This window comes from Loxodonta africana, chromosome 25 (genome assembly GCF_030014295.1).
Source record: "Loxodonta africana isolate mLoxAfr1 chromosome 25, mLoxAfr1.hap2, whole genome shotgun sequence".
Taxonomy (NCBI): Eukaryota; Metazoa; Chordata; class Mammalia; order Proboscidea; family Elephantidae; genus Loxodonta; species Loxodonta africana.
In genome coordinates, this window is record NC_087366.1 from 62,929,121 (window position 1) to 63,073,299 (window position 144,179).

Sequence of the window (144,179 nt, forward strand, 5' to 3'; positions counted from 1 at the left end):
GGAAACAGGAAACTAAAACTGAACCACAAATCTTCTCTCTAGTTTTTATTTTTTTGATTCTACTGAGGCTGTGTCTGCAGATTGTTGCTGGGTGCTGTCTAGTTGATTTTCAATTCATAGTGGCTCCTTGTGACACAGTAGAACTGCCCCATAGGGCTTTCTTGGCTGTAATCTTTACAGGAGCAGATTGTCAAGTTTTTTCTCCCACAGAGCAGCTGGGTGGGTTCGAACCATCAACCTTTCAGTTAGCAGCTGAGCACATAACCATTACAACACCAGGGCTCTTTGTCTGCAGATTAGCTCATTGATAATGTGTGGTGGTGGCTCTCACAACGAGTCTAGTAAGTGTTCTTCAGGGAACATAATCAACCAAGGGCCCCAACTTCTGTGCTTTGGACTTCATTGCCTCATCCATATCAGTGCCGCACTTCCCACAAGTTTCTCCCAGCCAATAACTGAGTGAGGCCTGTATACCAAGGCAGGCTGGACCCTGGGAGACACGTGACTTCTCTGATGCCATACTTTGGTTTCAGGACTCCCCAAGGTCTTGCTGACCTTTCCTTAGACTGCAGGGCAGTCTAGAAGGCTTCTACCCAACCTTCCTTCCTTCTCTCCATTCCTTGTAGTCAGCCTTGTATCATTGTTTGATAGATCTTCCATCTTTCCTGGTTCCCTCACCATCTTCTACCATGGGAGTTTTCTCTAATAAAATTCTTGCATGTTTAATCTGGTCTTGATGTCTGCTTCTTGGAGGACTTGACCTAGCACACAGGCCTAGTAGAAGAGCAAGGCTTACAATGCGTGTTACTGTTGCTGCTAGGTGCCTTCGAGTCAATTTCAACTCATAGCAACCCTATATACAAAAGAAAGAAACACTGCCTGGTCCTCTGCCATAATGCCTGGGGTCCTAACTCTTGGTATACTCACTAGCATTTGGTTCTGCTTACACACCCTACATCAAAATAGTGAAATGAAAGTGATCTTATTAGCAAAGACAATGGTGGTGCCTGAACAAGCAAATCTGGTGAGGAGTCAAAAAGATTTTTGAGACTTGTGATCAGAAAGTCAAATGCGGGAAGACTTCTGCTGAAACCTTAGACTTCACTCCTCTTACTGGCATTGTATTTCTTGCTCCTACTCACATTTCACAAGAGAGATAGGACTGAGAGAATGGACATTGGTTGGGTAGGGTCTGATTCTCTGATCTCCAACAGACTTCTTCAACATTACCTGCGTTTTTGAGGCAAAAGACTGACTCAGTATTACTGTGAAATTGTCCTGACTCAGAGAACAGAAAGTTAGAAATATTTGCTGTGCTACAAATCATCTATGAAACAGTGAGATAACATTTTTCACTTATCAGATTGGCAAACATTTAAAAGATTGATGTCACCCAGTGTTGGTGAGGGGATAAGGAAATAAGCAACCTCTTTATACTTGCTAAGATCATAAACAGGCACAAACTTTTAGTAAGGTTAATTTGTTAGGATCTACCAAAATTAATAGACCCCTGGTGGTACAGTGGTTAAGAGCTCAGCTGCTAACCAAAAGATCGGCAGTTTGAATCTACCAGCCACTCCTTGGAAACACTGTGGGGCTATTCTACTCTGTCCTATAGGGTTGCTATGTTTCCGAATTGACTTGACAGCAACTTTTTTTTTTTTTTTTTTGGTTTTGCAACCACAGAACACAAGAAGCAATCCAAATGGGCAGCAAGATGAGATTGGTTAAATAAATCATAGATAGCATATCCATACCATGGGATGTTATGTAGCTGTTACCGGTCTGCCATAGTCCAGAGAGTGTCTTTGTGTGAATTATAAAAAGACACCTCCCTCTCTGGGTGGACAAAGCCATGTGCCAGGAAGCATGGTTTATTGGTTGGAGTGTGGGCTGGACTTTGACTCTTTTTACCACTTCTGATAGGTGTTCCTTTACAACGCACAATATGAACAATGCTTAGCAACCCTGGCTGTTAAAAAGGATGAGAGAGTGTTATACATAATACATGGAAGGCTGTTGATGAGTCTCCCCAAGAAAGGAAAAAGAATATTGGAGATTACATTAGTTATCTATTGCTGCATACATAATAAAATTTCTCAGAACTTGGTGTCTTAAAACAACAGATACTTACTTTCTCATGGATTCTGTAGGTCAGGATTCAGGGTGCAGCTTAACTGGCTCAGGGTCTCTCCAGGGGCTGAAATCATCTTTCACGTCACTCGTGGTGTTTGGTGGAATTTAGTTCCCGTGTACTAAGTTCACACAAGGACCTCAGCTCCCCCAGTGGCTGTTGGCTGGAGGCCACCCCCATTTCCTTGCCATGTGAGACCCTCCAGGGCAGCTCACAACCTGGCAGCTGGCTTCCCTCAGAGAGGACAAGCGAGAAGAGCCACAGAGAGTGAGAGCAAGATGGAGGTCACCGTCTTTTATAATAGACTCTTGCCGGTAACATCCCACCATTTTTGCCACATTCCATTTGTTAGAAGCAAGTCACTGGTTTCAGCCTTGCATAAGTGGAGTGGATTACACAAGGGCATAAATACCAGGAGGTTGGGGCCACTGGGAACCATTTTAAAAGCTGCTTTAGAAGAGGATTTGTACTGAACTGTAACTACAGAAATAGTTATCTTTGAGGCAGGGAATTGGCGTTTATGGTTTTTTCCAAAATTTTATTCAAACTTAAAAGTTGCAAGAAGAGTACAAGGAACTCCCATATACTCTTTTGCCCAGATTCACAAATAGTTTACGTTTTTCCCATTTGCTTTATTATGCTTTCTCTGTATACCTGTTGCCATTGAGTCGATTTTGACTCGTAAGGATCCTATAGGACAGAGTAGAACTGCCCTATAGAATTTCCAAGGAGTGCCTGGTGGATTCAAACTGACGACCTTTCGGTTAGCAGCTGTAGCTCTTAACCACTGTGCCACCAGGGTTTTCCTTTCTCTTTGTATGTGTGTTTTAAACATATGTATGCATATTTTTTTCTTTCTGAACCATTTGAAAGTAAGTTGGAAGTATCGTGTCCCTTTATCCTTTAATATCTGAGTGTGCATTTTCTAAGAACAAAGACATTCTCTTACATAATCATAGTAAAATATTAAAATCAGGAAACTTAACATTAGTACAATGCTATTATACGATCCATATTCAGATTTCATCAAATTTCCGAGGCGTTCCTTTAGCTAGCTTTTTATTCTTGGTCCAGGACGTGACCCAGGATCATGCATTGCATTTAGTTGTCCTGGTTCTTTAGTATCATTTAATCTGAAATAGTTCCTTAGCGTATCTGTGTCTTTCTTGATCTTCACATTCCTTTTTTTAAAACAACTTATTTTATTTTTGTTGTTGAGAATATACACAGCAGTACACCAGTTCAACAATTTCTGTGCACTGATTACGTTCTTTGTGTTGTGCAATCATTCTCGCCTTCCTTTTCTGAGTTGCTCCTCCCTCATTAACATCAACTCACCGTACCCTAAGTTTCCCGTCTAATCTTTCGAGTTGCTGTTGTCAATTTGATCCCATGTAGATAGATCTTAAAAGACCACAATGCTCAAGGCAGACATTCTTTGCTAGTTAAGCTAAACTACTGCTTGGTTTTAAGACGACTTCAGGGAATATTTTTGGTTTAAGATTTAAAGGTTATCTCAGGTCAATAGTTTCTGGGGTTCATCCAGCCTCCATGACTTCAGAAAGTCTGGACTCCATAGGAATTTGAAATTTTGTTCTGTTCCCCGCCCCCCCGCCTTTGATCAGGATTCTATTGACTTTGACCTTCTTGAGGAGTATAGGCCAGGTGTTTTGCAAAATATTCAACAATTTGAGTTAATCTGGTGTTTCCTCATAATTAGATTTAAGTTATACATTTTTGGTAGGAATATCACAAAAGTATTATAGAAGGGTGCTTTCAATAAACATGTATTATTTGGATTTGTTGTAACGAAGATTTACTTTTGCAACTGAACAGAATATTTTAATAAAAGCCTCTTTTTCTATTTTCACTAATTGCACCACTCTTTCCTTTATAAATGACGGGATATTGCTTGTGGTGTTTACAGCGGGTGCCAGTTGTGGGGTTTATTTATTCTCACCATTCTTCTGATCATAGCACTCTCTTAGATTCTCTGAAGGGAAAGCCAGATGGGGGGAGCAGTTATCAGTGAAATAAAGAAATACTTTGGAAACGAAGTTTCTACACTGGGAACGACTTACTAATCTTGAATGGCTATCATCTGTGATGTGGATTTCAGCTGCTGGAGATGTCCGCAAAAATTCAACCCTGGTTCAGGCCAACATTACCTGGCCAATGATAACATTAGTTAGAGATTCTGCTAATCTTCAAGGGACAAGGAGAACTTTCTAATTTTAAAGCCAGCATTTCTCAGCACTTCCAATGAATAGGTGATTTCTTTTAACCACTGAGGCTGGAAGAATGATAACTAAACTCGCAGCAGCTTCACTTCATGTGAGGAGAAGGAAAAAAAAAAAAAGAAATGGGACCAAACGATGGAGGAAGACATTGTCTCTGGAGAAGCAGAGGGTCAGCAGGAAGAGGGAGGCCCGCAGGGAGGTGAGGAGGGTTACCACAGCAGCTGCAACGAGGGACTCAAAAGTGCTGGTGATCGTGAAGATGACGCAGGACCGGGATCTGGCAGCGTGTTATTCTGTTGCACAGAAGGTCTCCCTCCATGAGCCAGAGTCAACTCGGTGGCAGCCCTCCATCTAACCGAGTTCACGTACGGAAAAAGGAAAAAATAGTGTTACCCTGGTGATGCAGCGGCTAAGAGCTCAGCTGCTAACCGAAAGGTTGGCAGGTCTAATTCACCAGCCACAGTTTGGAAACCCCAGGGGGGCAGTTCTGCTCTGTCCCTAGGGTCGTTATGAGTTAGAATCGACTTGACCACAATGGAGCTTTTCTTGCTTTAAGTAGTGATTGTAACTTTCAAATCTACTATTTGAAAGGGAAACAGGGAGAGTGCTGACACATTGCAGGGATTGCAACCAACGTCACAAAACAATTTGTGTATAGGATTTTGAAAGAGAAACTAATTTGTGCTGTAAACTTTCACCTGAAACACAATAAAAATGAAAAAACAGTTGGCACCCTTGAGGGCCCTATCTGGCAGTGCTACTCTGTTCTCTGGGTTCGCTATAAGTCAGAACGGACTTGACTGCAGCAGGTCTGCTTTGGTTTGGCAACAGAAGCTCGGTGGCCCCTAAGGAATGAATCTCTCTTCCTCCCGCCAGCCCCTAGTGACCACTAATAAACTTTGGTCTCTATACACTTGCCTATTCCAGTTATTTTATATAATTTGGATCATACTGTATTTGTCCTTTTGTGACTAGCTGATTTTACTCAGGACGATATTTTCAAGGCTCATCCTTGTATCAGAGCCTTGTTTCTCTTTACAGCAGAGTAATATTCCATCATATGTATGTAGCACATTTTGTTTATCCATTCATCTGTTGATGAGCACTTCAGCTATTTCTACCTTTTGGCTATTGTGAATAGTGCTGCAATGAGCATTAGTGTACAAGTCTCTGTGTTCCTGCTTTCTAATGTCTTCGTCATTGCTGTCGACACACCTTTTGTGAAGTCTGGTCATGGAATCTGCGTCTTCTGAACAAAACCTCCCGGTTAGATCATGCACTACAGATAATCAGGCAGTGCTTAACCACTGGACAACTTTCTTGAGTTTGCAGTTGGAAAAGGCGAGGGGGCCCTTTCTGGAATGTTCCCACGGGCACCCAGCATTTAAACTTACGCCACACTCCTTACCCCATTTGCCACACTGATCCGGGCATCCGTTTCAGCTCTGCCGAGCTCTGCCATCAGGAGTGCCAATTCCGAGCTTGGGCTGCCTGGCTCGGGTCATGCAGTTGTTGCTCTCTTTCTCTCTCATGCACGAAGTGCCGAATATTTGGCCTCCATTGGCACGATTCCCTGGTATTCTCTCCCCACCAGGCTCAGTGCTTGGTCTGGAGCCACCACACTCACTTTCCACCCCCTTGGTTCTCATCTTATGATCAGATTTTCTCCCCTTTTCCTTAACAGGAGACTCTGGGGAAGGGATTGTTTTGGCTGGAATTTGACAAGGCACAGGTGGTTTTACCAGCTGCAAGTTCTTTAGTTCTTATTGGCCGCCCACCAACTCTTGGTCTTTTCACAGCTCTTTCTGTGGTGGAGGAGGAAAAGGAGGAGGGGCAGGAAGGGACAGTAGGTCCTTGATGTTGTTGTCCAACATCAGCAGCTGTCTCAGGTTGGCATCGAGTCTGGAGCAGTTCTTTAGGGTGGTTCCCCACCCCCTCTGAATGTTTTCCCCTTGAGACTGGCGGGAGCCGAAGGGAGCAGCCACAGACATGGCAGCTCGGCCAGGGCTGCGCAGGAAGGCAGCCTCCTCCCTCCCTCACGGCCCTCTCCAGCTGTGCCTGCTTCCTCCTGTCAGATCACCACCACTTTTACCTCAGAAATTCAGGCTCTACTCGGCTGCCTGCCTCTTTCCTCGGCTGGTGGGGCCCAGTGACACAAGCATTGTCTCCCAAAATAGACGAAAATAATCCACTCTCGGGTCTCTCAAATGCCTCTTTTTGAGGAAAGAAAAAAGGAACGTAAAACTTGAAAGAGTTCCCCCATCTTCCTTTTCCTTTCTGGGCATCTTTTTGATAGCAACAATAAAACTCTCGAACACGCTGTTTGACCTCCAGGCCTGCCACGTTCACTGTTCTCAGGCCTTTTTATTTTGAAAACATTTATTTGACCCCTTTCCTTAGCATGGTTTCAAGCTTCTGCTCGTGTTTCCTCAGACTTTCCTTCCTGCCAGGCACGGCTTGAAAAGCTTGGCTCTGTCTCCTTGATGTGTGTGGGCGCTTGCCTCCCCCATTAATCCAAACCTGTGTGAAAAGGGGAGCTAAAATGGCCTTTTATTGGTTAATTCATTTCCCCCTTCTTTGCTCTTATCTTTCCGCTTCATTGCTCCTTGGCCTCCTCCTCTCTCATCTCCTCAGCCTTCAGCGCTAGACAAGTTCATGGAGCTTCATGTTGGTGATCGCCAATGATTAGGACCAAGGGCTGCTCCTCAAAGCCTCCACACTTACGTGGGGCAAGCCCCAGTGAGGCCTGTAGGCGTGTCCAGGGGCTCTGACGCTGCGTCTGTTTCTCCCTGTCCATTTACAGGTAAGGAGCCCTGGTGGTGCAATGGTTAAGCACTCGGCTGCTAACTGAAAGGTTGGTGGTTTGAACTCACCCAGCAGCTCCCCAAGAGAAAGACCTGGCAATCTGCTCCTGTAAAGATTACAGCCAAGAAAACTCTACGGGGCAGTTTTACTCCATCACATGGGGTCATTAAGTCAACTCAATGGCACCAAAAATACCAAAATTTACAGCTGCAAAAAGTGCTGATTTCTCTCTCAGTCTGTTACTAAAGGACCGGATTGCCTCCTGGGATTTCACACATCTCCCGCCTCACCCTTGTGGTCACTTGGGTGAGATTTTCGTCTGTGACATGATCATTCTGTATTCTTCCCAGTTCCGACTTGTAAAGGAAAGCTACAAGAGGCACCTCCTTGATACGTTTGTGCGTGGCGAGCCGCCTCCTCCCAGCCCAGAAGCAGCTCCTCCGGAGAATACGAGTCCATTAGCTGTTTAATAATGCTTTGTTGATATGCCACTTCCTTCTGTTTGCTTTGCACACAGAACGTTTCTCTGAAACCCAAACAGCCTGAAATGAGGTGCAGAAAGATATTAAGGTGGAGGCGTGGGGTGTGTGTTTGGGGATGGTGGGTAAGGGTGGGACAGAAGCCTCAGTAGTAGCGGGGAAGCGGACCAGAAGAGGAAAGATAGGGAAGTTTTTGCCCTTCCCAGGTTGTCCTCAGGGAGGACACAGTGGGGCTGTGGAGCTGTTAGGCACTGCTTCCAAGAACCGCCAGGTACCCGCCATCAAAAAAAAAAGTACAAACGCACATTCCAAAGACCAGGATAAATGATTTTTGGATTACCCACTGCTTTGGAGTTTTTCAACCTTTTTTTTTATCTTCTTCACCCAGAACCACCAGGAATGGACATTATTTGATTTGGCCAGCACTGGCTTTTTTTTTTTTTTTTTAAACCACAGCTCTGTTTATATGTCACTGCAAAGTAGTCATCATAGTTAGGGGATGCTGCAGACACCTGTCAGTTCAACAGAGAAAATACGCCTCTTTCCTCGCTGTCTCTCTCTGCTGCGAGGGCCCAGCAATGTTAATCTTTAGCAACGTTCTTTTCCCAATAAGAGCTCAAATCCAATCTGAAAGCTAAATAATGTTGTCACGAGGTTGCTTGGGCACTGGTTAAGATCTATGCCCAAACTATAATGAATCTCTCTTCTACATAACTGTTATTGTGGCCAAAATTGGTGAACAGCCCATCCTCCAGGGAGGGGTGGGAGGAGACGGGAATATTGTGTTGGATTCTGTCCTGGACGTATCTTCAGCTCGACTCCTGGAGCAGTTTAAATCAAAGGCTGGGCTGAGCAGGCCTGAATGGCTTTCAAATGACAGATTTGTGGAGGGAGGCCTAATTAGATCATGGTAATTTGCCGTAGGACAGTATCTTTTGCTCAAGATCTCAAAGCAAATTTCTGCCTTGATAGGTAAGCAAAACGAGGGCCCACAAATGTCAAGGGAGAGTCTGAATGTCACAAAACAAATCCTTGGGCAGCCCAGGACAACAGTCACAAGTAGTATTTGTGGAACTCTCTACAGTTCAACTACACGTCCATATAATTTTATCTCAGTCTTGTCCCACAGCATCCTGTGGTGTACGTAGGAAAGGCAGGCAACACTTTGCACCTTTCAGAGAAGGAAACAATGGGGCATTGCTGGGTTCAGTGACCTGCTCAAGACCGTATTCCCCATAGTGAGGTCACTTTTTGTATAGCCCAGGTAGCTTGATGGGGTTTCTGACAAAATGCTAGGGAAATGAAGTGGTGTGACTCCAAGCAGTAAAGGCAGAGGGAGATGTCAAAACACCGAGACTCTGCTTCCAACAACCTGGCAGAAGGGAGCATGGCCGAGGAAGCAAGACCCCAGAGAAGCCAGGCTGGGGAATAGTAACAGGAGAGCTTGGGGAGTCCACTCTGTCAGAGGCTTGTGATGGGTCATGAACCTGTGTACTTGTGAAGAACACTGATGCCTGGAATTTGCACATCGTGCTGAGGACTTGGCCAAAATATACTGACCATATGTGTGTGGCCTTGAGGGAACCATGGTAGCCTGTTGGTCATTTTAGTCATAGCTGCAGACAGAGGTATCTGTTGTCGTTGGTTGCTGTTAAGTCAATTCCGATGCATGTTGACTCCGTGTGTTGAGAGTAGAATTGCTCCATAGCGTTTTCAAGGGAGCCCTCGTGGCATGATGGCTAAACACTAAGCTAGTAACTGAAGGGTTGCCAATTCAAACCCACTCAGCCACTCTGGGGGAGAAAGACCTGGTGATCTGATCCCCTAAGGATTACAGCCTAGGAAACCTTATGGGGCTGTTCACTATGAGTCGAAATAGACTCAACGGCACCCAATAGCAACAACTTTTCAGAAGCTAATCGCCAGGCCTATCTCCTAAGGAGCCTCTGGGTGGGTTTGAACTGCTAACCTTTCAACTAGCAGTCGAACAGGAACACTAGTGGATGGAATGCCTGGAGGCTCTCCTTCGTCGGGCCACAGGGAGCCACTTGACCTGCTTGGGAGATTGTCTATCCCAGGGGACCATTCATTATTAATTCATTGGGATCCGTTTCCTGACTGTAGTTAGGGTGATGCATAGATTTTACTTCTAGGCCAATTAGAAGGCTCAAACATGTGCCTAAATAGTAACCTACAGGTGGAAGGTCATAACTAACAAAAAGGCTTGCCTTGGTCTCCTGCTGTGCTAGCTTGTAATGGACATCATTTGGGTCTTTTATAAGGAATGGATTGAGTCCTACACTTGTTGGTTTCCTTGGTAGGATTCTGCAGGTCATATTGGATTCTGGGTGATGGTTTCTTGTCCCTCTTTTTTTTTCTTTTGTGCCTCTTACTACAAGAAGTCTTCATAGACAATGACCTACATCAGTAGTCTGAGTGTTTATTTTTCTTCTCTCCCTTTCTCTCTAAATATGCATCCTGTGCCAGCTTGGAGAGGAATGAATATGTCCTATTAAATGCCCCATTGTGACCACATGTGATGGCAGAGAAATTTCATGTTCTAATGCGTAAGTGTCCCCAGCATGTGTTAGGACAAGCGTTAAACACAGTTGTACACATCTTAGCAAATCCAAATACCTTCATTCTTAAGGGAATAGACAAGAAGAAATAGAATGAGTCTCCTGTTCTTTATAAGGTAGCATCACATAGTCCTCTGTCCAGGCTTGCCTAGCCTCGTCTTCAGAATTAAACCCTAGTGGGCCGATAGTGGATCGCAGGCAGCTCTGGGGACCAGCAGATTCTTGAGACTGCCCCCCCTCAACTGTTGAAGCACATGGATTATGACAGAAATCACAAACTATGGACTTGGCAGATTCTCCGGAGCAGGAGGGGAAGGTGATAGCCTTCTCCAAAGTCAGAGAAGGGATGGGTATTGAATAAACCACAACAAATATGTGATCTGTCCTGCGAATGATATGAAAAATTAAATACAAAGAAAAGCGAAGACAGGGCTTCTCATGTCATGGAGTTGTGGAGAGGGTGAAGGGGAAGGGTAGCGAGGGAAGGGGGCAGAGGCAGCAGGGGGGAGGGGGCAGGGTGCTAAATTTGTGAAAAGAAAAACACTGATGCTATGCATAGCCTGAAAGATGACATGTTTCACTCGTCCAGATGGCAATTTTTTTAGAGTTTTACTTGCATGTTCTGATTGAACAGACTTTGCTTCGGTCCTGTTATTAATGTTAGAACGTGGGGCCCAGGCTCCTGCTTCCTCGCCAATGCAGGCTGACACCACTGATAGGTGAAGAAGGGTTCAGCATCTCAGAGAACGTGCAGCAGCTTGTGCTTCTGGGGAAATGGAACCATGAAGCCCAGGCAGCCGATCCTGCCACTCCATAAAATGGAAGAAGCTTGGCTCCCCGTATGAATTCTCTTTGTGATTTGGAAGACAAATATCTCCGCCGAGTTGTCTATGAGCAGGTGCTGCAGATGGTTGGACCCTAGCTCTTACAGGCTGTGTTGGAAGCAAGGGAGGCTGTTTTCCTCCGGGTCAGCCCTGCGAAGTTGCTAGCTCAGGGTGGGCTTTCGAAGATCGTGAGTGAGGCGTCATGTAACTCCCAGGACAGGGAGGGTGATGTAGATTACTATGGGAGGTCTCACTATGAATTAGATAATGTATGATATAAGGTTGCTCCTACGATAAATTCATGAGACCCAGGGTGGCCCACGTGGTTTGCACTCAGCTGCTAACCAAAAGGTTGGCAGTTCAAACCCAGAGGTTCTGCAGGCAAAAGGCCTGGCGATTTACTTCTGCAAAGATTCCAAAAAAAACAAAACCCATTGCTATCCAGTCAATTCAACTAATAGCGGACCTATAGGGGAGAGTAGAACTGCCCCATAAGGGTTTCCAGGGCTGAAATCTTTATGGAAGCAGACTGCCACAACTGATCTTTCTTTTAGCCCCAGAGCACTTAACCACTGCACCATCAGGGCTCCTTCTGTAAAGATTAAAAAACAAAAAAAAAACAAACCCGTTACCGCCGAGTCAATTCCCACTCACAGGGCCACAAAAATCCCGTGGAAAAGTCCTACACTGTAACACACGGGGCCACCATGTGTGGGAATAGACTTGAAGGCAGTGGGCTTGGTTTGGCTTTGAATGATAAAGCCATTGCATGCCTTGGAGGTATGTCATGACCCCCCTACTGTAAGGCAGTGGCTGAGTAATTTTTCTTAGGGAATACCAGGCAAATGGGAATTCTTCAGCATCCTTTCTTGTCTTGATTTTGGAATCCAAGGGATATCTTTTTAAGATCAAAGGACTTGAAAGAAAACAATGAAGGGAGGGCACAGAAATTACCTGCCAGAGTGAGTGGTTTGCTCTTCTTGAGACTTCTAGATAATGGTGGATGCTCCATTCCTTTATTCAGAGATGCCAGCCTGTGAATCGGAGGCAAAGCTCCCTTTTGGTTTTAGTTGGCAGTGATGTCTATTTATAGTCATGGCCAAGTTTGACCTCATCCTCTTGGTTCTGCAAACTCAGCAGAGTGAGGCCAGGTTAGCCTGGCCACAGGTCTCCAAGGAGCCTCCCAGACACTGCAGCGTGTGCTATCAGCAACGCCAAGGTGTTTCTCTTTCTGCTACCCCTCAAATGCCTCTCGGCTCAGCACATCAGGGCACAAGTGATTGGAGGAGACTTCTTTGAGATCAGAAATAAAACAGAAAGTCCTGAATATGTTCAGGAGTTGCTGATTTTCTCTTCTTTCTTCCTCCTTTCATCCCTTTCTCTTTTCCTTTTTTTTTTTGGAAGAATAGAATGGAGAAAGGAGAAGATGGTTAAACAACACAGGCTGGATAAACCCCTGAGGAACAGTCCCCATGAAACAAGACCTCGAAGAATTTCCAGGGATTCAAGCTGGACCCTGATCCTCCCTCATAAGTATTTAAATATTGGGACCTAGGCAGACAATAAGGAGCCCTGGTGGTGCAATGGCTTAGCCTTCTGCTGCTAACCAAAAGGCCAGCAGTCTAAACCCACGAGTGGCTCCACGTGAGAAAAGACCTAGCAGTCTGCACCCGTAAAGATTACAGCCTAGGAAATTCTGTGGGGAAGTTTTGCTTTGTCATATGGGGTCATTATGAGTTATAATGGACTTGCTGGCACCCAACAGCAACAGCAACGGGCAGACAATGCACCTAAAAAAATTAGCAGCTCTAGTCTTGGGAGGAGCCATGGTGCTGTTAGAAAACAGTTATTGTTGAGTTGATTCTGAATCACGGTGACTCCATGTTTGTCAGAGTGGAGCTTTGCTCCACAGGGTTTCCAGTGGTTAATTTTTTGGAAGTAGATCACCAGGCCTTTCTTCTGAGGTGCCTCTGGGTGGACTCGAACCTCCAGACTTTTGGTTAGCAGTCATCTGTACCACCCAGGAACCCCTGGGTGCCCAGCCTAATTTCACAGAACATTCCTTGGGACCCCTCATGGATCCAACCAACACTTATTGCATTCCACCTATGTGTCAGCCTTCCTCAGAAGACACCTGCTGCCTGTTTTCCTGGGGCCTTTAATCCTCAGTTTGAGAAAAACTAATTTAGTGATAAGGCTAGAACTTTACCTTTGAAACAAGCCTCCATTGCTATGACATGGTCTACTTCATTGAAGTCGATGGAAATTTTTGCTTCTCTCAATCCAAGAGTCTTTACTAAGCTATTGATGGCTCTTACAATTCCTTCCTTCACATTTCACTCGATATTTATTCAAGATGCCCAAAATAGCATGTTTTCAAGTCTACAAAGGCATAGGAATCAGTCAGTTTGGTTAATTTGGTTGAAAATCTGTTGAGCTAATTGTTACAGTCAAGAAACTTGACAGCTCAGGTGAGAGCTGCTGTTTGGGCTACGTGTTGACTTGGCCAGGGTCAGCTCCATTGTGTAAGGTCTTGTATAGAAGACTTGGCACAGACACAGCGCTGCCTACCAGTTAACCAACACAGACTAAAATGTAGGAGACTCAGAGGACCTGAATAAGCTGGGGGAAAAACAGCACCGGAATGAGGAGAGTTTGTAGTACCTCGAGAAAACCAAAAACTACCCAAACCTGTTGCTATCAAGTTGATTCTGACTCATAGCAAGCCTATGGGACAAAGTAGAACTGCCCCAGCAGGGTTTCCAAGGAGCGGATGGTGAATTTGAACTGCTGACCTTTTGGTTAGCAGCCTAGCAGCTGTAGTTCTTAACCACTGCGCCACGCCACCAGGAAGGGCTCCATCTGGGGAAATCGAAAAGTATCATATCTGGAAAAAACAAGCCCATTTTTGTCGACTCAACTCTGACTTATAGCGACCCTATAGGACAGAATAGACCTTCCTCATAGAGTTTCCAAGGAGTGTCAGGTGGATTCAAACTGCCGACCTTTTGGTTACTAGATGTGGCTCTCAACCACTACACCACTGGAGTTTCCTATATCTGGAAGGAGGGTATATATTCTGCACTCAATTGCTAGCAGGAAAAGCCACATTTAACCTGAGTTCATGCTACAACAAAGATGCATTGTAAAATGAAACCCACCTCAGTTTTGTGTGCGTGTATTTAAACTTTAGCTTTCCTAAGATGAGGTGAACCTGGAGACAGATGAACAAAATAAAAGGGCAAAAATGTGCACCAAGAAAATGTCAGTACAAATATCCCTCTTTCACCAGTGTCCCCATAAACTAAAATCCTAAGCAGCCTCTTTGATTTCGTAGATAATAATGGCAACAGAAAACCGCATCTGGACTGGCAATGTGTACACCACACTTCAGCCCAACGTGCTTACAAATTGCCAAGTTACAGCAACCCTCAGCAGAAAGGATGGGGATTGCTCACAGAAACGCTGGCAAACCTTTAGGAACAGTGGCATTTCCGCATACTACATCCGAGGACAAAGAAATGAACTGGACACTGTACATTAGAGCGATCAGCAATGTCAACTGAGTCCTGAGTTTTCCTCCCACCCCCCTCCAAATAATTTGGCTTTCAGGATCGCGTCTGCTGCTGTCTGTTTAGTAGATACGAAAATTATTCAGCATCAAATTGCAATTCTCTTTCCTTCCCTTCCCCCAACTCCTGAAAATGTGTTCATTTTGACATAGATCTGGACATTTAACGAGAGCTTCAAGAAACGTATTACAGTCGAACCTCAGACAGTATGAGGTAGGGGAGAGAATCCATTTCAAGAGCTAGAATATAAATGTTTTAGTAAATATTTGAGCCAATGCTGATTTTCCTATCCCTGGAAGTCCCTTATTGTCTCCCCCAGGATGTCAGAAACCCAAACCCGTTGCTGTCGAGTTGATGCTGACTCATAGTGACCCTACAGAACAGAGTAGAACAGCCCCATAGAGTTCCCAAGGAGTGCCTGGTGGATTCGAACTGCTGAACTTTTGGTTGGTAGCCATAGCACTTAACCACTAAGCCACCAGGGTTTTCCCCCTAGGATGTCAGTAGGTTTTAAAGAAATTCAAACTTATTTCAATATTTATCTGACTGGACCACGAGTGTTTCTTACCAGGGCTGGATTACCCAATAAGCAAGGTATGCATGGGCTTACTTGCGTTTATTTACTAATCTGTAGTGCACAATTTCACACTGGTTCCACCATATCTTTGATGTACCAAAAACAGGTGAAATTGTGCGTTACACGTTAGTAAGTAAACGCAAATAAGCCTGTGCATACCTTGCTTACTGGTTAATCTGCCCCTGTTCTTAACTAAATAAAATTGACAATTGCACTGAGCCGTGGTGGCTCAGTGGTTAAGAGTTCAGCTGCTAACCAAAAGGTTGAAAGTTCAAATCCACCAGTTGTTCCTTGGAAACCCTATGGGGTAGTTCTACTCTGTCATATGGGGTCGGTACGAATCAGCATCGGTTCGATGCAATGGATTTGTTTGTTTTTTTTTTTTACAGTTAAGAAGGATCTAGAGTTATTCAGAGATAAAAGTAGATGTTAGAATTCTCACCCTCCTGGAGCAGTGGTTACCAGCTTTGTGACCCTGGACCTCATGACTTTAGAGTGATTTTAAGGGATCGGGGACTTCCTGTGTCCATCACGCATCATCTGTGTACAGAACTCAGGTCCCAGAGTGGCACAAGTGGTTTTGCTCATCTACTACCTGAAAGGTTGACAGTTCAAACCTACCCCATGCCACCATAGAAGTAAAGCCTGATGATTTGCTTCTGAACTGTCGCAGCCCTGAAAACGCTGCAGAGCAGTTCTATTTTGCACACATGGTATCTCCATGAGTTGGAATCAACTTGAAGACAACTAACAATAACACCATACGTATAAGCTAACTTGAAAGAAACACACCAACCAATCTCAGACATCCATTTCAAACAACTATTAATGTCTTTGGTGGTTTTCAAAATAAGCAGTTGGTTTCTTAAAATCAACTGCTGTCTCACCCTATAAGACGTTTCCTATAAGATGAACGGGACTGACCCTTTCTCTCTAATTGGTGTAATACCTGGCCAATAGTAGGTATTCAAAGGAATGTAGTTTTACTTAACTGTATGCTGCGAGTAATTATGCCTTAATGATAATAGTCATTTCTGCTAAAATGTAGTAAAATACAGTATTGTCTGCATCTTTTTAAACATACATGACTACCAGAGTAGTGTGTGGTTACCTGGCAAAAATTCCCACTGAAACGGGAAACAGAAAAATACTTGGAGCCTAGTGCTCTTTACATACTGGTGACTGTGCGATAACTCAGTGTCCAGTCCTCTGAATAATTATCAGCGGTCCCATCATGCTAAAGTGGGTTTCTATCAACACTGAGGTTATCTTTGCTCTGCCTCCTCTGACCCAGAGTGGGAAAGGAAGAAGAGTCGGGGCACACCTAATGGCTCTTTGCAGTCAAGCAGTCGCCGAAAGGGCAAGTGTACTGAAGCAGCGGAATTCATCACCGGACTCATTAACCCGGCAGCCTCCCAGCCCTCCCACGCGCTCCTGGCCACCAACGTGCCACCTTCCTCCCTTCTTTATGCTCCAAACTCAAATCACCTTCAAGGGGCCGTGAACCTGCTCCCTACACCACACGTATTGCCTGGCCCCCAAGTCCTTGCAAACATGCCGCTGAAACTTGAATGAGGATGTTTGCAAAATAAAACCTTCCATGTCCCTGGCACACACACACACACACACACACACATACACACACACCCCACATGAACATGCCTCATGCACACACCACACGTGCACGCGTGCATGCGTACCCACGCGCAAGCCACTAAGATTCCTCCAGCGTTGGTGTTGTGTGCAGACCCCCGGTTGCCCCCAGTCTGGCCCCCCGTCCTTTCTGCCCCCCACCCCCCAGCGCCTTCTCCTGTCCGGGGCGCCAAGCTGCCTGCGGGCTGCGCCTTTCCTCTCTCGGGCTCGCAGGCGGCCACCTCCCCCTGGGGCTCTGCGAGCCAGCCCTGCACTGTACTTCATTAGGCGGCTCTATTTAATGGTTTCAACAAAAGCCATCATTTTAGCCCAACTGCCTTGACTAAATTAAAATTTCCAATCTCTGTTTTAGTGTTCTGCCACTGATGTGTACATAAGCAAAACTGGTCAACATCTGCCAGTGGGTTGGCCAAAAGTTCTGTAAAGATGTACTTCACATTTCTGAAGCATGTGCAAAGTAACAGCGTCCTTACCCTCCGGAGAGCTCTCATGGTTTTACTCCACCATTTGTTCAAACACACTTTAGCTGCGTCAAAGCCATACAGTTGATTCTCCCCTTGGTTGCCGTTTTATCTGTAGTGTCATTTTGAGTAATTGGGGTATGGTAGCTGATCAACTTACAGGTTTCTCATTGGCAGAAAGGGACCATGTTGGCACCAAGAAAGAATATGATGGGCCCTCTCGGTGCACAAGCAAGTGCCCCTGTCTTGCACTTGGCTACCCAAGGCCGTTAGGAAATAAGCTTGATAAAGCCTCCAGTGCGTATGTCTTCACTCTGCCCAGGCAGAGGGGGCACCTATAGGAGAAACTCTGCAAACCAGTGTGGGGAGACGGTCAATGTACAGATTTAGCCAGCGATGTGTGAAAGTTTTTGAATTAGTTTTTAAAGCTTTGTTAAGACCAGAACGCACAGATGTTGAAAACAAGTTCAGATGTAGCGACAGATGGTATTTGATTATGAAGCAGACTGTTCATATAATACAAAGATGCCGCTTCTGCCATACACAGGCAACCGCAGAGCGTGCCGCAGAAATTTTGGAAGGCAGGCGCTTCAAGAGGGTCTTTGTGCGGCAATAACGTCCCCATTTTCCAGCAGTGCTAGAATTGGGATAATTTCCTCTTTTCTTTTCAGTCAGCGCCTCTCTCTGCTCCTCCACGCCCACCTCCCTTCCCAGCCTTAAAAATTCCTTTCTCTTCCCGTGAATCGTGTTACCTCGCCATCACGTCCTTCACAACAACAGTGTCAGCTCAGGGAGCCTTGGCTTCGTCAGAGGCAGGCCCATCCAGAGTCAGGGGGAAGTAGGGAATGACGGCCAATGTTCCCGTTCTCTAAGGAAAAAGACTTCTCATCCTTCACACTTGGCAGTGAGCACTCAATCTTTCAACAGAAGCCGGGATTCTGGCTTCCAACGTGCTGCCACACAAGTGCAGAGTCGTTACCCACACAGCCTGAGCACCATCCGGGCTCAGCTGCCTCGCCTGTAAAATGGGGTAATAGTTAGTTGTCTGCTTATCCCTCAGGGGTGGCAGGATGTTGGATTAGAAAGTATCTTGAAAATTAGCAAGTCCTGTTCAGATGCATGTGATTATCTTTGTCAAGGTCTGCCACGCTGTGTTCTGAGAATGGGAAGGTGTAGAGTATCTTACGCTGAAAGGACAGGCTGCCTTGTACCTTGGGAGGTCTGCATTGGAAATCCACTCTCTTTTCTACTTGTAGGTCCTAAAACTTCTGCTGTGGTGTCAGAAGTTATGACTATTGAATGACGCAGGCCAGCAGACCCCCAGGCTGGAGAGGTATGTCCTCCAAAGGATTATTGTACTTTTTCACCCTGGGGACTGTTAGAGGTCAGTAACATAGAGAATGAGGTGCTGTCAGAGCTTCTAGAAGGTTCTGATAGTGGTGCCAAGGAAAGAGACAACCTTCGAAAACTAAGATGTGAACTTGAGAGCCTCAGTCAGACTCCAAGCTTTGAAGTCTAGGTAAGTTCCCAGGCCTGGTTCCTAAAGCTTTTTATGGCCTTTTTCTTCCTCAACACATTTATGTCCCTGACTGTGTCATGGTGGTAATGCTGGTGGGGGAGGAACCAGGAGAGATGCAAAGGGACCTGCAGCACAGCCTCAGCCCTGCATGACAGCAAGCCCACCGCCCATTCCCTGTGAGCCAAGTCTCTTGTTTTGAAGAGCTGCTTATGTGCCAAATAATATTTAACAAACACAGATGAGCAGTAAGAGATGAGAGAAAGAAGGAGCCGGCCAAGACGTGGTGGAGATTTCCAGGACACTGGCAGTGACACAGCTCCCGTGGGAAACGGGTATGGGTGGCGGGCAGAGAAGGGCTCAGGGTAGAGGTGGGGGGACGGGGTGAGGGGTTCAGGTAGCCTCTGGGGGTGGGAGGCCATCCTGCGATGTTTTACATGCTGCTCCTACAAATATTTTTTCTTATTAACTTCATTGGTCTGCAGGTCAAAGAAGCCAACTTCCTTTTACGAGGCTAATGCTGATGTGAGGAGTCCCTGGTGCTGCAAATGGTGAGTGTGCTCAGCTGCTCCCTAAAGAGTTGGAGGTTTGAACTCACCCACAGGTGCCTTGGAAGAAAGCTCTGATGATCTGCTCCTGACAAATCAGTACTGAAAGCCCTGTGGAGCACAGTTCTCCTCTGGTCCAGGTGGGGTCGCCATGAGTTGGAATCGGCTTGATGGCAGCTGGTACTTGTAATGCTGACGTGATACTAAATTATAACAAATGTCTCAGGTTTGATTAGCCAGTAAGAAAAGGGACTTGCGGCCTCCCTCTGATTTGCAAGTGGGTGTTAAGGCCTAGTTTATCTCTCTTGCAGACAGGACCAGAAACCTAATCTGTGGGGTTCAGTCCAAAATGAAATTGTGTAACCTTTTTCAAACATTATTAGGAATCCGAAGACAGTGACAGCAGAATATTAAACCAGACAGGGGAGCCGGCTAGGCCTGGGGCCCCGTACAGCCACACAGTCCCACACCCAGGAAGCTGTCCCTGCTGCCCAGGAGGGATGGAAAAGCCAACTTCTCTGATCACCTCCCACCCTAGAGTCTAGAGCATTTGGAAGACTTCTGTGATTTCGGTATCTGTCCATGAAACTGTGCAACGTTAACGTATTACTCAGGGTCAGGAGGGAAACGGAGACTGGGGAGTGAAGGGGGAAGCAGAAGTCCTGGCCTTAGTCTCCAATCATATCTCTGGTCAGACTGATGAATGTTCCCCCAAGAGAGGAACAGTCAAGGGGCCCCCAGGCTGACGGAGCTCCAGGGTAGAGGGACGTGAACACGTTTTGTAAAGCTCGCAGCACTGGCAGGTCGGCGCCCTTGGTTCAGCAGCATGGTGGTGGGAGGTGAGCTGTGAGCTAACCAACCGGGCAGGGTTTATGAGGCGTCCTTGGTGCTCCACAGTGTGGTGGGTACCACAGTTACTGCAGTGATAATTAGGGAGACAGTGTTGCCTGGAAGCAGGCTGATGGATCCCCTGTGTGTGTGTATTCCCCTGAGTGTTGTCTGGTCCGCAAGCCCTGGAAATTCACAGACCACCCGCCAGCGCTCACACAGGCAGGGAAACCACTCCAGAAGAGGTCAACTTAACCTGTCAGAATTGGAAATAATGTGGTGAACTTGATGGTGTATACAACTAATTTCTGATTGTTGATGAATCGTTGCTATTCAAATAGAGTTCCTTTAAAATCTGAAACACGCAACTCCAAATCCAGAGCTGAGAGCTGAAAGAGGTGCCTGGCCCAGTCTCAGGCTCCAGACCCTGTTCCTGTCTCTGAAAGCTTCTTTTGGGGAGCGCTAATCAGGTGACAGAGCCCTAGGGGTGTGGTGGTTAAGACCTTGGCTGCTAACCAAAAGGCCAGCAGTTTGAATCCACCAGCTGCTCCTTGGAAACCCTATGGGGCAGTTCTACTCTGTCTTATAGGGTCGCCATGAGTCAGAATTCACTCAATGGCAGTGGGTTTGGATTGGTTTTTTAATCAAGTGATGGGGCCAGCTACCTCACCCCATAATTCCTAGATAGATGCACAGATAGCTGCCATCGAGTCAACTGTGACTCATGGCGACCTTATGTACAACAGAACAAAACGTTACCCAGTCCTGCATCACTCTCACGGTCACAGCATGTTTGAGTCCATTATTGCAGCAACTATGTCAATCCGTCGCACGCAGGGTCTCCCAAGCCCTCATTGACCCTTTACTTCACTAAATACAATGTCACCCTCCAGTGGTTGATCCCTCCTGATGACATGTCCAAAGCAATAAAGTTGGACAACGTTCTATTGTGATCTATAGGTTTTGTTGTTGTTTTTATTGTGCTTTAGGAGAAAGTTTACAGTTCTCATTTTCTCATTTCTGTAGGGTTTTCACTGACTAATTTTTGGAAAAAAGATCACTAGGTCTTTCTTCCTAGTCTGTCTTAGCCTTGAAGCTGAGCTGAAACCTGTCCGCTACCAGTGACCCTGCTGGTATTTGAAATACTGGTGGCATTGCTTCCAGCATCACAGGAACATGCAAGCCAGCACAGGATGACACACTGACAGTCTTCCACCTTTAGACTGGGATTTCCGACTCCCCAGAAGAGGATTTTAATGTCCCCACTTTCCTCCTGCCTCTGCCTCTTCACTTTGGCCAACCATACCTTTGCTTTTACATCATCAAAGTTGGAAACATTTGTATTCTGCTCTGTAAGCACATCTGAGTCTTCTCTGTTAGCCGCCATGTTGATTTGCAATGGTAAAAACCAGTAAACAGCATTTATATTGGTATTTCCTTCTTCACTGACTCAGAGTCATTCATTCAATAAATAGTTACTGACTCCTTTGTACATGTTAGAAACTATTTTAGGTGCTAGAATGTACAAAACGAATTGCCTGTCCTCATCAAGATGACCTTCTAGGAGGGATCCCATACCTTCTGAGAGAGAATGTTAAGGTCAAAAGGATTCTTTTTTTTTTTTTAACCTTAAAGCTTACTTGTCTGATATTAGTATCACTACATCAGTTTTCTTTTAGTTAGTGTTTGCATGGTATGCCTTTTTCTAAAATGAATTTTACTCTCTCAGTTACTTAAAATCATGCTACATTTAAATTATGTACATATATAATCTGCATGCGAAAGCTGGATGATGAATAAGGAAGAATGAAAAGAATTGACACCTTTGAATTGTGGTATTGGTGAAGAATATTAAATATACCATGGACTACCAGAAAAATAAACAAATCTGTCTTGGAAGAAGTACAGTCAGAATGCTCCTTAGAAGCAAGGATGGCAAGACTGCGTCTTATACACTTTGGACATGTTATTAGGAGGGATCAGTCCCTGGAGAAGGACATCATGCTTGGCAAAGTAGAGGGTCAGGGGAAGAGAGGAAGACCCTCAACGAGATGGATTGACACAGTGGCTGCAACAATGGGCTCGAGCATAACAACAATTGTGTCGACGTGCAGGACCAGGCAGTGTTTCTTTCTGTGGTACACAGGGTCACTATGAGTCGGAACCGACTCGATGGTGCCTAACAACAACCAACATATTATATTGTTTTTATTGTGGTAAATATATGTGTGACAAAATGTTTGCCATTTCAACATTCTTCACATGTACAATTTAATGACATTTATTATGTTTATCATGTTGTTCAACCATCACCATTATCTATCTCCAAATTTTTCCATCACCTTTAACAAACAGATGCTCAGTATTGATTAAGCCATGAGTCCCGCTTTTCCCCTTCCTCCCACCCACCCCCGGTAACCACTAATAAACTTTGGTCTCTGTAGACTTGCCTCTTCTAGATATTTGGAATCAACTCAGTGACAACGGGTTTGGTTTGGGTTTATTCTAGATATTTCATATAAGTGGGATCATACAGTAGCTGTCTCTTTGTGATGGACATTTCATTCAGCATAATGTTTTCAAGGTTCATCCACTTTGTAGCATATTTCAGGACTTCATTTTGATTTGCGTACATTACACTCTCTTCTATTTTCGTTTTGTTTATTTTTTGCTTCTCTTGGAATTTCTACTTCCATTTTTTTCTAATTTATGAAAGGAAACACAAAACTTCTTTATCATTTTACAAATATTTTCCAAAATCTTATTCATTCTGCACATTGTACAGAACCTGTTTGTTTTTCTGAAGACCTCGTTCTTGGAAGCAGTGAGTTTCTGTTCCAATTTTGGTCAGTTGCATTCTAAGCCTGTTGCATAGCTATCACCCTGTTTTCTAAATAATTCCTAGTTTCTTTTGCTTTTTCTTTATTCCACATCTCCCTCTTTCTTGTTTTTCACCTCCATTCTGCTGGAATACATCCCAGGTAAATTTCTCCAAAAAAGTACATGGGAAATAAGCTTTTGAATTAGTGCATATCTGGAAGTGTCTTCCCATACTTGATCAATAGTTTGGAGTGATGGTATGTTCTAAGTTGTCATATTCAGCATCTGAATAGCATTTTAAGGAGTAACGAAGAGTGCAAGCAGCAAAAAAGGAGGAAAGCATTCAGGCAGAGGGAGTATCTATTCAAATGTACCAAGGCATGAAAAAATAGTGTATGTACTGGGGACTGCAAGCAATTCAATATCGTACGGAAACATTTTAAAGGGAAGGGAGAAAGTACTGGGAAATTAAGCGTCAGGAAAAGGTAGAGGTCATATTATGAAGGGTCTTCTCTGCCATGCTAAGGGGAATGAGTATAACACTAAAGCATGGGAAACCCTTAATTAGTCTTCATCTGGGAAATTAAATGGCCAGAGACGTGATATAGAAAGACTAATTGCTTATTGGTGGGTGGATATGAGATTGGAAGAAAAGAGGCCACCATAAAAAGAAGTAGTTTATTATGGCGGGAGTGGTGAACGATAGAGAAGTGACCAGAGACAGATCATAAAGGGTGCTAGAAGCCATGTTAACTTGTTTGGGCTTTATTCTGGAGCAGTGGTGAGACACTACAGATTTAAAATGGGGGACGGATGAATACTTTAGAAAAGGCACTCTGGATAGAGTGCAGAATGAATGAGCGGGATGGAAAGGCTGAAGAAAGGAAGGCCAATCATAATAACTTTTACTTGTTGCAGTTGTAATAACTAGGTGAGAGCTGATGATGACTTGAACTAAGGAACCAACTCTGTGTCTGGAAAGAAGTGGATTGAGTTGAGTCATATAAGAAAGCTGAATTGACAGTCAAATAACGATCAATCAGATTTGAAGATTGAGAGGAAAAAAAGATTTGACTACATGTTCTCAGCTTGTGCCAGTGGATGGACAGATAGTGATACCATTCACTCAGGAGAAGACATTTTTTGAGAAAGATGTTATAATCTGGGATGAAGCAGCTCAGTCATGTGTAGATGTCTTTCTTTATCTCCTTCCATATATATCAATTTTATCTGTCTGGTGAAGCAAAGAAAAGAGCATAGTGCCTTTCTTCCTCCAAGGCAATGAAGCATCCTCCCAACCACTCCATCCTCTCCTGGAACCATCCTCCTCCTGGACCCCAATGCTCTCCATTTCCTCCAAACATGGAGACCTTGCACTTGCTGTATCCTGGATCTAGAGCATTGTCCAGCTAGCTTGCTTTGGTCATGTCAACAGGACAGATCAATCACTAGAGAAAGACATCACGTTTGGTGAAGTAGAGAGCCAGCGGGGGCAAAGGGGACACTCCGTGAGATGGATCAACGATGGACTAGAACATGCCGGCAGCCGTAAGGACGAGGCAGGACCAGGCGGCACTTTGCTCTGTTGCACAAAAGGTCCCCGTGGGTCGGAGTCAACTCCACGGCAGCCAACAGCAACAACATAGCCTAGACCTAGGACTGTTCCCTGCCTCCTTGCCTGAGTGACACTTATTCGTCCTTCAGGTCTCGGGGCCAGGTCACCTCATCAGGGAGTCCTGCCCACGTCCATCCCAGCCCTGGGGACTTCTGTTCACCACATTCCTTTCCTTGCCGTTACTTACATCCTTTACAATAAAACACACTTTAGTCCAGGGGTTGGCTTGCTTTTGTGAGTGAACGGCTCCCGCACTAGAGCATCGCCTCCGTGAGGGTAAGAGTTACGTCCGTTCGACTCATCACAAAGAACTCTGGTGGTGAAATGGTTAAGCTTTCGGTCGCTAACCGAAAGGTCTGCAGCTTGAACCCACCAGCTGCCCCTTGGGAGAGGGATGTGGCAATCCCCTTCCGGAAAGGTTTCCGCCTTGGGGACCCTAGCTCTACTCTGTCCCGTAGGGTCGCTTTGAGCTGGAGTCGAGTCTACAACAACGGGTGCGGGTTTCGGTTACTCGTCACTAGGAATAAGCTACAGCTCTGTTCCAGCTATGAACACAGAGACCTCACCCTCCCCCACCCCGGGCCCTGCCCCAGTAACAATTCTCAGACAACTCCCAGCAGCTGTTTGAGAGGTTGCGTGGCTAATTCCCAAGGAGCAGGTTTATCACAGGCCATTCCGGGGCCACTGCAGACATTTCCGGCAAAACTCACTTCAAGGCTTCTAGGAAGCACAGCTTCCTAGTTCTGAGCTGGGGGAGTTACATCTGCCATCTTTTCACTCTGGGACAGTGTCTTAGTCTCAGTTCTCTGGAGGATCAAAACCAGTGAAGCATATGTAAATACATGCGTTGAGAGGAATTTACTTCAAGGAAATGGCTCCAGTAATTGTGGGGGTGGGCAAGTCCCAAATCCTTGGGTTAGATGACAGGCTGAAGACATCTGCTGGCTCATGTGGGCTGCAGGGACAAAATGAACCCAAAATCTGCAGGTCAGGTTGTAGGCCAGAGAAGTCTGCAGGCTTACGTCCCAACAACTGGATGTCAGGTGAGGACAAGAATGCAGGGTGGAGAAAGACAACTAGCTTTGCCAGAACATCCATTATATACTAGAGGCAGGCCACACCCCAAAAGAACTCCCCTTTCAACTGATTGGTTGCTTACATCAGATCACCAATTAGAAGGTGATTACATAGTGTCTGCCCAACCAATGAGAATCATAGCCTGGCCAAGCCTACACACAACATTAATCATCACAGGCAGCATCCAGCAGGGCAGTTCGGTTTTACCTACGAGACAAGTTGGGCACACACAGCTGTAATGCTCCCCTTCTGGTTTGTTTTCCATCATAACAGAGCAGGAGCTCCTTCACTGTAGAGACTAGGTCCATGATATCCCTCTGCGGACTGGCAGAGTGCTGGGCACATAGGATAGGCCTAAAACATATGCATTAAATAAACGAATTAATAGATTAAGAAGATGGTCCTATTGATCTACCATGACACCATGTTGAAAAAGAAAAAAAAATTTCTTATTTTTAAAATTATGAAAGCAATAAAGCTTGTCAAAATTCAAATAATTAAGTCAGATATACAGTAAAAAGTAAAAATACCCTCTATTTCTCTTCTCCAATCCCAAGTACGTATCCATCCACTCACTCATCCATATATCATCTCTCTATGTCTAACAACTATCTATCTATCTGTCTGTCTATGTCTATCAACCTATCTCTGTCTGTCTATGTCTTTCATCTATCTATGTCCATCTACCTGCCTGCCTGCCTACCTATTTATCTATCTGCCTACCTATCATCTGTTTACCTATCTATATATCTACCTATGTGACTATCTACCTATGTAACTAGATAGTCACATAGGTAGATATCTATCTCTGTTACAAATTGATCCAGAACTAGGGCTTTGAACTGCTTCCTTCTGGTTCAATCATCAGCGAGGAAGGGAAACCAGACAGGCCCAAGTTTTTTAAATTTAGGTGAACCAAAATAATAACTGGAATGAAAAAAATTACCCATCAAAATCCTGCTAGGAACCTAATTTCCCTCTTAGAAAACAAATACAGGGTACATGTTGCATAGCAACCAAACCTCTTGCCCATCGGATTTTTATTTATTTATTTATTTATTGTGCTTTAGATAAAGGTAAATTAGTTTCTCATTAAATAATTAACATGCATATTGTTTTGTGACGTTGGTTGCCAACCCCGTGATATGTCAATGCGCTCTCTCTCCTTTTCGACCTTGGGTTCCCCATTTCTACTCATCCAGCTTCCCTGTCCCCTCGTGCCTTCTTTTCCTTGCCCCTGGGCAGGTGTGCCAATTTAGTCTCATGGTTGAGCTACGTGTATTATTATTTGTTTTACGGGCCTGTCTAATCTTTGGCTGAAGGGTGAACCTCAGGAGGGACTTCAGTAATGAGTTAAAAGGGTGCTAAGGGCCATACTCTCAGGGTTTCTTCAGTCTTTGTCAGACCATAAGTCTGGTCTTTTTTTGTGAGTTAGAGTTTTGTTCTACATTTTTCTCCAGCTCTGTCCATTACCCATTGGATTTTGAGCAGAGTGAGAAACAGTGGTGCCCTGCTCAAAAAGGGCGGCCAACTGCACGGCTTTGAATGTATGTCATTCTCCACAGTCCTGCCAATAATTCAGCCGCATGCTCAGGCCCCTGAAAGGACTCATGACACCTCTTCCGAGTCTCCCGTTCCAGAGCTTCAACCCACAATTTTTCTCATTCTAGTTATTGTTCTGTATCACCCTAACTGTAAAAATTCAGGTCTGTTCTTGTTTCGCTTTGTCAGCCATGACTGACCTGGTTCAAAAGAATTCGAAGCCCTGTCCAGAACATGCAGAAGGAAGCCATGTGGATTTCCTTACCCCCTTCCCCAAATCAAGTTAAATGTGCCCCAGCCTCCATCCACCCGAGCTCGTGGGACATCTAGTCTCAGTTTTGGGAGGGCTCTCTCTCCCTTGAAGTTGATCAAAAACTCTAGGGCTTATGGGATCCAGGAAGATTGGGGATGAGCCTTGGGTCTCCAGTCAATCATTTTTCTGTTCCCAACACTTCACACTTAAACCAACTCTGTTGTTGTGTGCCATCAAATCAATTCTGACTCGTAGCAAAGCTATATAACACAGTAGAACTGCTCCGTAGGTTTTTTTTTTTTTTTAATCTTTATGGAAGCAGATCCCTAGGCTGTAATATTTATGGAAGCAGGTCACCAGGTAGTTTCTCCCACGGAGCCATTGGGTGGGTTCAAACCATCGACCTTTGGGTTAGCAGCCTAGTGGTTAACCGTTGTGCCACCAAGGCTCCTATGACCAACTCTAAAGGCTGCTAAAGACAAGTGGCCCTGCTGGGTACCTCTGCCACCTTGACAAGCTTGGGCCCAGGCATCTGTGCCTCAACCTCTAATATTGCATACTTAGCACTCAGCTCTCCACAGGCATATAGGCAGCACCTGTCCTTCCTCAGGAAAGCAGCTTCCTGCCCTCATCTCTGACACCCTAAATTTCCATCTCCTCCCAGTCACCAGGGAATGGGGTTGTTTTACATCCCTCTCTTCCCTTTCCATCACAAAAGCCTCTACCCTTTCCTTCTCTGGGACAATCCTGTCAACGCACAGGTCTGATGAGTAAAAGTTTATAAAGTCCCCTGGAATGAGTGGGTCAAGTTCAAGAATATGAAGACCAGGCTGTCTTTAAAGGAAGGAAAGAAATTCTGCTCCTCTTACCCCTCCTCCCCTTACTTTTTCTTCATCTCTTCTTAAGACTAGTATACAAGAAAAGTATCACTTTCTTAATTAGTCATTCTGCTAGGTATATAAATAAATATACTTTGTAGACACAAGTGGGATTACACTGCATTTTGTCAAAACAAAGATGCATCAATTAAGTCATGTAATCATTTTAAGGTCGGCAGTTCAAATCTACCAGCTATTCTGTCCTACAGGGTCGCTATGAGTTGGAATCGACTTGACGGCAATGTTTTTTTCTTTCTAAAAAAGAAAAAACACTACCTATTATAATTATTAGGAGCCTTTTTTTTTTTTTTGGTGGTGCAGTGGTTAAAGCTATTGACTGCTAATTGGAAGGTCGGTGGTTTGAAACCAACAGCGGCTCTGCAGGAGAAACATGGGGCAGTTGCTTCCATAGAGATTTACAGGCTTGGAAACCCTATGGGGTTGCTATGAGTTGGGACTGATTCAAGGGCAGCGGGTTTGGTTTGATTTATTACAATTATTAGACATTGTTGATTGCATGATATACCATAATTTCAGAAATAGTAAAATGTGGGGGGAAAAAAAGGAGTTTTAGAATCAACAACAACAAAAAACCAAACCCATTGCCATCAATTCCAACTCATAGCGACCCTATAGGAGAGAGTAGAACTGTCCCATAGAGTTTCCAAGGAGCACCTGGTGGATTCAAGCTGCCAGCCTTTTGGTTAGCAGCCATAGCTCTTAAGCACTACGCCACCAGGGTTTTTCAACAAAATATAGTACTAGATTGTTCTGCTCCTAGCCTTTTTAAGTTAATAGTTTGCCTTGGGGATTTTTTTTGTGTTGATATAGGATCTATTTATTAAAAAAAAAAAAAATTCTGTAGTATTCCAGGTAAGGATATAAAATTATTTTCTCATTCACCTACTGATGGATCTTAATTTTTGAATTTGAAAAAGTCCTTCAAATATAAAAGATTTTTGCTTTTTTTTTTTTTTTTTGGCATGTTTGAGAATATTTCCAGTTCATGGAGATAGAATTACTAGGTCAAAGAGTTTGTACTATTACATTTAAGTTACTTTCAAATTGTCCTCAAGAAAAGAAGCTATACCTACTTTTATAATCCCGTGATAGTGTCTGAGAGTTCCCATTTCCTCATGTCTTTGTAAAAAATGGTTGATATTAAGATTTTCCATTTTTTCTGTTCTAGCTGGCAAAAAATGATATTTTGTTTTAATTTGCACTTATCTGATGGCTCGTAACATCAAGCATATTTTCAGAGGTTCATGGACTGTTTATATTTCTTCTCTGGTGTTTGAATTCTTTGTGTCCTTTTACCTATCTTACCATTGATAAGTCAGTCTCTTGTACAAAAACTTATATACACCTTGCTATATACTCCTAGTTGTTTTCCCCCTGATGAGACAGCACTCTTCTCTCCACTCTATTTCCGTGTCCATTTGGCCAGCTTCTGCCCCCCTCTGCCCTTTCATCTCTTCTCCAGACAGGAGCTGCCCACATAGTCTCATGTGTCTACTTGATCCAAGGAGCTCACCCTTCACCAGTATCATTTTTTATCCCACAGCCCAGTCTAATCCCTGTCTGTAGAGTTGGCTTTGGGAATGGTTCCTGTCTTGGGCTAACAGAAGGTCTGGGGACCATGACCTCGGGGGTCCTTCCAGTCTCAGGCCATTAATTCTGGTCTTTTTATGAGAACTTGGGGTCTGCATTCCACTGCTCTCCTGCTCCCTCAGGGGTCCTCTGTCGTGTTCCCTGTCAGGGCGGTCATCCGTTATAGCTGGGCACCATCTAGTTCTTCTGGTCTCAGGCTGATGTAGTCTCTGGTTTATGTGGCCCTTTCTGTCTCTTGGGCTCATAATTACCTTGTGTCTTTGGTGTTCTTCATTCTCCTTTAGTCCAGGTGGGTTGAGACAAATTGATGCATCTTAGATGGCTGCTTGCTAGCATTTAAGACCCCAGATGTGAGTGGCACAATTTTTAATTGATTTATAGATGTTTTTATATAGTAAGGCTACAAGTATCTAATTCATATAGTTTCTCTCTGTTTATTTTCCCCAATTTTTTTCCATAATTTTGCTGTTGTTGTTGCTGAGATATAACTTTTTATATAGCCATTTTTTTTTTAATTTTACTTTTTTATGGTTTTTGGGTTTTGTGTTGCTTGAAATGTCTTCCAAACTGCAAGATAGTAAAATTATTTTTCCAGAATATTTGTGTGTGTATGTGAGAGTATATATATTAAACCTTTTTTTCTATCAAAAAGTTTTGGGTGTGTATATTACAAAATGAGGATTCCTGGTGGCACAGTGGTTAAAGCACTCTGTGGGTAACCAAAAGGTTGGAGGTTTAAACCCGTTAACTGCTTCATGAGAGAAAGATGTAGTAGTCTGCTTCCACAAAGATTATAGGTTGGAAACCCTATGGGCAGTTTTACTGTGTCCTATACGATTGCTATGATTTGAATCAACTCAGTGGCAGCAGGTTTTTTTTTTTTTTTGTATGTTACAAAATAGGGATCTAACTTTGTTCTCTCCATATGGTTAGCAAATAATCACAGTGCTATTTGTTGATTATTCTTTCTCCTGACTTGAAAGTAATCTTTATTATAACTACACTCCTGTCTTTACCTATATCTGTTTCTAAATCTTCTAATATGCTTCCCTGAGCTATTTTTTCAACCTCTGTATTAATAACAAACAGCATCAATAATGCGACTTTATATTTTGTTTTTTATGTCTGATAAAGGCAAATCACCTGTATCATTCTTTTTATTTTTAGATAGTATTTTATTGTTTTTGGTGAAAGTTTACACAGCAAATTTTGGTCCTATTTAACAATTACTACACAAACTGTTCAGTGACCTTGGTTGCTTTTTCCACAATGTGTCAACATTCTCATTAATTCCATTCTCTATGTCTCATTTCTAGTGACCTGGTTTCCCTGTCCCCTTACTCTTTCATCTTTGCTTTAGAGTAATTTTTGACCATTTGGTCATATCATTCTTTTTTAAAGACATTTTCTTGTCTGTTTTTAAGAATTTTATTTTCTAGGTGAACTTTAGAATAATTCATTAAATTCCTCAAAAGCCATCTGAAATTTGATTTGGATTGCATTCATTTGTAAAATTATTGCATTAATTTATAGAGAAAATAGGCATATTCATCATTTTTGATCTTTTCCATTTTAGAAGTTACCTTACTGTTATGTGCCCTAGTTTACTTTTCTAAAAAATGAGGGTAATATTATAATATTAGTAATTACCTCATAAGATTTCACAGAAAATTTAAAAAATCATTTGTGTAAAAATCTTAGACAGTTGCTGGCACATTAAAAGAACTTAATGTTTGTTACTATTATTATCATTATTACTGTTTATCATTATTTTATCTCTCCACTTTTTTTTTTTTTATAGGTCTTCTTTATGTCCTTATGGAAACCATGGTGGCATAGTGGTTAAGTGCTACAGCTGCTAACCGAAAGATGAGCAGTTCAGATCCACCAGGTGCTCCTTGGAAACTCTATGGTGCAGTTCTACTCTGTCCTATAGGGTTGCGATGAGCTGGAATTGACTCAACAGCGGTGAGGTTTTTTTTTATGTACTTACACTAGAGTTGTTTTTGTTTTTTTTTTTTAATTTTTTTATTGTACTTCAGACGAAGGGTTACAGAACAAACTAGCTTCTCGTTAAACAGTACACACGTTGTTTTATGACATTGGTTAACAACACCACAACATGTCAACACTCTCCATTCTCAACATTGCGTTCCCTATTACCAGCTTTCCTGTTCCCTCCTGCCTTCTAGTCCTTGCCCCTAGGCTAGTGTGCTCCTTCAGTCTCTTTTTGTTTTATGGGCCTGTCTAATCTTTGGCTGAAGTGTGAATGTCAGGAGGGTTTCGTTACTGAGTTGAAAGTGTGTACAGGGGTCACACTCTCAGGGTTTCTCCAGTCTCTGTCAGGCCAGCAAGTCTGGTCTTTCTTTTTGAGTTAGAATTTTGTTCTACCTTTTTCTCCATCTCTGTCGGGGACCCTCCATTGTGATCCCTGTCAGAGCAGAGACCATCTAGTTTACTGGACTCAGTCTGGTGGAGGCCATGGTAGATGTGGTCTATTAGTCTTTTGGACTTATCTTTCCCTTTTATCTTTAGTTTTCTTCATTCTTCCTTGCTTCCGAAGTGGTGAGATCAGTGGAGTATCTTAGATAGCTGCTCACAGGCTTTTGAGACCCCAGACGCTACTCACCAAAGTAGAATGGAGAACATTTTCTGTATAAACTATGTTATGCCAGTTGAGTTAGATGTTCCCTGAGACCATGGTCCCCACAGTCCTCAGCCCAGCAATTCAGTCCTTCAGGAAGTTTGGATGCTTCTCTAGAGCTACCATGACCTTGCCTTTTACAAGCTGTGCTGGCTTCCCCAGTATTTTGTACTGTCTTATCCCTCACCAAAGTTACCACTGACCTATTGCCTATTTAGTGTTTTTCCATCCTCACCCCTCCCATCCCTTGTAACCATCAAAGATTGTTTATTTTTGTATGTAAACCTTTTCATGAGTTTTTACAGTAGTGGTCTCATACAAGATTTGTCCTTTCGTGATTGACTTATTTCTCTCAGCATAATGCCCTCTAGATGCATCCATGTTATGAGATGCTTCACAGATTCATCGTGTTCTTTAGTGTTGTGTAATACTCCGTTGTGTGATGTACCACAGTTTGTTTATCCATTCATCTGTTGATGAGCATCCATCTTTTTGCTGTTGTGAACAATGCTGCAATGAGCATGGGTGTACATATATCTATTCACATGACGACTCTTATTTCTCTAGGATATACTCCTAGGAGTGGGATTGCTGGATCGTGTGGTATTTCTATTTCTAGCTTTCTAAGGAAGCGCCATATCGTTTTCCAAAATGGTTGTATTATTTTGCATTCCCACCAGCAGTGCATAAGAGTTCCAATCTCCCTGCAGCCTCTCCAGCATTTGTTATTTCCTGTTTTTTGGATCCTTGCCAGTAATACTGAAGTGAGATGGTATCTCATTGTGGTTTTGATTTGCATTTCTCTAATGGCTAGTGATCGTGAGCATTTCCTTATGTATCTGTTGGCTGCTTGAATGTCTTCTTTGGTGAAGTGTCTGTTCATTTTCTTTGCCCATTTTTTAATTGGATACTTTGTCTTTTTGTTGTAGAGGTGTTGGATTTTCTTATAGATTTTAGAGATTAAACCTTTGCCTGATTTGTAATAGCCAAACATCTTTTCCAAGTCTGTAGGTTCTCTTTTTACTCTTTTGGTGAAGTCTTTTGATGAGCATAAGTGTTTAATTTTTAGAAGACCCCAGTTATGTAGTTTATCTTCTGGAGTTTGTGTGTTGTTGGTTGTGGTTTGTAACCTGTTAATGCCATGTGTTAAGGCCTTTGGTGTTGATCCTATTTTTTCTTCTATGAACTTCGTAGTTTTTGGCTTGATATTTCGGTCTTTGATCCATGTTGAGTTAGTTTTTGTATATGGTGTGAGGTATGGGTCCTGTTTCATTTTTTTGCAGATGGACATCCAGTTTTGCTGCACCATTTGTTAAAAAGACTGTCTTTTCCCCGTTTGATGGACTTTGGGCCCTTGTCGAAGATCAGGTGACCATGGGTGGATGGATTTACATCTGGGTTCTCAATTCTGTTCCATTGGTCAATGTATCTGTCCTTGTACCAGTATGAGGCTCTTTTGACTACTGTAGCTGTATAGTAGGTTCTGAGGTCAGGTAGCGTGAGTCCTTCTACTTTATTCTTCTTCTTCAATAGTGCTTTACTTATCCAGGGCTCCTTCTCTTTCCATATAAAGTTAATGATAAGTTTTTCCAACTCTTTAAAAAATGTTTTTGGTATTTGGATCAGGATTGCATTGTATTTGTAAATCACTTTGGGTAGAATTGTCATTTTCACAACATTGAGTCTACCTATCCATGACCATGGTATGTTTTTCCATTTATGTAGATCTCTTTTGGTTTCTGACAGTAGTATTTTGTAGTTTTCTTTGTATAGCCCTTTACATCCCTGGTTAGATTTATTCCTAAGTTTTTTTTTTTAGGGGTTATTATAAATGGTATTGTTTTCTTTGTGATTTCCTTTCCATCTTTTTTCTTCTTATTGGTGTATAGGAATCCAACTGATTTTTGTATGTTTATCATTACAGCAGAGTTTTAACACCACTTTATTCCTAGCTATTTTGTAAGTTTGGCTCCTTTTTCATGGGCATCCTTATCAAGTTGAGAGGTCTTGTTAACTTAATTGGCTGAGAAATTTTTTCTTTTTTAAGCATTGGTTGAAAGGTTTTTTTGGAGAATGAATTTTCTTTAAGAATTAAAAATGACTTGAATTATTCTATATTATTATTTGTATTTTCTATTGTATGTTCTAGTTGCTTATTGCTGACATGCAGAAAAATAGTGATTAAAATGTACATTAATTCGTGAATATTTACTGAGTGTCTTGTATGTTCCAGGCTCTGTTGTGAGTTCTACAGTGTATCTGACAAACTTATTCAACTTTAATATCATTTCAAATAATTTTTCAATTGATTTTATTGGATTTTCTAAGTAGATAATATCAGAAAATAATAAAATCTTACCTCTTACTTTCCTATTTTACAGCTAATATTTTTTTCTAATATGTTTTGGATCTGAGGCCAATTTGAATACTCTCAGTGATGACGGGCCTCTTTATCAAGTTAAAACTTGTTTTCTAATTTAATTGGTTAACAGCATTTTTGTTAACTAATTTTCCTTAAAAAATTAAAAATGATTGTTGAATTATTCTATATTATGATTGCAATACCCTACAGGATTTGGTCTTCTAGTATTTTATTTAGGTTTTTTTTTTTTTTATTTCATATGTGGGGTAGTATACAGTTTTTTTGTTTTTTATAACCACAGTATTTAATTTTGTTATCAGGGTTATAGAAGTCTTGCAAGATGGGTCTGGAAGTTTTTTTTAATGTCTTCTTATATGTTGGAATGATTAAAATAAACTTTGTTATTGTTGTTAGCTCCTGTCAAGTTGATTCTGATTCATGGTGACTCCATGTGTTCAGAAGAGAACTGCTCCATAGGGTTTTCAAGGCTGTGACCTTTCAGGTACAGATTGCCAGGCCTGTCTTCCAAGTGCCTCTGAGGGTGGATTTAAACCACCAACCTTTCAACTGTAGTCAAAAGCTTAATCATTTGTACCACCCAGAGACTCAAAATAACCTTGGGATTATCTTTTTCTTGAATATTTGCTGGTTATCACTTGTGAAACCATGTGGGCCAGGTGCCTTTTTTGGATCTCTGACTGAATAAAAATGACCATTTAATATTAAAAAATAGGAACGATCTAATTTCAGAATAAGCTAAGTACAGTTTTATGCAAAACTCATTCTATTGTCCTTAATTTCTCACTTGCCATTCTGCCTAGCCAAGTGGGCCAAACTTTGGAAAAGCAGCAATCATATTATATTACTCTGCCCTGGGCTCAGTCCTACCAGAGAGGCACATTTCACTCTCCATCTATCTAGGATTGAAGGCTGCATCATGTAGACTACAGGACACAGGCTGACATGGAAGCTGATATATGTGCTCTACCAGAAAAGAAGTTTCCACTATTCTCAGGTGCCTCAACCACTCAAAAGATCATTTGCAAGCACCTTGGCTCTCCTCCATTTCTTCTCCCAGCCTAGCTCTGGTGATATTGGGAAGTACCAACAGGGAAGAAACATAGGCCAGATTTCCAAGTGGGTATTATGTGACTTCTTTTCAAGGTTGATGTCTTATCATTCACAAATCAAATATAGCCACATTTTAAATCCTCTGTTGTTCATATTAATATTCCATTTGATCAGGTTGGATACATTGGAGAACTGACTCTATTGAACATGGAAGTAATTATTGCCATCAGAATCTTCAAATATTGACTATTATGCATTTGACTATCAACTTTACAAACAGCCATTTTATCTGAAAATTAGGAAGCAAGTTCGTTTTGAGATACCTGGGAGAACTCAGATGCCCGACAAGAAGAAATAGCTTGGTGGAGTCCAATCATTCCCATGATGTTCGGGAGAGGAGGTGACTAAGTTTTACCTAATCTATATGAATTTTTAGATGTGATACCTTCAAATGAGAGATGTCAGTTAGTAGAACTTTAGGTAGAATATAGAAGCTAATTCTATGAGTCTAAAGAATATCACCTCTCTCTAGAACTAATGATCCCAGGAATTTATCAGTTCACTGAGTAACTGAGGCACATCATTGATTCCCAAAGGACGAATATGATGGCCTCCATGGTTTGGAATAAAATAACTCCCAAACAAAGGTCTCCAGATGGAGATATTTTAGGCTATGTTCAAGTCTAGGAAGCAGTCACACAGCTATTCATTTATTTATGTATTTGAATTCTTTCAAATGTCAGTGGAGCTCACACAGCTTATGCCCAGGCAATTTTTAAAGGAATATTGCTATTCTGAATGCTATGCTTAACTTTTTCCCTATTCATTCTTACTACCATGGTATTCCTTCAAGTGTCATTGGCCTGATTCCATGTTGTCAAATGTATGCAGCAGAGAAAGGGGATACACCAGCAGGTGGAGGAGCTGAGCGGAAGGAAAGAGACTAAATGATATTAATCCCATTTTAAGTAACAGGCACCGTGTTAAATGCTTTCAGATACAATACCTCATTTAATCCTCATAGCTGTCTTGCAAGGAGAGAATTGTTATAATTTATTATCATAGATGAAGAAACTAAGGCAAAGAAATTAAAATCTGGATCAGGTCTGCTTAACTCCAAAGCTGTGGTCAGAAGTGCCAGCTCCTGCTGAAAGCCAAATAGAACTACCGATGATCTTAGGACAGGCCTCCAGGAGTCCTTGGGGCCAGATTTGGGGTCAAATTAAGGCCAAAGATGAGTCCAAACTAGTTGGTCCAATCCACTTGGCAGTGGGCTTCTTCACTGTCAAGATAACCTTTCAAGAACTCCCTGGGGTGCAAGTCAAGATTTCTTCCAACAGAATGGAGATCTATACTTACAATCTGGTCGCTGCTATCTGTCATCTATATGTTCTTTCTCCTCAAAAAAGTGACCACCTCAAGCCAGGTCACAGGCTTGCAGAACTTTCCATCTGTAGTTGTGTTTCGTGACTTAAGATCAGATGGACAGGACTGAGGAAGCTGGAGGCAGACAGAATTAGCAATAATTCTTTCCCACAACACTGCCCTCCATTCTTCTGACATACCTCAAGTGCATGGCCTCGGCCAGAGCAGATCTGGCGAGAGGAAGATTAACAATGATGACAAAAATAGTCCCTGACTTGATAAAACAAATATCAACTGGGTCAGGGGACAAGAACTGCCCACAACCAGCCTTGGGATCTAATATGTTCTCCATTAGGACAGGATTGCACCATCTTAAGTATTTCACCTCACCTAACTCTGAAGTTAGACCTTATAGCACTGCCCTTGAACTCGGTCAATATTTGCAAACTGTGAAAGAAAAAAAAAAAAAAGAGGATACAGATTAGCAAAAAGGGTAAATGCAAGATATTCTGGAATACCTTTTTTGGGGGGGAGGATGTTTGTAAGCTCATACTTCCCTTTTTGCTGATTTTTCAAAACTGAGCCTTGGAGACTAGGCCACTCAGGTGTTTTGTGGGATCCTGTGTGCATTGCGGGGTGGTGGGGTGGTGGTAAAGTGTTGTTAAGCGACATGTGGCTTTGTCTTGGTCTGGGCTCCCTAATCTTCTCTCAAGATAAGGATGAGCTCATGTACACCTATCGTCTGTGGATCAGTAAACACTCCGCAGGGGTCGAATTCCAGCCTCAGGCCCTGGGCTCCCGCACTTTGGGAGCACATTGATTTTTCCTTTCCTGAGGTTTTGGAGTGAGAGGTCAGGGCAGCTGGGGGTGTGGGTAGCCCAGATTTCCTCTGCTTCCCAGCTCACCTCTGCCTAAGTCTCCCCTTCCCAGAAGTGTGAGCATTAAATCACCCAAGCCCAGAGCAGGTTTCACAGCAAAGTGTGTCTTCTCTAACTCCATTCACCCATCTTGCCCTCTACCCAAACTTACATCATGAATTTTGTGCCATCCATTTCTCTCTCAGGTTAATTTCTTCTTCAATCACTCACCCTGAACCCTGGTCTTCCTAAACAAAGGTCTCCTGTCCCTTTCCCTACTCAACTCCATTTCTTCCTTCCCTATATAGTAACCGTGAATTGCCGTTGAGTTGACTTGACTTGTGGTAACCCCATGTCAGAGTAGAACTGTGCTCCATAGGATTTTCAATAGCAGATTTTTTGGAAATGGATTTGCCAGGACTTTCTTCCAAGATGCCTCTTGAAAAACTTGAGCCTCCAACCTTTCAGTTAGCAGCTAAGCGCATTACCTGTTTGCGCCACTCAGGGACTCCAGTGTGTAACTGCAAATCCATGATCACAGTGAGTGAAGTAAAACATAGCTAACGCTCCTACTGCTGCGTATCCGATGTCTTCCTTCCCATCCAGCCCTCTCTGCCACTTAGGGGTTCACTCCTGTTCGTGTATCCTGCTCACTTCCGTTAACAGGTGTTCAGTAAGGTGGAATTGGGCTGTCAAAGTAAGAAAAATAAAGCCCCAATGGTGGCATTTAAAATGTCTGTAACCATTTTGTGGGGGCAGCCGTGTCTGTCACTTCTCAGAAGTAGCAATAATTCCTTCTGCCTGGCTTCCTCTTCCTCCCACCATTAATTGAGCATGTACTATACTGTGCACCTCACATACCATATCTCATTTATTCCTCAGTTTGACGGGTAGGTGTTCTTTTGTTACAGAACAAACTATGACTCAAAAAGAATGGAAAAATGAACAAGCTGCAGACTAGACTTTAGGTTCAGACCTGCCTGGCTCCATAGCCCATGCTAGCCTGGCTATGCTCCTCCTGCCTTCTCTAAGAGGAGTCACAGGGCTGAGGTGAGCTGCTCGAGGCAGGCTGCCCAGGGGCTAACACAAGCAATACCTGGGATGCATTGATCCAGGTCGGGACCCCATTTTCTCTGTCAGTGAAGGACGTGCTTTCCCTCATGCCTCTCTGCTTTTGTCTCTTAATACACCGCTTACAAACAGAAGTTGGGCATGCTTGCTGAAAAAGTGAACACTACAGAAATGGATAAAGTAAAAGTAAAAATTACTTCATCACCTAAATGCCTCTCACTTCCAATCCTCGAAAGTAATATTCATGACTATACTATGTTGGTGTTTTCTCACAAATTGTGCATGTGTGTGTGTGTGCTCGGTAGATACAGATATACCAACTTAAAAACAAAAGTGGTGACGCAGTGGTCAAGAGCTTGGCTGCTAACCAAGAGGCCGGCAGTTGAAATCCACCAGCTGCTCCTGAGAAACCCTGTGGGGCAGCTCTACTCTGTCCTATAGGGTCACTATGAGTCAGAATCAGCTCGATGGCAACGGGTTTGATGTGTTTTTTTAGTTTGGTGTTATATTATATAAAAATATTTCCATATTTACTTCTAAAGTTTAACAATATGACATGGATAACATTCTATTTCACTATATAGCTACAAAAGAACCCTGGTAGCACAGTGGTTAAGTGCTCAGCTGCTAAACTGAAGATTGGAGTTCAAACCCACCAGCTGCTCTGAGGAAGAAAGATGTGGCAGTCTGCTTACGTAAAGATGACAGCCTTGGAAACCCTATGCGGCAGTTATACTCTGGTCTACAGGGTCGCTAGGAGCTGGAATCAACTCAACGGTAGTAAGTCAGTGGGTATACAGCTACGTCTTAGTCGAGAACTTATTTTGTTGCTGCCATCAGCTGCCGTCAAGTCAACCCCTGGCTCGTGGCAACCTATACATTTAGTGGAAGCTTGATGTCCCATAGACCCTCTAATCAAAATATAAATGTTACAACTAAAATCTTAGATGAAGTTTTTTAAAAATGAGAGAGATGATTTTTACATGCCATGGTGACATAACAGGAAAACCATTATCCTTGGGTCAGTTCTACCCAGGTTAAAACCACCTTAAAGAGTCATAAAGTAACAAGATGTATTTGAGCAGTTCACCTGGTGATGGACATCTGCTGTTTTCCATTGATTTACATAATCCTGCAACAAACATCACTGAACATGCCACACAAAACTTAGACATAGTAACTGAGGTCCTCCTTGCTTCAAACTCCAGTATCTGTGACTCTTCCTCATTCAGTCAGGGGCAGACCCCGATTCTAGAAGGGGTTCATAAAGCAAGCATAGAGAACAATGAGTCAAAGTTTTGGCTTTTGAATTTCTTAATAGAGTTTTAAAACTCAAAATTGAGACAATAATTTTGAAAGTCAAGGTTTTTAATTTGTCAGATCCTAGCTTTTTGTAACAGAAAAGAGTATCTTTAGTTTCCAGAGTTTAAGCTCTAAAGGAATCAAAGCATAAAGCTTAACCCACCACTAAGAGCAGGAAGAGAATAGACTAACCAGCCTGGCTCGGGCTCACCAGCAGGAAGACGTTTGTTTGGGCTCAGGGACAGGAAGACCAAGATAAGTAGGATCTAATCAGACCATGGAGGGTGCCTCAGCAAAGGCGCTTTTCACCTCGTGCCCTGGCTGAGCCTGGGTCTTGGGTGGAGGTGACAGAACAACCGGGTATGTTTGGGGTCTAGAAAAGGGCATTTGTGCCTGTGTTCCATCTGACAACTAGACAGTAGCCACACAAAAATGCCCTGAGCCAACATAGTGTGGCCGAGATTGGTAGAGATGTCTGTGTGGACATCAGGGGCAGAAAGGCCTCAGCCTCAGAGTGGCTTGAGAAAAGAGTGGTACTTTCTTTAGTCCAGACCACTAGGGGGAATGTGATGAGGAGGAGTGTGAGCCCAGATGGTCTGAGGGCACCTCAGTGGAGAGTGGTGAGAACCCTGGTCTGCTGGCCAGAAGCCCAGTGCAGCGATGGCCATTTTAGCTCATGGAATCATGGCCATTTGATGACAACTTGGAATTAGTTGCTGAATTCCAAGCATCTCCCTGCTCAAGGGCCAGAAGAGACAGCATTGTTCAACATCAGCCAATAATCAGAGTTGTTACTGGGTGCCCTTGAGTCGGTCCTCACCTCGTTGTGACCCCATGAACAACAGAGCAAAACACTCTCCAGTCCCGAACCGCCCCCCGCCCCCCACGGGCTGTGGATGGGACCATTGTGATCCACAGGGCTTTTGCTGTCTGATTTTTGGAAGTGGATCACCAGGCCTTACCTGATAGTCCATCTTAGTCTGGAAGCTCTGCTGAAACCTGTTCAACATTATAGCAACAAGCATGCCTTCACTGACAAATGGCTGGCGATTGCACATGAGGTGCATTGGCCAGGAATCGAACCCAGGTCTTCCACATGGAAGGTGAGAATTCTACCACTGGACCACCACTGCCCCTCCCATAGCCAAGACCCTCCTCCTAACACTGCTGAGCACCTAGGAACTTCCATGCCACCCTTTGGGGAAGGGGCAGAAAGGACTGGAGCCTGGTTGGAAATGGCTGAGCATACCTGAGCCATCCAGTCCCTAAAAAAGACTAGATGGTTCTGTGCCATCAGACAGTGAAGGAGCTTGAGGAAGGGGTTGAGTTGTGGGAAAAAGAAAGTCACACATTTTGACCTGACTGAACATGTGCCCACGTGACCCTCTCCGCTTGTCTGTGGATGTAGTTCTTTAAGGTTGATTGCTGGATGTGGAGTTGGTGAGGGAAAAGCTTGCCCATTTTTAAAAAATTACTGATATTGACAAGTTTCTCTCCAAAATGGTGGCCGCTAGCTCCCACTGCCTGCCACCAAGACTGTTGAGGACGACCTTCTTTCTCATACCTTTCTGAACTCTAGATGTTACTTTTCTTTTTTTTTTTGTTAACTTTTGCCAATTTGAAAACAAGTTTTGTTGTTTTTTTGCAGGAAGTTTCAGGCAAGAGGTCTACTGTGGGTTTTCTTTCTTTGCTGCAGTCCAAATAGAAGGGAGAGAGAAGCACTGTGGTGCGTAATATGGCTGAACTGTGGTTGATTCCACTTCATATAAGTTTACAAAATCAAAATGCTGGAAATAGGAAAACACAATTTCATACATTATCTTCCCCATAAAACAAGGCCTCAGTGTCGTGCTGCCCATGATGGCACTTCTCAGAAGCCTCAGCACATTGTCCGGGCTCGGTGCTGCCCAGGTCACGTTTCTTGAGAGCCTGCTATCTTATCCTTTCCTCTCAGCATATAAAAAAACAGGTTTTTGTGTTAAAATCAATATTCCAGAAAATGAATTTGTCACAATTCCTTTTATGTAGAATAGTCTATCTTTAATTAGCATTATTTTTTCTACATTTCTTTTCTTTTTTTTTAATTTTTAAGGGAAATCTACACTAGATGAATCTGGCTTTTCCAAAAGCTCTGAGTTCCAAAAAGACATATTAAGATGAGATATGGCCTCTGAGTTAGGCAACCTGGCAAGCTAAAATGGCTGAAAGAGCAAAGGCTACTTGGCCCAAGTAGAGGAAAAAATTAGGAGGCAGTAGCAGACAGTGCTTGAGTCAGCTGAGGGATCCAAAGAGAAATATTTGTTTCCATTGTCCTAGAAGTGCCCGACAGAGTTCCGTAGGCTGCAGTTTCTATGCGAGTAGATCATCAAATCTTTCTCCTCGGGAGCTGCTGGTGGGCTCAAACCGCCAACCTTCTGGTTAGCAGCTGAGAGCTTAACAGTTGTGCCACCAGGACCCCTTCTATTGCCATTAAAAACCTGTTACAATCGAGTTGGTTTCAACTCATAGTGACCCTGTAGAAGGTAGGAAAAAACAAATCAATGTATCAAGAAACCCATTCCTCCTTTTCACCTGGAAGCAAGTCAAGATATTCCTTAATCCCAGTTTGTTACAAGTAGTAAACCCCACTTGTCTGTAGCATAGTATTCTTTTTTCTACATTGCTGGATTGGATCTGCTTGTATTTTTATATAAGATTTCTGCATTTGTATTCATAACTTTATGTAATGTGATCTATTTTTTTAATATTTGGTAGAATTCACCCATAAAACCATAAAGGCCAGGTGCCTTTGAGGGAAGAGGAAAAGATTTTTCATTTTAGACGACTTTTTCTTTTTCACCTATAGTCTTGAATCTATTAAAGATTTTTACTTCTATAGAAAATTCTGATACCTTCTTTTTGCTTAGAAATGTACCCACTTCACTGAGATTTTTCATACATATAATTACAGTGCTGAATCTAAAAATTCTTGGATATGGAATGGAGAAAAGACATCAGTAATACTCAATCGCTAATCTACCTATTATTCATGATTTTTTTCTAGCCTGTAGAGACCTACACTCAAATGCACATGCCCACACCGTGCTTGGACACATGCACTTTTACCCTCATCTGTGCCAGACTCAAGACTCTCCTGCTCAACCTTCCTGTCAGCTGCCAGGTCTCTGAAAGGGAATTGAGGGAAAGCATTTCTTCTGGTTAGCAAAGCTTTCCCAGTTGTGAGTGGTTGGAAATAGAAGGACGATTGAGTTTTGGAATTATTTCCCAAGAGGTCAAGGGTAACAGCAATGACAAGAAATCCATAGCTCCAATTTTCATGGTCTGGAGCTAATCACACCAAGGAATTTCCAATACCAGCGAAGCACTGAGTGCCATTTGCACAAGCCCCGGGGAAAACCCAGTGCTTTCTACACTAGCAGATTTATTTGCAGAGACACAGGCATTTTTTCCAGGGTGGCTGCCAAACTATCTCCTGAGCCTGTCTAGCTAGCACCTGGGCAACTCAGCAGGGGGCTTTGCAAATAATACCCCCCCTTTGCCAGGGTGGAGGCAGCCGCAGTGATTCTGTTTCAGGCCATTATGGTTCCCTAATCTTTCTAAGCTGCCTCTCTCCTATTCTGGGGCCTACGCAAGCGTGGCTGGCTGAAGGAGTGGCCAAAGCCGCTATCTGCCTGAGGCTGAGGGCTAGGGCCTGGGGAAATGGCAAGGGTGGGGCAGAAGCTTTCAGTTCCTGGAGAACTTCCCCTGTGTTCTTCAAACTGGAATATCCTGGGAACTTGGGGTGGGTCTGGGTGTAGTTCTTTGATGGAAACTTAAAACAACATTGTAGAATGACGAAAACCTGACTGAGGGATAAGGAAGAGGACTAATAGTGACTCTGCACAAACTATGTGCTGTTTCCATGATACAAAAAATAATTTATTTAAGGTTTGATAGAACTCACGTAAGTTATTTATTTTAATCTTTGCATTCATCCTTAGAGATCTCGCGCTGAATGAGAATTGTTGCATTGTTGTTTACCAGAGAACTCCTTTCCTTAAATGAAGGTTTGATAAAATTTACTTGTTATTTGATACTCACATTCCTACTGAAAGATCTGTTCTATCATACCTAGTGAGATCATGGTTCTTTTGTTTTTAGAGAACTGCTTTTTTAAATGAACAGTTTTAGAAAATTGCTTTATTGTGGTAAATATATACATAACAAAGCGTTTGCTGATTCCACACTTTTTTACATGTATAACTGGGTGGCACTGGTTACTGTCATCATATTGTGCCACCATCACCACTACTCGTGTTTAAACGAACATTTCAGTGCACCCGGATTTTGAGACAAAGCTCCTTTGGTTAAAAGAAGTCCCAAATTGGTGGCCCCTAAGATGTCTTTTAGATAATACCACCTTCCCCTGAAGATCTAGGGAATAAAAGCCACTGGGCTAGATTATCTCTAAAATTTCTTCAGGGCTAATCATTTTTCTCTTTAACCAGGAAAATAAACCAGTCTCCATTGGCAAAGGGGGCCCCTCCTTCTGTGAGTTCTCATGAGCAATTTTGGGAAAATTTGGAAGGATTCAATGACCACGGGCAGGAAACAAGTGCTAGAGAGGGAGGGCAAGGAAGCCTGAGAGGTGGAAAAGCCTTGACCGACTGTACACTCTCAGCAGAAGGACAGACAGGGCAGGCAGGAGTGACAGCACTCAGGAAGCATGGCCTTGCATTTGGGGGAAAGCTTCCAGAGCCTAATGGTTCACATTCTGAGTCATTGTGCCTAATACGGAACCAGCAAACACATATTCATTGTACCAGTGTCTTTCTATGCCTATACTACCAACGAGGGAAATAGGTCAAGTCAGAGATATCTTAATGTCACCTTTACTAGACGTCTAAGGAGCCCTGGTGACACGAGGGTTAAGAACTCTGCTGCTAATGGAAAGGTTGGCAGTTCGAACCCATCCAGAGGCCCTGGGGGAGAAAGACCTGGCAATCTGCTCCTGTAAAGATTACAGTCAAGAAAACCCAATGGCACAGTTCTACTCTGTCACATGGGGTCGCTGTGAGTTGGGATCGACTCGAGGGCACCCAACAACAATAGCAACAAGATGTCTCATCCCCGTGAACAGAGAGCGGTGGGTCACACCAGAGCAAGGAGCAGAGACACTTCAAAAAGGAGAGTGGGTCCTGAAAAGAGAGAGAAGGATCCAAAGTGACAGTTGGCCAACTTCAGACTTTTGCCTTCGCCTTGCCGGGCCATGCAAATTGCCTTTCTCATGAAAAGCAAAAACAAAACCTCTTTCTGCAAGGAGGAAGCCTTCTGAGGAAGTAAGCAAGGTGGTTGCGCAGGTGCTAGCAGTCCCCTAGTCTCGTTCGGTTCTCTTGGGAGACTCAAGAGCTAAGTGACTTGCTTAGGTTTGCCTGGCCACGGCCTGTAGACATGTTTAAAATTGGGTGATTGGAGCCAGATCTTCCGAAATCTAAAGCCGTGTTCTCTCGATCACTTTTCCTTTGGTTTTGGAAGTTACCGTTTACGTTTCACCCAAGTGTCTTGACTCTCCCCTTAAAAGTTTAGCTGGCTGGTGAGTGGGTGAAATACCATTTATTGGTCATAATCTTTTACCATGTTACTTAGTTATTGTATCAGCTGTTTTCTAAAACGATATCAGCTGCTTTCCTTTAGATATACCAACCTTATATTTTATGCCTTAAAAAAAACAAGAGTGTTCTAAGACCCTAGAACTTGGTAACACATTGCAAATATTTGCAGTTTTTGTAAGACAATTGTTCAGAGGCATCTATCCCAAACCTCAGCAGGTGTTAGGGAATTAACTGTGAAAATCTGATGTTTTCTTTAGGTTAAACTTAAAATAGCTTATGATCACTTTAATGGAGACATTAATGAATAAAACCAGCCTTTATTATTATCTTGCTGTGAAGCTTATGCTCTCAGTTGTAACACGGGCACCAAGAAACATCAAGGCTCATGGGGAACAAGGTTTGTCATCAGGGTTCAGATTAGTGTCGACAATGGTGGTACACATTCTAGAACAAGGCAATCAGATCATTTAGAGTCACAAAAGTGATCTTTTAAGCTACCTTATCACCTGCAGTAACTTCTTAGTGATTTGGGAGCTGAACTGTTCAATCCGGTTTAAAGCAGATAAGAGTTAAATAAGTACAAGGAGACCAAAGAGTTACTGCAAAATGCCTTCTTCCTTCCCAGGGCCGGTGGAAGGGAAATTTCTATTGCCTGCAATTAGTGAATGAACATTTTGGCACAGAAGCACACGGGCATCTCTTTTCCACAACTTATTTTGGAGGACTAGAATTTAAATTTGTGTATTGATAGAAAAAGAGCTGAAAGTGGAAAAAGACTATTGTCATTTAGTAGATTTCTGATATTGCACTGACGGCAAACACCCTCTGTCAACGGGGCAAAATATAAAGTCTTCATCTTTTAAGTGAAAGCAAAAGAAATCTGAGAGATTGAGGAGACTCAGCCCCACAATAGTTTGGGCAGATGGAAGGAAGGTGGAACCCCAGCAAATGGTGTATAATGGAGTTGATCCCAGGCAAAGGACTTCTGCTAAATTTTCTGATTCCTGAAGCAAGGATAAAGATGACGTGATTTTAAACCAAAGTAAAAGACATCAAAGAAAAATGTCAGAAGCCATACAACGAATGGTCTTAGTAAGAATCCTGCTGCCAATCATGTCTAAAGCAACGTTTTAAAAAGGTTTTGAAATTTTACGTTAGTACTTAGTTTCGAGTACAGCCAGAGTAGTAACAATACAAGCCCTCCACGCTCACGTTGCAAGTAATACATCTGCAACTCCCTGACTCGGAGACCATCTTCCCTTGTCCTTAGAATCATTAAACATGAGCAATTGTTGAATTAAAGCCCTTACTTTGAGCTAAAGCATCTGTTTTTAAATTTTGGGTGCTCAACAAAATTGAATCTGAGGGAAGAGGTTTCAGAGAGAAATCTAGCCAACTACTACAAGCTTCTGAAATTTAAAAAAGGGTCCTTTCTGTGCATTCCAAGCACTGATGTGAAAAGGCTTGTGGAATTAAGCATTGTGATTGAAGGGAAACTTTATCCTTGATACGACAGTCACAACGAGCCTGTTGGCCTACCACTGGACACAGGTTCAAAAATCAAATGGCACACATTTCAAAAAAAAAGCCAAACGGCCCTGAGCTCGCAGTGTATATTTTATTTCGCACAAGCTTGCATATGTACTGCACATACATTCAGAGAAGATGGAAGGCACACGAGGCAATCAGACTACTGTATCCTTTAAGTGGTACAAAGCAAAAAGGTCAAAGTTTGGAGAGTATACAAAAGCTTAAAACACACAAAGTAAAACCCCTTCCCACCCACCCTCCCAACAACTTTTTTTCCTGTTTTAAAATTTAGTAGCTGCCAAACTCAATTTTTTACTTTTTAAAATCAATTGTCTACTGCACCTTTTTATTTTCTTTTTTAACATGGACAGGGAGTCTCATTGTTTATCATATCAATTAATATTACAGTACATCCTTGGTAATACAAAATTGTACACCTTCATCAAATAAATTAGGATAAATTAAACCAATAAATTATGCAAAGTCTTCAGAACAATAGACAACAACAAAAATCCACAATTGAACTTGCCTCTAGCTAAAAAAAAAATCAAAAATTGACTTTATCAGTTCAGTTATTGACTATATTCAAATCGAAGGGTCTTTATTACAAAAAAAAAGAGCTTAATAATGCTATTTACAACATATTGCTAAATAATATAAAGGCAGTGTTTTGTCACGGTTTATAACTATATACATATGAGAAATGGCTGGGATGATACCAGGGGAAGCCACAATATTTAATCCTTTAGGTAGTACTGAGACCAACCCCAAATATATTTTTCTTCTAACTCTAATTTTGAAGTGGTCTACATAATTTTAAAATGCTTTTTTTTCCCCCTATATGGAGGAATTGAGTATTTAAAAAATACAAAATGAATACATTTTCACAAAAGAAGGCCAGCCTGTTTGCTTTTCTGCTCCTGTTTGTGCATTTTAGGGGGTATCAGATTTGAGAGAGGGCTCAGGTGAAAAGACCTGAAGTCCAGATGCTTCCGGATTCTGTTATAGTCTTGGAAAGGTAACTATAAGAAGATGCAAAGGTTGAATACCAGTTTGGGTCCCAGCTTTGAAAGATGAGCATTTCAACTTTAGTTTTATAGATGGTTTACAACCAACAGATCTACAGAAAACTATATTTCCTTCAATGTAACATTTAAGTGCAATACAGTAACTGCTTATGCATATAAACCAGTTACTTTTTTTTTTTTAAAGGGGAGCTTTTTTGAAAACAATGCTGCTTGTAATTTGCAAACACAGAGTTTGTACCAGAAGGAAACATGTATACTATCCACACCAATGACTACTCCGTGATATACTCGGCCAAGAGATTTTGCTCTGTCCTTGAATGTACAGTGCCTCTTTCAGGAGAGACTGTAAACCACTTTTTCTCTGATGAATTTATGATTGCTTTTGGGGGACACTCTATTTTTAAAGCCCCCAGATCTTTAGCTTTATGACTTAGTATTAACCTGTGTGGGGGGGGGGGAGGTGGTGGATGGTAGATGGGGGGGAGTTACTTATTAAATGTCTTCATGTACACAGAAAAGAAATTTCATAAATTACAGAAACTCATTGCCCTTGCCCTAGACATCTGATGAAAGAGACTGTTATCATTTAAAAGTAAAGAGCAGGATTTTCAAGAATGCTTTCGCCTGTCTATACAGCCACCGTAGTGTCCCTAATGACTTCAACAGATGTTGTGAGAATGTCGTTATTTATTCAGATCTCACGTCTTACCTAACAGCCATGAGCTTAAATATTTACATTGCTTTATAAAAGTTCCCCTCTTGTTTAGTGTTGTTGCTGTGTTTTTTTTAATTTTTAAAAATGATATTCACCCACATCCCTAGTACAGTAACAAAGATTCTGCAAACATAAAACACTTTAATTAAATAATACTCAGAGGCACAAAGCAAACATCAGGAATATATGGGTGAACATTTCCTTATATAATGGCTACATTCTAACATCTTCCACGTGTTTTACCATTTAATGTGAAACATCCTCATTAAACAGCCAGAGATACAGTAAGAATTAAATGTTTTGTTGTTGCAAATAGAACATTCTTTTCACAAAACATAACAAATGTCTAAAATAGGTTCTTGAATCTAGATAGGAAAAGGTAAGCTTTCCACTTCACACGCATATATATGTATATTTTACATGTGTGTATATGTGTGTGTCCTTATGTTGACACATCTGCACACACACATATAACACATGGTATGAAATATTGCTTCTATACTACTTTTTATTAGGCTAAGAAAACACAAGATTTGCACCACAGTTACAAAAAATTGGCTTCTACAAGAATTTTCAAAACTTGAATGCTGCTCAAACAATTGAGGAAAAAATAATTTGCGGTATCAAACTGTTCTAAAAATTCTCTTCTTCAAAAACGTATTCTCCCGCTTTGTTTTAAAAAGACACAAAATATGCATAGCTATCAACGTCACGTCAAACAGCCAGAAAAAAAAAAAAATCTAGTGTTTATTGCAGCTGTCGTAATTGGAAATAAAGTCAAAAAAGATGAGATCGAAAGCCACAGAAGGCACGAGAACAATTGTACTTGTGGGAAAAAACTGGTATTTTGAAGGATTTTTAAAAATCCCCCCCGCTGGTGCATTTTAGATCTAGGCACAGACTATAACCTCAAGTGTAGATGCAAAAATAACTTCAGGCTGGCAGAGAAGAAGCGAAAATGTGCTATTTCAAAAGTCTAAAGTCTTTTTTTTTTTCCTCTATGTAAACTGTCCCTCATCCTCCACTCTCCCATCAGAGAAAGTTAACTTTCTCCCAAGTAGCCCATTTTCCCTTGGAGAGAGTTGAGCTGACGCTTGAAAGATGGCGATTTGTTTCCTAACTGTTAATTAAATAGGAGTTTTGAGAGATAGGCTTTTGTCATCTCTCCATGCACTGGGAGGCACAAGGCTTCATATTTTAAAAGGGAACAAACCACCTAAAAGCAAAGTGACCGAGTTCTATTTTCAGAACAAAGAGGTGAGTTTGTCCTCATGGTGCAATTTCTACTCTGAAATCATTTCTCTGCCTCAGTGAACACTGAGGATAGCATCAGTAGAAAAGCATATCACCACTGGATTGTGAACACACACTTTTGCTGAATTTGTCTATTTAAATTAGAAAGGCAGGTGGAAATAATACTCCGAATCCAAATGAAGTCTTGAATCAATACTGAATTTGCCCCAGATCAAAAAGATACCTATGAATCTGTCTACACAGGTGAATACACGAGGGCTTTGCCTTTTACCTTGCAGATGGCCACACAATGTTGATATGACTTACGCGGACCCTCGAAGATCCAGGTGCACACTGACGTGAACAGTGAATGTCACTGTCTTTACCTGAAGTCAAGAGAGTGTGACCACAAGCTGAGACTGCTTCCCTACTTTGTGCGATTGGGTTTTGTTTTTTAGCATCTTATTCCAAGGTACTAATTATCTTAATTTTTTTTTTTTTTAAGCGACAAGAACCATCGGGTCTGATAAGTCTGTGTGCATCATGGAGGGGGGTATGAGCTGGGAGATCTACTTGGCTTTGGTCGAGAGCGAAGGGGCTGTTGCTCCAGCCCACGCTGCCACCCGCTCTGTCCACATGGCGCACGACTGCCGGTTCCTGAATGATGACCGGGCAGCACAGGACTGCACCGTTTAATTTAAAGTCAGCAGGTTTTAAGGCTTTGTGCTGACAATAATTGCATTCATACATTCTTGTCCATCAGCAGAATTTGTAAATGATGTTAAATTACAGCAAGCAGGTCAGCTAGTTGTCACATGGGTCAACTTGCATTCTCCAAAGTCAAATGAAATTAAAAAAAAAAAAAATTAAAGAAAAAATAGCATTTATGTTCTGTATGATCTAAATACCAGACTTGTTATGCAGTCATTTTAGGAGGTGGGTATCAAAATACCTGAGGGGAGGGGCCTGGAAAACACTACTAGAATGAACAATAAATTCTTACTGCATCTGTGCACAAAAACCCATCTAGGAAAATGACAAGTGTGAATGCCGTGTTTTAAAAAGCAAGCATGGGGCATTGCACATCGTTTACAAACTGGACAGAAAGAAAAAAGAAAAGAAAACAGAGGAGAACCATTGAAGAAAGCATAAAATAGCAGCTAGCTTTCTTACATGTGCTGAAATTGTGTCTTTTGGGCTAACCCCAAACCTGCCCATGCTACACACTCTTCTTACGTTTTGGTCAATAGTAGCTTTGAGTTAGAAGAGATTTATCAATTGCTTGACAACGCTATACCTAAAACGAGGAAACACTTCATTAGACTGTCACCACTTTGAACAGCCGTTAGAGTGGTGTGGAATTGTTTATGAAAATAAGTCATTCTCTTATGGGCTCCTCTTGGGAGGTGAAGATCAAGTCAGCTAACGGCTATCAACAAACTTGTAGTGTAGTCAGGAGTTCTGTGGTCAAAATGGAATTTTCCATTATTCCTTATTGTAGAAAAGTATTCAGAAAATAGTGTTTTAGGGAAAAATGTTAAATATTAAACAGAAATAATAAGCCTTTTAAGCATACAAAACTTATGTGCCTTTTAACATCTGAAGCAAGAGGAAGATAAACAGAAATAACGGGTTAGGGTTTTTCTCCGTGAAGACTGATGTATGCTCACCGATTACGAAGAAGGACACACTGTACGATTTAGAGAGGTGGCTAAAAGATCACGTAGGAATTTCCACTCTCAGCTGGGAAGAGTCAGTTTTGTGCAAAACTGCTTTGCCTCCGTAAGAAACTGGTACTAGTTTGAGGTGTCTGCCATTTCTCCTAGGAAAGGCTTGATAGTTAATGATGATTTTTCTTTTTTAATTTGGTCCTTTGGGGCACTTTTGGAAAAAGCGAGTTGTTCATCTGCCATTGGTGTTACTTTTAAACATGTAAGAAAAATCAACTTATTGAGTTCAAACCAAACAAAGTGTTTAAGTTTATGAAGTGGTTTCACTGAATTTTCAGACCTTCTTAGCAGTAAGATGATGAGACACACGACGGTAGAACTGTGCTCTGTCATGGGGCTTCCCTCGGCCAACCGCCATTTGCAATAAGCCATCAAACACACGGAGGCATGGTTAACAAATGCCCATCCTTGCTAATATAGACTTTATACACGTCAACATTCCTTTTCCCTGAAAATTAACCCTATTTTAAGTCTCTAAATGGTAAGGGCCTTGGGCAAAAATAAAGGTGGAAAAAAAAAATAACCATCCACTTGCAATGGAAAACGAAAGAAAATGAGAGAAAGATGAAGAGGAGGAATTACCAGCTGATTTCATAACACATCCGTGCCTCCTGTACACATATATATGAAATCAACATTTAGACACATATAACTTAGACATCCAAATGGGACCGCCACTATTCATACATTCAAAAAGAGTTGTTGAAATTTCTACTCATGAAGCAGCTCTTGTAGGCAGTTTGGGGATTTGAAAATCTCAGGGACTTCACTATCCAGCTTGCAGATGACCTTGTATATGGCCTTCTTCCAGGAAGGATCAACATCTTTGCCTGCGATAATGGCATTGAAAAACTCCCGTAACGTGATCTGCGCAACTTCCAGGAATCTCTCTGGAACCTGCTGGTACAAGGAGACAATGGCATTAATAAAGTTTTCAGTTTCAAGTCTCCAGTTCTTCAAAGGAAACTGAGCTAAGTTCTTTCTTTCAGAAAGGGGCTTACTTACATAGCACCTGCATTTTCTAAAAATGGCCGGCCTCTATTCTCTTATGTAAAGTTGTTATATATAGTAGCATTGTAATGTGGACTTGATAGCTTTGTAGACTTTCAGAAAGAGACTTGTGCAAAAGACATACACAGACCTACTGAAAAACTAGGACTCTAGTGTGAACACCAGGGTACAGAAGAAGGGATGGGACTGCTGGGAGTCTTCACGTTACCACATCGGTGCATTCCAGAAGAAAGTCTCCAACTCATTTTTCAGAGTCTGAATCATATTTCTTTTTGACTCCCACGATGAAAACAAAATATGCTCTCCAAAGTAGAATAAATAATTGAGTTTCGATATAAACTAAACCTACACTTTAAATGACTCGAATGTTAAGTTGTGTTAATCTGCCCTCTAAACAAAGGGTTAAGATGACACCATTAACACTAAGTCACAGAACAGATAACCTCTACTGAACCCCAGAACACCACATCAGAAACTATCCTGAGATCAGAGGAGTTCCCTAGGAGTGATTTACACTGCTAAAACAAATAACAGAAACCACCATTTACTGAGTGTTTTCTATGTGTCAGGTGGGACACTCAGTGCTGAATGTGAATCACGCCACTCAGTTCTCCCAACAGCTCTCTGAGGTAAGTTCTATCATTACCCCATTTTACAATGAGAAAACTGAGGCTCAGGGAGAGCCAGGAATCGTTCCCAGTCATTGTATCCCTAGATAAATATTCCTTTTGGAATCCCCATTTCCTAAGCCTTTTCTTCCACAACACTCTGTGTGTGTCCTCTTAACTGCTGATTTAATATCCTGACCTCCTGACTAAGAAAGGCAGTAGCTATTGATGCATTTATTTAGTATTCTGTGTAAATTACTTACAGCAAAGCAAGGCCTATCTTTCCAAACATCAAGATGACGGATTCACGGAATCATCCCACAGCTCCTATTTTTGCAAGTACACAACGACACTCGGTAGATTTATTTTAGCGGGACACTTACTCATCATTGTTGTTTTGCGCCTTTGAGTTGATTCCAACTCATCGCAACCCTATTGGACAGATCAGAACGGCCCCATAGAGTTTCCTAGGCTCTAAACTGCACGGGAGCAGATCACCAGGTCTTCCCTCCCTTGGAGCAGCTGGTGGGTTCGAACCGCTGACCTTTAGGTTAGCAGCTGAGTGCTTAACCATCCCTTAGCTGGGCTCCTACTTACGCATCAGTAATGCTTTATTTTTACATAAAGTGCAGACGCACGAAAAAGCAAATGCCCTGTAGTTGTACGTGTAGACAGACCTACAGAGGTCAAAGATTTCATCTCAGCTCCAAGCCAAAGGGAGGAGGGATTGTCATGTTAAACATGCTCAATTTTCTTCTCCCCACTTTTTCTCAGTTGCCGCAATGGACCATTTTATAATGATAGTTAACTATTAATGAAAACTAGAATAATCCCAAACACCTCTGCTTTTCACCTTTAAAACTGGACAAAGAAGCGCACTGTTTCCAATGACAAAGCACTTGTCTTTTACAAACAAACCTAATAACTTCTCAGAAAAAATAAAAGAGCCCCCACCTGGGGCTAGTAGAATTTAAGAAAAGTGAGAATTTTGAGCAACCCCTCCAAAAGATGTACATGGAACTCCAACACACGGCGGCCTCGTATGCGTCAGAGCAGAACTGTGCTCCATGGGGTTTTCAATGGCTGATTTTTTGGAAGTAGACTGTCAGGCCTCTTTCTGAGGCACTCTGGGTGGGCTGGAACCTCCAATCTTTTGGTTAGCAGCCAAATGCTTATCAGTTTGCCTCATGTCCTTCTCCCCTCCCTACGTACACAGACCTGCAGAGCCTGACAGTCGTTCACAGCTGAGAACTGGTCTAGATAGTCCATACAGCTCTGGTGATTTTTCCCCAGTATTTGTAGGACAGGAGGAGGTTGGGAGAGAGGTTAGCCCACCCACTCACCTTATACTAAATAGTCATTAAGCGGCCTTTTGGAGTGCCCTTCCCTCTTCACCCTAAAGATAATCCTTCACGTTTTACCGAATGGGCATACGAGGGTGAGAACCTGGCTAGAGGGGAAGTAAGCAATGCAGCTATCCACTCTAACTACTTGGTTTGGGAGCTGTTAGCCAAATGCTGCAGAGACACAGCCATGAGCATTTACTAAAACAAACATTTCAAGCAGTGCGGTTTGACTGGCCACTGCAATGAGCCACGATGAAGGGCTATGTTCCTTGAACATGGCCTGGCTGGGTGCCTGGAAGGGCAGAGGGCATGCGCAGTTTCCACAGGAGGCCCCACCCACTCAAAGGATACCCCCTGCCCTTCAGGAGGCCTGAGGCGCAGGGGCCAAGGGAAGAAGGCATTGTTTGAGACTGTGGGAGGAGCAACATGTATCTAGAACAGCATGGACACCAGAGAAAGAGGGAAATGCAAACCTGGGGTTTGCCTGAGAACAAGTCAAGGTGCCTTCTTTGGGACGTCTATGCAGCCCCCACCGCTGTTCTTAACATTCACCACGCTTGTTAGTGGTTTTTACTGGGCTTCGTGTTGTTTTAAACATTCATTTATTATGATAGTAATCAGGGGCTGTCCTGCAAACTCTTTTTTATTTGTATCTTGATATTAAACTTTTCACCTACTTAGATCCAGTTTCAATGAACTTGTCATAAGGTGTCTTTAGATAAGAAACCACGGTTTCCATTCTGTGCATTCCCCACAATGCCAAGCAAAGTATCTTTTTCGTCATCATCGTTGTTGTCTTAGCTGCCATTGAGCTAGCCTGACACGTGGTGACCCCACGCACAACAAAACGAAATGCTGCCCAGTCCTGCACCATCCCCATGGTCAGCTGCAGATCAGACGCTGGGATCCACAGGGTCTTCACTGGCTGATTTTCAGAAGTAGAGCGCCAGGCCTTTCTTCCTGGTTCATCCTCATCTGGAAGCTCCACTGAAACCTGTTCAGCACCATAGCAACCTGCAAGCCTCTTCTGCCAGACGGGTGGTGGCTGCTCATGAGGTGAACTGGCTGGAAAGCAAAGCCAGGTCTCCCATGTGGAAGGGGAGAGCTCTACCACTGCGCCGCCACTGCCCATCCATCTTCTCCCACGTGGAAGGGGAGAGCTGTACCACTGAGCCGCCACTGCCCATCCGTCTTGTCCCACGTGGAAGGGGAGAGCTCTACCACTGAGCCGCCACTGCCCATCCATCTTTTGCATCGTCACAATACATAGTTCAGAACGGGACTCTGCCTTCTCCTTTACTCCATATTATGATAATCACAGATTCCCTCTTCAATACTTAAAAAAAGAAATTTAAAATAATGATAAAATATGATTGAGTCTCAAGAGTTGGGACTGGCCTCAGAAACCATTTTGTAAATGAAGAAACTGAGACGTAGGTGAAATACCTTGCCCAGGTGTCTTTCTAGTAACCCGAGCTGGCTCCCGTTTAATGCGTTTTCAGCAGTTTCTATTGTATATGACACTGCACCTTGGCAAGCTGTGGGTCTGTGATCGAGAAAAACCACAGAGGTGCTGTTGCTGTTGTTGTGTGCCTTCAAGTTGATTCCGACTCACAGCGATGCTATAGGACAGAATAGAACTGCCCCATAGTGTTTTCTAGGCTGTAATTTTTATGGAAGCAGATAGCCAGGTCTTTTCCCCCAAAGTGCTGCTTGGTGGGCTTCAACCACCAAACTTCTGATTAGTAGCAGAGTGTTTAGCCATTGCGCCACCAAGGCTCCTTACAGAGGAGCTGGTATACTTGCTCCTCACTTACCCACTATCTCATTATCCAACATTTTGCATTTAGGACAATAGTAAAAAATCTATCCAACTATTTTGTGCATTAATGACATACACCTAGCAGTAACCAAAGCTGAGGTGCTGGGGAGAGTAATGTTGGCTGTGATGGTTAAGGTTATGTGTCAGCTTGGCTGGGCCATGATTCTCAGTGGTCTGGCAGTTATCTAATGATGTAATTTGGCAGTTACATAATGATGTAGTCAGCTTCCATTTTGTGATCTGATGTGGTCATCCTCCATTTTTGCATAATGCTGATTTTTGAGTAAAGACCTGGTCTTTGGAACCTCACAATGTTCATAAGCGAGGTGTGCGAGTCGTATCAAAATAAAGGGTAATGGTATAAAAGATTCCGGGAGGAGGCTTTGGTTATTAGGTTATGTTTGGGAAGGAATGAGCGTTTTCCAAATAAATGAAATGGTTTGCTAATTTACTCCAGTGTTTACCTTGAGGCAATATTCATGCAACAGAAGGGGCTGGATAAAAGCAAGTTATAATGAGGTCCTCTAATACTGGAACAACTAATCTTTTCTGGTGGCTCCAGAAGAGGTGTACTGTTGGACAGCAACTGATCTTCTACGAGGTTGCCAATGTATTCTATCCCTGGGCAGAAACACTACCCATGGAGAGAGAGACCCTCCCCTCTCTGCTTGGAAACTTTCCCCCCAACTCCATGTAACAGAGTAAGGAGGGGCCTTTCTGGTGTTTTTGGAGGGTGGTCTCAGAATTCAGGCTTCTACTAACGATGCTGCCCATGTTTTTCTGCACCTCTTCACACCTAATGGCTTTCCAATCACTAACAAACATCTGCAGAAAACCCCTTAGTGACAAGTGATCCCTTATCTCGGTGTCTTTTAATAGAACCCAACAATCTGCAGAATGAGCCCTCGAGTATTCCCTCAGCATCAGGTGGCAACAGTCAATCAAGTCGCTGGGATGCAGGACAATGCAGGCGGGGGGGCGGGGGGCATGCCACAGGGAGAAACAAAAGGCTTCCAAGGGTTCTGGCTTGAACTTCGCGGCTATTGTGGGAGCTGTTTGCCGAGGTTCTTCGGCAGAGGAGAGTGGAAATTCTGCGTGGATGAATGCGCCCGGCGTGAGAACCTCACCCTAAATGATCCTGCCTCTCTTTACCTTGGTATTTGGAGGCAATAGCATTGCCATGAGGCACTGGAAGACACTCATCGGTCCGAATGGGGCTAGCTGTGGGCAGCGGGCAATTTCACCCCAGTCATTTGCACATGCATCTCCTCCAGGCAGGGGAAGGCCTTGCAGACTTGATAAAACGGGAAAAGGGGGAACATTTTCAAGTCGGCTATGACAGTGGCTGGGTGGGTGGTTGGTTTTCATGTTTTTGTTTTTGTTTTTTTTTTATTAGAATGAGTGGCAAAGATGCATTTTTTTGCCCGTCTTCCTCCTCCTCTTCTCAGTTGCTTTACCTTCAAGGATGATTTGTTTTATTAAACTGACAGTCCCTAGCCTCTGCAGTACATAATAAAAGCCTGACATAGCAGGCTGCCTGCCTTCTGTGGCCTGCAGATACTCATCATAAGTGTCAGGACATACCAAGGTTAGCGGTCACCGCAAGTGTGCTCGCTGGCCCAAGCCTTGCCAACGCACTTGGCAGCTGAATGAATGTCACAGAGAATAGAAGGGGATTACAAAGGTTAGAAAGAAGACAGCCTCTCTTATTTTCTGGAGACAGAGAAGCTGGGTTTTCACACCTCTGAGATAACTATAAGCCCATTCGTCAGCTTCCCACAGAGACCTCAACCTTGCCCCTTGCCCAGTACTGGACGGATACCCCTCTGTCCCTGGTCCCCTTTACAAAGTGGCACACTAGCCTCATTTCATCAGTGAAATGGCTTTTACTAAACTGGATGGAGAACGAGCCAGGCACAGACCTTTCTCTCTAGCCCCTCGCCAAAGGTTCATATGACTCACCAGCCTTATCAGTAGGTTACGGTCTTATCAAGAAGGACCATCTTTTCAGTGTATCTTTTAAACTAATTTTTTTTTTCAAACTGACTTCAACAGGGAAATTGAACAAGGAAACGTGTACGGGCAGGGATAGCTAACTGATGGAAAAGTAACACCCCAGCTGATATTTGGGTGAATTAGTTGGTGTGGGGGCTTCCTTTCTTCTCCCGCCTCCATTTTTTTTCCCTTGAATACTATAAAAGGGCAATAAAATGCTGACTGTCAGAAGACAATGTCAAGGAGAAAAGGGTATTGGTATTTTGGATACTCTTCACTGCTCGCCTTGGAGAGAGAGTTATTCTTGTCACAAACCCTTTTGTCTGCATCTGCTGACTGCCTGCCTGTGGCCAGCAGCATACTTGAACTGTTTTGTCACCTCCCCACATCACATGCATCAGCTGTTGGGCTTTTGTTATGGGCATTGTAGACCTAATCCGCCGTGGCTGTTCTACTGTGCAGTAAATAAAACAGAAACGGGCTTCTCAGACAACTCTGCATGAAGATTTCAGACAGCTTTTACAACTCCGATTCACAAAATCAAATCAATAAATAACTCCCCTAGCCCCCCAGCCCCCACCCCCACACAGAAACAAAACCCCTCAAACTGGACCCAGATGCCTCCAAGTCAACTCCATTGAAGGCAGTGACTTGAGCCTCAGAGCTATTGTTTCAGTCAAGTTGAAAGGACTGTGCCCTCTAAACTTCAGCACTGTGGTGGTCATATTTATTGTTAGACGGAAGCACATCTGAGGCCGGAAACTGGGTAAGGGGCTCTGAAAATTGGAAAAGCTACTTTTCTCCCTGGGCCTTGTAAGAAAATGAGGTGATTCCATCAGAAATTATAGATCCTTTGAGTTGCCTCGTCTAACTGCTTTTCTTCCCTCCATCTGCATTTTCTTCCCTTCCACTCATTTGAAAGGGGCCGAAGGAAGATGCTTGAATATTTAGTTCATCCTGAGGCCCTTTTCGAAATGTCTAGCCTGTACAGGGGCAGAGAAAGGGCAGCAAACTCTGGGGTGGGTTTTTCAGAACTGAATTTATAGCATGAGCTGCCTGACATGAGAACAATGTACTAATCACGTATAGGGAAGTTTTTTTTTCTTTCCTACATGACTTCTACATGTCTCTGGACAAGCTGAGGAGGGAACGAGTACCTGCCCGCGTGCATACACAGTCACATGTACACGGAGATCCCGGGACCGAGACAAACAGTCCAAGTGCTTTCCTGAGCCTTCGTTCACCCTGGTGTGCGCACGAGGCCTCTAAACAAACCCTGCCATCCCTGCTGTTTGTTAAGTAAATATTGATCAAGGAGAGAGTATCTCCTGACAGCAGCGGCACAAGCTGGGGACTTACACTGCAGACAGAGGGGCCTTAAATGGATAAACTCAGATGCTCTAGTAACTCCTCATGGAGATTATCAGATGAAAAGGCAAGAACAGAGACGTTACTGCTGCTCCTCCTCGCTCAGCTCTCCTCTAGAGGCAGAAAAGAGCAACCATGGAGCTGGGAAATGTGGCGACAAGGTGCTGTGACCAAGCATCTTCCTTTGCCGTCATGCACACACCCCGTGTGTAAGGCGGGGACTGACTGACCCCTTGGAAAAGAAACAGAGCAGGCTGTCCCACACAGGGAGACATGGGCTTCTGTCTCCCTTGCTGTACAGGGAAGGATCGAATGAGAAGGCAAACATGACATGTGCTTTGGGAGCATAAAATATCATCCAAATGTGAGGTGGTACTTTGAACCTTTAGAGAACCCTAAGTCCTGAGAAGCACTCCCCGAGATTCAGACGGACAGGAAAAGTCCTGTTTTGAGGGATGCTCCAGGCTGCTTGGGCAGTTTTACGAGCTGAGTGAACAAGTAGAGAAATGTTGCTTCGTGTTTCCCAAGTCTTATTTTGGTCATGTCAAATCCTTGTCTTCTACCATGTCAGAGGCTTAACAGATACGTACACCACTCCCCCTGTCCCCACCCCCCAGGAAGGCTGGTTTTTAAACCATCTCATGCGATCAGGGTCTGTGTATTAAAATAAAACCTGAGCACCTTGTCAAAGAGCAAGGTGTTCCGTCTGGAGTTCCCATCAAATGGCTAACTGGCATTGCGGGTTTATTGGGACGCTCACACCTGTCTTTAGAAGGACGGGCGTCATCCTGAGGGCACTGGCTGAGGGGCAGCTTTCCGATGCCTGCTGGTCTGCACCAAATGAGGCAGGGGACAGGTCTGTGGCAACAACTGGGCTTTGGACTAAAGTCTCTTTCATTCTGATGCTCCGGGAGGCATTCAGCTATCGGGGACCTCAAAGGATTAGATGAGGCTAATGCCACTGCAGTTTTAGGCCCTGAGAGTGGGCCCACTTCCTAGTAACATGTTTTACTACTTAAATATGTGGAGAGTAAATGCTTGTAGGAAGTGGCTACGGTTCAAGGCCGTCCTTTATAAAAAACCATGTTTCCTCGGTGTAAGCAAAGGAACACACGGCTGTAACAGTCTGTATCATTTCTTTTTTTTTTTTTTTTTTTTTTACAAAGCTTCTAAAGAACAATGTCCTGTTGAGCAAAATTCAGTAGCATTCTGTAAACATTAATTTAAGGAAATCAATAGACTCAGTGAGCTAAAGCCATATTGCAAGATAAACTGGCCAGAGTGCCACTTTGTCAAATAGATTTTCGTTTTCTCGGCTAGATAAAGACAGTTTCAAAATGGGGCAAACGTGTTGCAACCAAGGTTTGAAAACTATGTGGCCTTCAAACAGTGTGCCTGCTCCTACTACAAAGCTGGATAAACATACTTTAAACATGATAAGATTGGTTCAGAATGGATTTTGCTTTCAAATTTCACATATAGTAGGTTTCTTGGTTGTTTCACAGGAAAAGAATAAAACAAACCCCATGCATCTGGAATCGAAGATGTGCTTGGGAGAAGGGGTTAAACTATCTTGAGAAAGAGAGCCTTTTGGGGGCCGTTTCAGTTGATGCTTGACTTTAAAAAGGAAAGAAGAAAGAAATCTTTATTCATGCTGACCTGATGGGCAACAGGCCTCTGTGCCAAAATCCAAAAGCCAAACTCTCTAGTGAGTTTGGGATCAGAGGTTGCAGCTGGTGGAAGCTGCTCCAGTTACTTCTGTGCTCCACACAAAGTCATGTTAATGTGGCAAGGGGGTGTGGGGGTGTGGGAGTGCAGAGGAACAAGGCCAGGGAAGGACTAGGGACGGATCCTAAGTGGGTGACCCACACAACAACCCCCCAGCTTCTCCCAGCCAGCCTGAAAGAGCTGTAGGGGTAATTAGAAGAAACATCTCATCCAGTCTGTCACAGGGACACAACCTGTATGGCAGGGACATACATTTAGCTTATGATGTGCACACTTACAAGTTAAAACAAAAACAAAAGAACAATTGCTTCTCAGTGGACTCCAACTCGTGGTTGCCAGAGTAGATCTGTGTTCCATAGGGTTTTCAAGGGCTGATTTTTCGAAAGTAGATCACCAGGCTTTTCTCCTGAGGTGCCTCTGGGTGGACTTGAACTGCCAACCTTTTGGTTAGCAGCTGAGCACATTAACCATTTGCAAACCCAGAGACTCCCCTTCCAAGTTAAACAGCTTGAAATGCCTTATAAATGTTGGTAGGGTAGCAACCAGAGATGATTCAGTGGAGACGACCGACTGGAGGAAATGTAATAAAAAGAATGGACAGCCACAGGGAAACTGGCAAGGACGAAGGGGAAGGATTTACACTGAATGGAACTCCATGAAAAAGGCTTACAAGAACTGGACTTCGGTCTCCGTGTGGGCAGGGGCCTGCTACTGGCCATCACTGGTGCGTGGGCTTCTCTGGCAAATCAAAGACAGAGACGCTCCCTGAGACTCTTCTTCGTTTCCTCACCTGAATCGTAGTCTTTGTCTTTTAAGAGAGTGCGTATTTGAGATGCATGATTCACAGCAAAATTTCTATACCTTTTAGATGCTAACAATACATGTATCAATAAAAATGCCACATAATCTCACCAATGTGTTCAAAGTTGAGCATACTGAATACCTGTGCCTTTTAGGTGATAGAAGAGGAATTTCTTAAAATCTTATGCTCTATCTGTTAATGAATTGTGTAAACATTTTAAATTATCTAAGCCCTTCATTGACAACTCTGCACATCGTATGAGTACAAACAAACCCATCTCTTCTGTAGTCCCAGAAAAGAATCGGCTAGCTTGCAGGCAACAGAATGACAAATGTCATTCTAATAAACTCCATGACACTGCCCACATTATTTTGTGGGGCTGAAATTTGGTTTCTGAAGTTTGAATATGCTAAAAACAACTAGTTTGTTTGCTCATCCCTGGACGTCTTGGTGCGCACACGTTAGAAAACATAATGACTGTCACGTTATCTTTTGTAACAGGGTAGATTTTTCTTCCCTCCCAACCTCTGCAAATGTCTCCAGGAGTGACTCTAAGTTTAAACAAACAAACAAAAATAAAACAACAACACCAAAGAGCATCAAAAACGTAAAGCCTAACACCCACCCTTGTGAGATACTGCTCATACACTCTCAGAGCTTAAAACCTGGACTGTCCCTGCTGGGGTTGGTAGGCTCTGCAGGTAAGAGCTGGGCTAGGACTATCTCACCAAAGAATTGTGGCGTTTTGGAACTTCAGAACTAGAAGAGACCTCAGAGGGTTGACATGCCACAAAAAAAAAAGAAAAACAACCCTCATCCAGGACTTAGCAAACTTTTTCCGCAGAAGGCTAGAGAGTAAATACTTAGGCTTTGCAGGTTATATCAGTCCCTATTGCAGCTTCTCCTTCCTGTTTTTTTTTTTTTTTTTACAACCCTTAAAAAATGTAAAAATCTTTCTTAGCTTGGGCCATAACAACACTGCCCAAGGGCAAGATTGGGCCCGTGGGCCGTACTGCCAAGCCCTGTAACGGGGAGAAGCTTTTCTGGAGGCCTACACGCTCTCATCTGCGCTACTTCTGTTGTGCATCACTGGGTTAGCACGCCAGGTGCTCCTGCAGGGCAGGTGGAATAGATTCACACGAATTCAACCTGCAACGTCTCCCCGTTCCTCAGGCACACGTGATGCTGCCACGGCTATGGGAAGAGAGCTCATAAACTGCCCACAGAGGTGATCAGGAACCAGGAGGACTTCAGTCTGGTCCTGCTTTGATTAGGAGTTTTTCATTAGGAGTTTTCCTGCCGGAAAATATTGAAGTGTGCTGAGTGGAGGACTGAGTCTCTGCTCCACGACACATCTAACCAGTCAGCTCGACTCTTAGACAAAAAACGAAGGCTGCAAGCAGAGTATGCGTCACTCTACAGCATTAAGGAGCTTTCCTTTAGATCGGCCCCAGTAATTAAGTGCCGCTGGTGTCTGAGTCCAAATCATGCTGATAGTCCTTGAAGTATTGACTTTTGCTACAATTACTAGGTGAGGCAGTAAAACGAACAGGGTCAGCCTAGTACCCTTCTTGGATGGGAGGCCATCCAAAAACAACATGGTGTGAGCCCTCCAATATTACACGGAGGGAAGCTGGGGCACAGATAATCCGCTGCTACTCCTGTCGCGTTGGAGAATGCATTACGTGATTGTTTTCTGCAGGAGATTTACCTTCATAATTAAGCTATGCTCAGCTGATATTAGTCTGTGTGCTCTGTATTCATGTTGACAGTGCAATGTGAGCAAGGGGCCCAGGGAGAAGCTGCTAGGAAGTGGGGATTGGGCAGGATGATGGGAACAGCACTGCTCACAGAAAGCACCAAAGACAACCCTCGGTGATACTGATGGTCAAGCCCAGCTTCAGAGAACAGCTGGCAACAGCTTACGCCGCCCAAAACGGTATCCAGGGCGCCCTGGGAAAGGACAGAGGCTGTCAGCCCCAATCCCATCACTTGGTTTGGACTGAAAGATCTTTCTTCTGTCCAAGAAATCCCTTTCTGTTATTTCTCGGGGAATTTTGCTGGTCTCTCCTCTACAATTTCCAGGAACCATTTGCTGTTCAGTCAGATCCCCGTGGGTGTCAGAGTAGATCTCTGCTCCACAGGGTTTTCAGTGGCTGATTTTTGGGGAAGTGGATTGCCAGGCCTTTCTTCCGAGGTGCTTCTGGGTGGACTCTCCAACCTTTTGGTTAGAAGCCAAGCCCATTAACAGTTTACATCACCCAGGGACTCCCCTCCACAATTACCCCTGGAAAAGCTAAGAGTGGGCTTTATTGCAATTGCTACTTAAAGCTTGTGAGGGGCTTTAACATCCCTTTTTCAAGAAAGGTAAATCGTTTGGGAAGACAGAGAAGCAGATTCTAGAACGAGCTCAGGCCTTTAGCAGTCTGTTATACTCCTACCAATACCTAATGGGACTTCAGGTGAGGTTTGGGATGGGGAGTCTAGGAAGCTGTCAAAATTTCGGGTTGGTCTTTTCAAGGCAGTTTCGGGAGTCTACACAGAGTATTTTGTAGAGCTTCAGGTCATTAGAATGGTATGACTTTGAAAACTGTCTGTGTATTGAAGGAAACGTAGGGCCTTGAATTAGCCTTTCATCTTCTTTTACCTACTTCAGCTTCTAGTCATTCCTCTGCCTTCGCCCCACTCGGACCTCTGCCCCTATTCTCAGTGACTGTGTCACCTTTCACTGAAAGTCACTTACAGTACCAGATTTTAACTTTGAGGTAGCTTTAAAAAAAAAAAAAAAAAAAAGTTGGATGCATTGACCATAAGACATATGGAAAATTCACACCCCAATGACTTGGGTGAACATTTGATACCTACCAAAAGCAAACTCACAGAAAAAAGAAGAAAAGAAAAAATCCCAGTAGACTAGACTTTTAGGCTCTAGATTACTATCATTTGGGGGAATACTTAAAGGAAAAGACGGTGCTGGATTTACCAAAATGACCAACCAAGCCAAGCAGTAAAATTAGTTATACACCTACAACAACCAAGTCTGCCCCGAAAGACGGGAGACGGAATATATCACACAGAGGCTGCAATATTTCAAAGCCTGACTTCCTGCGTCGAGGTGTGCGCCAGGTGCGATCCGTGTGGGGCTGGCACGCAGGCTCTCCTTTAGCCTGTACAGGCCAGCACCTTCTCCTGGAGGGCCCGTGTGGCACCAGGGGTGCTCGGGCGTATTTTCGCATTCTCTGGCCACTATCAAGGCAACAAGTAAAAGTGAGCAGCAAGTATATAACGATTAGGGCCAATGAACTACTTATGAATTTAAAAAATGAGCTTCTGTAATCCCAGGAAGGAATTTTCCGCCTCTCCAAGGGTGCTGCTGAGATTTGGATCTACAGAACCCAGCCTCAGGAGAAGACCAAAATGGGTGCCCTGGAAATTTTTACTCAGATAATGAAGCCGCAGCAGAGCCACAGGGGTACAATGGCCCCAAGTATCAGCTGTCTGGGCTACTGCTTACTGCTTCAAGCTTTGCATCACGCCCAGGGTTCAAGAGACTTCATCCTGGGTAGGAAGGTCATCTTCCTTAGAAGCTCAGCATTTCAGAGCTAGAACAAAGCCCTGAGCTGAATCTGATCATATTACAGGCGAGTGAAGCGAAGCCCAACAAGCCAGGTGCGGCCAGAGGCAGACCCTGGTCCAGCGCTCATTCCTCGCTACCCTGCCATCTCATCCCTGCTGTTCTCATCTGAGCCAGGTGACCGCAGAGGCCAGGAGCTGCTCTAGGCTAGAGTTGCCACATGGGGGGCAGGCAGAATCATGTTTTGTTTCAAAACTAGTTTTTAATTAAGTATTTGTCCAGTTCTGAGGAGAGGGGCCAGATAAGAGCGTCTTGCTTGCTTGCTTGCTTGTTTTCCTGCTTAGGCTTGGTAGGAAATGATACAGTAGCAGGGATACCCTGTAACAGCACAATGTAACATTTCCTTGGCTCTGCAAATGAATAGCAGTCCCTGGGCAGTGCAAATAGGTAAGGCCTTAGCTGCTAGCCGAAAGGCTGGTGATTTGAACCCACCCAGAGGCACCCCAGGAGAAAGGGCTGGCAATCTCCTTCCAGAAAATCAGCCACTGAAAACCGGATGGAGCACAGTTCTACTCTGATACACCCAGGATCGCCATGAGTCGGAGCTGAGTCCAAGGCAGCTGGTTTGGTTTGGGGCTTTGCAAACGAATAAGAACAAATGCTTATATAATACTTACTATCTGCCAGCACATTCATGTAGATTAATTCATTTAATTCTCGCAACACCTCTGAGAGGCAGGCACTATTATTTTCTCCATTTTACAGATGAAGAAACTGAGGCACAGGGTAAGTCACTTGCCAGGTTTCACAGCTAGAAAGTGGCAGAGCTGGGATTTGATCCCAGGGACTGGCTCCAGAGTCCGTAAGTTCCCTACTGTTGTTAGCCCAGGATGGGTAACAGTGGAAATACCCCCCAAAGGATTTCCTTTTTTAGGATTTCAGGGTGATGATTTTATTTACAATGGTATCTTCTCATAAGTAAATGTTTTGTTTCCTGGCTGAGAGAATGTCGTACAAAGATCAGCACTCCTCTGCCATAGTTATAATTTTTATAGCCTCATGTCCAAGACTTAGGCTGTCTTTATGATGTCAAACACCCCAATATATTATCTATAAAAACACTGAAAACATCCGGAGAATACTTTTTTTTTTTTTAATTCCCATTGACACAATCAGATTTGCTAAAATATCTGCCAAGAGGTTGATAAATTGATCTCAAAGGATCATTTTAGCCAATAAGGCTACTGAGACGTTACTTAAGAAACCCAACTCCCAGGGATAAACTTTGTGGGACAATCAATATAGTCCCACTGAGTGTGCCTGAGGCACAATTCCTAAACCTGGTGTGGCTGCCCACACCTGGAATTCTGCTTCACTGTTCGGTGACTGTAACTGTCCCTCAGGATAACACTGTCCACCGGAAGTGCATTATAGGAAGGCAGCTAAAATGATCAGGGGCGCCCACTTACTGTATGAGATTAGGCTTTTAAAAAGGATTAGAGCCCCTTAATCTAGAGAGATGAAGATTAAGAGGGAGTGACGATCAAAGTCTACAAAATCAGGAAGGAAATGGAGAATATGGCCACAACCCCTCTCGCAAATCCCAGGATATTATAACAAGGGATATCCTTTTGGAGTCCCAGGGAAATCACTTTAAGAGCTGTAAAAAGAAAGTACTATTTTCACAGCAGGTAATAAATTTAGAGAATCCTTATCTTGAGGAGTGGTATGTTCTGAGAATGGCATTAGGTCTAAAAAAGGGTTAAACAAGCCCATGAGTCGGAATCGAGTCCACAACAAGAGGTTTGGTTTGGTTTATGGGTGGAAAAGCCTTATGATGATCTAAAACGGGGAGGTTGGGAACGCTCTGGGTCCTCCTGAATCTTCTGAAGATGACGTAATCAGTAACAAGCACCAGCCCCTTCCCACGCTCTCCCTTCCCAGGAGCCTGATACAACGCAGTCACTCATTCCTCAGGGGGAGTTTTCTTTAATCCTTGTTGTTGATGTTGTTGGTAGTTGCTGTCGAGTGGATTCCAGCCCATGACAACCCCATGTGTGCAGAGTAGAACAGTTCATAGGGTTTTCGAGGTTGTGACCTTTCGGAAGCAGATCGCCGGGTCTGCCTGCCAAGGTGCCTCTGGGTGGGTTCGAAGCACCAACCTTTTGGCTAGTAGTCCAGAGCTTAAAGAGCTGTTTGCACCACCCAGAGGCTCCTTATTCAATTCTTACCAGGGCCTTAGTCCTAGAATTCTGCATTAGAGTCCAGGGCACGCGGACCTGACTATAATTCCCATAAAATATATGAACTTCTCTATTTAGCTATACCGCAAAACTAAAATCTGTGTTTTAATCAAAGATGGAGACATTTAAAGTATCCAATGTTGCAGTTATTGGGGGATAAAAACTGGTTAAACTCTCTATTGGGGATGCTGCTTATAACACGCTAACACAGATCAATTACCAGTAATTCAAATTTAAGGGCAGATTAAACATATCAATTATGTAGTACCCATCACAGCCCAAGACATTAAGGTCTAAAATTTACCACAGTTAATGTAGAAACCAACACACCTTCATAAAAGCTGTGGCTCTGTTTAATACATAAAATCAAACTTTAGAGAGAGAAATGTTTCAGCTCTTTTCCGAAACATCCAAGTGTCAACTACCTTAAAAATATAATAATAGGTCATTGTTGGGGCTGGGGGAGGTTGGGGCAGGGGACTTCAGTAGGGGCTTGAGGGGAGATGAAGATTCCAGTCAGAGAAAAGGAGCCTTAGGATGTCGAGAACACGCACAGAGAATATTTTCAGCATTCGCATTTTAAGCTGCTTTCTGAAAGCTGGTATGATGTGGCAATGTGCAGAAAAAATAAAGGAGTCTGGGAAAGAGAAGGGGGCAGAGGCAGAGCTGGAGGAGAAAGGCAGGCACGTAAGAAGCAGTATTCAACAACCCCTAATTCTAAGCTGTCTACCATCATAAACTGGAAGCAATTATGTAGTGCTTCTCAAATGGCAAGTATGAGAACCTTAGTCCTCATGGTGGGGAGCTAATCAAAGACCCTAATTCACCTGGAGAGGGAAAAGTAGCAGAGCTGCCAGAGGGTGGGGAAAGGTTACAGGGCAAAGAGTCACCTTGGTCCCACTGTTGACCTGGGAGGGATTTGGGCAAGAAAACGGAGACATCTGGAGTTCAGAAGTCGAGAAACACAGGGAAGAAGCAGGAAGAGGCATACATGATCATCAGTGACACAAAAGAGCGGAGCAGAACCAAGCCTGCACTTGGGCACTAGCGTCTGGCAAGGAGGCCGGCAGCAGGGCTAATGAAGCATTTGCGGCGTGGGACGTTTGCCAGCGCAACAAAGAAGATGTGCTTGGGCTCTGCAGATGTGCCTGGCCCCCCAGAGCAAAATAATGACATAATCACCATCAGTGTCACAGACCAGACTGTACACAAGGTGACGGGGAGGGGAGGCCTGTAATACACACATGAAGAGGACTCTCCATGGCCCAGCATGGCTGCTGCCCAGAGGGGTGAGGGGCAGGCGGAACTGCCGAGCTGTCTACCTACACCTATACCTTAAATTCTAAGGGGAGTCCGGGTCCTCCCATGGTGCGTGTTTTTCATCCAATTCCGGCTACTCCTGACAAGCCCACAGAAACCTGAAAGGCTCCATGGGATCTGGGCTGTATGGAAAAGGCTGAATAAGGAGAAGCACAGGAAGAAAAGGAAGGACTTTTCCCAGTCAAGCCTCTCGTCTTTTTCTAGAAGTGCTCAAGCTTTTATGAACCTGTCCAGCCACAAAACCCAAGGTATATACGTACTATCATGAAGACCAATGCTTTGTGGTGTGCGGAGAAGGCAAGAAATATTTTGGGGACCTTGCGGGGGAATCAAGTGACCGGTAAAAGGGCCATCTTGAAGTCAGTGCAAAAGCAACCTAAGCCACAGAAAACCACCCCCGCTCATTTTAGCCCTTTCAAGACCCAATTATTTTCAGCTTTGAATTTTTTGTTGATACCACATGTTTTCATTAATGGAAGCACGCTGGATTATTGAGTGTTGTTGAATTTTTCGTAGGTAGTATTTTTTTTTTTTTTCCTTGCCTCCTGCCACAAGCCTACCCTTAGAGTCCAGAGGGATATACCTTGTCCCACTAATTCTACCCCTGGAGTCCTCTTGAGTCCACTGGGACATACATATTCCCCCCAAAAGTTTTGAATTTACCTTTTTCCTACCAAAAATACACATACCTCATACAACACCCTATAGAAACAGTAATTTGGGGTGCATGCCCATTTTTTCAGTTTCCAACAGTTAAAAGGCCCCTGCCTTGTGGCAGCATGCACTGTCACTGGGAAAACGGCTTTCCAAGGAACCTGAGAGGCAGAAAATGTTGGTGGGCAACCGTATATCCCACCAGCCATGAAAAGGTTTTTAAATAAGGTTTCCCAGCAGGCCTTGTCACCTGCTCATGGCTAAGTAAGGTGGGTGTGTTAGTACAGCTGTCTGGCTTTTAAGCGACTTTCGTCAGTTTGAAAGTGAAAGTCTGTTTGAGAAGCTGAAAGAACAATAGCTCAGAGCCTGGAAGAAGAGCTTGTAGCACAAAAGACTTGGCTACACTTGTGTCTCTTTTCATTGCTTCTAATGAAAGATGCATAAGAATAACTTTAATTTTTTATGACCCCCTTTTTAGTATGACTATATTAGTTGTGTCAACTTCCATATATAGGTTCTCCTTAAATACCAAAAGGTCTGTTGTGAAAGTGTTTTCAAAGACCGATCAAAGAGCAATCCTGGCCATCCTGGAGATCTCTTCCTCCATGAGGAATTGCTATGAGGGAGACAAGACGAGATTCCTTTAACATGTGTTTCCCTTCAGCCTCAAAGTCACCGTGAACACTACAATGTGGTTATCTTAAACCTATCTAATCGGCTAGTTCAACTGCTCCTTAGAAGAATGATTATATATTTTTTTCTTGGTTTCACCCTCTTTAACAGGAACAGGAATATAACAATCATCTCCTTAACCAATACTTCTCAAATAGCTGTCTCTCTATTGCATCTTTATTTTGTGTCTCTGCCCAAAAAGGAAGGGCAAGGGGAATGGATTGTATCTGTTTTATGTCATGTTACAAAATGGCATTGAAGATTGGCTTAAGGCAATCACTGAAGGTGAGACAATACTTTTAAACTAAAACAATCTATTTTCAAAGATTATACTTCTCTTCTTCACCAAAAGAATGTTTGCACCAATCTTTGTTGTTGCCAATTTATACATGTGTGTTTAAGAGAAATAAGTGAATTGTTATTACATTTTCTCCCACATGACTAAAAAAGAACCAGACAGTTAAATTTAAGAAATCCTGGGTCAGGAGGGAGGAGGTAAGGAAATTAAATGCTATGGGCCATTTGAAGGGGGATCACCAACTTTAAACAGGCTTCAGTGTGCTGAATGAGTTCATTTAATCTAGATGGAATAAACAGGCTAGTTTTCAAAAGGTTGTCAGAACTTCTTCAGACATTTAACTAGGATGGGCCAAACACAATGGTGACATCCCACCGAAGGCGAGAGCCACCAGCTGCAGCTCTCAGAAGACAGCCTGCTCCTTTTCTCCTATTGATAACCCTTTGTGGGATGAGGAAACAGAGCCGAGGCAAGGAGAAGGCAATGTCAGACAAAGGACATCAGTCCACACACTGTCTCTGAACCTTCCTCATCTCTGAAGGACAATTAATTATAAAGGCCTTAGGGGTAGGTCGAAGCAAGGGAAAACCCACTGCCATCCAGCACTGCAGCTCTATCTCTGTGTTTGCTAAATGGCTTTGCCTGTTGGGGTACAGCCACCGAGGAACCAATAGATCATGGGGGGAGGGGGGCGTGAGCGAGGAAGGCAAAAGACTTTTTTTGTGTGTGCGCCTGCCCTTGTATAATTCTATTCTCACTGTGAACTCATCCATACACAAAACACAAGGACAATTTTTTTTTTTTAAAGAGAAAAGCCACAGGGTAGGTTACAGTCAGAAACGGCCTCTCACTGGTGTGTTAAAAAGGATGGTCTTTTCACCAAATCATTTCACAGAGGCAAAACAGACAAACACAAAGAGTTGAGACTTTTTCTCCTACATTAAATGGAGTAACTGATAAGGTCAGACATATGATACCTAAAGACATGAATCTGTGAACTCCTGAAGTCAAAGGGCCTCTCTGTGCTGGGGAACGATCTTTCAAAGGAAATAGATCATAGAACTCCACTGAACCCCCTTTAAACTTTATGAAGCAGGAGGAGAAAAAGCTCTAAGTAGGGAAGCTTGACAGAAGAGCCTTGAACTATTTTCTGAAGGAAAGATGAGACCTTTCCTAGGCTGCCACAAAACATCTTTTTTTTTTTTAAAGGCTCCTCTGAACTTTGATATGTACGAAGACACCGCTATTGAAAGCTGCGTAATTATGCGCTATAACCACTGCAGAAAACGCTTTGTTCACCTCAACAAAGGACAATAAGCAAAAGTAAAGCGACATTACGCTGTAGCTTTTTCTTTAAGAATGTTGAGAAAGGTCATGGAATCCTAGAACTAATAAAGCTGTTGAGTAAGGAGGTTTTCAAGCTGATCTGACGCGCTGGAGTATAATCCAATGACAAAAAAGACACAGGAAGCTAAAAACGCAATGACGCTACCAAACAGATGATAAATCCATGGGCTAGCTTCATTACCCTGACGAACACCTTCAATCCCAAAAGGACAGGGTGTAAAAATGAAGCCTTGGGCACGCACAGACTTTTCTCTCTACCCCACAGCCAACCCTTTCCCCCCACTTCAAACTTGATGTCTTTTCTGCTCTCTCCTTCGTATTTCAGGCAGTAATTCTGTAGAAGGAATATGTTCCCAGACTGCCATGTGTGGCCATGCATTTGGAGAACATTCATTTAGTCTCTTAAAAGATCCATTTGGCTTGTCAGTGGTGGGACTGGCAAGGAAAGAAATGGTAAGGGCTTCTTTTCCTCTTCGCCACCCACCAAGAGTGTGATGTGCGATCATTTAACGGGCTCAGCGGCTTTGAGGCCAAAAGACTGCAACAGCAGTAAGAGGTTTTCAGTCACGTGCCAGTTCTCCAAATGATCACTCATATTTAAGTATCTATTTGGAGCAGAGGGAAGCGCTTCCTCAAGCCACCTGTCCTCATTTTTCTTTAAAGAGATGGCAATGTGAATCAAAGACTTCCAGACGTATTAAATCTTAAACGTGTGTCTCGTTGAACATGGGAGTGAGTTGGGAATGGGGTCAGAAATGGGAAGCACGGAGAGAAAGATGTTCAGGATGGGTATTTGTGTGCATACGTGTTTGTACGTGTGGGTGGGTGGGGCGTAGGTCAGGGGTGCAGCAGCTTTTTAATTGCTCTTTCCAAGAGGAAAGCGAGAAGCACATAGAGAAGTCCGCACAAGTACCCTTCTTGCCTGCCATGTGTCATCTAGAAAAATGTCAAACACACAGGGTCCGTGATGAAGGGTTTTCCCGCCGAGATCTTAGCACCTTCGGCCAGTGCCGTGGAGTCGATTCTGAGTCACAGCAACCCCGTGTGTGTCACAGTAAAGCTGTGCTCCATAGCATTTTCAATGGCTTTTTTTCAGAAGCAGGTTGCCAGGCCTTTCTTCCGAGGCACCGCAGCACTTGGACCATTTGCACCACCCAGGGACTTCATTAGCACCTTGGAAATGGCATTTACAAGCCTGCCAGTCAATGGATAAAGTTCCCCATTCTATTTATTCCTAAGGCTTCCATCCAAAACCCTGGGTTTTTAGTGAGGGCATGGGAGGTTAGTCCCTCTTACTGGGAACTTGGACCCTCCCTAAAAGTAGATGATTAGCTGCTGTGGGACCTGTAGGTTACCACAGTGGAAGAAGGACATCATGGTACTCCACAATGAGAGAGCACCATGTGCCTGCATGACAATACAACACTCACATTCTCTTCTCAAATTACATCCAGAAGATCCCGAGCCCACAATCTTTGGACCATTCTGCCTTTCTCAGCTGCACCATATGAAGTGGCCAGCCTACGTGATGCAGTCAAACCCTATAGGGTCGCTATGAGTCATAAATGTCTGGACGGCAATGGATTTGTGTTTTCTTCCCCCGGTTAATCGCTCAGCTACTAACTGAATCTGCCTAGAGGTGCCTCAGAAGAAGGCCTGGCAATCTGCCCCCGAAAGGTCACAGCCTTGAAAGCCTATGAAGAGTTCTACTCTGCACACCTGGGGTCTCCGTGAATTGGAATCCACTCAAGGGGCAACTAAACAACTTAACGACAACAACGACAACTGTTCAGGAAGTTAACCGCTGGGAGTTACACCTCAGTTGCCTTAGTTAAGTTCTTTGCAAAATACGTAAACCAGCCTCCGAGTCTGACAGTGATCATTACCTTCCTTACAGTCACAGGTCCTGCCACAACTGTGACAGAAACAGGAGGGGAAAAAAGAAAAAACAATGAAGTCCGACTCCTGCACCCCTAAAGTCAGAAGTATCACTGTGGTTTAAACACTGGGAAGGAACCCCAGATCTCCTCTCCCTCCCTATAAAGAAAAAAAGTTGGGAGCTCTTCAAAGTGAAGTGAGAATGAAGCATAGAGATATACACCATGACACCTGGAAAGGCAAATTGATTGTTGCCAATCTCATTAAGTGTGAGAAGCCGGAGCGGAAGATGCGGCCCATAACCGAACACACCTTTCCTGCCCGCCTTCCCGCCCACCTTGGCAAACTCCTGTTCAGAATTGAGATGCCCAGCCCCATGGAATGCAGCCAGCTCCCCCAACCCCCCTTTAGCACAAACTAAAAGGTTAGTTCACTTTTTTCCGCTTTCACCATCTTCTTCCACACCCCCTGGGTCTTCTCAAGCTCTCACCACCCTAAATCTGACTGTTGTGCCAAGAATCTTGGCAATTGTGTAAACTGATACAAAAGGCAGAGCCAACTCCCTGTCACTTGCAAGGCCCTGACTCATAAAGGCCAGGAAATGCAGGTCTAGAACAGGAGGGAGCTTCCGGCCACGCCCTCCTTGCTTAGTGATAAACCTTCCCATCTGCCTTATTTTCCCGTAGGCCAGGGGTCAACAATCCCTCTGGCCTTGAGAGTGGAGGCCTCAGCAGCAGGGGCTGGGGGAGGGACGGTGCCCAGTGGTGGCAGAGGTGCCATCAGTAAATGTATGCCAGAGGCAGAGATGGGCAGAAAGTAAAAAAAGAAGGCTAGTGTTATGGATTGAATTGTGTCCCTGAAAATATGTGTTGCAAATCCTAACCCCAATGCCTGTGGTTATAATGAGGGAATGGGCTGTCTTTGTTATGTTAACAAGGCAGGATTGGTATAGGGTGTATCTCCAGTCCATCTCTTTTGAGATATAAAAGAGATTAAATGCAAGAAAGCAAGCAGAGAAGGTAAAGAGAGATGCCAAGCCACATGAAGACTGCCAAGGGGCAGAAGCTCAGAAGGACAAGGACCTTCCTCCAGAGCCAACAGAGACAGAAAGCCTTTCTCTAGACCTGGTACCCTGAATTTGGACTTCTAGTCTCCTGAAAGGTGAGAACATACATTTCTGTTTGTTAAAGCCACCCATTTGCACTATTTCTGCTACAGCAGCTCCAGAGAAGAGATGGACTTAAAGACGAACTGTAGAAAAGGAAAAGAGAACTTAAAGATTTGGAAAATTCTGTTGTACAAACTAAGGACTCATGTCCTAGAATGCTTACCAAGGGTGTGGCTACCCAAGCTTTTGTCAGAGAGATGAAGCTTGTGACTGATGGGTCTAACCAACTACCACAGTAGAAACCCCATCAGCTTAGGCTGAAGGGGACAGAGAAACAGGGAAAGGAAAGAACACTGTCTGCCTCTTGGAATTCTACAGGCAGGAAACAGGCCCAGGGAGCTACATCTCTTGTCCTCCACCATCCCCGGAGCAGCTCAAGAGATCGGCAGAGCCATAGGAAGGAGTATGGGAAGCAGGGGTCTCCTAGGCTTCAAAGAGTCGGATCTTTGCCAACTGGGTACCCAAATGCGGGGCCACCATTATGTTAAGGTGTGCCGGGGGGTGGGGCCACCACCTAAAGCAGAGGGGGCGGGGCTGCCATCCCCAAGGGGCAGAAGATTGGAGCCTACAGGGGTCAAGGTCACCACTCAGATGGACTAAGTGACTGAGGCTGCCCAAAGTCAAGGGAGCAGAGTTGCCATCCCAGTGGGCCTGGAAGGTGGAGCTGAAGCCCGGGGCAAAGGGGCCTCCACCAAGAATCCAGAAGGCATGCCAACACCCAGAGTCTGGAGGGCAGGGCCAGTGCCCAGATGGTCTCAGAGAAGAGAGCATTACTTTCAAGCCTTGAGAGGTGATGTAAATTGTTCTGCTGGGTTTTGGACTTGCTTGGTGCCTGCTATCCCTTCTTTCCCTCCAATTTCCCTCACTTGTAATGGAATTGTCTACCTTGTGCCTGTTCTACCATTGTGCTTTGGAAGCAGATAATTTGTAGTCTAGATTTCACAGGTTCACAGATGAAGAGGAATTTTGCCCCAGGATGGAATACGCCTAAAGTCTTACCCATATTTGATTTAGATGATTCAAAAGATTGAAATTTTGGACTTGGAGTGGATTTAAGACTTGTGAGATGACGTGATAGAGTGAGTGTGTTTTGCATGTAGCAAGGACATCATAAATTTGGGGGCCAAAGGGTGGAATGTTATGGATTGAATTATGTCTCCCTAAAGTGGGTGTTGTAAATCCTAACCACCATGCCTGTGGTTACAATCCCATTTGGAATGGTTGTCTTTTTACGTTAATGAGGCAGGATTAGTGTAGGGTGTATCTTGAGTCCATCTCTTTTGAGGTATAAGATAGATTAAACATAAAATAGCAAGCAGAGATGGGGGAAGAGAGATGCCAAGCCACATGAAGACGGCCCAGGAGCAGAAGCTCAAAGAGACAAGGACCTTCCTCCAGAGCCAATGGACAGAGAAAGCCTTTCTGTAGAGCTGGCACCTTGAATTCAGACTTCTAGCCTTCTAAACTCTGAAAAAATTAATTTCTGTTTGTTAAAACTACCCACTTGTGGTGTTTCTGTTAACAGCAGTAGTGGATAACTAAGACAGCGAGGAACGGAAGGGAACGTGGCAGTGAAGGAAGGAAGCATAGCTGCACCCTCGCTCCTTTCTTTCTCTTTGGCCAGCTCTGCCTGCCCCACCACTCAGAATCTCTGGGAAAACACTGAAGCTTGGGAAAGCTGGAGTCTTTCTTGTGATGATGGTGTTTGTATCAGTATCATTATTATTGCTCTCGTTAAATATGTTAACATCACACCCAAACAATAGACAGGCCTATAAAATAAATGGAAACCTTGGTGGCATACTGGTTAAGTGCTACAGCTCCTTACCAAAAAGTCGACAGTTCAAATCCACCAGGTGCTCCTTGGAGACTCCATGGGACAGTTCTATCCTGTCCTGTGGGGCTGCTATAGTTGGAATCGACTGGAAGGCAATGGGTTTATAAAATAAACAATGACACCCGTGAGGAAAGTGCTTCTTAGAACAATCATCTATATGAAGCCAAAAGGGCAATATTTGCCCAAAAGCAAAGATAAGAAGGCAGGAAAACTGGATGAATGGAAATGGGGAGCCCAGGCTGGTAATGGGGAAAGTGCTGACACATCATGGGGATTGCAGCCAATGTTACAGAAAAACCTGTACATAAATTATCGAATGGGAAGCTAACTTGCTCTGTAAACCTTCACCTAAAGCACAATAAAATGTTCAAAATTAAAAAAAAAAAAGTTAGTATCAGTAAAACACTTGGAAGAGCGGCTGTAACACAGTCAAAAGTCACTAAGTGTCAGCGATCTCGTTCTTGTCACACATAACTGTTTAAGAAATCTAAATGCCATCAGTAAGGTGTTTTGTTATTGGACTCATCCCTTGACTGCTGGCTCTTTGAGCCTCCGGTTACACAAATTCAGAGTTTCTCTACCACGTTGCAGCAAAGCCTGTGATCCTCTGGTCTGCCTTCCCATCTCTCGCTCGTACTTAAACTACAGATTCGTTTTATGGGAATCTTAAACACAAAGATGAGAAACTTGACTACGAAGTAAAGCAGCATGTGAAGTGGCAGCTGAGGTGTTCAGCTGGAGGTGCTGTGTCTAGTTCTGGAGCACAGCCAGGCCCTCTCCGGTAAAGCTGCAACCATAGGGCCTGTGGTTTTTAAACACCTCACTTCGTCAGTGACCGCCAGGAGTAAAGGCATGGAAAAAAAGGAATCGCCTTACCTGAAGCTTTTGTTAGTAAATGCGCCAAACTGAGAGGCCAAATTAGAGCCTGCTTAGGAATGTTAGGGTCCTACGTGGTAGGAGGTGTGAGTGTGTGTCTACGGGTGTGTGAGTGTGAGAGGAGGAGCTGGGCAGAATCCAGGCGCCTGCTGCTTTCTGACCACATTTCTGATAACAGCCTAGTTTTGCTCTGGTTTTTAATTGTGGTGAATATACGTGTAAGGAAATACCTGCCATTTCAACAATCTTCGCACGTACGATTAACATGGATTACGTTCACCACGTTGCTCAGACCGCACCCTGGACAGTTCTCCAATTCTCCGTCACCCTTACAAGAAGCTCAGTGTCCCCTACGCATGCTGTCTTCCTTTCCCCCTAAGAGCTGTCTTTTACAGAAGGAGGAATTAGAACCAGACAACAGTCCAATCGCTTGCCTGGAGTCACGTGGGATGTGACCAAATTCCTCCCCAGCCTCCATACTCCTTATACTGAAACAGTTTTAAAATAGACACTGCAGATAAAGGAGAGGTGGCCTGGCTGGAAGTGGGTGTGATTCACAAAGAGAGAAATATCAGATGTTATCATATTAAAGGAGGGTTTAAAAAGAGGGTTTAGCTGATGCTAAATGGAGCAGCTTGTTGGGTATCTCTTGACACACGTCATCCCATTTGTGCCACTGAAATACCACCCAGGTGAGGTTTAAACAACCCTAATGTATACGCTCAGAATTTGTTCCCTGGAGTACGTTACACAGCAAAAACGTAAAAATCACCCATGGATCTTGGGCCATTCTTTTATCCAAGAATACCCACATACTAACAAACTGTGAACTGTCCGCTAGCACGCAGTGGCGGTCTCTTGGCTTAAGGTGTAGAGCAACAGACTTGTCAGAAAAAAAAAAGAAAAGAAATGAAGCTCTAGATAATATTGCCTTAATATAGTTAGCCACGATCATATTCTTCAACTTTAGAAAAAGTCTTCTGCCAATATGGTAAACCAGAGCTCAGTTACCGCAGAAACTCTGCAAGAGTGGAGCCCCACAAGAAGGGTCCTTACTTTTAACGTGTTCTGCAAAAGAAAAACTTCATTTACCATACGTTTGGCCAGAAAAAGTATTTTTCTTCGATAGCAAAGATAAACTGATGGCCTAGAGTAGAACTATTCAAACGTTCAAGGAAAAGCCATGACTTCTCCATTGCTAAGCTTCCACGTTCAGTTCGTCACACCCCACCATAACCGATGCCCGCTGCCAAAAAGAAAAGTGCAAGCAGGGAGGGCCCGGGAGTCAGGGCACTTTATTAACAAGGCCAGACCAAGATCTCTCTTGCCTCCAAAGTTGGAAACTCCCCCGGCATTACTGGGAGGACAGCGGTGGTTCAGTGGTAGAGTTCTCACCTTCCATGTGGGTTCAATTCCCGGCCAAACGTACCTCATCTGCAGCCACCAGTTGCCTGCCAGTGGAGGCTTGTGTGTTGCTATGATGCTGAACAGGTTTCAGCAGAGCTTTCAGACTAAGACTAGGAAGAAAGGCCTGGTGTCTACTTTTGAAAATCAACCAATGAAAACCCGATAGGTCACAATGGTCTGACCCCCAACCTATCACAGGGGTGGCCAGGATCAGGCAGTGTTTCATTCCCTTGTGCGTGAGTTTGCCACGAGTCTGGGACCGACTCAGTGTCAGCTAACAACAACAATATCTACATGAGGAAAGAAGAATATTAAAATAAGGACCCTAGCACATGTAGGAGAGAAAATTCCTACCCCCATACTGGCACAGCATCGAGTCAACAGAATCCAAGAAATGGACCAAGTTTGTCAACCCACAGCCTGTCTACTCATCTTTAACAGGGTTCAGACCACCAGTTATTATAGACTCAGCCCACAGGACTCAGCAAAATGCCTTTGAGAGTACTGGGGTAGTGCTGGTTTTGTCTCCCAGAGAGTCATCAAGTTACGATGAAAACTGTTTGCTAAGGAACCACGTTAGCCTGTAAAGCAATGACTCGGTCACACCACACATCATTCATTGTCACATGGATGTTGCTTTCTGGGAATTGCCTCTACTTCTTTGTGTGTTATCTAGAACATGCTTGTCATAGATACATATTATACGAACAAACAGCAAAATGCTAGTGAGGCAAAATACATACGCACAATAAAACATGAGTCTCCTCTAAAAGAACAAAAACACAACGAGATGTCGATAGATCTGTTATGATCCTAGCAAAGTCTCACAAGTTAAAGGAAAATAAACAACCACAACAGTTAGACACCATGGAATCACTCCCTATCTTCCATTTCTAGACTCTTTTAGAAAACAACTCCTGCAGTTAATATACCCACTCAACTGACATGCCAGAACCTAGCTATGAAAAGGGTCCATTGGAGCAGTGACCTTTGCCCAGGAAAGGGGGTCACTAAACATCAACGTTTGCTCCTTGCTGCAGTTGACCTTGGAGTCTTCCAGCCCCCTTTTCTGTAGTCCAATGGGCCTTTTACACAAGCAGAAGAGCCAGGGAATGAGAAAGAAAAGGCAAGGAGGATGGCACCCCATGATTCCAGTGGGAACCACCGAGGGTTCCTTGCGGCTCGTCTACCTATCACTCTACTGGAGACTGCTTATGTAAGAAACCAAGACAAAAGCGGATCTCAGAACTTTAAAAAAAATTTTTTTTAAACAGCAAGAGATGACCAAAAAGTAAAGATGAGTTCCTACCTCAAAGTCGTTTGCTTTGTTGTAGTGCATGTTCAGAGCCCGGTACAGCTCACAGTCTCTGGTTATGGACAGCTCCTCAGTGCTGGTGACCCCATCGTTGATGGCTTGACGCGCGTACTTCTCCATCTGAATGTAGTAAAACTCCCGGAAATTGCTAAACCACTTGATGAGCTGAGAGGTAATACATCTGTTGAACTGTAAAATTTAAATATTGAAAAGGATAAGGACATTGCCATTTTCTTCATTTTTTTTTTTTTTTTTTTTAGCCATCTAAAGCATTTTTTAAAGTCCCCTCCCCTCCTTACTTGGAAGCGTGTTTTTATCCCCTCCAAAATGGCAGCAAGAGAGGCGAGAGGAATAACGTACTTAGAGAATACAGAAAACACATCAATAATGGAAGTCCCATCGGGAATCTCCTCATTTCAGATGGAGCACTTGCACTATGAACCTGATCTTCCTGAAGCTGAATGTCTGGTTTTCCAGCCTCATTCTTCCTCTTTCAGCAGAACACGCTACATTTACATACTCCTTGTGGAAATCCATTCACGTTATAGAATCCCGGGACGAGCTGCTACGTTCAGGTAGCAGACATGACAAACCACACGGCTTCACCGCTAAAATGAGAATTCCCTGTCGGCACGTCACGGCCTCTTTCGATGCTGAAAAATGGTTTTTACACAAAATGGGAGGGATCTGGCATTTGTTCATTTTTGGTGGTGGATGGTCCCCGTGCCCATTCCGCCATGATTTCACTCAGTGTCCACCCACAGTGTCTTGCTGGTGTTGTCGGGTCAGACCTCGGCACTGTTCATCTGCTCCCCGCGGCCAGCACGCTGGGCCTATGCTGGCTGGGAGGTGTGCTCAAGACCCGGTACACAGATGCAGAGACCGAATCTTTTATTACATTTTTTAAAATGCCAAGTTACTATAACATGATTAGGTTTTAAAACTTTGTTGACCAAGGTTTCCCTCTGACCTTTTAAATGAAGATGTCGTCTTGGATTCACTGCAAATGGTACCATGTTTGTTGACGGTCCTCTGTTCACGGAAAGGACAGATACTTCTCAACTCGCCAAGTCAAAACCAATCAACCCATAGCTTTATATCAGGCCGGCTGACAGAAAACCCCTGCCTTTCTTTCATCACAGGCATCCCCTTCGCGGGGCCCCCAGAAGAAGATGGATGTTCATCAAAAATCAACAAAGAACACTTATCAAACGCTGGCCCTGAGAACATCCAGGCTCTAACAGGATGACAGCTAAAGTGTGCACTGGGGCTGTAATTACTGCGCAGAAAGTTGTTTCTATACTAGCAAAGATAATAAACGGACGGAAATTTATGGCCAAGAGTCGAAGTCACAAGGAAACAGAAGCAGGGAGACTGGTGTTTTTCTCAAAAGGCCAACTTGCATCCTAATTGCCATGCAGTTGCAAGGGTCCTTACAGATAATTGACCAGAAAATGATTAAGTCATCAGCAAATCGCTTCTGCTTGCAAGAGTTCAAACATGTACTTAACCTATCCAAGAATTATATTTTCACTCTGTGCGTCTGCTCTGTCTCCATTCAGCCTTGCGGGGAACCCGATTAAAAAGACAACTGAAGGACCCCGTTATCTGATCTTCTGGTTGCCGGTTTCAATAGAACTTAAACCCATTACGATTTGCTGAACTTGGAGTTCTTTCCATTTTATCTCAGCAGTAAAATACACTGTCCAAATTTCCAGACACTGAGATAAGGACTACAGGCCCCCGTGGCGGCTTACTGTTCCTTTTTAATTCTTTTAGAATAAGAAACAAAACATTACAAAATGATAGCAGGCTGTGCAGTGGGGAATGAAAATTGCTTTGACATGGAGATTAGGCTTCTGCATTGTTACAAGACATTGTCTCATATGGACGAGAGTACTGTAGAGGAAAAAAATAGAAGGGTTTTTTTTTTTCTTTTTCTAGAATGGTCATGAATGACCTAATGGAGAAGACAAAAAAGTAAGTGCACTTGCCATTATTTACGAACGGGACATAAAGAGAGATTTAAAGCTTATTGTTGGAGGATGGAAATACCAGAGGGAAAGAATGGACAAAAACAACAGCCTCCGCAAACAGGAGACAAGCGGAATGACCACAGCAGCTTGCAGAACGGGGGTTCTCTCCATCAGAAGTGAAGAGAAATCTGCCCAGTTTTAGTTGTTGGCTAAAAGCAAAAGCTGGCCCCCTCTTTTCTAGATACTCACGTTGGGGGAGGAAAAAAAAAAGTGTTAAACTTTAAAGCGTTAATTTCCTGAGTTCTGTCGTGTTGTACAAGAAAAGGCTCAATTGTTGTAGAAAGGAAGGCTCTGTAGTGTGTTAATGTGTTACTGCAGAAACTGATCGCTACAACAGAGAGGCTGTGTTTCCACAGTGTACGGGTTCCTCTGACTTTGATTAATGCTTCCCACGGGACATCTCAGCCTCAATATGGGCTGAAGAAACTTCCTAAATATTCAATGAGCATGGTCAAAAGATGTATAAAACAAATCAATCTGACACCTTAATCTGGCTAGGCAGGAGTTGACTCAGGGGCGGAGGGAAGGAGCTACACCATTCAGCACTGCCAGGCGGAAAAGCCTGTGAGCGTCTGTTCTTCAAAGCTAAAATGACACTGAATCTCTTGTACTTAGTTGTCTAAGAGTTATTAGTTTATACATTAAAATCGGCAGCCAGTCGTGAGCAGGAAGATGGTATGGTCCACTGATGCCAGGCATGTCTCACATGGGCCCACCTGCCCTTCTTGCCATGAAGCGCAGAGCTTTGTGTCCGGCTAAGTATCACTGTGGAGGAGCTGCAAAGTTGGACTCTGAGAAAACAGGGCTTTGTTTAGCGTCTTATTCTGGGAGGTGAACTAAACCAACACTGCTTTCACCCTTTGTCGGCATCAGGGCTGTAGTGGGAGAAGTTGGCTCACCATGCCACCGTCTCTGCACTGTGTCTGATTCCCTTTACTTCTTCATTCCTAAGGTAATTTGAATGCATAACCGTTGCCGTCCAGACCGTTCCAGCTCATGGCAACGCCGTGTGTGCAGACCGGAACTGTGCTCCATAGGGTTTTCTTTTTTTCAAAAAATTTTCTTGTTGTTGTTGAAAACATAGACCGGTTCAACTGTTTGTACCATTCAGTGACATCAGTTATGTTCTTTAAGTTGTTAACCATTCTCGCCCTCCTTTTCTGAGTTGCTCCTCCCCATTAACATAAATGCACTACTGCTCCGGGTTTTCAATGGCTGATTTTTCAGAAGTAGATTGCCAGGCCTTTCTTCTGAGGTGCCTCTGGGTAAACTAAAACCTCCAACCTTTCAGTTAGTAGCCAAGCACTTAACCACCTGCACCACCCTGGGCAATACACCCCCTACCCAGATGGAAGTCACGTGTGTTAGATACGGTGCCCATTCCTAAGAAGAGTGTACAGTGGAGCGTGTCTCACTCCCTGAGCTCACCTTGTGGAGCTAGCCAGAGGGTCAGCTCAGTCCAGCACTATCCTCCAATGCTATACCTTAACCACAAAATATTTTCTGCTTGTGTTGTTTCTCCTGGTTTTCACGTGCAACACTAACATCTAATCACTATTTGAAATGACTTTATGATTTTAGAAAGCAAATTTTGCTAGAATCAGGATTTTCTCTTAGACGAATGTACCCACACTTAAGTGTAGACTTATATCTTCGTGACAAGTATTACCTGGTCCACAGGCACGTGGATTTGTCTTTTTAAGATACATGGTGCAGGGTTTCACTTGTGATGAAACCCTGAGGTCCCTTCATCACTTTCTAGGTACCTCTCGATTCTGTAGTGGTTTCCTGAATCCTGGCCAGAATCACATTTGGACTGTGCACAGAGAAGCATCTAGCAATTTCTGCCTTGTAAATAAAGGCTCACACATCTATACTTCTACATAAACAACTCATTGCTGTCAAGTTGATTCTGACTCATAACAACTCTAAAGGACAGAGTAGAACTGCCCCATAGAGTTTCCAAGGAACACCTAGTGGATTCAAAGAACTGCCCACCGTTTGGTTAGCAGCCATAGCTCTTAACCACTCCGCCACCAGGGTTTCCATGTATATATATATATAACTAGTAAATATGCTGTATGTATATCTATATCATAATATACATACACCTGCGTATGAGTTTATTCATTGTCAATGCTTCGTTTTTTGATTATTCTTGATATTAAAGAAGTCCCAGAATGCTCTGCCATTGTTTTCTGGAAAGTTCTGGACCACCTGTCTCACAATTTTCCCTGTACGCCCGTGACTTTCCACTATCATCAGCGTAAGCTCAGGGAATACAAATTCATCTATTACTAGCCAAAGGAAAAAACATAATTAGGAAAGTTTAAAATGTATAATTCATTCGAAAAATAAAAGAGAAATGACCTTCAGTGATTTTCTGTTTTGCAGGGTTTTCCCTACTCTTCTCCCCGCCCCCCATCAGGAGTTAACTAGATTCGGGACTTCAGCGTCTTCCACCCCAGGATGGGTAGAGTACGGACAGAATCTGTAATCTGAATATTAATGCTTTTTAAAAAGCATTCACCAGGTATTTAATTGCTATTTACCCAGGATGAGCGGTTATTTGCATAGCCAAATCACTCCATGTATTCTAAAAGAATGGGAGCAATTTCGTGTTGATTTACATTGCATAGTATTTATAAAACTATAGACAACAATTTCTCCCCTTCGATCCCCTCCCCCCCATGAATGTTTCTATTATTTACATCTACTGTTGAGCAGTGTTGCTGGCTCAGAATGACTTCTGCTTTCTACCCTCCAGGTGGCTGTGTTTCAATGGTGGGTGAGTGAGCCCCATGTACTGTTTGCAAAGCTCTTTAGCATCCTTCTGGATGAAAGGCACTATATAAATAATATAAAGTATTGTCGTTATTATACCACAACACTGCAGGTCACTGCACTCAGAGGACAAAGGTGATGACAAGGACACACACACACACACACACACACACACACACACGAGCTAACACTTCCCCTCCCCTTCCTGTTCCCCATATCACCTCCCAGAACTAAACTGTTGAGAGGATTCCCTGAAAGAAGACTTTGCCAGGTTCTACAGGGGTCCAGAAGCTGGCTGGTTCTCAGTCAACAAATTTCCTTAAATTTGTCTATTCTAGGTTTAAAAAAAAAAAAAAAAGTTGCTGTCATGTCAACTCCAGCTCCTGGCAACCCCATGTGTTACAGAATAGAACCACTCCATCGCGTCTTCTTGGCTGAAGTCTTTACAGTTGCAGATCATAAAGGCTTTCTTCAGAGGCACCCGGATGGGTTTGAACTGCCGACCTTTGGGTTAATCACTGCGTGCAAACTGCTTGCACCACCCAGGGACCTTCTATTCTAGATCAGAAAACCAAAACCAAACCCATTGCCATCCAGTCGATTCCGACTCATAGCGACCCTAGAGGGCAGAGTGGAACTGTTCCATAGGGTTTCCAAGGAGTGGCTGGTGGGTTCGAACTGCCAACCTTTTGGTTTGCACCATAGCTCTTAACCACTACGCCCTATTCTAGAAAGGATGGTCCTCACAAATGCTTTCCCTGGCCTATTGTGCTTGTTTTGTGCTTAATGACTCTTAACCAGCCATTTAAGTTACTGCCTTTCTCTGTCTCCCCCAGCCTGCCCCGTTTGTTGTCATGGAATGAGGAGAAAGCAGGCCTTCCACTTAAGGAGCACAGCCAGGGAAGGAGGAAGATAAAAGGCTGAAGTTGATACACAATTCAAAAGCAAACCGGAGGGAAAACAGAACTTTTCTTATAAGGCCAACTAAAACATCAGTGAAGGAAGCTGAAATGAGCCGGCCTTCCAAATGGGGCCCACGAAGCAACTTGGGCCGCTAGCACAAGACAGGCTGGTGGAGGGCGCGGCAGAAGAGCGAACGGGTTTTGGCAGCTTGTGCGTTCTCAGTGGCAGAAATAAGAACTTGTACATGTGGGGGTGGGGAGGAGAGGGTGGGGAAAGAAGCACCAACCCTAATAAACTAATCTCAGCTAATGTAATGTTTATCAAGTTCCGTGGATAATGACACCACGCGTGTCATTATCATCAAACCCAATCTATGTTTTAAAAAGTTACAAATGATTAACACAACATCAACTTGATGCAAACAATTACTTAAAACCCGCAGCAGACACACACACACGCACACACACACACTCACACCACAGAACCAGGAGGTCCCCATATTCTGTGGAATGAGAGGCTGCAGCTGTAGGCGCCAGCTTTCATATCCTCATTTGAATAACGTGTCCTGAATCTGTCACTTTATTCATTCCCCTTATGCTCAGTGTATTCTACATCAACAACAAATTAAGTTGTAAATAAGAGACAATCATCACTTTTGTTTTTAAGCAGCTACTGCACGGAGAATTTCAATGTCCGCTCCTTTGCGACAGGACACGGGAAGATGGGTGCTGGAGTCTGCTTTCATGAGCACAAATATGGGGAACCAAGAGAAATGGTTTATTGCTGCCGAGGGGAGAAAAAATAATTCTCCAAAGCGTATCCATCCGTTATTCGCTGAGATTTCTTCCAAGACGCTATTAAAACATACAAAAACCGAGGCTGAGTTTCCCAGACTAGACTGTACACCCCTGTGGCTTATTAATAACAGTCTTTCAGTGTTAATACACAGGGACCATCTTTGCTTGGCACACCTTTAAACAAAAAGACAAGTGCATTAAATCAATTACAACACAGGTGTGTTAATAAACTGATGCTACGTTCATCACCGCAAACTTCCAGAAGTTCAAATCACCGTCACAAACGTAGAAGGTGAAAAAATAAATAATAAAACATGCCCCTACCTTGACGTCGGCGAAGTAGGTCTTCAGCATATTGGAGCTGGGGTAGCGGGTATAAAAGAACATGAGCTTTGCTTTTTTCAGGTGATTGGGTGACAATCCTTCCTGCATGTAGGATGAATGGGTTAAGGGAGACACTTCCTTAGACACAAGGTGTTACCACCCCCACCACCCAGTGTAAGAGGCCAGCAAGCAGCCGCAGACGCCAGCAGGCCAGCGGCACTGGTCATGGAATCCAACTTTAACTTTCTGCCATTTATTCAAAATTATATCGCCCGTCAGAAACCGCCAAATGCAATGGTAAGTCTTGGCAACCGTCTAAGGAATCACAATTTAGTTGCAGAATCTTGGCCACTTGATGGTGAAGGCGGCAAAACACTCCCCCTGCTTTAGGTCTGAGCGCTGTCTATACCTTCACTTGTTGCTAAGGAGACAAATGCACCCAACATGGGCCACACGGCTCTTCTGAGAAGAGTCTTCTCCTTCTCTGCAATTACGGTTCCGTTTGTTCTCCTCTCTCTGCACTATGCTGTTGACATCAAATTACTACGCTAATGTACGTGAAAACGTCAAATGCATTATTTTGAACGCTGTCATGCAAGCTTCACGTTCTACCTCTTAGTGCTAATCTAATGGAGCATCTTTCTTCCCATCATATTATATCTTTTTAATTGTTTGCTTTTAAATAATAGCTAAAACTTGGGAGGGGTAGTTTTGGCACAGAGAGCATTGGGGGAGGGGGCACGTCGCTTTTGTTAAAGCAAGGATCCAAAACCAAACACAATCTGCCTCTCCTGGATTTATAGTTAACTCCTTTGAGAGGGACACAGTAGTTGGGGCTAACAAATCAATCAGCGTGGGTTAGCAGATCAATAAATGGCCACTTACCCAAAATAAGAAGGCCTATTTATCTAGAAACATCATTACGTTTTAGATCTGTAAACAGCAGCAACTGAAACAGGCCCCGAGAGAACGTGAGGCTAACCACCACCATCCAGGCTTCCTGATTCTCCCCCAGACTCTTGGCACTCCTCAGCAGACTCGGAGCTGGGATGGCTCTGGTCACATCTGTGCCGCAGCCTGGCCCTGCCATTTCCTCAGCAAATTAATGGCTTTATAATTTATCAGAAATGAAGATGCACGTGGAGAAAATCAATGTGGTCCCCCACAAGGTCAATTAAGGGTCCTTCCTAGAAGCTTCTCTAAGGATTTTCTCTTAAAAGAGAATCTGGGAAAAGGCAGGGGGGAAAAAAGAAAGAAAGAAAACGAGTGCAAACATGCAAGCACACACATCCTCAACTATGCAGCCAAAGTTTTACACCTCAGGAGAAAAGGGCAAACAAATGCAGGTGTTTAGGAAGGGTAAAGGTTTCCAGTGACCTTCACAGAGTACAGCATGACCACTCCTGAGAACGGCGTGACCACCGGAGAGTTACCAGAGAGGAATAACCAAATGAGCGTCGATAAGCTCTTGACTACTTACGATGGGGTGTTTAAGCAAATACTCTGCAGAGAATTTGTTCAGTTAGTATTCCCTTTAAAATCCTATGCAATTTTAAACAGACCCGCTTGGTCTGTAAAGAGAAAAGCTAAGTATTGTGGACGCCCCTTCCCCGCCATCACACGCTGAAAATAGACACTGAAGAGAGAAATTTTGATTTTATGTTTGTAAGCCAAAGCCGCTTAACTGAACTTGTGTTTCTGTTTGAGATCCTTAATGATTACAAAGACGATAATTTATGACTGACATACTTCTTGTGCCAAGGAAAGAGCTGAAAGGCCCTGCAGTAACCTCCATTAGACCGACAGAAGACTAAAGGAGCCCCACACTCTTCAGGACCATCTGTCCAAATGGACGAGGGAAATAATAGATGCAAGCCCTCTCCTACTGCCTCGTGATGGGAGCTTCAGGCAGGTCCAAACTTCCGCAAACATACTCAGATATGGATTCAGGTCTTTTCTGTTGGGTGGCTACGTTAAGACAACCTCAGACAGTTAAGTCCCCAATCTTTTAAAATGTGGTCCTACGAAGCACAAATTGCTTGGCTGTGGTTCTCAGACAGGCACAAAACTTCCTGACCCTCTCAATACATTTAAATCATAAAACAAAACATGTTTTAGTTCTTTTTTTTTTAGTTTTTAATGTAAACTTCTCATCTTATTTTGAGCAGGATTCAGAGGCTTTTTATGTAATGAAAAAAAGCATTCTAATATGAATTTCTCAAGTTTGTTTTTGCTCTAGAATGTTTCCTGTTGGTAATACTTGGAATTGGGCAGCTGGGCTGGAACACAGAATAAATCTGTACCTCTTGCTCATCGTGTAATTAAGATAAAATTCCCATAAAATATACGTTTCTAATAAACTATTAAAAATAGCTAATGAAACATTTAAAAACCAACAGTTAGATAATCCTTTTTTTTTTTTTTCTTCCTCAAAATAAATCTGAACTGACCAATTGGTTAATTTCCCTTTTAAGTGCTTGTGCTGAAAAGCAACTGTTCTTCCAAGAAAGCACTAGCTGTTTCCAGGATACTTACACACGCACAATGACTCATGATGGAATAGATTCAGTAAACATACAGCTGTACCGAACACGAGCTAAGCTCCATTCAAGGCCAGGAAAGAAAATGAGCACAAATAAATATTAAGGAGGTGAAGGGGGGTAGGGGCGAGGGGGACAGAACGCAAACAAGATGCATCCCAGCAGCTCCTGTAGCTCTGCCTCAATTCTCTCAGCCACAGCTTTGTGAAGACAGATGACATTCAATTCTATGTGTAATGCAAAATAGACAATAACTGCTGAAACTTGAGACAGCTGCCAGGTGTAAAAAAGAGAGAGGAAAAAAGATGATAAATCCATAAATTAATGAAAGACATCTGCTGGGAATATAAAAGATCAGAGAAGCAGGGCTCTGCAGCTGAAACGCAAGCAGTGTTCAGACAACCTGAGACCCTAAGTGCTGCTGTTCACCAAGTGCAGTAAACCTGCCCAAACAGCAGCCGCGGGAGGGGCAGCCCAGGCAGCTGAGAGGCAAATGCGACAATAATAGGCTGCAAAGGCTGGAGGAAGAAAATTCTTCTTTTTCCAGTCGAACTCTGGATCGTGGCTAGAGATTTTACACGCTGCTGCTGTTCCAACCAAATGGACTGGGGCTGCTTACTAACATTTTCAAGAAGCTCTGAAACTCAAGGGATTTTAGCTTTCTTCTTGTTCTCTGATTTGCTGTGTTTCTAAGAGGCTTTCCCCCAGGAAACTTCCACAGAGAGAAAAGATCTGAACTCTCTCACGTGGTGGCGGTGAGGGCAAGCTGGTGTTCCACTAAGAACTTCAGCCTCACCAGTCGGAGGGGGATGTGTAGCTTATGCAATTTTTTTTTTAACTTAATCATTTTTTTTTTTTCTGGGTTGGGGTGATTAGAAAACCAGGCTCCAAATGTTTCACTATAGCTAATAGAGATACTACAGCCCCACGAGGCTTCTAAAAGCATAAAACATCAAATTCCGTAGATTGTTTCACAATTTAGAAATCCATATTTTCCAGTCGTTATTTTAATTTCAACTTACTAAGTAGACTTCCTTTCCAAACTTCAGGTATTTTTTTAACATTCTCTGTAAGAGGTGAGCAGGGAGAAGCTGCCCGTCACCGAGTGAGTCCAAAGGGCTCATAACTCTGCTCTTGCGCTTTAACTGACTGAGTGCATGCAAATGCTTGAGGCCTGAACAAGGCTACTTTTCTTGAGATGCAAAGAGGATAAATGACAAGGAAAGTCATGAAGAAAAACAATTGGCTCGCTGTTTCTTTTGGAATTTGAATAAAACTTAATATTTGATTGAAGGGATTCATTTGCAAAGATACTGAACACATTTTTTATAGCCAAGAGAGGCGCTCCTGAAGCAGGTGCAGTGAGTTTACATGTACGCATTTATTACATCCTTTCTGTGAAAAGGGATAACGATGCAATGCGTTCTATAATATAGAACACATACGTGTAACGTGCTAAATTTGCAATGGCTTTATCTGAGAGGCTCGTGTTCTTAACAGTTCTTACCGTGGCTACTTTGTTCAAAGAAACAGATGATGCCCCTTGGAATGGGGGAGAACCCCTCCTTATGAACTACTGTTTGGAAAGGCATGATCTAAAAATAAAAACACAGTAACAACCACCACTGTGATTCCATTTCATCCCATTTCTATTGATCTTTTCCAGAAATAACTGTACAAGTTCGAATATGGTCCCAAAAAACTAAAATTGAAGTAAAACATCACTCACTGTGATTCCCAGAGGTTTTATCAAACTAAAAGCCTGGGAATTGTGACAGGTGAGTAAGGGAAAGAACTCATCGCTGTAACAAAGATGGAGACAGGAGAAAAGTAGGTCCACCCTCCTGACAAAGGCTGGGATCCTCACTGGCTTCAGAATTGCCTGAGCCATAGAAAAGGTTGCTTGCCTGTTTTCTTCTTCCTGAGAAATAGTGTATCAACGAGCTAAGTGGTTAAAAGTGCTGTGTGGTAGAGAGGAAAGAAAGAACCAGAGGCTAAAAGGCCAAAAGGTGGAAAATGTAACCATCAATTGCAACAAGGGGCCAAAGTTAATTTAGCTACAGAGAGAAACAACTCCAGGTGCAGGCCGCTAACACTGTGTTTGACCATGAGCATTTCCAAACCTTCAAGGTTCAAGAGAACTTTACTCTTGGTAGGGGAGAGAGGTTACTCTTCTGAAGAGGCAGCAACTGTATCTTCTCTAATGGCTGAAATATGTGCAGATGGGTAGGAAGAAAGGAACTTCTTTCCATTCAAATCCTCAAAATTCCTTGGGGGATTTAGAGAGGGCAAGACAATGAGCATGGCCAACACTCAAAGCAATCCAAGAGATACCTTTTCCCTAGACGGAACTCCCTAAGGAAAAACAGAGAGAGAGAGAGCTCAGACAAGATTATCATCTGGCTGTGACAAAAAGTCTAATCATTAAATAAATAATAACCGGCTACTTGAACTAAAGAGTTTAGTATGGACTTGGAAACATGGCTGCTTCAATATTCACTAGGAACAGGTATGACCCTTTACTCCGTGTTTGTGTGTGTGTGTTCGTGCACGTGCGTGTGTGCGCGTGAGAGTGCATGTAAGAGAGAGAGAGGGAGAGACAACCCACCATCACTGCTACTTGTTTCAAAATGAAGTTAAGAGAACTTTGAGGAGAAATGACGGCTAGCCTTGGACATTAAAAACAACAACAACAACAGCAAAAAAGTTGCCATTGAATCAATTCTGCCTCAGTGTGATGCCATGTGTTTCAGAACAGCACTGGGCTCCATAGGGCTTTCAATGGTGGTGACCTTTCAGAAGTAGATTGCCAGGCCTTTCTTCTGAGCTGCCTCTGGGCAGAGTTCAACTGCCAATTTTTCAGTTAGCAGCTGAGCGCTTAACTGTTTGCACACCCCCTGGACTTAGCCTGGCATGAACTCAGAAGGTGCTCTTCCTGCAGAGGGTAAATAAAACCACTCAGGCCGTCGCACTTTCTGACCTCACTACATTCTAGGCGTCCTGGTCAGTATTTCTTGTTTGCTGACAATGCGTAAGGAATGGTGGCTGCTGCAGCTTTCGGTCCTGACTGATAGATCGAAACTTCAGACCTCTGAAAGGTAGAGGTTAAGCCAGCAACTAAACCAAGACTCAACTTCTATTTCTTCATCTAAGGACTCAACAGCTTTCTCCCATCTCTTTCTCTCATGACATTGTTCTCCTCTTCCTCATTACCAAAAAGGACTCTGTACCCAGCTGCCCAAGTGGGTCTCATCCTTGTGGTTCCCACTCGCCTTAGCAGAGACTTTCACTACCATCCTGAGAGTGGGCTTGAAGGGTGACCTTTACTAACTAGGAAAACACACCTCCACCACAGCTGGGGCTTTGCACTTACGTGGCAGCCTCTGGAGCGGGCTCAGATGCTAAAATGTCAATCTTTCGTCATCGAGGCTATTGCTCAAACTCCTCAATTTGGAAACAGCCAACTTAATTGCTAAATTTTATAGCCATCTGGTAATTTATTATAAAATATGCCTCCACTTGCCCCTAAATGCTACTATTCTACTACCCCAAAACACCAATGTTCACACAATTTTTTTTAAAAAGAATTTCCTGAAAGAACCAATTTACAGAGAAAAAAAAAAAATCACCAGTTAAGAATATCTGGAGTTCAGGATGCAACTGATATTTCCACGTAAAAGTCAGGCTGAAAATTTAAAAGTGCCGTAAAAAGACAACCACGTCTTAAGTCTAATACAGCGGAGTTTTGTATTTAATTGTGCTCTCTCGCTTTCCAAAATAATATGCTTTGTGGATGCTGGGACAAAAGATTTCTGTGTATGGCTGAACAGAGGCTAATCAAGCATAGAGACAGCTGCCCCAGACCCAAAGAACAGACCTTGGGTGAAGAGCGAGGACCATGCTGGCGGAATAAATCAGTACCTGTATGTTTCCTGGCGGGGGGGGGGGGGGGTGGGGACTGACTTAAAGATTAAAGAGAAAACTTAACCTCTGCGGCCCCACCCATCTCTCTCTCACCCCAGCCTCCCACCACTAAAGTGCTCTTCATGGGATTGAACAGGGGTCTTCTTTAAGCGGACGCAGGCCTGGCAGACAGTTTAAAGGAGAATTTTTCTTGCAGAATCTTAAGAATCTGAAAACCGAGGCTTCTCAACCCATCATAAAGCTCACCAGCTTTACAGAAAACACCTGATCGAATTCAATATTTACAATGATTTTTCCCCACCTCTGAGTCTACTCTACAAAAATAAAAGGGTGAGAATTCATAAACAAAGAACAACAGAGCTGAAAATACCAGCTCCTTGAGACAATTAACAACTCAAGTGAGTGGCAAAGATTTGGGTTTAGTTTTAAGCTTTTGTCCTGTCAGAAATGCCCCCCCACCTGTTGATAAAAAGTCTGTTTAAACAATAGGAAGACTGCGTTCTGAGGAAGGGACTGATCTATGTCATCCTAGACACCGCAGAAGCTGAGCCTTGGGGAAAAGCACTTCTGGTTTCGTTTTCTTTGAAAAGGATATTGCACTTCCCGAGTAAGGTGAGATCTCGGACATGTCCTGCAGATCACCACACTCGGACTTTATGAGCGACAGGGAGAGCCCTTCGGCGGCGCTGGGTGGGTGTGCTGGTGAACAGGGATGGTGGCTCAGGTGGTGGGACGACATCTTGGTCCTCAGGCTCGTCGTCTCCCTAGTTAAGTCTAAGGATTCAGGAGAGGCTCTGTCCTTTCCAGAGAAGGAGCCCGAGGGAGCACCTAGTGGACTCTGAAATGGGTAGGCCATCAGGGGAAGGGGGAAGGGGTGGCGGAAGGTGGAAGTGGTGAAGCCTGCAGTGGCAGAGAGAGGTGACTGGTGCAGTGGCTGGTGGTGGCCGCCAGCGGGGGGCCCGGAGGCAGGCTGGTCAGAGGAGTTCTTGCGGACAACCAGGGGCAGCGCCTCCGTCTGGTCGGTGGAGCTAGGCATCTGCACGTTGCCGAAGGTGTCCAGGGGGTTCGGAATGATGACGTCGCCAAAGCACTGCAGGCGCTGGTTGGCGGTGTGGAAATTGTGGTTCTCCCCGTTGACTGCAAACCTGGCCTGGGGAATCTGGAGAGGGGGGAAGACCTGAGGAAGCTGGCGGGAGGGCTTGGCCGAAAAGACTTTGACCACAGTGTCCACAACTTGCGACATGGCGCTGTTCAGCTCCTGCTTCAAGGTCTCGGCCAAATGTTTGCCTTCTGGTTGTAAGGAGTTTGGCCCGTGGTCTCTTTCTTTGTTGTTGCCTTCTCGTTTCGGCTTGTTCTCAGCCATTTCCTGCTCTCTGATCAGGGCTCGCGCCCGGTCGATGAACTGCCCTGGGTCCAGCTCACACATCTCGTTATCTGACCTCCCGACAGAGTCCTGGGCCCTGGCCTCCAGGATCTCCGAGCGCATGCTGTCCTCGGACAGGTTGCCGTCTTCGTCATTTTCAGAGTCGGTGCTGTCGTAGATCTGGTAGAACTTCTCCTGCAGCTGGCGCAGCTGCTTCTGCATGTCTTCCAGCTGCTGTTTCAGCTGCCGCCGCTCCTCTCGCTTCTGTTCTTTTCGGGCCGACACCAGCTGCTGGAAACTCTGCTGCTGCTGCTGGGGCAGCTTTTGCTTGCGTTTGTTCTCTCGGTAACTTTCCCGGGGACTCACAGACTGCGGGGCCATCTCTCTTTCATTTTCATTGCCCCGTAATGCCACACTAGGGGAATGGCTCATCCCCCGAATTATATTCTCCACCCGGGCGCGCTTTGCTCTCAGGTGCTCATCACATAAGCGATCCATATCAAACTGGCTCATAGTAGGCCTGCCAAAAGGGGAAAGACACTCTGGGGGGCTGTCTCTCGAAGAGTTGCTGCATATATCCTCCTGATGTACTTCGGAGCCTGTACTGGAGAGACCGCTGGCTTGGAAACTGGGCTCGGTGCCACCATTTTTGTTCATGTTATTTTTCAACAGCTGGGAAATTATGGTTGCTCCTGGAAAAGACATCATGGCATCTTCGTACGAGTTCGCCCTCTTCAGCAGCTTGCGGAGTACATTTGACTTCTCCCCATCTGCGTGCTGCACCACTGAATACTCCACGTCCTGCTCGGAACCTTGGGGATTCATGGCACTGAAAAACGTTGCTCTTGCCTTCGCGAAAAATGCAGATGCTGTCCCTACCGTCCTTTTCACTCCAATGTCAACTCTTCTCCTCTTGGTTTGCCGGCTTAAGAGGGCTGTGCTGTCATGGTCAGGCATCACTGGACGGTTATTGTGCCATCTTCAAAAGCTCGTCAGCTGGGCACAGCTCAAGAATCCCGGGACCCTGGCCAACAGAACAAAAGGACTGATGAATCATTTTCTTTAAATTTCTCCAAATTTCCTGACCTCAATCCTGAATCAAATGCAAAATGCATAGGCTCTGGGATTTATGGCACATTACAATTATTGCAATTTATTATGCACTCTGCTTGAAATGAAACATTTTTAAATATTTCTGCTCCACTGGTTTAAGATGGATTAAGATTAAAAAAAAAAAAAAAAGGCAAAAACTGCCTAAGCACCAGTAATATGATTCTCCTCCACGAATGCCTAAAATGATACTGTTTGTCTTCAGGAGAAACAGTAGATTATAAGAACACAGCCTCTGACAACCAACTGATTAAATTTTGGGCATGCAGATACATATTAGGAAAGAAGATGAGAGTGATCTGTACTTAAGAAATAAGATTAAATTCTGAGGCTGTGTGAAACTTGGATGAAAAATTCTATTTCTGCCATAAAATTATTGGGGTTTAAAGGCTATTCAAGAAACAAGACGAAAATAAATGCAAATGTTGAGTACACACCCTTTATCACTGAATTTAAAAATATTTTGTCATATGTGAAATGGGAAGGAGAGTCCCCCATCAGCATCTTTCCAAAACAAATGATGAATTTAGCATTGAAATAAAGGCACAAAAACAGTTCTGCTTATTGAGCGCAGTTATGCATTTTTATTAGTAAAATCACAGGTGAGGATGGTATTTGTTGTTATAGCTGAATGCAGCTACGAGGGTATTTATAAAATTTCCAAGATGTCCTTCTGATGACTTAAATTATTATAAAGTAGGACTTGCTGTGAAACAAGGACTTCGCCACTCTTTGGAAAGCAACACGTGCAACAATAAATGACTGGACGAGCCAAAGGGAAATATGTCTTCAGACTGGCTTTCTTCTGTTCCAATCTGCCAAAAGTAATACTTCAAATGCCTAAAGAAACCCTTTAACATGCATCATTTATCGATCTTAAATCCTAAGCCAAATTAAAGGGAAAAAATAGGATAAAGACTGAAAGAAAATAACATCGATCAAATGCCTGAGAATGGGAACACCTTTTCTGTATGTGAACTTCCACTGTTTCTTGGGAACACAGTAAAAAAAGAGATCATCTTTGACTGCATTTTATAAAAGGCACGTGACGTATTCTGTGGCTTATTAGCTAGTGATGCTGAACCCAAATTTCATAAAAATATAAGATGTCACTTCTGGGGGGGGGCTTACAATTGACATTTTATGAAGAAAATGAAATTTTTTTTTTTCATGTAGGGTTTATCTAATATTAAACTTCACGTTTGCGTAACAGAGCACATCTTCACAATAACAGGGTCTACTGCCAAGGGCAGCGTGCAGAGTGTTTGGAACGGCTCCCATCTCTTTCGGTTCACCTGTAAAAACATCTACGTGCTCCTCTGACTGCATCTGTGGCTAGTTTTAAAGACTGACTATCCATGCAAATAGGCATCATTTCAGCATGAGATAACCTCTAAAGATCAAGAAAATGCTCAATGTGTAGATGGCAGCAGTGTGTATTTTTTTTTTTTTTTTAAGCCACAAGGATTTCATCCTGCTGTCTTTGCTCCTGGTTTCTCTACGAAGGAAAACCACTGTAAGAGTCTGTTTTAGAGTGTTAGGAAAGAAATACTGGTGCTTCTTTACGGTTCTTTGTGTACGTTTGAAGATAAAATATTTCCTGTATGATTCACGATAAAACTTCCTGAGCTTGAAATGGAAACACGGGGTCTCCAAAACTTCACTATTTGGTTCTGAATTGAACTCGGAATGACTGAGACCTGTCACACACTAATAATAAAATTGGTTTCAGGAATACACAAACACAGTGACAAATATTTATATGTGTATATATTTATACACATACAAATCCGGTGTAGCTGTCAGGTGAGAGAAAGAAAAAGAGAGACCAAGGCAGCCGAGAGAAGAAAGGGCGAATTCTTTCAAAGCTCTGTTAATCACAGAAAGACTTGCATGTTTGGGGAGGAGGGGGGTGTTTCCAAGGAAGACATTTTTCTGAGTGTCTATCAGTTTTGCAAAATTAAAGTTCATGGCCATTATTTAAAAATGTTCTTTTTATGTGTACAAATCCTTTTCTCCTTCGTATCACCTGCAAAGCGCCTGAATCTCCAACCAAAACGTTAATTTTAACAAATTTCCCGTGGTATTTCTGTCTTCCCATGTTTGCCGTAACACCCAGGCTGGATTTCCCTCCTCCCTGGCTTGCCGTGCTAGGAACACCTCTGCAGCAGAGGCTCAGCGAGGACGCGCTGGGCTAAGAGAGGGGCTCGAGAGCATCCCCAGGCATCCTTCCTCCCTTCCCAACTGTCATGCACCTCCCTGTCCACGTCAACTGCACTTCCTCTCATCTGGCCTAGGTATCAACAGCAGCTGCCCTGCCTCATGCTGGAGCCAGGGGAGGGCTGTGCTCTTCCTAAGGTGGAAAGAAATGATACTCTCACCTCTTAGGTGGAGGATACATGTTAATTAAACAAGCTTGCTGGGTCCGTCAAGAACAAAATATCCTATAACTCCCTCCAAACTCACAAGACTAAACTGATTTTCGTGATTCTCTTTCAACCAATCAACATTTTTAGATCAAATAATAATTTCCATGTTGAGCCATGAAAATGAAATTCTTTTGGGTCTTGTAAAATGTCCAGAGGAGATATGACATAAGAAGAATGATATAATCCAGCAAGAAAAGACATTATATTAATAGGGACAAATAAATATATCTCTCCACATAGCTTAGTGCCTGCTAACTGAAAGCTCAGTGGTTTGAATCCATCTAGTTGCTCCATGGGAGAAAGACCTGGCAATCTGCTCCCATAAAGATTACAGTCTAGAAAACCCTATGGGGCAGTTCTATTCTGTCACATGGGGTCGCTATGAGTCAAACTGACTCAATGGCACCCAACAACAGTAGCTAAGACCTAAACTTAGAAATGAAGGTATAGTGGCAGTAGACATTGGGAGCCATGGGGGCTATAGGCACTATACCCAAAAAACCCACTGCCGTTGAGTCGATTCTGACTCATAGTGACCCTATAGGCAAGATCAAATAACTCTAAGTAGCTGACATAGCCCTTTATTAGCATCATGCTTCATACATGAGGTCTACGTGTGAATCTATCACGCAAGGCAATGCACGGGTAAATAGCCATAATGTAAATCAAATCACTTGAAAACATTTTCAAAGTGCTTCCCTGATCTCCCAACTGAGAACTGAGAGAATGCCATGGAATGACTTTATCACCGATACTGTCATCTTACATTATTTCTCGACATATGCACTAAGCCATGATGTTTCAACTGTTATTATTATGGATTCTTATTGTATTTTAATTTTAACATTAATGTTGAGTTTAACAAGGCAATGTGAAGCCTTTTGATCAACACTGGTGAACGTGCATTTAATAAGTATGCAGAAGAATACTGATGGAGAATTTGAACCCAAATGTATTATTGATCCGGAAGCCTATTAAATTCCTGTAAACTCCTCTTTAATTAGTGCAAAAATCTACGCGGCATATTTTTTCACGATTAAATATTTGGTTGCACCGTTGGCATGTGATCCACGAATATGCTTTAACGGCTCCTAATTTTTTATTAAATGATGGGTATGTTAGCACAGCCGATCTTTCCCAGAAGAGATAAGAACAAAATCCAGGTGTGATCAAGTAAGATTTTAAATACTCCTGAGACTCCTCATAAAAATCTGAATTATTTGATATTATATTTAATGTGGAGAATCCCAAGGAAACTGATGGGTTGGCATTAGCAGAAAATAATTTCAGTGAAGAATTTCAAAAGAACACTGCAGTGTGAAGTAGAAAGTGAGGAAGTATTCTACTTTAATAAGGAAGTTTTTTTGCGGGGGGTGGGGAGTTGTAACTTTTACTGCGATTATCTGGGGTCCAGGTTCTGGACAAAGAAGTGTTTCATTACAGTAATTATCCAGATAGTTTAGACAAATCGTTTATGGGGCTGGGGGAGTATAAGATTGGCATAGTTTTCCTGTGTGGATTTTTAAAACGGCCTTTGTTGATAACATTGTTTGAAGGAATTGCTTAAGTCTATACCTCTTTTAGAAAACAAACTTTGAATGAGCCTCCAATCTACCTGGATCAAGGTGGTCACGGAAAGTTTACATGGAATATCATTAACAAAGTACATTTTAAATCAATGTGGAAATCAGTAACTCAAGGGGGAAAGTCACTTGATCTGATTTAGATGCTCCACTGTATTGAAGATTTCATTTTTTTTGCTTATTAGCAACTTTTTCTTCCTAGATATTCCTGCTTATTATCAGGTTAAGATAACCTTTGATGTTTATTTTGAGGAACCGCTTTGACATAAATTAATACTTCAATTTACTAAAATTGTATTGCCAAAATCATATATCAGGTTTTTAAATTTCCCGTCATAACAGAGTTTCAAATAATGACCATTTTATTATTAAGCTTCCTCCATCCTATCAAAAATTCCTAACATTTTTCACCTGCAAAGTGAGCACACACTATGTATTCTGAAACATGCCTGAAATGCTAATTTATACTAGCTTAAAAAGTAATTCAGTAAAATAATTGTAAAAATTAGTAAGTAAGAGAGGGAAAGAAATAATCTTAAGGAAAAAAAACTTTTTTCTTTTTGCAGAAAATAGAAATACTCTACCTGTTCTTTGAAGCTTGAAAACATACTAGGCAATAAGGTTTGAGAAATTCCTTACATATATATTCTTTCCTATGTGCAAAGGTACTTAATTAGGAGTCTGTAACAACACGTCATGCACAATCCCTTTTCATGTTGTAAAATTAGTAACCTTTTATAATTTCTTTCGTGAATCCTGAATCTAAAAATTCCTTATATTAGGAGTTGCAAATGCAAGACAGTCCCCTGAATGATACAAGAAATTCACCAAAAAAAAAAAAAAAAGACTTTTTGGAGTTTCGAACAACTACAGAACAGGTCAGGTGATTTGTGGAATAACTAGCTTATGTTTTGGGCCTGCAGGTGCTGCCTCCAGATGAGCCAAGCTCAAAAATGGTAAAGTGGGAACAAAGATGCATGTTCGTATGCATGACTTTTTCGTCCCACAAGGTGGTGATTAAGCTAAAGAGAATTCTGCATAATGGACACATGAAATATCAGTAAGAGCCAAGCACAGATAACCCCCTTTAGAAACAAAGCAATGGACACAGCCACAGAGAACATTTTAATTACCAAAGAACTTCAAAAGCATCCAAGGGAAGTATTGCGGGAAACTTTCGTGTTTAAGTCTGAATAATAAATGACACACAGTATCTCATTTTCATGGCAACCATGACCTCCACCGTAACAACAAAACCAACCAACAAAAACCATCCTCCATCTAACCTACCGCAATTCAGTTTGGGGGGGGGGAGGTCAAATTTTAAGAATTTAGATACTACAGCGCCTACATGGACTGAACTCCCGGTGTCTTCTCTCACACACCAAGCTAGAGCCTTTAACTTCGCCTATTTTACCATAACATGAACATGTCCGTGTTGTAGCCACATGGGCAGGTTAAGGCAAACACTCTCCTTTTTCCTTCCTTCCCGGATACAGTCCATTTCATTAAGAAAACACTCAGAAGTTCTTGCAAGAAAAACCCTTCACAGAACTGACTGCCCGCATCTTGCATCAAATAGAAAGGCCAAGTTACCTCTCGCATACTTGAGATTTTCCTTCATCATCAAAGTAATATCCAGGACATCTGGCACATGTCTGCTACCATGACAGCCTCATTCTACTTCATGAGAGAGTGTTTAATATATGACTTGAAAGAGTTTACGCACATACCTATTCTTTCTGGTTTGGGAGAAAGCCGGCTAAAAAGACACGTATTAACAACAGTAACACTTTCAAACTGACTTTGGTATTCTTGGCAGTTATGCACCGCCCATGGCTGTCCGAAACACACGCGCGTGCGCGCACACACATACATACACACACACACACACACACACACACACACACACAAAGGACTGCCACAGCTCACTCTGTCTCTCTGCCAAGCACAGACCTGGGAGACAGGCATAAACTGGAGGAAAGCAAAAGGAAAGTCAATCTCTCTCCACCTGCTGCCTGAAGTGGGGGTGCTTCTGGCCGCCTGGCAGACAACAGCCTGAGACTCGGCCTTAGCAGCAGCCTGCCAACATCCTTAAGAAAAATAAACAAACACATACCAACTTGCCCCCCACCCCCGCTCAAAGAACTCACATGGCAGGGCTCAAAACCTAACAACAGCCCACTTCCCATTAGCCCAGACAATCCTATTAACCAGGACGACCATAAATTCATAAACCTCTACAACCCTCGAGCAAGCATTGTGGTCTGGAGCTGTGCAGACACAGAGGAAATGTGCACCTGTCTTTCTTGACACAACACACCTGTCAGGCCCTGCCCATGCGCACTCTGCTAACAGACCTCTGCGTATCTAGGTGAGGAAAGGAAAGGGCTCTTTTGTAGGGGAGGGCGTGGGTAAAGAAGAGAAGGGAGAGAACACAAGAGAAGAGACTCTTCTAGCCTTGACTTTGAGGGGAGGCCCCTGTGCTTGCTCTGTTTTCATAAGCTCAAGGAGACAACACAGACCTTCTTGGAAAAATAAAAACAAGCAGGTGAGTTCCCAGCCTTCCCCCAGGCGGAGTATGGTTGGGGATTGCCAAGAACAGCAGTGTCACCCTCCGGCCTGCCTCCTTGGGCTATTTAAGACGCTCGCCCAACCCCTCCTGCCAGTTCTGCTCTCAGCCTGCCTAGAGGACTCTCAGCTTCTCAAGAGGCCAGGAAGGGCAGAAGACCTCCGACTCCCTGGAGGCGGTTCCCCTCTGTCCCCACTCCCATCCACTCTCTCCAGCAACGTTCAGTCGTTGTCGGAGTAACTGGCAGGCAAACCAGAAGAGCCAAAACTTGCAAAACTGGACTTTGGGTGATGTCTTCTCCCTCCTCCAGGCGCCCCCTTCCTTGCCTGCTGAGGCGAGAGAGCAGCTGTCTCCCGCCCGCCCCTGCCCTTCTCACAATTCTTCCCAGGAACGATTACTCTTCCTTCTCCTCTCCTTCCTCCCCACTCCTCCGAACCGGGCAAGACCGTAGGTACCACCCAGACCAGACGAGACCGAGGCAGCCAGACACGTAAAGTGCCAGGAAGCCTCTGAGATTCGTCTCCTCGGACATCCGCTGCCCGAGAACACCCCCTACACCCACCAGGTCCCTAGCCTTCAGTCCTTCCGCAGGGCTCAAGCCCCGAACCCTCTACCCTGAGGCTCCTGGGGCCGCCTTACCCGACTCAACTTGACCCAGCTCTGGTTCCATCCAGCTCATACAGAGGTGCGCCGCGCTCGCTTCCCGGGACCCCTCTCTCCAGGGCTGCAACCCCGATTTCAACATTTCGGCTTCCACAAGCGTTTGGAGAGGAAAGTAAAGGAGCGCCCCCCTCCTTCGTCTCCCCTCCTCCCCACTCCCCGGCCCTCTGCTGGGGTTAAAAAGGAGAAGTGAAAGGTATGCAAATGACAAGCAAATTGGAAGAGCCTGGAAGAAAGGCAGCTATAATAAACAAGACAAAGAAAGGACCCGGGGACCAGCCCAGGAGTTTTAACCCGGGAGATGAGGAGGGTGAGGTCTGGCGAAAAGCGGGGATCCAGACAACAAAAAGCGACCCGGTCCCCCTCGCGGTCCCCTCCCGTGAGAAGAGAGGGCAAGAGAAAGAAGGAAAGGCAGCAAACGCCTCCTCCAGCCCCCGAAACAGCACACAAAAGGTGGCAAGATCACCGCAAGTCCAGCACCATCAGCCTCCCCCAGTCGCAAACACCACCCCCAGCCACCAGCAGGAAAGAGAAAGAAAGAAAAGCCAAGCGGGTCACTTACTCTTAGGAACTGGGAGGAGCGGAGCGCGGAGTTCCACCGAGGCTCCTGCTTAGAAACTGTTTACAGGCTATTTTATTATGATTCATTTAAAGCACACCGTTTTTCTCCTGGGGGAAATGTTTACACGGGCAAGAGGAATGGAAGTCTGTTTTCTTTTCTTCTCATTCAAGAAGCAGCCGGAGCAAGTGATTCTGGAAAAGGGGAGGGGACTCGCAGGGGGCGAGGATACTCACGCGGCGCCGAGGGCAGTGGGACCGAGCCTCTCTTTCGCCGGCAGCGAGAGGGAAACGCGCGCGCACGCACCGTGCGGTCTGCGGGTGATGAATATGATAATTGGCCAAGGGACGGTGAGTCTGTGCGCCAGCGAGCGGCCGGCGAGTGGGAGCCGGAGAGGGGAGAGCGGGGAGGGGACGGGAGGGGAGCGGGGAGACGAGAGCAGCGACGGGGAGAGGAAGGGAAGAGGAGAGCCGAGAAGAAGAGAGCAGGAGAGGAGAGAAGGGAGGAAGAGCCGAGCCGAGCGGCGGAGCGGAGCGCAGCGGCGCGGAGCGCAGAGCAGCGGGCGCCGAGGGCGCAGCGGCCGGCCGAGCTCCGTGCGCCGCTCGGCTCTCCGCCGCCGCGATGGTGTATTATTTCAGAGCGCTCGCTCAGCTGAGGGCTCCGCTCCACAACAAGATTTACTTTAAGACACAGCTGAAGGAAACAGGAAGACTGCACGTCACAGTCTGACTGACGTACCCGGCCCAGCACCCAATCGCGAGGCGCCTTCGGATTCAAGGGGGGACAGCGAGGCAAGAGAACTTGGGAGGAAAAAAAATACAGAAGGGGTGGGGGCGAGGGGCTGGGAGGAGCGGAGGGGAGAGGGCCCGCGCTCCCCCGCCCCGGCCTCCCGCGCCGACCCCCACCCCGCCCTGCCCCTGCTTCGGGGCGACCTGCTGGCCGCGCGGGCCAGAGCGAGCCATCTGCGGCCACTATGCAAAGCGGGCGACAAGGAGCGGCGCCCGGCTCTCGCTGGCTCCTCCAGGACGCAGGTCCTTTTTTTCTGTTTTCATTTCCCAGATACAGCTGATGGAGTCCGCCGAGTGGCCGAACGAGCGAGCGCTCCGCGGACTCGGGTGAAGGAAGGCACGGAAAAGTAGAGCGGAGGAAAAGTGGGGTTTTTAAGAGTAGGGGTGGCGTTGGAGGAGGGAGTGGGGGATCTTCAGATCATTCCACTTTTTAAGTGAGAGTAGGGAGGATCGAGAATACTCGTCACCCTGGTTTGCTTTAAAGGAGAGGTGGACAATAAAATGCACGTAGGTTTGGGATTAAAATAATAGGTGTCAGAGATCTCACACGGGCGCTCCTGCGTCTGCTGTTAAAAGACCAGCGTTGGCCGAGCCCCAGTCATTCACCCGTCAAATTATGAGCCGGAATATTTACCGTTGGTCACCTCTAACAACATTATTCAGATTGTAGGCACAACTATCTTTCTGGGGGAAATATGTTACAAGCATTGCCTCGCGATTATGCCTCACTCACCCCACAGTGCTCAAGGGAAAGGTTCAATACAGGATTTACACCGAGTTTTGGCGCCTGGGTAACAAACTTTGAAGTTTATTAGGCAAGGTATTTCAAACACTTCAATTTTGGGCTTCAATAGAATGTCATAGAAAATTCCTTTTGGTTTTGGCGTTTCTTGGATGGGGGAGGGAGCAAGGTTTCTTTAGATAAAATAGCTCTTAAGAGTTCTTGGGGCTTGCAAGTTCCAGGTGGTAAATAATATTAACATGAGCCTCCAGCCACAGCTAGATGAACCATCCCTTTCATGGACACAGTAAACGGCTTTTAACAAGCAGCCGCATTTATGACTTAAAGATCCTATATAAAGCTAGGACTTGGAAGAGCTGAGAAGCTGAAGCGTTCGGACGGAGTGGATTAGACATTCATTTTTTTAGGTAGGACGGAAACCAGTATTCTACGTGTGTCCCTTGAATTTAATCGGATCAGAGGTTGAATCAGGTTGTCTTCTGACAACAGGGTCTTTGTGAGGTGTGTTACAAGTACACTGGCCGAACACTACACCACCGCCTACGGGCACACACACACCCCTCTTCTAGGACATTTACAGTTTCAGCCCGAAATTCATCAAACTGTGAGGAGGTTATCAAATCTTCTTGAAAAAGAATAGCCATATATTATGTCCGAGTCCATGGACCCCGTAGAAAACTTTCTGCACGGAATTCAGATATTGAAAAGAAGGGAAAATCAGGCAGTCCAGGTTACGTGTCAGCGACGAGAAAAGAGACTTTGCGGGTATATCCACCGCCTTCATTTCGCCCCCTTTCGCCGCCCCCAGAACTACCCCCCCCATACAGAAACAACACGGACGCGCGCATACACACAACTCACACTTGCAATGATCGACTATTCTATCAAGTGTTGTAACGGGATGTGTGAATTCAGGCTGGGAAGAGTAATAAATGTCAATGTGCTCATTAGCTGCAAGGATGGAATAATGCTCCTATTGGTTGGGTCCTTTCGAGGTAAGCGGGTGCGCTGAGCGGGGAAATTTGGGTTCGGTGAATCTACCAAGGCTCTTTGCTTTCTTCTTTTTCACCCAATTATTTTCCTTAAGAATCCCAGTTTGTACATACAAATTAGCGCTAGCCCACAAATAGACTGGTAGGAGTAAGGGATAATTGTCCTCCACACCTTAAAACCATCTGCTCCGTCTGACATTTAAAAGGGAGGGGGGCAGGGAGGGGGAAAGGGGAGGAAGGGAAACTGGGAGAGAGGGAGAGATTCGGCCTCTGGAAACAAATGGCCTGAACTTCAGGGGATAAGTTGTGTCGAATGCAACTAGCGCCGGCGCGCACGATCTGAGCACACCACGCCCGGGAACCTGGCGGCGGCAAAAGTTCCCTGCGAGCCTCAGTAAGTCGTCCATCACGCCCGGAGGAGGGCAGGCCCGAGTCGAAGTCTGGGTCACCTGCTTGGCAAACAGGGAAGCTCCCCCGCCTCCCGTCTCGGCAGCTGAGGCTCGCGGCTCGCCACGCTTTTCCGCCGCCGCTCGCAGCCCCGCAATGGGGCGCAGGAGCCGCTGGTGGAAATAGGAGTGGCCGCATCGCTGGCCAGCAACCTCGGTCCGCCGCCCTGCTCCGAGAGCTGCGTCTGCAGAGTCCGGTCCTGTCCCCTACTGTCGGGGCGACGTGCAGGCCAGGCTCCTGGACACCTCTCTTGGCGCAGCTGCGGCGCTCTCCCGGGTCTCGGACAGCCTTGGAGCAAGGCTTGAGGCCCTAAGCCCCCTATTTCGGTGGACTCTCGGTTTCTTTTCGGATAGGGAGAAGGGATCAGTCTGCCCGGAGACTAGAAGTCGCCTGGATGTTGGTCCCATCTCTGAAACCAGCGGCGAAGCCTAGAGTCAACACAACCCCTTTCTCTCACACCGTTGCCAACACAATCCCAGTGACTTAAAAGCTAACACAAGTTCTCAACGGTCTTCCGACAGCCCCCATCGGGGCAGGTTGCATTTACCTATCTGAAGGGTTATCTGTGTGATCTTTAGTCAAACTCCCGTGAACAAGATGTACGCGTCGGGTTCTGGATTAAACACACTTCGCCTGTGTTGACGTTTCCTCGGTGCCCCCACCCCCCGCCTTCTTAAAGCCTTTAGGTGGGGAAAAGAGGGAAGACATTTAAATTACAATGTAAGTAATTTAAAACCCTACAAATAAGCATCATTAGATTCTAAACAAACCAATTCTGGGAATTTCGACCAGATCAAGTAGAAAGGCAAACGTGGGCGTGGATTTCAGGAGAAGAACGCTGAAGATCTTGCGCGGATACCACCACCCTCCCCGCCACCAGCACCACCAGGAAGGAGAGTAGAGAAAGGAAGAGAAAAAACCACCCCAGGGAGCAGGCCGGCCTGCTTCAGGCTGTCTAGGGACAGCCTGACTGCCGGCCACTCTCTCCGGGCGCTCCCAGCCTCTGTGCCCAGTGTGACGCCAGCCCCACCTGAATTTGTTCTGAATTGGGGAGTGGGGGGAGTGAAATGCCACAAGATCAGTAGCAAGTAGCAGCTGCGGCGTTTCTCTCCCGGGAACCCCACTGCTTAGAAGGCTCCCGAGTGATGTTTGTTTAACAGACAGCTTTCAAAATAAACAGAAGCGAATCGCTCCAAAGAAGTTGAAAGCTAACCCTTACAAGAATTTGGAGTCAGGGGTGCGCTGACAGAAAAGGGAATCTTTTAAAATAACAGGCCCCCCGAAAAATAAAGGTCCCCCGCATTGCTTAAAGAAGTCCATAATTGTCATAAAAATTTTAATTTGGCGAAAGGACTCATTACAATAAAGTGGTCTGGCCAGAAATCACTCTTCCCCCCTAAACACACCCGCGGGGGTGAGGGAATTGTTAACGATTGAAGGGGCACCCCACTACTGATTTTACGGAAGTGGGCGAAAACAAGAAAACGGAGGTACATTTCCTGCCCTGAGTAGAGGGGAGTAGGTTGGGAAATCGAGCGCTTCGCAGCCAACCCTGACTTTGCCTCGGGCACCGAACTTCGCAACAGCAAGAAATTAACAGATGGTGGTGAGCGCGCCCAGGGCTGTAACCTTCCAGAACCCAGCCTCTCCCGCCGGCCGCGCAGAGCCGGCTGAGGCGCCCGCCAGGCCGCGCGCGCGCCTTTCTCGGGGTGCTGCGGCCGCCAAATTGCTTGCCTTTCTCCAGTGCCACTCACGGCTGTGAGGGCTAGGATTTGGAGGCACTGTGATTTGGGGGCGGGGTGGGGGGCATCGATCTGGTTGTGTCTTCTTCAGTCGAAGAAGCTGGAGATCCCAGGCGTAGGGAAGCGGAGGGGACGCCTTGAGGGACCACAGGACTTTCCCCCTCTGTGTCCGGGGGTGCCCAGAGCGGAATGTCAGCGATTTGTAACTCCACCTCCCACACCACCACCCCCGCTGGCTCAGATTAGCATTTCTTTAGCTGTCTCGGTAATACAAAGAAAGGCTAGGGTCGAGGCCACGGAAGAGTGGGGGGTGAGGATCGGAGTGTGAGGGGACGCCTTTGCACGCGGGGGCGCAGTGGGTAAAGTTTCGCAGAGCCCTGGGCACCGCGACACTTCCGAGCTTTTGCAGGTTTTCAAGCGCTCTTTCTCGCAGGCCAGGGGGCCTATGGGCTGGGTGGCCGCCGGCTGCCTGCGCGTCCTCGGCCACCTCCGGGACCCATTCTCTCCCGTGTGCCTGTGTACCTTCCCGCGTGGGCCGGGGGCGTGTGTTTGTTTGTCGAGCCTCCCCTTGATGGCGACTCGCACGGCCGAAGCCTCCAAGGGCTGGAAAAGTTTCGGCCTGGGAGGGAAGGCTGGAGCGTCCTCGCCAGGAGCTCGGCGCGAGCGGGGCTTCCTCTCGACTTCCCCCTCCCCACGAGCCGCTCCTTTGTCGCCGCTGCCCGGCTTTGCGGGTCGCGGCCTCCAGGCCCGGGGGAGCGCGAGATGCTGTGGCTGCGGCACCGCGCTCCCGGCGGAGGGCGCGCCCCTCCTCTGCGCGGCCCGGGGGGTCCTGGCCGCCTCCCCCTGGCCTGCAGGTCCCCTCCCGGGGCCGCCGCCGCCCCGCGGGCCGCGCCTCTTCCGGGGCCGCCGCAGGAGCTGGAGCCCTCTCCGCTCGCCCGGGCTCGGCGCGCGCCGGGGCTCCCAGGGCAGCCACCTGCTCGCGCGCGGAGCCTGGAACGTCCGAGGCGTCCGGCCCGCGCGCCTCCCAGGCCTCCCCTTTCCCGCGCCCGCCTGTTGCTGCGGGGCGGTGGCGGCGGCGGCGTTCTCAGAGCGGCTTAGCATGCCCAACCTGCGAGGGGACTCCCCTGGGAGAGAAAGAGGGGAGTGGACGTGTGCGGGACGGAAATCTCCCCTTCTGCTCATCCCCTTTCTTTAGTCAGTTCATCCAAGGACATTTGGCCATTACTCTCCGCCTCCCTTTCTTTGGTTTTTCATGTCAAGAGGGTGAATTCCGAAGAGCTCTTGTATTTTCAGGGGCTGTGGTAATAAGACTTCAGTTATCCATACTGTCGTCAGGGTGAGGAATGGGTTAGAAACAAGTGGGTGTAGTCCGGGAACAAGGAAAAGAGAAGGAAGCTCCCAGCCTCCCAGGAAGGATTTGTCTGGGGCGAGAGTAACGCTGGAAAGTTGCGCTTTGTTTAAATTAGAGCACTGCAAAGTTGAAAGGCAGATTTCTATAATTTTTTTCTGGTAATATTTCTTTTATGTAGTATCTAAATGTTTGTCGTCAGTTCGAGATCAAAAGGAAAACCCATATGCTGCATAGTTTTTCTAAATTACTATTTAAATAAGTTTTCAATGTTTTATCCGGTATGGGAAAGGCTGCTCAGGGACAAGACGGAATGACAGGGATAGTGGGCGTGGTTTGATAAGGCGCAGTGGTTCCAAAAACTTGGTTGATCATGGGCTTCACCAAGAGAACTCCTAAAATAAGATTTCTTGGCCACCCCAGCTGGGCAGTCCTGGGCAGGACCAGGGAACCTGGGGACCACACTGGTTGTGTTTTAAATTACAGCTCAGCCAGCTACAGACTCTGTGACCTTGGGTGTGTTATTTAACTTGTCTCAGTCTCAGGCTTTTGATCTGTAAAGTGGGGATAAAGCCCAACTTATAGAGCTGCTGAGAGACTTTTACATAAGTAAAGCTGTTCAGCACATGATTGGTGCTCAATAAATGGAACTTACTTTGTCTACTAATGCATGCTGTCTTACCTGCATTCACCTGCACTCACCTGCCTTTACCTACACTGACCTGCACTCACTGTGCTCACCTGCACTCATCTATACTGACCTGCACTCACCTGCAGTCACTGTGCTCAGGGCACACACCTGCACTCACTGCACTCATCTGCACTCACTGGACTCATCTGCACTCACTGGACTCATCTGCACTCACTGCGCTCACCGCACACACCTGTACTCATGTGCACTCACCTGCACTCACAGCACTCACCTACACTGGCCTGCACTCACTGTACTCACTGCACACATCTGCACTCACTGTGCTCACCTGCACTCACCTACACTCACCTGCACTCACTGCAGACACCTGCACTCACCGCACTCACCTACACTGACCTGAACTCACCTGCACTCACTGCCCAGGTAATGTTCTGGTAAAGCTAGCTGGGCTCTCATGCCATATGTACATGTACGCACATTTAGCTCATGCACAGCTACCACTCTGAGCAGTTCATATGCTCAATCCCAACTGTTAGGCTATAAAAAATAAATTAGAATTGCTGCATGTTTGCAAAACTCAAAACTGGGCCCTGTGCTCCTGGACCTAGAGCTGTCCACTGGGCTCACTCACAACAGGAGGCATTAACAACTTGAAGCCTTTTTTTTTTTTTTTTTCCCTCCTGTCACCTTCCTTGCTTTGAAGAATCCACTCATCAGACCAATGAAACCACAGGCAAAAAGTTCTTTTCAAGGGGGGACAACAAGAAGGAAGAAACAATCAACCTTCAGAGGCAAAACAAAAATAAATGTACATCTTATATCATCATATGTTTTTATCTGTTTGAATGAACAACACCCCAAAACACACATAAAGTAAAACACAACCCTTTATAAAACTATGCTGTTGACACCAATAAATACAAGCACACCCGCCCAAGATAATTAAGGAAGAGCCCAGCCAAAGACAGTTGTGAGAAGGGAAAAAAAGGCAGGCCAGAAGGTGCCAGCTCAGGCTGTGATTCTGTTGGTGTGAGAGGAAGAAAGCCAGAGAAATGGAAGGGTTGATCCAGCGTGGAGGGATCCAGAAGGTGGACCATTTTAGAACTGGAGAAGGCTGTGAGTGGCTAATTACCTACCCCAAGGAAGTGTTTTGCTGGTACTCTCAGTAGTCCAGGTGTGTGGGGAGGAGGTTGGTGAGGGCAAGGAAGACATCTGCAGGCCCCTAGTGAATGGACCCAGAGTTGGGAGGGAGCACTCTAGCCCTGAACAAAAGAGAATCAGAGCATCACCCTGGAAACCTGTCCTCGGAGTGTGGAGGGGACTTTGGGGGCAGAGTGGAAGATTCCTGTTAGGATGGGTACTGCCTCCACTCAGGTGGGAAAAGTCTCTGGCACTAGGGGACAAATACAGATGACCCTGCAGAGTAAATGGAGGGAAACACATCTGAGGCCAAGCTTCCGGGAGATAGGTGGTAGATTCTGGCTCCTCACAGCCCTGCACCCTCATGGAGAAGGAAGGCTTTTGCCTGCATTTGTGGGTGGGGGGTGGGGGGGCAGAGGTGGAATGGGGAGTTTTGTGAGTGAGTGAGGGGAAGAGGGTGGATAGGCAGGCCTGGGCAGGGGACCAGTGTAGGTTGGGATGGAGGGGAGGGTTAGGGGGTGAGCGCAGGGTGGGGTTGGGGAGAGAATGTAGGGGGGGTGGGGGACAGTGAGTGGGCAGGGTGGGGGTATCTTGTAACTGGGGCGGGGGGTGGGCACAGAGGAGTGGGGGGGGCGCGAGTGGGGGTGGGTGGGTGGGGGGCGTGGAGCCGAGCCGGCGCAGGCCCTGGGGGAGGGCGGACCGGGCGGGGTGGGGGCGGGGAGCGCGAGGCGGGCCTGGCTGCGCCCGGGGCTGAGATGGAGGGGCAGGCGGGCCAGGAATCTGGCCTGGGCTCAAGCCCCGGTGCCGGCGCCGCGTCTCGGCTTCCTCTCGCCCTCGCCAGCCTTGCAGAGACTTTAGAAGACGCTCGCTTGCTAATCCCGGGCTGGCGGGGAACGACCCGGACCGGACAGCTTCGCGGCCACCGCCTCCCCGGGACCTGGGCCCTGCTTTTCTCCTGGGGGTGGGGGGTAGCATGACCCATAGGGCGGGGCCCACTCCGACTGGAGGGGGACCCAGGCCCTGGGTGCGTGTTTGCCTCTCCAAGGGCTGCGCCCCCACGACGTCAGGCTCCCCCCTTCCTCGCCAGCCCCATCTTCGCTCCATTTCCACCCTCAGGCCCAGCGCTGCGCCCTTCCCTGCTCCCCAGAGCTCACTGAGCCCCATCTTTTTTTCGTCGGCGATAACTGGGTTCGTCCCCGTATCTGCTCAATGCTCCAACTTCTGACAGTGGTGTCGGCGACAGGCAGGGGTGAGGGTGGGCCTCGGGAGGGGGCCCGGAACCCAAGTAGATGCAAAGAACACTGAGTAACTGAATTCGACAGCTAATTCCTATTTGCCAGACACTGCTAACAGGTACTGACCCAGGCTGCACAGCTGGTTGGTTCAGTCAGCTCTCTGAAACCTCAGTCAGCAGGAGCACGAGTCTAGAAGAGCCTGAATGAGGGGCCAAAGTGGCAACATCTCCTTCTCCTCCGTATTCCCTGCTGGTCTTTCAGCAGAAAAGGGAGGGAGGCTAAAAGGCATAGTGAACATAAACCCACTGCCATCGAGTCCATTCTGACTCATAACGACCCTATAGGACAGAGCAGAACTGTGCCAGAGAGTTTCCAAGGAGCACCTGGTGGATTCGAACAGTGGACCTTTTGGTTAGCTGCTGTAGGTCTTAACCACTAGGCCAGCAGGGTTGCCATAGTGAACAAAAGCCATAATAATCCTGGCCCTTACAGGGCTTCCTACCTGTCAGAACTCTGCCAGGAGCTTTCTGCCCTGAACTTCCATGTTCTTAGTTCTAAAGTGCCCTAGATTATAAAATGCCTTTATTGGGAGGAGTAAACCGAGGCTGGGCAAGGCTTTACCACTTGCTGAAGGCTACAAAGGGAGCAAGTACCAGAGGCAGGATTGGAACCCAAGTCAGTCTGTTGTCAGAGCCAGGATACATAACCTGGGAAGGAACTGGACTTTATTGGCTCCCCGTGACATTTTTCATGGCCCTGGTTTTGTCTTGACCCTTTTACCATCAGCATCATTTCTTCCCGCCTCCAAGGTATGGACATTTCCAAGAGGAGAAAGTAATTCATTGGTGAAAGGTACAGAATAGTTGAGTTACATTTTTTTGGATTCAAATAAAGTCTTTAAGGTGTAAAAACCATACACGCCAGGTTTGGCTGGGCACTGCAGGGAGTCGATGAATTCAAGGATCCTTGTACTGCTGAAAATAAAATTGAAAAAAATAAAGGGGGTGGAGGGGAGAGAAAGCGAACGAAACTAATCCTATTAAACGTGGTAGCGTGTTTTGTGGCACGCAGGGAGAGATTAGGCACAGGAAAGGGGTAAGTACTGCTTCCGTTTCACTAAAGAAATGTGACAACTTGTCAGTGGAAATCTTTGCAGCTTGTTAGCAGATGACTGGCTGATTCAGAAGTGTTTTCTATCATTCTCTTCGTGTCTTTCATGCTTTTTTTTTTTTTTTTAATTTCCTTTCTTTTCCTGTTTCTTTCTTACCCATGCTTCTCTATTTTGCTCTTTAATCCTTCGTGTCTCCTTGGAGTCAAAACATTTAACTGGCTCTAATCAAGATTTGGTTTTGAAGGTGCCCTTTGACCTCACGTTGGCCAGAGAAGCCCTGAAGGGGACCTCTCTGCAGCCCAAACAGAGGGCTCTGCTATGGCTTGGGAAACCCAGCTTCTGGAGAAGAACCCTCATTTTAGATTTCATTTTTCTGCGGCCTTCCTCCTTTCCTCTTTTCCCTTTTCTCTTCATTTTTTATTCTGCCCTTTTTACCTTTCATTTTCATATCTCTCTTCTTTCTCTCTGAAGCCTGGGTGGCCCAATTGGCTTTTCGAACCCATCTGCCGCTAACTATCCACAGTGCAGCAGAAGAAGGACCTGGCAATCTGCTTCTATAAAGATTACAGCTAGAAAACAAAACCCTGTGGAGCAGTTCTGCTCTGTAGCACATGGGGTCGCTGTGAGTTGGGACTGGCTCAGTGGCAGTGGGTCTTGTTTATTTTTTTAATTTTTTTCCTCGCTTATCTCTTTCTCCTCTGTTTTCCTCTCCCGTTTACATCCTCTCTCTTTGCTTTCCCCCATCTTCTCTTTCTTTTTAAGAATCTCTTTCCTAGAATTTCTTTTCCTTCTTTAACACACTCCAAAGCTATCCTAATTTTCTCCTTCCTTCAGATAAGACAGTCAAATTCATAGAGAAAAGTTATGAATCCTTGACCATTCCCACACTGAAGTAGCTCTGGCCAAGGAGATAGTGGTGGGGGAGGGGCAGATAGCTGATCACAAATGTTCAGGGAACAAAATTCCCATTGCCATCAAGTCCATTCTGACTCATAGTGACCCTGTAGGACAGAGGAGAACTGCCCCATAGGGCTTCCAAGGCTGGAATCTTTACAGAAGCAAACTGCCACATCTTTCTCCTTTGGAGCAGCTGGTGGGTTCGAACCACTAACCTTTAGGTTAGCAGCCAAGGGCTTATCCACTGTGCCATGAGGGCTCCTTCTGGGAACAAAAAACAAGGCTGACCTAAATCAAGAGGAAGCAAGAATTTTAGGCCTGCTCCCTGTCTTTCTGAAGCAGGTGTCTGGCTTGCTTGGAAATGTGGCTGACTGTCCCTCTCCCTTTTGCTTTGGCATCACTGTCTCCTGCTTCCCTCCCTCCCTCCCTCCCCCGCTCCAACTTTCCCCACTGGCTTAGCACCAGAGGCGAGATGTTGAGTCAATGGAAAAACAACATTCGCCAACATTAAAGGGAGGCTGTTTAGAAAAGGAAGGCCCTGCTGAGGTGCAGAGGAAGCCTGTACATTAACACCGGCCACCCCTTATCTGGGGCAGCGGGCCTGGGCTGCCGACGCCATTCCTGGGCTCTGCCAAGAGGCCTGCGGCAGAGACGCTCCTTGGGGCCGAAGGGGGGACATGGACGCTGATTCTCACTCAGGGGCATCATGAGCACTTTGAGATATAAAGTCTTTGATTTTCTTTTTTTCTTTTTCTTAGGTACTTAATTGTAAACCTGGACCAATAAGCTAAGTTTTGCAAAAGGCAACTTCTCCAGGTCTAGCTTAAGTGACCCAAAGAGAAGGTAAAAAGGGCCTGTGGGTAGGTTTACTCTGACTGGAAATTGCTTACCGTTAAGTCTCCAGCCAGCTTCTGATGGGCAGATAAGGTAAATCCCTGATCAGTCAATAATTAACCATAGCTCCGCTAATGGTCCAGCCAGCCAAATCCTGCTGACACCTTCAGACCCTGCGTTGGTGGGAAGGTTAGGTGGAACACCTTGATAGGTCTTTCTGTTCAGCCTGCCACAGGCAACGCTCACGGATCATCACAAAGTGGGTAAAGGTATGCCCATGTCTTCCAGTGAAATCTTTTCTTGGGGTAACTCCTTAAGATAACTTCTGGAAATCTCACTTTTGGTATTCTCAGCAGCGTGTGTGTGTGTGTGTGTGTGTGTGTGTGTTGTTTACAGAGCAGCCTGAGATGTGTTCTGGTTCCAGGTAACTTTGAAACCAATCCAGGTGTGTTCTGATTGTTTGGAAGACCGTATTTTCTCTCCCCTTGCCCTCCCCGTCTTAGGTTGTAGTTTATTCCCAGTGTCTGTAAATATTTCTGTTTTTCCACCTTAACGCCTCTTCAGTTTGTGGTAGAAGCAGAAATACTTTTTAAATAAGCAACCCCACAACCCACACCACTAAAACATGAAAATTAATTTTTGAGTTTTTAGTGTGTTACCATACCCTTGTAGTTACACGTACTATTAAATGAGAAAATCAGTATAATAAGTCTGGTTTGAATTTTTCCTAAGGTCAAATTGTACACCATAACCATTTGTAATCAATGAACTTTGCTCCTAATTTTATCTGTTCAAACCACTCAAAAAAAGTGTTCTTTTAGACACAAGAGGACTAGGGTATGAGAGTATAGCTTGATATGATTCCATCTCCATCATAGGAAAAAACAAAAGTCCCATTTGGCTGTGGGGTACCAGTGGTGTTATTCCTGCGTGTGGAAGGTGGTTCGTCTAGCCATGCTTCTCTTGGTGCCGTGGCTCAGCCTCTGTAATCACCAACACACCATTTTTCTCCTCTTCTCATAGTACCCAGTAGTCTGGGTGCTCGATTAATCTTCGGCTGCTTGGTGGCATTGGCACAACGAGTGGAAATTCTGCCAATGATCTGTGACACCCTTTTCAACAATCATTAATTGAGCGACATTTCTTTTTCCCCAAATCATTCATCTGTCCTTTCTTATACAACTTTTGAGTTTCACGAGGGTGGAAGGCAAGCTTTCTTTGGGTCACATACTTAACCTGAAAGAACAAGGTGTGAACCAGACAGTAGGATCTCCGGCTGCCTTGTAAATAAATCTAAAATGCACCAGCCTGAACCAACATGCTAAATATATAATACATTAAAATCAGCTTGCTTTTGTCCTTGCCCATTAAAACTTACTGCTTTTGTGAAGGCAATAGATACATAGTCGTATTTAATGTTGCTATATGGTTTTCTGGAGCCCTGGTCGCACAGTGGTTAAGAGGTATGGCTGCTAACCAAAAGGTCGGCAGTTCAAATCCCCCAGCTGCTCCTTGGGAGCCCTACGGGGAAGTTCTGCTCCGTCCGGTAAGTTTGCTGTGAGTCGGAGTAGGCTCGACGGCAATGGATTTTTTGCTTTTATGTGTTTTTTAATCATTTGGGGATACAGGTGGGAGTGGGAGAGGTTAAGGAGAAACAATGAGAAAAAAATTTTTTTTAAATAAGTCATTACTAAGGTTACAGGTAAAAATATCTAGGATCCAGTTTTTATGCTAATTTTGATGGTTTTGAAACATTGAAAAGTATCTCTCACTTATAATAGCGCTGAAAGCAGAGAACGTACATCAAGTTGTCTTTGTTTTGTTGCTTGGATATTAAAACGAGACTTTTAAAAAGGGAACTGGCATCTGTTTTTCAACAGGTCAAAAGGCATCTGTAATTACACTAATGATTTTTGAGTATCATGCTAATGAAGATAGGAAAATGGAGACCTTGACATTGCCATGTTTAGTTACACTGGCTATGGGGGAAAAAGTTGTTTACAACTCAAGGATTTCTTAAGGTAATGAAAAGAAAATTCAGTCTACATCAATGAGCAATATTTTCCTCCCCAAGGGATATTGATTTGAACACTGACTTCACAATGGGTGAGTTATTTCCCTCAGCCCCCTGCTATGAATGCTTCGGTGACAGGTCTTTCATGAGCCAATAAACAAGTTGTTTCTAGTATAGTAACCTTAATGGGGAGACTCCAACTTCTGAATAGTGGTTGGTTTGGAGTATTTCAGCTTCCGTACATGTATGTTAAATATTTCTATGGAATATAGTCCAAGTTAAAAAGCAACTTGCTAGAAAGTATTTTTCCTCCTATTTCTGCCTTTTAAAATGGCTTTTCAGAAAGGTAATTGGGTGGCCGAGCACAGTTTCCTCTTTTGCTTTCTCCTCAACTCGGCTTGTGCAGGGACCCATGACCGGAGTGCGGGCATATAAATGTCTTTGTATCCCCGTTCTCCCTCTGTGTAATGGCCCAAGGTTGATATCTCTAATTTTGAAAATGAATCAGATTTTCCATTTACCAGAGAGGCTCCCACGCGAAAGATCACTGTGGTGGGTGGAGACAGAGGAAAGGGTAGGGAGTGTAGAATTCTTGTGAATGTGAGTGATCTTTCTCCAATCTACCTGATACCTCTTTGGAGCTGTGTATAACGTGTTTTCTTAAAGGGCACATTTAAAGTTGATATTAGGTTGTCCTGGGCTTATTCATCCATCCATTTATTCTTCAACAAGTATTAATTTAAACCCCTATCCTGTGCCATACCCTGTGCTCAACACTGGTGACACTAAGACAGAAAAGACCCATTCGAGGCACTCCCAGTGTTGCTGGGGAGACAGACTTGTGCAAATAATTACTGTGAGGTAGGGTAGCTATGAGAGAGCCCTGGTGGCCCAACGGTTAAGTGCTTGGCAGCTAACCAAAAGGTTGGCAGTTTGAAACCCTCCAGCAGCTCCACGGGAGAAAGACCTGGTGATCTGCTTCTGTAAAGATTCTAGCCAAGAAAACCCTATGGGGCAGTTCTACTCTGTCACGCGGGGTCGCTGTAGTTCAAGTTTACTCAACGGCACCTAACAACAGCAAAGGTAGCTATGAATATAAAAAAAAAAAAAAATAGGTTGACATAAAATACTTTGGGAGCCCCAAGGCCTATCTGCTTGGGAGCTTGGAGAATCAAAGAAGCCTTTATGGAGAAGACAGTGAGTTCAGGTCCTTCATGCACGGTGAGAGAAATCTCAAGCGAATCACAGTACCTCCCTGAGCCTCACTTTTCTTGTCTGCAGACGGAGGTAGTAACAATACCGACCTTATGGTATCGTTGTGAAGCCTAAGTGAGAATGCATGAAATAGTCCAAACACTGCAGCTACACAAAATGAGCATGAATTCAGTGTCAGCTAGAAATGTGTAACGAGGGTGACATTTTAGCCCAGTTGCTAACGTTAAATCAACAAATATTTATGGGGTGCCTCCATGTGTTTTTTTTTTTACATGTATCTCATTCTTGTATTGGGTCCTGGGCAAGAGACCAGGGCTTGCTGGGAGGACACCATGAGGGTGGAGTGAAGGACAGAATGACAGATGACTTGTTCAAGGGCACAGAGGGGGAGACTGTACTCAGTGCCTGGGGGACCTGAGGCGCTGTCTTATGGTTCGGGCTGAGTGCACCAGGGGGCTGCTAGATCAGGACAGGTCTTGCATGGCAGCGATGGGCTTTAAGTAGGAAAGAGACAGGTAGAAGTGTTCATCTATGGCTTCTCAGTGTCTTCTAACCTTCCTAAGGAGCCTCTGGGTGGTGCACACAGTTAAGTGCTCAGCTGCTAACTGAAAGATTGGTGGTTCAAACCCAACCAGCCACCCTGAGGTGCCTCAGAAGAAAGCTGGTCATGAAAACCCTGTGAGGTGCATTTCTACTCTGCAGCACACGGGTTGCCAGGAGTCAGAACTCAGTCCACAGCAGCTGGTTTGGTTTTTGGTTCTAACTTTCTATGTGTGCACATCACCTTCCTGTAGCTAGATTGTGTTCTTCTCAGGGACAAAGACCCCATCATTACCACCTTCTCCACGCTGCCTGGTATAACGTGGTGCCTCTGGCACACATTCAACAAATATGGTTGGGGGTCTGTTAGTTTAAGTGATTTTTTTTATTGTGGTAAACATACAGGAAACAAAGCATTTGCCATTTCAGGATTCTCACGTGCAGTTCAGTGACATCGTTCATCATGGTCATAGTGTTGTGTGACCACCACCATCACTTGGCTCAGTTTTTACACTTACCTCTTCTCCAGCCATTGCATACACCTAGATGATTCCAGAATGCTCAGGTGAAAATGCTTGCCTTTGTGCTTATCAGAGAGGTTGATAAACTGGAAATTCTGATCACGCCACTGTTTAATGCCACTTCATGTTGTTCTTAGGATAAAGTCCAAAACCTGAATGTGCCCTACAAGATTTCACACAGCCTGGCTCCTGTCTATAGCTCCTGCTCGTCTCTTGCCGCTCTCCCCCGCCCTCATCACGTCTTCACATCACTGGGTCTTGTCCCTGGTTTTTTGACACCGGGAGCACCCGTAGATTTGCTGGAAAGCTTCACCAACTCTTTCTCCAGATAAGCTCCTCATTGTTCAGGGACCAACTTGCAAGTCATTTGCTCAAGAAAGTCTTCCCTGACTTCTCAGATTGGAAACCCTTGCTAAACGTGTTCGTAAGACTGTAGTTTTCCTTTATTCTGCTTATCATAATTGAAACGAATATGTTATTTGACAGTAAGCCTCCTTCATTCAACAATCACTCTTTGAGCCTTGAACGTGGCCTAGCTGTTGGGGATACGACAGACAGTAAGAAAGTCAAAATCCCTGCCTCGTGGAGCTCCTGTTCTAGTGAGTGAGGCAATGAACGAGAAACAAATACAGATATAACGTCAGGGAGTAGTACATACTCTGCAAAAAAAATTAAGCTGGGTACGGGGACAGAGAGGACTAAAGATGAGCTGAGGATGCTCAGAGGGAAGGGCTCATGGTTGTCTAGTTCACTGTGGAATTCCCAATACCCGGCACAGTGCCCGGCGTGCAGGAAGTATCTGACAAATGTTTGCTGAAGGAATGAGTGAGTGAGTAACATGGGTTTAAGCAGTTGTGAAGGAGTGAAGGAGTGGTAAACCAAGCCAGTTGCCATAGAGTTGATTCTGACCAATGGCAACCCCACGTGTGTCAGAGCAGAACTGTGCTCCGTAGGGTTTGCGATGGCTGATTTGTCAGAAGTAGATCCCCAGGCCTTGGTGCACCTCTGGTGGCCTTGAACCTGTAACCCTTCAGTTAGCAGCTGAGTGTCTTAACCATTTGCAGCACCTAGGGCTAAATAAACCACATACTTATGATTTTTCTCGAGACGTTCTGACCGTATCTGCGACAGTGTCGCCCTTGCGTTGATTCCATATCCACTATGAATCCCGTCAAATCTAATTCCCTGTTGAGGTTGATTATATCTGCACCTTCTGTGCGGTAGCATTTCATACTGTCTTCTTAATTGCCACGTACAAAACTGCAACTGGTTGGTGAATGAAATATTTATGCTTTGAAGAATTGGTGTTCTAATCATTTTCTATTTATACTGATGATCAACTGTTTCTCAGAGAGGAGGAGGATAATTTTTTCTGTGATCCGTGTGCTTCTAAATGACTAATGAAGTCAATCTGGACCTGGCAGGTTTTGCCACAACTTGGACACGCATACCACTCATCGACGTTGTGTGACTTCTCAGCTTGCTAGTTCTCTTGTTCTCATTACCATGATCTCATTATTGGCATTTTGTTTTCAAAGGGCTATCTTTCCCATTTTGCGTCATGGCTTGGGTCTTAGGGCACTGCCTACCACTTCTCTTTCAACCACGCTGAACTTCTTAAAAAGTAGTCTGAAAATTAAACATCTTTGATTAACTTCATTTTGTTTTAATTTTTCTGTGGGAGGGTGAAGAGGGGGAATTTATGTTCTAATAATTATCTTCTTTAGTTTGAATACGAGAAGCGGACTTTGGGGTCAGTTTGAATTGCGATCCGTTCAGATTGAATCCATTCTCTAGACTTTATGTTAGAAACCGAACAGCAGAAAAGAAATGAGGAAACGAGGGATTGGAATGGTTCCTTTCCTCTTTTCTGGACCCTAGCACATCCCATGCTGGCACCTGGCACCGTTTCTTCCATGGGACAGTCTCTTTCCCTGACCCAGAGGCCTCTTCTGGTTCTTCATTCCTGTAGAAGCCCATTGCTCTGTTCGTACCACACAGTGGGCAAGAAATAGCAATAAATAGTAGCCAAGTCAAGTCCAGAAACCCTGGTGCCGTAGTGGTTAAGTGCTGTGACTGCTAACCAAGAGGCTGGCAGTTCAAATCCTCCAGACGCTCCCTGGAAACTCTATGGGGCAATTCTACTCTGTCCTATAGGGTCGCTATGAGTTGGAATCGACTCGACGGCAGTGGGTTTGGTTTTTTTGGTTAAGTCAAGTCTGAGAGTCCCCGGGTGGTGCAGATTGTCAATGTGCTTGGCTGCTAACTGAAAGGTTGGCAGTTCGAGTCCTCGCAGAGAAGCCTTGGAAGAAAGGCCTGGTGATCTCCTTCTGAAACATCGACCATTGAAAGTCCTGGGGAGCCCAGTCGTATTCTGACACGCATAGGGTTGCCGTGAGTTTTTATTGACTTGAGGGCAACTGGTTTAAGTCAAGACCATGCTCTAGTTCACGTTGGATCTTATCCATGCTATTTGGGATTGTCCCACCTCTCTCTTTCTGTGTGCATCTCTCTGTTTATCTCCATAATCAGGTTCCAAACTCCTCCGAAAATCACGTACATTCTATCTGTCATTCACCAGCTTCCTCAACCGCCCAGTGCACTTATAACGAAGTCTTCAAACAGTTGCTGCTCACTGGATTGGTTACGAAAAAGATTTGAGAGAAATGACTGTATCTCCATCTCCACACCGATTCCTACAGTCTTATCAGTTTGTAACTACATGTCTATCTATTTTGAAACTTATGTGTTGCTCTCCCTTTCCTCAAACTACAAGCTTGTAAAAACCAAATCCAAACCCACTGCTGTCAAGTCAATTTCGACTCATAGAGACCCTGTAGGACAGAGTAGAACTGTCCCATAGGGTTCCCAAGGAGTGGCTAGTGGATTCAAACTGCTGCCTGAGGTCTTAACCACTGTGCCCCCGGGACTCCATTAGTCTCATAAACCCTGGGAAACATGTCCGTTTTATTAACCAAGGTACCCCCAATGCTGGCTAGAGTAGATGCGTTTAACAAATATCTGTGGGCCATAGGACTGAACATAGAGCAGAAGAGGCCCATTCAGGGTGGATATTCACTCACCCTAAAGAAGTGAAATGAAAGCAAACTTTGTTAGTTTTTTGTCTAAGTGTGGGCAAATTGGTCCGAGAAATTCAATTAACTGTTGTCACCAATTCTTGTCTCTAGGGTAGAGTCATGGGACTGAGACCCAGAATTCTTGGTCCCACCCCCTTTTGTGGCATTAAAAAAAAAAAAACCAAACAACAAAAAACCCAAAACCTGGCATAGTAGACCAACCAGATTTTTTTCTTTGTCTCAAACAAGGCTCAGCTGAACACAGGATTCCTCACCCAATGCAACATTCAAAAACTCAGAAAACCTCAGCTGTCTCAGATGATGTCACAGAACCCTTCAGAGCGCTCACTGCTGAGCTGGGCACAGGTCCAGCGCACAATTCTTCCTGCCAGTTATTCAGGGTCTTTGACAGATTAGGTGGTCTTTTTTATCCTTCGTTGTCTTTTTTTTTTTTTTCATCCTCTTAAAAGGCAGTTCAGTTTACCTCTAAGCCAGACATTAGCTCTGGCTGCCCCAAATAACATTTTAATTGAAATCTCAGTCCAAACAAATGCCTGGTCTCTTTATTAACCCCAACAGTGCAATTTTTCAACCTAAGACTGATTCGGGGGAAGCTGCCTCCCTTAAGCTGCCGTGCAACGAACATGGCAGTTTTCCTCAATCAGTCTCTTTTCTGACCTTAATTTGAACCTTAATCTCTTTTAACCATGTTCTCTTTATTAGCAGCTCATAGCACAATACTAATTTTCCTGTTTTCAGGCTCTCAGCTTTCAGAGGTTATTTCACCACCCTCTCCGAAGTAACCAGCCAAGGTTTCATGGGCCTTTTTAGCAAAAGGAAGGTAATACTTACACTTATTCTTAACTTTTTTCTAGGTTTAGTAATTTAAATAGATGATCTGCAAACTGTTCTGCAGAATTTTAGGTTGTGTCTTTCTGAGATGCTTTCAGATTTATAAATTATGCTTTACAGCGAAAAATCAGACTTAATTATCAGAAAAACCTAAGGAACCTTTTTAAATGACAAAGAATTTTGCATCCAGAGATAGGTCCACACTTCTAAAATAAAGTGGAAAACTAAGGCTGTTATCTTAATAATTCAGGCAAAACAATATGTTTTTATTAGAAACCTCTAATTTTGGAGGGAGACCTGAATTATCCAAACAATTGCTTCAATTCCCTCCTGCATTTTTGCGCTTAGATATAATCAATGAGTAACAACAGAGAAGATCATTTTTTTTACTTAATTATACCTTCCCGTTTTTTGACATTAGTAAAATGATCCAAATTAAAAAGAAAAAAGAAGAGCACTCTTTTCAATAACAATTGAAAAAAAACACTGTGTTTCTCTATTTGGAGTTTACCTTAATATGGCAGAGCTGTGTAGATAGAAAAACAGTGCTTATGATCATGTGCTCAATTAGATTTATTATAGGTTTTTGTACTTTTTGGCATTAGCATGAAAGCATATCGGTTATTATTCTTTATAACCTAATTGGAGGCTTTGTATCAAGTTACTCCTCTGTTCTCTGCTTAATACAATAGTTTGTTGATTGCAAAAATTGCATTTCTGTGACTTTAAAGTCCTAGAACGAGGATTGTCATTGAAAGTTGGAGGCTGAGCTGGGTGTCTAGAGGGCAGGCACCATGTGCCCTCTGGGTATGAGGAGGTAGGCAGCTGGGAACAATTGTGTGTCCCCTGCGGCATTCGGTGGCACTAGCAGCATGTTGGCAAGATAAACTTTGCCTTCATTTCACTGGTTCAGACAATTAGTGGGATTGAATCAGAGTTCTCCTGGATCATAGTTTATTATAAGTTATTAAATTCCATTATTTAAGAAGTTGCTGCTATGATTATAAAACTTCCCCAACACCCCACAGGAAGCCATCCATCTCTTCCCTGAGTACGTATATATTCTTCTACATTTATTGTTTGCTTCTGATAGACGGGGTTTTTTTTTTTTTTTATCCTTTTTTATTGATACTTATTTAAAGAGCTAAGAGCTAATTTGAAAATACATCTTCGAAAGGACAACAAAAATGAGATGTGAAAGAAAAGGATGAAGATTCTTAATTAGTCCCTTATTTGACATGCACGATTTAACATGGTATGCTTAGCACTGCGCATTCCCCGAAAGAACAAGGCCCTTTTTTTTACCCCAAACTTTAACTCCCTCCCATTCATTATATCCCTTCTTGTCACTTTCCATTAGCTGATCGTGACAGCCCTTGCTGGAAGGGCGACCAAGCAGATTACTTCCAAACTGGTGTAAGTGACACTCAGAAGACTGGCCTAAAGGGGGTTCTGTGATAGCAACAAGCTCCTTAGCCTCCGGAGCTGGAGAATGTCGCTTCAATAATATGTTGGAGTCCATTGTCACATCATTTCTGTAGCAACCTGGCAGCTTCCCAGAAGTGGCAGGAATGGGTTTTCTGCTAAAACTTGTGTGTGACAGTATTACATTTACTGTTATTACTGCTGCTGACAACAACAGTGTTAATTTGTTGTGCCAATCCAATCCTTCTTGCATCTTGCATCTCACAGATGAGGAAACTGAGGTCACACAGCTAACGAGGGGCAGAGCTAGGATTTTAACTGAGTTCTGGTGAACTCCAAGCTCATGCCCCTGTGCTGGAGCAGGCTACACTGCATACCGACTTCTAGGGAACTTCAGCATGTCTCCCTAAATATAAAGGGTAAAGAAATCATCAAAAAAATTTTATTTGTTGTTGTGGTGGCTAAAACATATATAACACAGCATCTGCCAATTCAGCTTTTTTGCGTGTACTATTCAGCGACGTTGATTACGTTAATCTTGTCGTGTAAACATCACCCGTATCCACCGCCAGATTTCCCGTCACTGTTAACAGCTACTCAGTGCTTCCTAATGGTGCCAACAGTTAAGTGCTCAGCTATTAATGGAAAGTTTGGCGGTTTGAATCCATCCAGTGGCTCCACGGGAGAGAGATCTGGCAATCTGTAGAGATTACAGTCTAGAAAACCCTAGGGGGCAGTTCTCCTGTGTCACATGGGGTTGTTCTGAGTCAAAATCAACTCCATGGCACACAACAATGACAATAACAACAGCAACAGCAACAATGATACTTCCTAACAATGGCTCCCCCTTCCCTCGAGTCTCTGGTGATCGCTAGTAAACTTTGGTCTCTCTACATTTGCCTGTTTGTATAAATGGGATCATACATTATCTGCTCTTTTGTGACTGAATTGCTTCACTCAGCATGAGGATTTCAATGTTTATCCATGTCGTAGCAGGTATCAGGACTTCATTTCTCTTTGTGCCCTGTAATACTGCATTGTGTGTGTGTACCACATTTTGTTTATCCGTTATCCCGTTGCTGGACTTTTAGGTTGTTCCCAACTCACCTCTTTCAAGTCTCTTGGGTATGTGCATAGGAGCGGAATTGCAGGGCCATGTGGTAATCTGTGTTCAGCTTTTTCAGAAAAGGCCATACTCTTGTCCACAATGGCTGCACCACTTTGTGTTCCCACTAGGGATGGCTGCGGGTTCCATTCTCTCAATATGTCATCAACGTTTGTGTTTTCCTTTCTTTTTTTAATCTTAGTGACCCCAGTGGGGGTAAAGTAGGATGCCACTGTGGTTTCGATATGCACTTCCCTAGTTCTTAATGATGCTGAGCATCTTTTCAGGTGCTCGTTGGACATTTGTATATCCTCTTGGGTGAAATGTCTATTCAAGTCCTTAGCTCATTTTTTGATTGAGTTGTTTGCCTTTTTGTTGTTAAGTTGTAGGAAAACAAAAGTAGTATTAGTATTAATCCATCTGAAAAACATGCTGTCACCAAACACTTCTAAATGAGGGTGAAGGATGCTTGAACGAATCAGCCAGTGCTCAAACAAACATGGATAGACCGTACGACTGAGAAAAGAAGTGGAGCGTCTGATGCTGTGATCAGATCACTCCCGGGGATATGAACTGTTCCTCAGGCCACCACCCCATGCCTACTCCCAAAGGTCCAACCTGAGGATCATATCCTCAGCCTTGGGGGACTGCCCCAGTAATGGGGTTGACTTGGGAAGAGTTGAATGGTTGCAGAGAAAAGGTCTAATCCAATCAGATGAAGGTCTATCCCATCCAGACACAAACAGCAGCGGACTCTGATTGATCGGCAAAACCCACCAGAACCAAACCTGACTACCACCTCAGATCCTGACGGGAGCTTCTGCCCCATATGGTTCTCCGCTCCTGAGCTTTCTCCTCAGCCAAGTTGCAGCTTCTTTCCCAATAACTTTTAAAAATCATTTATTTTATTTTTGTCGTTGTTGAGAATATACATAGCAAATGCTGTGATTATGAAATAGAAAATATGGAACTACAAAGAAATACTTTGAATAAAATAGAAGTCACCTGTTATTCTACCACAGGAGAAAACTGTTAGCCTTGTGGTACGTATCTTTCCAGTCTAGTCTACCCGTGCAGATACTAGGCTGTAAAGCATGATGAGACTGCCTGTGTTTATATCTAGACTCTGTTCCTAGCAGTGTGATCTAACCTTTCAGAACCCCCATTTTCTCATAAGTAAAGTGCCTGTCTCGTGCAGCAGTTGTAGCAATTAATGACCAAACCTGTGTAAAGTAGTGGGCACGTGGGACTCACGCGTTGCGTTCTCGTTACTGGTACACATCTGTTGGTCCAGTGCTCTGGGTGCTGTTTCTGACCATGCCTCAGCCTGCGAGATTCCAGACCTGTAGATAGCTCCATCCTCAGCCTGCGAGATTCCAGGCCTGTAGATAGCTCCATCCTCGGCCTGCGAGATTCCAGGCCTGTAGGTAGCTCCATCCTCGGCCTGCGAGATTCCAGGCCTGTAGGTAGCTCCATCCTCAGCCTGCGAGATTCCAGGCCTGTAGATAGCTCCATCCTCGGCCTGCGAGATTCCAGGCCTGTAGGTAGCTCCATCCTCGGCCTGCGAGATTCCAGGCCTGTAGGTAGCTCCATCCTCGGCCTGCGAGATTCCAGGCCTGTAGGTAGCTCCATCCTCGGCCTGCGAGATTCCAGGCCTGTAGGTAGCTCCATCCTCGGCCTGCGAGATTCCAGGCCTGTAGGTAGCTCCATCCTCGGCCTGCGAGATTCCAGGCCTGTAGGTAGCTCCATCCTCGGCCTGCGAGATTCCAGGCCTGTAGGTAGCTCCATCCTCGGCCTGCGAGATTCCAGGCCTGTAGGTAGCTCCATCCTCGGCCTGCGAGATTCCAGGCCTGTAGGTAGCTCCATCCTCGGCCTGCGAGATTCCAGGCCTGTAGGTAGCTCCATCCTCGGCCTGCGAGATTCCAGGCCTGTAGGTAGCTCCATCCTCGGCCTGCGAGATTCCAGGCCTGTAGGTAGCTCCATCCTCAGCCTGCGAGATTCCAGGCCTGTAGATAGCTCCATCCTCAGCCTGCGAGATTCCAGGCCTGTAGATAGCTCCATCCTCAGCCTGCGAGATTCCAGGCCTGTAGGTAGCTCCATCCTCAGCTGGGCTTCTCTGCCTTCCCAGACCCTCTTTGACCAGCCTTTCTCTTACACTGCATCAGTGGTTCTCCAGGCCTCAATTCCTGGCCGTTTACCCACAACTCTTAAATTAGTGCTGTAACATCTTGTCTTGTTTCCACTCCTGTTGCTGGACAGGTGTCTCCCTGGACACCCTGCTTGCCCGGCCTGGCACCAAGGCAGAGCCTGAGTAGCCCTCCTTGTTCTCATCTTCGCCTGAGTGCGGAGGGAGGCAAGACTGGGCGTCTGCGACGGCAAAGACAGCGGCAGCGCCTGACTGCGCTTCTGGGCCTCTGGAAAGGTGACGGAGAGCTAGGTCCCCTCGCATCTGGACAACACGAGGTCGAGCTTATTTGTCTGAATCATCTTAAGTTAAACGGAAAAAAGAGGATTAAAAAAATTACCTTAAAAATTTTTTTTGTCTATTTTATCTTCTGGGAAATTTTTGCACCCCTGAGAAGGAATGTGTGTGTGTGCACGTCTGTGTGTATGTGTGTCTGTGTGTTATGTGTCTCTATGTGCATATATGTGTGTCTCTGCGTGTATCTGGGTGTGTATATGTGTCTCTGTGTCTGTATGTGTGTATGTGTGTGTATATGTGTGTGTGTATATGTGTCTGTATGTGTCTCTGTGTGTGTGCCTGTGTATCTGTGTGTCTCTGTGTGTACATCTGTGTGTATCTGTGTGTATATATGTGTGTGTGTATATGTGTCTGTATGAGTGTCTGCATATATATTTGTCTCTGTGTGTGTGCACCTGTGTATCTGTGTGTCTCTATGTGTACATCTGTGTGTATCTGTGTGTGTGTGTGTGTACATATGTGTCTCTACGTATGTGTGTGTCTTGGAGAAGTGACAGGAATTGGGGAAGGAAGAATTACACATAATGAAGCTGGAAGTTCACATGGACCTTTCAGACTTAAAAAAATGTTGCTTTTACATGCCAGAGTCTTGAAAGGGGCTTGACGGCTCACGGCTTTGGTGTGTTTTTCCAGATGGCAGATGCCATTTTGTGTTTTGCATAAACTGACTAAATTTGCTTGCTCTTTGTCCTTATTTCAGAGGAAGCCATTCTCCCTTTTCAATAGGACAGAAGAGCTCCTTGGCACTGGGCGCTCCTGGGTGGCGAGAGGGGAATGGCTGGGGCTGCTATGAGGATAAGTAGGCCCACCCAAAACTCTCCATGTTCCCACCAAGCAAAGGGGGAGCACTGGCGCTTTGGATTCTCTCACCCTAAGGCTCCTTCTGACCAAGTGAGCAAGTCACAGCAGGGAAGCTACGCTGAGGGACTTTAGAAAGTTATCTTTCCAGTTTTCCCATTCTTATCTCCACAGATGACAAACAGGTTTGTTATGCTCTTATTTCAGCCACATCGTTGTTGTTGTTAGCTGCCGTGGAATCGGCCCCTGACTCGTGGCGACCTCATGCACAATAGGGATGCAGCATTGTGCTCCATAGGGTCTCCATTGGCTGATTTTTGGAAATAGATTGCCAGGCCTTTCTTCCTAGTCTGTCTTAGTCTGGATGCTCTGCTGAAACCTGTTCAGCATCAAAGCAGCACACTTAATTGATAGGTGTGTGATCCAATAACTTAATACCTCCGTGTCTCAGTTTTACCATTTGCAAAAAATTAGGATAACAATCATTCTTATCTCTTGGAATTGCTGTGAGGATTCCATGAGTTAGTCGCAGTAAAGGATTTAGATCAGTGCCTGACTTATAGTAAGTGTTCAAGAAACGTTGGTAGTTAATACTGCTGTTATGATTAACTTCCATGGGAATTTGCATTTTTTTCCATTATCTACTGACTGATAGTCAGTCATGGAGTGGTGAAGCAGCAGACTTCCAAGTCACACAGAACGGAGCTGAAATTCTAAAAGGAGCACTTAATAAGTGTATCTCCTCAACAAGTGACTGAACTTCTGCAGGCCTCTGTTTCCTCATCTATAAAACAGGGATGACGTAAAATAAACCTTCAAAATAAAACATAGAGTGAGGTAGGTTATTGGGAAGAAACAGTTTCTTGTGATGGTTACCTTTTATTGAGGAACGTGGCACTTGTACATTATAAAATATTCAAATTTTATGATTTCAAAAAATGTGTATTTACTTCTTTTTCCTGAACTAAAAATGGGTAGACATCTCATTTGCAAGTGGAAGGAAACTCTCTAGACGATAGCATTGTGTTATGGAACAACTGAAAATCAGCTCAGTCTCTTCTGCCATTCTCATCGAGCAGTGATGAGTGGTCTCTATTAATAATTGAATGAAAAGCAAACAGCTCTACACTTTGAACTTTCACCCCAAAGCCAGTATGAAACCTGAAAAAGCTGAAGAACACAGAGCAAGTAAGAGTATAAAAAAATATCGGTAGTCTTGCAGATATTTTTTTCTCTTTCAGATTTGTTTTCAGCTCCTGCTTCCACTGCCTGTCACCCTTAACGGTAAGAATAAGATGGGATTTGAGTGGGAGGAAAAGGTGCCGAAGTGACTTCCTCTCCCAGCTCTGAGAAGATGGCAGCTCAGTCTCCTTCTCTTGATCTCACGCTTGGAGGTTGCTCAGAGAAGAGAGCAGAATGCTGTATTAATTATTATTGTCAGTAAAATAAGAAAGGAAGGTCAAACAACAGACGAAAGAGAAAGCATATGTCAAAGGGAAAAGGAAGAGAAGTTGAAAAGAACAAGAAGAAGCTGCATTATTAAAGGGATGGGGGGAGAGGAAAGAACTGGGTGGCACCGTTGATAGAGTTGGCTATCTGAGCGACAAGGATTTATGACTACGAACCAAAAGGTTGACAGTTCAAATCTACCAGCTGCCTCTTGGAAACCCTCTGGGGCAGTTCTACTCTATCCTATAGGGTTGCTGAGTTGGAATCATAGCAGAGTTGTAGAGTTGCTTCTAGGAAGGAATTGCCCAGCTAGAGACTATATTTCCCAGCCTCCCTTGCTGCGATGTGAGACCATGTGACTAGTTCTGACCAGCTGGATATGAGCTAAAGAGATGTATGCCACTTTTGTTATCAGTTAAGACTGCGTGTAGTTTCTCTATTTTCTCTTCACCCCCACCTCCTCCTCCATGTTCTGTGTGGATAATACCAGGGCAATGTTGATGCCACCTCCATACTGAAGACGTAAAGCGGTTATGTGGGAGCACCCTAGAATCCCTGAATCACTGCCTGGAGGAGAGCAGTTCACAAGAGCTGCCCAACCAGGAAAATCCACATTAGACTTTTTGTGAGTGAGAAATAAACTATGACATTTTGACCCATTGAGCTTTGGGGGGCTGTTCGTTACACCAGCTAGCGTTACTTAAAAAAAAAAAAATTAACTAGTACTGAAATTGATACCAGAAGGGGGCTCTGGAAGTAGCTGCTTTTCTTTTTCATCTTTGCTTAAAAACCAGTTAAATTATTTCCTGATATGCTCTTATTCTTCTGCTACGTTGCCAAGAGCAGGCAATAACAACCAACACACACTATTTTCCACCTACAAGCTCAAGAGTCATGTGGTTTGATTTTCAAGTTATTATAGGCAACAGTTTTACCAAGTGTTTTTCCACTGTATGATATGGCTCCCCAGCCACCCAGATTACTACATCTGCTTCTAGAGACCCACTAGTGGACCCCAAAGATAATACCACATATTTTAGGTTTCTGTTACCTGGTACTAAATATAACAGTGAGGTTTAATCAGGAAAATAGAAGCCTCTTGTGGAAGATGCAATGTGTCCATCGTGCTATTTTCTGCACCTGACACAGAGGAAGACCACACTTCCATCCTCCCTGCAATCTGTTTTCCATCATGGGACCGATTCTTCGTAATGGAATGTGAGCAGAAATACCATGCCACCTTTGGTCCAGCGGGTTAAGAGTTGGATGTGTGCTTTCTCGATGTTCTCTTTTCTCCCTCCCCAGAAATCTCAGAGGACAAGTGTTCTAGATGGTGTAACTACAAGATGGAGTCTACACGGCACACATCCTGAAGAAGGAGGGAATGTCTTAGTTATCTAGTGCTGCTGTAACGGAAATACCGAAAGTGGATGGGCTTTAACAAAGAGAAGTTTATTTTCTCACAGTAAAGTAGGCTAAAAGCCCAAATTCAGGGCGTCAGCCCTCAGGGAAGGCTGTCTTTCTCTATTGGCTCTGGAGGAAGGTCCTTGTCCTCAATCTTCCCATGGTCAAGGAGCTTCTCAGGCCCAGGGACCCTGGGTCCAAAGGACACGCTTTGCTCCTGGTGCTGCATTCTTGGTGGTATGAGGTCCCCAAATCTCTGCTTGTATCCCTTTCCTTTTATCTCTTGAGAGATAAAAGGTGGTGCAGGCCACACCCCAGGGAAACTCCCTTTACCTTGGATCAGGGAGGTGACCTGAGTAAGGGTGATGTTACAATCCCACCCTAATCCTCTCAATATAAATATGAAATTACAATCACAAAATGAAGGACAACCGCGCAATACTGGGAATCATGGCCTAACCAAGTTGGCATATATTTTGGGGGGGACATACTTCAATCCATGAATGACCCTTTATTTGGTTATACTACTGAGAGTATCAAAAACCAAACCAAACCTGTTGCTGCTGAGACGACTCCGACTCATGGTGGCCCCACGTGGGACGCAGCAGAACCGAGCTCCATAGGGTTTTCCTGGATTTAATCTTTGTGGAAGCAGAGGTGCCAACCTTCCCATTCGTAGCTGAGTGCAAACCCAGGAACCTCTATTGACCGTACCAGGGTTATTCATTACTGAAACATACCTATCCCATTCTGACTAATATACTCTTAAGTATTGCAGCTAGGAAGAAGTCCAATGTAAGGAATGAGGCTTACAGACCATTGGGAGGACCTGTGAGTGGAGGTAAGGGCGTTCGCTGTGTCAGAAAATGTGAAGTGAAAGAATCACCTCAAAGCCAAGTTGCCACTGATGATGGCAGCTACCTGCAGCGCTGAAGCGGGTAATTCGCAGCAGAATGCTCGAAACTGACAAAATCCCCATGTCTGCTGTCTTCCAGTGGCCGCACACCTGCTTGTAGCTACTGTCAGGCAAAAATGGCTGCTTCTTCTCTTTCACCTTCCAATGCTTGCAAGAGCCTTGCACAATGTCAGATTATACCAAGAACACTTGGGAAGGGAGCTTAGGAAAAGTAATTTCCAAGCTGTTAGCCCTTGTGATGCAGGGTGGAGCATAAGAGGGCAGATGGTGCTTATTCTCAGCAAACAATATCTGGCACAAATGCTCCTTGCCCTTATCATAGGAAATTCGAGTGGTTGTCCTCTGTAACTCATAGTAGGTATTAATTCTTTCTCCCTAGTTCCAAACAAAAGAATCCTGGGTAGTACAAGTGGTTAAGTGCTTGACAACTAACTGAAAGGGTTGAAATTTCCAACCTACCCAGAGGACCTTCGGAAGGAAGCCCTCCTAGTCTGCTCACGAAAGGTCACAGCCTTGAAAGCCCTATGGAGTGGAGCTTCTACTCTGAAACACATGGGGTCACCATGAGTCAGAGCCGACTAGATGGCAAGTGGTTAGTGCCAGATGGTACCAGACAATACATTGTTTTAGAATGATTTGAATAGAATGACAAATAAATCAATAGGAAATATGAAAGGTGTTCCCTTGTGTTTAAGTTAGATTTCGAGGTCTCCTGTCCATGGAACCTGAACATTCTTCCTAATTCTTGTCCTATACTCTGCCCTTACTTGAGCCATCTTCCTTTGCACCCTCCTCTGAGTGACTACGAAGAGATACTTGGTCAACAAGCGACCTTGAGCTTGAGCTCTGAGTTCTGTGTGCGTAGCCAAAAGGAGGAGAATTCGGCAGTGCTCTGGTTTATTGGTTCCATGGAGACTCTTATCCACATGTTGGTTTAAACTGCCTTATCGAGTTGGTTGTGTAGGCTGAGTCAAAGAATTTCTCTTTTATTCATCTGGGTCTAAACATGATCTTTGTACTCCTACAGAGTTGGGGTCTCTTTGGGGATGGAGGATTTGTGAGTTCAAGTTGGGATAGGCTGGAGAGCATTCTGTAAGTGAGGAGAAGGTGGGGCAGATTTGTGTGGTAGAAAGGACCCGTTCAATCATAAGAAAAGGATACTCAGGAAAGGAAGCGCCTGACCCCAATGGGATTTCATCTGAAAAGTCACGAAGTTAAGACTCAGAGAAAGATTAAATACATCCTCTTGATATTTATTTTCCTCACCAAAAAAAGGTAAGGCTATTGTGCCTGTGGTAAGAATGCTGGTGGAGTGACTCAGGCTTATTAGCAACCATCAAAGAAACGAAAGATATGGATCATGCCATTAATTACTCTCTTTATCATTATGAAGTGGTGACCATACCCAGCTGAAGAGTGCTGTGTGCATAATAACACAATTATGGGGGATATGATGATGTAACTCCTGCTGGTGCCCAGCATTTAGCCTCTGTTTTCCATTCCCACCCACCCAGATCTCTGGCTATATTTAGTTGTTTTACACAGTGCTATTTGGACCAAAGTCTATTTTACAAAATTAATAGAGAGAAGAGTGTTTTCATAGAAAAATTAGGGTTCGCAAGGTCTGCTTGCTTTGGTTACCCATGTTTCTTCTTGGTTAATGTGTTTTCTCCTACTTTGTACCTAGAATAATGGCTGAAACACAATCATGAGTTTACTTTGTGTAAAGGGAAGTAGGACATTGAGCAATCATCTAATGAATACGGTCACGATGGTTAGTGAATCTGGAAAATTCCACTTTCAAAAATTACTTTCTCTACTCTGCAGCAGATTTCCTCTTGGCCTTAATTATCCACAAAGTTGTCCAATTTTCTGATACTCTTTACTGTTGTTGACATCACCTTAATAATTTATTTAATGGATTCCACTGGGTTCGTTTGGGAACACTTTATTCGAAGTGACTTCTATCAATTCATTTGCTTCTTCAATAAATACTGAGCAGTATTCTAGTTATCTATTGCTGTGTAATAAATTACCCTGAAACTTAGTGACTTAAAGCAACAAGTTATTAATATCACTCATGGTTTCTGGAGCAGTTCTTGCTTGAGGTTCCTTATATGGTTGCTGTAGGATGGTAGCTGAGGGCAGAGGCATCTGAAGGGTTTTTCATTTGTATGTCTGGCACTGGGCTAGTCAGGAATCTCTTCATGTGGTTAGCTTGGGGTTCCTCACAGCTCTTCGGTCTCTTGGTAGTTGGACTTCTTACATTGTGACCAACTTCCTCCAGAGAAAATGTTCCAAGAGATGCAGGTGGAGGTTGTAAAGCTTCTTAAAATATAGCCTTGGAATTCTTGTAGATAGATCATTTATGCTATGTTCTTCAAAGTAATCACCGACTTGCCCAGATTCCAGCAGTTGGAGAAATGGATTCCCTCTCACAACAGGGGAATGGCTTGTGCATACAGGGATAGAAAGGATTGATGGTAGTCATCTTAACACCTATGTCTAATGACACCTTAAGCACCTACTGTGTGGGGCAATGAGTTAAAACAGGCACAGCCTCTGCCCTCATGGAGATTAAAATCTAGCTTAATCAGCTTTAGTTTGACTTGACAGTTTTCATAATCAACTGATGAATAGTAAAATCTCAATGATAAGTTTTATTTGGTTATAAAATCAAGAAAACGGTTATTCTGATAATTTCCGTCTGGTCATTCTGACTTTCTTAATAACCGTGCTGAGTGAAAGTTGTGGTTATCTGACCCCTAACTTGAAGTCATATGGATGAGCTGAGTCTTTAAAACACAGGCTGAGCAAAACTGGGATATTTATCTGTTACTTAACAAAGATGTGTTGAGTTCCTGCCAGGCATGGAGACTGAAACCAGCTTCTTTAGCTTATCATAGGGAATTAAGAAAAGTTTAAAAGTCAGGCTTTGCTCCTGACAAGCTTCCATTTCTTTAGCAGTTCTGAGTGTGTATTCGGTGGAACAACCTGTGACAATCACACAAGATGAAGAACCCAGACAATGTGTGGTAAACTGTTTCCCTCCCAACAATTACCTTCTGGAAAGAAGTAACTGGTTGTTTGCTTCAGTTTCTTTCTTCCTTGTGCCATTAAGGGAAGGTGATCTAAGTTTGCTAAGTTAAAGGAGATTTCAGGACCGGAATGTTGACAGAAGAACTGGCAGAGTTCAGCAATTCTGTCTTATCATTTTTGGCATAGTTCATGTCCATTCAGTGGTACAGCTAGCTATGAGGGGGCAGGAGGAGAGGGCTCACGATGACACAAGAGATACCTAGACATTTTAGACACAAAGGTCAAAGCCCAGAAAGGTCCGAGAGGAGGCAGCATTCTGGGCACACTTGTCAACTTCCCTGCCATGAAGCTGTTATCATATCGTGCCTTCTTATGTTGTATCTATACAGGTCAACTGTGCTGTCTCATACGGCACGAAAGGACATTATGGGGGTATTTTAAGTAAAAACAGCAGCAACAACAAAACCTCAACAGCAACAACAATTTGCCTCAATTACCTGGATGCTTCAAGAAAAACTAGAATTTGGCTTAATTATCATATAATAAGACCCCTCTATGGAGTCATTAGTTTCAACTTCATAGCTCATACTTCAGCAGTACAGGTCATTCTCCCACACTGTGAATCTGGTGCCCTGCTAAATTAAACTTCTTTCTATTTTTCATGTTAGCTTATTTATCTGAAATGCCTTTTCCTACTTTCTCTGGAAATTCATAATAATCAGATTTTAATTATATCCCTCCCTGAATTCAGCCAGCACATGCTTATTTGAGATGTTCCCTGTTAGGTTGCTATTTTATACCTGCTGATACGTCACTTTATAATTTTTCATGGGCACCTTATTTGCCCAACTAGATAGCAAACCGAATGTCAGGAGCCTCTCTATTTCCTTAGCATACGTGTATACACAGAAATATACATATATGTGTATACATGCATATGTATGTGTGCAGTATACGTATACGTACAGACACGGGACATGCCTCAGCAGCTGCTTGACTATCTCTACGTTTCACTTTCCTTTGCTTTTATAGGTTAAAATAGAGGAGTTTAAGGTCGGATGAACTGGATCAATGCATATGTCTAATGGATAGTTCAGATTTTTAAAGAACCTCAGCTTCGTCTTCTTAAAACCGAACAATCATCCAGCTGAGCTAGTAAAAAAGGTCTTCTTGGGCACTGTGTTCATTTAAGAATTACCTATATGTGATGAAAGCGGCAACAGCAACTTGAAAGATTAGGGGGAACTTCGGGGGGCAGTGAGTTTATGTTAACGAGGGAGGAGCAACTCAGAAAAGGAGGGCGAGAATGGGGGCACAACTGGAAGATGTGATCGGTGTCACTGACTTGTACACATAAAAAAAAAAAATGGTTAAATCGGTGTACGTTTTGCTGTGTATATTCTCAAAAAAAAAAAGAATTAAAAAAAATGAACCTCAGCTTCATATTCACAAAGTTAGATTAAAATAATCTAGGCTAGTGCTTATTTTTTCCTCTGGGTAAATTCTTTTCATAAATTCATGACAAACACTCATAAGGACTTGAGCTAGGCAAGTATTTGTGATGGATTATTTGGGGCAAAAGAGATTTTACTTTATTTTTTCTTGAATTATGAAGTAGTCATCTAACTCCTCAACTTGAGGCCACAAAGCCTTTGGAGTTCCGTGTCAGCCTTGTGGGAATTTATCCAGGCTTGCTGTTATTTTGCTGTTATTGGTCCCGAGGGAGCCTGAAGGACTTATTGGTCTTGTGGCTTGAAAGACTTAAGCTCTTCCTTTGTACGTCTGTCAGCATCTCCCTGCCCCCCCACCTCCTCAATGAACATGTAACTTAAGTAAAACCTTGGGGTGGGCCGCAGAAAAAACCTCCTAGCCAACACATCACCCCTACTCTTCCCTCTTCTGAACAATTTACTGTTCCTAAAAACACACACACAACAACAACAACAAAGTCCTATTTACAAGTTTACTGCTGCCACTGCATATTGGTAGGTGAAGGACACCCAAACAGTCTGATTCCAGAACCACTGGAAACACTTGTCATCCTCCAAATTCGAATTTTTTCAACATTCTGCTATTACATTATCATGAAATAAAGCTTTCTTTTCATAATTAGACATGCACTTAATATGCAAATACTGCTAAAAACATTAATATGATGAGTCCTTATTCACATAAAACCATCGTGACTGACAGCAGATCTCTTCTGGGAAACAGGTTTGATTAGGGCAAAGCGGTGATTGGGCTGGAGAGAACAGCAGATCACTGCACTCTTAACGCAGTGGGTTCAGAAGTAGGGTATCCATACCCGTGGAGCATCCAGAATTACTCACTGGTGTGTGGAAAGAAGATATTAAAACTTCTGTTTATTTTAATTTTTAAATTGCATCTTAAATTACTATGTTTAGTGCCTATGTTACTGATGAACACAATACAGTGGCACATGTGTAATTACAAGTAAAGATACACAGATTGGATATGCTCATGATTTATTGATGGGGTGTGCGATCTAAAAGTTTAGAAACCACTGCTTAACTAGGACAGATTTCGGTAAGGTCCTTGCCATGCTGTGGGGAGCGACGGGGAATGGTCACAGAGCCAGCCTTTGCAACTTCAGGATTCTGACTCTGGTTATCACTGGATTCGCTTATTTGCCCAGCAGGGAGTTCACTAACTCTCAACCTGAGGCCAGCGCAGTCCCTTTTAAGATATCAAGAAATTGCTCAATTTTAGGATGTTGACCAAAGAAAGTAGATTTTAATCATGCTTTTTTTTTTTTTCATTTCGTTTTGTTTTCTCAAGGGTCCCATGAGAACAGAAAGTTTTGAGGGAGTTTACTGTTTGTGCAAGGTAACTGGTTGGATAAAGAAGTCCAAAGTTTTTTATCTGCAGAACAAATACAGCCTGGGCAAAGGTAACTGGAAATAACGTCTCCCACCTTGTCCTTTCTGCATGCCTAAGGGGATGTTTGCGCCAGTGGTTGCATAACGGAGAACCTAATCTAAGCCTGCGAGATGGACGAGGTTAGAAAGCAGCCACCGCTCTTTGTTTTTCTTAGTTCCATAGAAACCAATGGTGATGCCTATACAAACTCAGACAAAAAGTGGAAAATCTATTTGTTGAGGAGGCATTTCTGTGTATCCAGACATTGTCAGGCAGACATCACCTGGGTGACTGAATTAGGATTTTTTGCACCTTCCCCAAAGGTAGACAAAGGTGGACAGTTTTATGGTCATATTCATGGCTAATCTGGACTTTTGCTGGTGATGGTGGTAGTTAATGACAATAAGGATAATTGAATTGTTAGGATTACACCACATTATTTGCTGGAAAAAAAAGATTCAGAATGGACAAACATATAGTGTGAAGGCTTGGCTAGTTTTTTAGAAAATAAGTTCCTGTTCATCAATAGTGGGGCACGGCTGAGGGGCTGAGGGTGAACACTTCTTGGAAAAAATAACAAAATAACAAAGATCTCAGAGACACTTATTGACCGGATATGTAACTATTCTGTTTACTTTGATTCTTCGTTGTTGTTGTTGTTTTTGTTGGCACTTAAGATTTATAAAGCCAATTACGGGGCATTTTACCTAGGACAGTCAGGAAGTATGGTAACGAACCAGCTGGAAGCCAGTTAGGGATAGAAGCTAAGTAAATGGAAGAGCTGATCTTCATTTTAAAACTAGGTACTGGAGAGTTTTATAGACGTTTTCTAGGCATGTCTGTCATCCAAGAATTGCTTATCAAGGAAATATTCAAAGAAACCTTTAGATGTTAAGAACAAAGTGGTTCAAGGGGAGACTACTTGCGTAATTTTGGGGTGGTTGGAAAAAATCCTTATGGAACTGAAAATGTGATGTAGGCAATCCACAGAGAATTCTGTCCGTGTGAGTATGTATGCATGTATATACATATATGCAACATCAGTGATTAATGCCCAGTTTTCTGAATAGCCACAATATTTACTGATATTATTGTTCAAATTAAAAAAAAATTCAAACTTTCCAATATGGAAAAATTCCAATTTCTAACCCTAACCCCTGCTATAACCTGTAGCAGAATTTCACTTGTGACTAGCTGTCTTAGTTACCTAGTGCTGCTACAGCAGAAATACCGCAAGTGGATGGCTTTAACAAAGAGGGATTTTTCTCTCACAGTCTAGGAGGCTAGAAGCCCGAATTCAGGGTGCCAGCTCCAGCGGAAGACTTTCTCTCTCTGTCGGCTCTGGGTGAAGGTCCTTGTCATCAATCTTCCCCTGGTCAGGGAGCTTCTCATCGCAGGGACCCCAGGTCCAAAGGATGTGCTATTCTCCTGGCTTTTGTCTCTTGGTGGTATGAGGTTTCCATGTCTCTCGGCTCGCTTCTCTCTTTTATATCTCAAAAAAGACTGGCTTAAGATACAACCTAATCCCGTAGATTGAGTCCTGCCTCATTAACATAACTGCATCTAATCCTGCCTCGTTAACATCATAGAGGTAGAATTCACAACCCCAAAAACAAACCCTTTGCCTTCGAGTGGATTCTGACTCATAGTGACCCTCTAGGACAGAGTAGAACTGCTCCATAGAGTTTCTAAGGAGTGCCTGGTGGATTCAAACTGCTGACCTTTTGGTAAGCAGCCATAGCACTTAACCACTAGGCCACCAGGGTTTCCAGGATTTACAGCACATAGGAAAATTCCATCAGATGACAAAATGATGGACACTCACACAATACTGGGAATCCTGGCCTAGCCAACTTGACACATATTTTTGGGGGACACAATTCAATCCATGACACTAGCTAGTCAAGTGAGTGTTTAGCTTAGACATATGACAGGACTTGTATAATACGCTCTGCAACCCTGAACCAAGTCATAAATATGGTTGGTAGATTCTGGGTGCTTTCAAAGCTCAGAGTAGACAGTTGTCTTTCTGAGAGGGTAAATTTGTACTTTTTCCTGAAAACAATGACTTTGGACCATCCATCAAGCTCTAGGATTCTCTCAGCCACCCACCCAAGGCCTACAACCCTGTGTTTGTGAATTGTTTCTTCTGCCTTCAAAACTAGCTTCTTCTGAGGAAGGTTGGTGGTCACCAGGCTGTGAATCTTGAGAGATGAAGTCAAAGTGGAATGCCTGTGTGGAGTCCATGGAACAGTTTGTGATTCAGAAATGGACTTTGAAACCCTTAGAACCCACTAGATAAGCTAGTTGATAATAATAAAAACAATAATGATATGCCCAGGAATGTTGAGGCATTTGGTGAAGAAGATGACAGAATGGAAGAGAAAAAGAGGGACAGAAGGACAGAGAAGAGAGAGGAGTGATAGCACACATGAGGTGGCTGGCTGGCTGGAAGCTCAGAGGGCCTGGTTTTCCAATCTGGCACTCAGCTTGATGAGTCTGTTTATTCAGCTACAGTATCAGACGGCCCCTTTTCCTGCCCGAAGAAGTCCCCTTTGAAGAGCTGCTCTGCTGGGGAGCAGTTTCCCTTGGACAGGCTACTCCCGTTTGCAGCCCTAAAGGAAAACCACTGGAAATGCCACAAGAATGTTCTTTAAAGTGATATTCCAGCTCCACGTGAGGGGAGGATGAAATAGCAGTAAAAGACTTATTTCCTGGTTGAGGTATTTTTTTCCCCTCTCAAGTGAATTTAGCACTGAACAAAGGTGTCACATGCATGCGACGGGGGCCAGATGTTCTCTGTTCCCTCCAGATCTGTGTGGTCAGGTGGCGACTGGGGTGGGACAACGTTGCTTGGAGAAGTGGCATCCTAAGCTCCTATGGCCTGGAGAGAGAACACACTTGTGAGAGTCAGAGATAATTCAAGAAGTCCTGCAACCTAGCCTGTCAAGTCCTTATGTGAGAAGGAATCCATTGTGAGGGCTTACATGAGGACCAGCCTAGGGCTTCAAGGCAGAGCAGGCCTAGAACTGTCTCTAGCGTATTGGGGGACCATGTTCATCAACAGTGTGCATCATTTAGAACTTGAAAATTTAACCTTGGGACTTAAATATTAATTTCTTATACCTCAGTGACACTTTTTAGTTTTTGAAATGAGTTTTTCATCTAGC

General features: G+C 44.3%; 1 protein-coding gene across 2 annotated transcripts; it reads right to left on the reverse strand.

Moving 5' to 3' along the window:
* Positions 1–48,952: 48,952 nt before the first annotated feature.
* PROX1 (prospero homeobox 1) lies at positions 48,953–105,903 on the reverse strand. 2 transcript variants are annotated; one of them, XM_023538692.2, is made up of 5 exons: positions 104,785–105,903; positions 95,684–97,475; positions 88,625–88,732; positions 81,775–81,969; positions 48,953–53,408 (listed from the first exon to the last, which is right to left on the reverse strand). In XM_023538692.2, the coding sequence occupies exons 2-5, from the start codon at positions 97,406–97,408 to the stop codon at positions 53,223–53,225; spliced, it is 2,214 nt and encodes a 737-aa protein (XP_023394460.1). In that variant the 5' UTR covers positions 97,409–97,475; positions 104,785–105,903; the 3' UTR covers positions 48,953–53,222. The 2 variants fall into 2 exon arrangements, with proteins under 2 accessions (XP_023394460.1, XP_023394459.1); XM_023538691.2 differs by lacking the exons at positions 48,953–53,408; positions 81,775–81,969; positions 88,625–88,732 and having other exon boundaries at positions 95,198–97,475; positions 105,601–105,903.
* Positions 105,904–144,179: the final 38,276 nt, after the last annotated feature.

Excerpts from the sequence above, each read along its gene's own strand:
- PROX1 (XM_023538692.2), bottom strand. The coding sequence starts at position 97,408 with ATGCCTGACCATGACAGCACAGCCCTCTTAAGCCGGCAAACCAAGAGG. Across the intron at positions 88,733-95,683 it reads CACCTTACTCGGGAAGTGCA|ATGCAGGAAGGATTGTCACC; the intron begins ATATCCTTTTCA and ends CATTCATCCTAC. Across the intron at positions 81,970-88,624 it reads CCTACTTCGCCGACGTCAAG|TTCAACAGATGTATTACCTC; the intron begins GTAGGGGCATGT and ends TAAATTTTACAG.